This window comes from Pteronotus mesoamericanus, unplaced genomic scaffold, assembly GCF_021234165.1.
Source record: "Pteronotus mesoamericanus isolate MK-2021 breed Mesoamerican mustached bat unplaced genomic scaffold, CSHL_Meso_final contig_73, whole genome shotgun sequence".
NCBI lineage: Eukaryota > Metazoa > Chordata > Mammalia > Chiroptera > Mormoopidae > Pteronotus > Pteronotus mesoamericanus.
The window spans coordinates 21,260,730-21,404,908 of record NW_026555245.1 but is presented as its reverse complement, the minus strand read 5'-3'; the positions used below and the strand labels follow the sequence as shown (position 1 = coordinate 21,404,908).

The 144,179-nt window shown below is 36.0% G+C and overlaps 4 protein-coding genes across 6 annotated transcripts; 2 read left to right on the top strand and 2 right to left on the bottom strand.

Moving 5' to 3' along the window:
* The first annotated feature begins 4,765 nt into the window (after positions 1-4,765).
* Positions 4,766-8,699, top strand: INSL6 (insulin like 6). The gene is made up of 2 exons (XM_054583278.1): positions 4,766-5,166; positions 8,064-8,699. The coding sequence occupies exons 1-2, from the start codon at positions 4,881-4,883 to the stop codon at positions 8,417-8,419; spliced, it is 642 nt and encodes a 213-aa protein (XP_054439253.1). The 5' UTR covers positions 4,766-4,880; the 3' UTR covers positions 8,420-8,699.
* Positions 8,700-34,406: 25,707 nt separating this feature from the next.
* On the bottom strand, positions 34,407-136,683 carry JAK2 (Janus kinase 2). Of its 3 annotated transcripts, none has more exons than XM_054583087.1 (25): positions 135,934-136,683; positions 135,435-135,561; positions 100,897-101,146; positions 88,021-88,144; positions 86,710-86,827; positions 80,651-80,796; positions 68,068-68,389; positions 67,175-67,294; positions 64,713-64,870; positions 63,816-63,927; positions 60,100-60,286; positions 59,328-59,455; positions 57,947-58,081; positions 56,788-56,875; positions 53,770-53,897; positions 52,856-52,994; positions 50,077-50,228; positions 49,777-49,927; positions 48,908-49,044; positions 46,543-46,732; positions 42,867-42,991; positions 42,526-42,698; positions 38,065-38,182; positions 36,010-36,123; positions 34,407-35,753 (listed from the first exon to the last, which is right to left on the bottom strand). In XM_054583087.1, exons 3-25 carry the CDS (start codon positions 101,114-101,116, stop codon positions 35,646-35,648), a joined length of 3,393 nt encoding a protein of 1,130 aa, XP_054439062.1. In that variant the 5' UTR covers positions 101,117-101,146; positions 135,435-135,561; positions 135,934-136,683; the 3' UTR covers positions 34,407-35,645. The 3 variants fall into 3 exon arrangements, with proteins under 3 accessions (XP_054439062.1, XP_054439061.1, XP_054439063.1); XM_054583086.1 differs by having other exon boundaries at positions 135,480-135,561; XM_054583088.1 differs by lacking the exons at positions 135,435-135,561; positions 135,934-136,683 and adding an exon at positions 103,373-103,620.
* Positions 43,254-44,527, top strand: LOC129078463 (mRNA decay activator protein ZFP36L1-like). Its single transcript, XM_054583292.1, is given in 3 exon segments — positions 43,254-43,942; positions 43,945-43,992; positions 43,995-44,527. Coding segments are annotated over 3 exon segments (1,083 nt in total). The 5' UTR covers positions 43,254-43,440.
* LOC129078301 (thymosin beta-4, Y-chromosomal-like) lies at positions 108,576-108,994 on the bottom strand. The gene has a single exon (XM_054583089.1). The coding sequence runs from the start codon at positions 108,759-108,761 to the stop codon at positions 108,606-108,608; it is 156 nt and encodes a 51-aa protein (XP_054439064.1). The 5' UTR covers positions 108,762-108,994; the 3' UTR covers positions 108,576-108,605.
* Positions 136,684-144,179: the final 7,496 nt, after the last annotated feature.

The window sequence follows — 144,179 nt, the reverse complement described above, 5'->3', positions numbered from 1 at the left end:
AATTGAAGTAAGGACAGTTTTCATTGTTTATTAAAAATATTAGAAATAAAGGAAGATTCCTATGCAGAAGGAGACACTGATAATGTGCAAGGTCAGAGTGTGTAGCAAGATAATTAAGATATTTTTATTCCCTGTATGTTTCAATTCAGCCTCCCATACCTTCCCACAAATTCAAATCAAGTATCCAGAGCCTTAGTGTTTCCCTACCTCATGTACTTTTGTAGGACAGAAAGTTGAAGCTTCTTAAAGTTTTCCCTCCCATGATCTATAAATATATGAATCAGCCACAAGTTATGCAAGTGGCCCCAATGGACAAGAGAAATATAGAGATAGAGATAGATAGATAGATATTTTCTTTATACTAAAGTTGAAGGCCATGAGAACTAAAACAAAAGGTTACTGATGTGTAGTGCTAAGTGGCAGTGCCCTGGAGAGGCAAAGACCTCAGAAGGGATGACTGTGTGGTACACATAGGGAAATAAGAGCCTGAGCAGAGAAACAAGCATGCTTTGCAAAGTTCTTCCGATGCACAGCAAGGCAGGAAAACACCAAAACTGAAGGGACCATGCATGCTAGGGTAGTAAGCGTCATAGTAGGAGTCAGTGAAAACTATGGGTCCGGGGGACCTAATGTTTTGGTGATGTGGGGTACCAAGCACAGGGTATGATAGCCCCATTAGAATAATGTCTGATGCTAAATCCCCAACTAGATGACAGAACTTGGACTTACATCAATTTATTAAAAATGAAGAAGCTGGGGCAACTTCTGCCCAAGATAGGGGCATAGGTAGATACACTTCACTTCCTCCCACAACCAAAAGAAGGGTGACAACCAATTTAAAAACAAAAAACAACCAGAACTGCCAGAAAATCGAACGGTATGGAAGTCTGACAACCAAAGACTTAAAGAAGAAACATTCAGACTGACAGGAGGGTTGGAGATGGATAGCCAGGTGGAAATGATGCACCACAAGACAGTGGCTGACAGACCTGGCAGGTGGGGTGGCGGCCTGTAGACCAGGCAATCCCACATTCACACACAGATAAACTGGGAGGAACAAGAGGGCAGTGAAATGGACCAACAGGGCAGTGAAACGCAACCCAGGGTTCTAGCATGGGAAATAAAGCCTCAAAACCTCTGGCTGTAAAAACCTGTGGAGGTTGTAGCAGTGGAAGAAACCCCTACTCTCACAGGAGAGTCTGTTGGGGGTACCCACAGGGTCCTAGAATGTACACAAACCCACCCAACTGGGAATCAGCCCAGAAGAGCAAAACTCACTTGTGGGTAGTAGGGGAAGTGACTGAAAGCCAGACAAGAGCCAGGCAAGCAGCATTGTTCCCTCTCTGACTCCTCCCCCACATACAGCATCACAATGAACTGGGTTGCCCTGCCCTGGCAAATATGTAAGGCTCCATCCCTTACAATGTAACAGGTGCACCAAGACAAAGAAATATAGCCCAAATTAAAGAACAAATCAAAACTCCAGAAAAAGAACTAAGCGACAAGGAGATAGCCAACCTATCAGATGCAGAGTTCAAAACACTGGTAATCAGGGTGTTCACAGAAATTACTGAGTACATCCATAAAATAAAGGAAGAAGTGAAGGCTACATAAAGTGAAATAAAGAAAAATATACAGGGAATCCACAGGGAAGGGAAGGAAACTGGGACTCAAACCAACAGTTTGGAACAGAAGGAAGAAATAAACATTCACCTGGAACAGAATGAAGAAAAAGAATTCAAAAAAATGAGGAGAAGCTTAGAAACCTCTGGGACAACTTTAAATGTACTAACATCTGAATCATAGGGGTGCCTGAAGAAGAAGAAGAGGAGCCAGAAATTGAAAACTTATTTGAAGATATAAGGAAGGAAAACTTCCCTAATCTTGCAAAGGAAATATACTTTCAAGAAGTCCTGGAAGCTCAGAGAGTCCCAAAGAAGTTGGACCCAAGGAAGAACACACCAAGACACATCATAAATAAATTACCCAAGATTAAAGATAAGGAATCTTAAAAGCAGCAAGAGAAAAGGAGAAAGTTACCTGATTTCTTAAAAGAAATCTTGCAAGCAAGAAGGGGCTGTAAAGGAGTATTTAAAGTCATGAGAAGCAAGGACCTACATCCAAGATTACTCTATTCAGCAAAGCTATCGTTTAGAAAGGAAGGGCAGATAACGTGCTTCCTAGATAAGGTAAAAATAAAAGAGTTCATCATCACCAAGCCCTTATTACATGGAATGTTAAAGGGACTTATTTAAGAAAAAGAAAAAGATCAAAACTACGAACAGTAAAATGAAAACAAACACAACTATCAACAACTGAACCTAAAAACATAAAAACAAACTAAGCAAACAACTAGAACAGGAACAGAATCACAGAAATGGAGATCACATGAAGGGTTAGCACCAGGGAGGGGAAGGGGGAGAACGGGGTAAAAGGTACAGAGAATAAGCATAATTGGTAGGTACAAAATAGACAGGGGGAGGTTAAGAGTACTATAGGAAATGGAGAAGCCAAAGAACTTACATGTATTATCCATATAGACAGGAACTAAGAGAGCTGGAGGTTGGGTGGAGGTTGGATGGGGGGGGGGGTGCAGGGTGGAGGGGGATAAAGGGAAGAATAAAATGGGACAATTGTAGGAGCATAATCAATAAAATATACTTTTAAAAAAGGATTAAACCATGGTAATCCCAGTTCCTATATCAAGATATCAACACAAAATGCTAAAAATAACTTGAGAAACAAATATTCTAGTGTAATTCCTAACAATCCCATGTTTTATCTTTCATAAATGAAATTCTCACATATAAATACTCAAATGTAATTTATTGGTCAGCTCCCATTTATGAAAATATTCTAGAATAAGATAGCTAGGAGGGGAAACTAATATATATGTCAGGCAGGAGTTCATTCAGTAATAACAGTAACTTATTCATTCAAACTAAATCATTTCACCAATAATTTGCTCAATTCATTAAGTTCATTAACTCTTGCTAGTAAACATAGTAATTAATATTGGCAGTTAGAATGTATTCATTCATTCATTAAATATTTATTAAGGGTCTGTTTAGCAGATACTGTCCTAGGCTTCGATAATAAATATTAAACAAAAATAATTCCACTCCTTGCTCTGGCCAGGTAGATCAGTTGGTTAGAGTATCATCCCAATACACCAATGCTGTAGGTTCAATTTCTGGTCAGGACACATATAAGACTCAACCAATGAATGCATCAATAAGTGGAAAATAAATCAATGTCTGTTTGTCTCTCCCTCTCTCTCCTTCTCTCTCTAAAATCAATAAATAAAAAACTTTTAAAAATTGTTTTACTCTTTAACGAGCTTACAACTAATAGAGAAGAGATGATTACATGATTTTTTCAAAATTCGCCACAGTGCAACAAAGAACTATAATTATGAGAAGTATAAAATAAAGTATAAAGGAACACATAGCCAATTCTTAGGGAGTTTAATCATTTATTCTTTCATTCATCAAATATTATAGGTTGTTTATATTAATATTTCATTTATTTATTAATATCATTAATTATAATTATTAACATTAAATTATTGCTGAGAACCAACGATGTGCCAGGCACTGTTCAAGACAGATGATATCAAGGTAAACATAATAAAGTCACTGCTCGCATGGAGTTCACATTCTGGTAAGAGCAGGCAAATAGTACACATACAGAGAAGTAAAACATAGAGTGTGTCAGTTTGTAATGAATAGCATGAAGAAATACAAAGGGCAAGGATATAGTAAGTGCAAAGAGAATGAGAATACAAATTAAATTTGCTAGTTTCTAACACATATTGCTTGAGAGTTTTTTTTTTTTAATCTTCTCAGTATAACAAATATTTTCCTTTCTCACAGGGTTCACGGATAAAGTTCTGACTAGGACTCAAAGCCCACTGTAGTTTGGACATTAGTTGTTTTTCCAGGAAGGCAATGAAGTGGTGCTAATCACATCACATCAAATAAATATCTGCCTGCCAGTTAATTTAACCACACTCATGGATGCCACTGGAAAGCAGGGCAAAGCTGGGAGAAGAGAAAATGTAGAAAAAGACACAGCCAGAGGGCAGAAAAATAAAATGTAAACGGTGATTATTACTGACAGCTGCAGGCAGCTCTCTGAAGCTATGGCATCCTTAAATCTATTCTGAGACAGTTCCTGGCTGCCCCTTGTGGTTGGCAGTACCTCCTTCACAGCCAACACACAGATAAAGTTTCATTTAAAGTGGCAAAAGGACCCATAGGGATTGCGCTGCACTTCCCTGTCCCTTCCCTCCTAATTTAGCAAAATTCTGTTACTCTTAGATGGCAAATCCTCTACAGGTCCCTGTCACACGCTAGTTACAATTTGGCAATAGACAATCCTTTATAATCTGTAACAAAAAGAACCAGATTTTCACCCCACGCACTTTACGCCCCTTTCTCCCTGCAGAACTGGTAGAAATTTTCTGAAGAAACTTTGAATCTGACTTTAAAATACACATATGCATTTTCTAGCACACACGTTTCAACATATTTCATTGCCAGGTACGAGTCGGGCCCTGAGGAACAAGGAGAAGCGAGAGCAGACACAGGCACTACTTCCAAGAAGTTTGGGGATTTGGGAAAAGTACTTCTCAAGCAAGCACACGAATGTGAACAAACCTACTGAGATAAACACCAAGAAGAAAATAAGCGGTTTCTCTGAGGAAGTGAGGCCCGACCACCACCTCGCACCACCAGGTCCTGGCATTCGCACGAGTTCCGCATGCGCTTGGAAGACCGACGGGTGTGCGGGCGGCGCGGGTCGGCGCCGGCGCGAGCGCCACCGCGGGGGCGTGCGGCCGTTAGCGAGCGCGGCAGACCGGGCTTGGGGGCTCAGGGATGCCGCGGCTCCTTTGCTTCGGTCTGTTGGGGCTCTGGCTCCTTCCGCTTCGGCTCTCTGATGAGCAAAGCTCCGGAAGCAGAGCCAGGAAGCTGTGCGGGAGGCACCTGCTGGAAAGAATAGTAAAGCTCTGTGGCGATGCTGACTGGAGCCACTTTGAGGAGAATACCCCCTTCAAAACACAGCTGATTCCCCAGACGTCGAAGAAAAGTGAAAGCTTCATCCCTGACCGGTTGAAAAGCTCCCAAACCACTGCCCGGGTCTGGGGAAAAGGCACAAGCGCAGGTAAAAATCTAAATCAAAGGCGTGTTTATCTCTGTTTATTTCCTATCCCGGAATCTGCTCTGCCAGATGGTGAGCCTCCCCAAGAAATGGACTTAGTGTGTAGTACACAGGAAATTTTTTTTTTAAATTATAAACCAGTATATTGTGGATATACAAAACCGCTAAGAAGGGTTTTTGTTTTTGTTTTTACTTAGAGGAAATTAATGTACATATGTAAATCTACACATTTATGTAAGAATGCTGCTTCTTCCCTAGCTTTCCCTTTCTTCAGTACTATTGTAACCTGGCAAATTCCATTTTGTCCTTCAAAGGCTAACATATATCATTTTCCCTGTGAAGTCGTCTTTGACCCTTCCGTAGCTACTCCCTTCACCACAGTTCCATTTGACTGTCATCAGGAGTGGCTACATAATTGGCCCGACTTAGTGCAAAATGAAAATGCAAGGCCCCTTGTTCAAAAAGCAGGAAAGGGCCATTGAAGTTATTGAAATATATAGCTGTTTTTCCTCTTTCTCGTGCAAATCTCCTGCTTACACATGGTCCATTGTCCCATCAGACTTCACTTAGAAGTTCGAAGATAAAATTATTGAGAATTTCAAAACTGCAACAATAGAGCATTAGACAAAATTCAGGGTCCTTCTAAGCACTAGGTCTGCTCTACTAACTATATGAGCTTTATTCCCATAACTACAGCCTCCTAAAAACCATACCATAGTGTAGGGACTATCTTATGCGTGTTTTTATCTGAAATGCCTAGCAGAGGGCCTAGCATATTGTATGTGCTTAATATATATTGAATTTAAGCAGTCTTTAGGAAGAATTTTTTTTTTTAATCCTCACCTTAGGACATGCTTACATCCTTTTCTTGACAAAGTCTGCTATGGAGACTATTTATTTTTTAAAAAAATTAACTTTAAAAACTCAGAGCTGATTAATGACCCCTTTGTTTCAGATAACATTCATACTTCCCTGGGGGGATGTGTAATTAATTCAATGAAGAGAGCGCTGCAATCAAACAAGATTTATGGGAAATAAAAATATATCTGACAATATTTCAGAAATGTCGTACCCATTCAACATGTTACTGTGGGAACTATGTAAAGGACATTTTGCTGAAGTGGAAACATTCTGTGGCAATAAAACAATAGTTTTAAACCATATGGAAGAAAGGAATATGGATTTAGGTTGGCAATATGAATTTGAATTAAAATCTTTTAAACGTTTATAAGCGAAGATAACATTTAATCTGATCTGTTAGTTTCTAGTGAATAATTAGAAGTTGTAGAGAGATACAGGTATGTGTTTCCAATATAGAATTTCAATATAGAATATATAATTGTGACATCTCTTTTGCATATGAATGTAGCTGCAAAGTTGGTTAACTTTTATTTAGCTTGTATCAGCAGGACACATTTCTGTGTTAGATCAAGTCAGTTATTAACAATTTTTTTATTTTAAAATTACAGTTGATATGCAATATTAGTTTCAGCTTACAATCTTATAATTAGACATTTACATAACTTATGAAGTGATCACCTCAGTAAATCCAGTACCTATCACCTCAATAAACCTAGTATCATTCTGTAATATATAATTATTACAATATTATTGACTATATTCCCTATGCTGTGCTTTATATTCCCATGACTATTCCGTAGCAACCATTTGGTACTACTTAATCCTGTCACCTTTTTCACTTATTTTCCTCAACCCCTCTTCCATCTGGTAACTGTCCAAATGTTCTATCTACGAGTCTTCTGTTCTGCTTATTTATTTTGCTTTCTAGATTCCACATGTAAGTGAAATCATCTACTGTTTTAATCTAATGACCTACTTACATCTGACACAGGAAAATATAGTTTGGTACTATAAAAAAATTGGTACCAAAAATGCTTTTTTTTCCCCAGAGCTACTCATACATATCTTGAATATGAAATTGGGTACCCTGAAGGTATGGTCCATGTCTCCAAGACCTACCCCAAAATGTGGCTTCATGAAGCTGACACCATATTTCTAAAATCTGGCTGAGTATAGTGCTTCCCAGCTCTTAGTGCCAGGTGAAACCATCAATGTTTCATCACCAGCTTTTCATAATTTATAATATCTGTTCCAGTTAGATTGGCCATATTCCCCTATTTTTGGTTTTAATTCATCTATTCTTGGTTTTTGTTTGTTTTTTAGATATCATTTTCAAAACTGGGCCCTGTAAGACTCCTCTCTATATATTAATTTAACAAAATTTGAGTACCTATTATGTGCTAGGTAGTAGGGATATATAGGTGAATATAGTTTCACTCAGGAGGCAGTAAAAGCTTCTGTCCTCATGAAGCTTGCAGAATAGAGAAGATAGATAATAAACATAAGTAAATTATGCGGTATGTATACATGCTACAACATAGACAAACTTTGAAAACATTCTGCTAAATGAAAGAAGCCTGACACAAGAGGCCATATATAGTATGATTTCATTTTCATAATAGCAAAATCCATAGAAATAGAAAGTAGATTAGTGGTTTTCAGGAACTGAAGGATGAGGGAAAAGGGAGAGACTACTGACAGATATGGGGTTTCTTTCGGGGGTGATAGAAATGTTCTGGAATTACATAGTGGTGATGGTTGCACAATCTTGTGAATATACTTTAAAAATCACAGAATTGTATACTTTAAAATGCTGAATTTTATGGCATGTGAATAATATGTCAAAAAATCCTTTTTGCGTAAACATGTGCAAAGGTTTCTAAGCCTTTTTCATAGGAAAATAGTACCCACAAGCATTTTAGTTAAAAATATATGTTGCTTTTGAATAATTAACTGACTTTAGTATTCCAGTATTTTGATTAAATTTTCAGGTAAAGGAAGATTTTAATAAAGTAGAATTTTTTCTCATCTCTCAACAGTCTCTACTTCTGCCTCTCAGAAAGAATCAATAAACAATGTGGAGATGCAGTCACCTCCTGAGCATCAATATAAAAAGGACTACTTGCTACCTAATAAGACAAGAGAATTTGCCTCATCGCAAGATATTGATTCATATGTTCATGAGATTATAGAATATCAGAAGAAAAATACAAACAAAATTAAAACCTTAAGGAAATTGATTAGGGGGAATCATCCTCAAAGAATACGCAGAGGATACTCAGAAAAGTGTTGCCTTAAAGGATGTACAAAAGAAGAACTTATCGTTGCATGCCTTCCATATATTGATTATAAAAACTTAAAGAAAGGAGCATCAGTTGTGACTGAAATACACTAAACATCATAGGAATTATACTAACTTAATAAAAGCTTAATATGTTTATTTTATTATTTATTTATTTAGTTTTGGTAGTTGTCCTTGTAGGTTCTCTGCTGTGAACACCTGAATGTACTTGCAAGCATTTGACAATATATTATGCTGATAAAGGAATCTTAGTTTTTTCTTTGTTGACCCCTATTTTTCATAATTTTTATATTTGAAGATGTTACTAGAGATGGCAAGATCCATGTAAACATCTAAGGATTATCTGTTCTTGTCATTTCGGTTGAAATTCTGTCAGGCTATATTTAAATGGATAAGGGGGTGTTCTTCATTCTTTCTGTATGATATCCAGATTGATGCCCTTGACTATTAGGCTCACTCCAGTATGCCAATACATCTATACCACCAACTTAAAAATAACTAATCAACGACTGCTCTTGTAATAGTAGGTACACTTTTAATTCATTGAGTTTTATTATAAAACTCAGTAACTAGTCAGACATCTTTTCAGTTTCTGCTGAGGACTTAAAACGAGTTCAGTTAATCTCTTTTGATTATGAAATCTCTCCAAGATATTCTTTCCTTGCTTGGAATGCAATGATATAATTAATGTGACACTGTATTCTGGCTTGGTTTCTGTTTTCTTGGGTGGGCTTGAATGATAAAGCCCCTGACAATGATTCAGAAAGTGGTTTTGAATTGGTTTAGGGCAAGGATGGTAAATGAGTTTCATCTTAAGAGGAAACTCCAAAATGATTGCTTGTTTGCAGTTCATTCAGTTTTGAAGAAAAAAATAGATGTCACATTTTTCGTTTTCACCAATAACTTTATTGAACAATGTAGTCATTATTTTGTTCCACTACCTTCTGTCATCTTTCAGGCAACTTCATAATTCGACCTTCCCAAAACTTTTTATCTTTTGGGCAAAGAATAGTTCTAGGTGCCTTTTGTAGTCTTCCAGGGAATTGAATTTTTTTCCATTAGGAGAATTTTGTTAACACAGGAATAAATGGAAATCTGAAGGTGCAATGTCTGAATGAATTCTGCAGATGATTCAGAACGTCCCAGCCAAACTGTAACAGTTTTTGCCTGGTCATCAAAGAAACGTGGTCTTGTGTTATCCTGATGGAAGATAATGCATTTTCTGTTGACTAATTCCAGATGCTTTTCATCAAGTGCTGCTTTCAGTTGGTCTAATTGGGAGAAATACTTGTTGGAATTGATCATTTGATTCCAGAAGGAGCTCATAATAGAGGCCTCCTTTTTAATCCTACCACATATACAACATCATCATCTTTGGATGAAGACCAATCATTGGTGTGGTTGGTGGTGGTTCATTTCACTTGCCCCCACAATCTCTACTCTTCCACATTATTGTAAAGTATCCATTTTTCATCACCCATCACATTTTTTTTTAAAACAGAAGGTTTTCTTTATGTTTAAGTAGAGTATCACATGTGGAAATACGGTCAAGAAGGTTTTCTTTGCTTAACTTATGTGGAACCCAAACATCAAAGCAATTAACATAATGAAGCTGGTGCAAATAATTTTCAATGCTTGATTTGGATATTTTGAGTATGTTGGCTATTTCCTGCATAACATTGATTGTTCTCAATTTCATCGCTATCAACTTCAACTGGTCTACCTGACCACGGAGCAACGTTCAGAGAGAAGTCTCCAGCATGAAACTTCACAAATCACTTTTGTCACGTTTGATCAGTCACAACACCTTCTCCATACACTGCACAAATCTTTTTTTTTCTTTTGCTTTGCAGTTGTGTTTTTACCTTCTTGAAGTAATAAAGCATAATATGCCAAAAATGTTGCTTATTTTCTTCCATCTTTAGTATTAAAATGGCTTCAAAAAAATTCACCAATTTTGATGAGTTCTTTTTAAAATGCATGCTGATATAACAGCTGTCACAATACAATATAACAAAATTGTTTTGAATCAAGTTAAAGACAACTAAGTGCTACTAGAGCCATCATATGGAAAAAAAAGAATGAACTTTTTGCTCCAACCCATATCTCTTCACATGCATTTTAAGACCTCTTCAACAGTATACTTCAATTCTCCCTCTTGTCTTTTTTGTCATTTATTTTATACTGTTGCTACACCTAATATAAATCACACAATACATTTTTATTATTATTTTCAATTTTTCCTCCTTTGCCCTCCTCCACCCACCTCCCTGGCTTCCCCACACCCCTCTCCCTCAGTCAATTCCCACACTGTTGTCCATGTCCATGGGTCATTCATACATGTTCTTTGTTTAGTCTCTTCCCCTTCTTTCCACCATTGTCCTCTTTCCCCTTTCCCTCTGGTCACTTTCAGTCTGTTCCATGTTTCCATGCCTGTGGTTTATTTTGTAATAGATTCCACTTACAGGTGAGATCATATGGTATTTGCCTTTTACTGACTGGTTTATTTCACTTAGCATAATATTCTCCAGTTCCATCCATGTTGTTGCAAAACGTAGGAGTTCCTTCTATTTTTTTAAATGTAGATTGATTTTATTTATTTTTTTAAATGTCAAAATTCATTATAAAATATTAAAAAATTTAAATTCTTTACAAAGTCTCAGCAGTTAAAACAACATGACACCACAGAAATAATCAAGTAGATCAATGAAATAAAATTAGCATTCTAGAAACAAACATGTCTAACATTGTAACATATGATTGATATTTCAAATCAATGGGTAAAATAAGGTTTATTCAACAAATAAGGTGCATGGACCGCTGTTACTTGAAATAAAACAAATATAGAGCCCTATTACACATTACACAAGAAATATTCAGGTGAGTTAAAAATCAATATGTAGAATCTAAGGAGTTTTAGAAGAAAATAGAACTAATATTTTCCATGACCCGAAGTAAAATATTCAACCCCAGAAGGTATAAAGTAAATATTGACAATATGACTACATTAAACATTTAACTACATACTACTATACATATAAAAAAAGTTAAAGGACAAGGAATAGAATAGGAAAGTATTTGCAACATCTAAAAAACGGTTAATAGGTTTTTTGTTTTTTTGTTTTTTTAGGGAAAAAAGTTCTACAAACCTTTAATCAATAAATGGATAAAGAATACCAAAAAGTCATTGAAAGCTTTTTTTAAAAAAAAAAAATAATAGAAATAGGCAAGAAATATACTAAAACAGGTTTAGTTTCAACAAACAATAAAGGAACAATTAAAATAACATCATTGTCACAATCATATTAATGAGTATTAAAAATATTGGTAACATCAAGTATTGGCAAATCTGAAAGGAACTGAGTATTCATAGAAACTTTTTCTTCATCTTAAAGCAGTCCCTTTAGCATATTTTGCAGTGCTGGTTTGGTGGAGACATAGTCTTTTAGCCTTCTTCTGTCTGGGAAACTCCTTATTTCCCCTTCTGTTTTAATCGAGAGCCTTGCTGGATAGAGCAGCCTTGGTTGTAGGCCCTGGCTTTTCATGACTTGGAATATTTCTTGCCATTCCCTTCTGGCTTGTAGTGTTCAGTTGAGAAGTGAGCTGCTAGCTGTATCGGGGCTCCCTTGTATGTTATTACCTGTTTCTCCCTTGCTGCCTTTAGGATTCTTTCTTCGTCTTTGATATTTGCCATTTCAATGATGATGTGTCTTGGAGTGGGCCTCATTGGGTTCCTCTTGAATGGGACCCTCTGAGCTTCCTGGACTTGTGTGACTTTTTCCTTCCTCCAATTAGAAAAGTTTTCCATCATTACTTTTTCAAAGAGGTTCTCTATCCCTTGGTCCTCTTCTTCTCCTGCTGGTATCCCTATTATGCAGATATTATTATGTTTCAGGTTGCCCTGCATTTCCCTCAATGCCTCTTCATTCTTTTTGAGTCTTTTCTCATTTTCTTGCTCTTTCTGGGAGCTTTTTCTACCTTGTCCTCCAGCTCGCTGATTCGATCCTCTGCTTCATCTAGCCTGCTTTTGAGTCCTTCTACTGTGTTCTTCAATTCAGAAATTGTATTCTTCATTTCTTCTTGTGTCTTATTGATAGTTTCTGTGTCCTTTTTCATGCTGATATAGTTTGCAGTAAGTTCCTCATAGTTTTCCTGTAGTTTTTTGTAATTTTCTCTAAGCTCACTGAGCTCGTTGAGCTTCCTTAGAACCATTGTTTGGAACTCAATATCTGATAGTTTACTTGCCTTTATTTGTTTTAGTTCTCTTTCCGGGGATGCCTCCTTTCCCTTCAATTGGAGGGTATTTTTTTGTCTTCCTATTATTTGTGAGACTCTTCTTTTTTCCCTTGCTTTGAGCTGGCTGAGTTCACTCAGCTTCCTTAGAGCCATTGTTTTGAATTCAATATCTGATAATTCACTTGTCTCTATTTCATTTAGGTCTCTCTGTGGGGATTCCTTCTTTCCCCTCATTTAAGGGGAACTTCTTTTCCTTTCCATTATTTGTGAGAGCCTTTTTTTTTTTTTTTTTTTTTTTTTTTGCTTCTGCTTCAATTGATCCGTCTAGATTTCCTGACTTTGTGGATTAAACTTCTATGGTACTAAGTGAGTCTTTCTATTTATTAATTTTTTCATTTCTTTTATTTCTGGGACTGCCTCTGATGATGTCAGTTGTTGACCCCATCTGACCTTGGGCCGTTTGTTTGAGCCCTCCAGGAATCTACTGTCTGTGTCTGTCTCCTGCAATTGTCAATCTGGTCACTCTGTCCTCATCTGTCATGCTTAGGCACCACAGGGCAGAGCAGTGCCTCCTGATGGCGGGACTATCTTGTCCTTATAGGCTGCTGTCACTCAGAGGAGTGGTCCACCTGAGCAAGATGGAGAATGTGGACTGGGGAAGGAGTCAGCACCGGGATCCCCTCCGGCTACTCCCTTAGTTCTCTCCCCAATGCCTCCGCCTCCAGTCTCTCCTCAAGAGTCTCTAGGCATCTCTGTGTCCCCTTTAGCCGGGGGTCTACTATCTCTGCAAGCAGCTCTGCACTCAGCACCAAGGCCAGCACACAACTCCTGTCCGGGCCAGACTGTCCTGAGGGCAGGGCTATTATTTCCTTTCCCACTGCTGCCTCTTTGGGGTCATGGCGTGCCTGCGCAAAATGGAGACTACGGAGTGGGGAAGGAGTTAGCTCCAGGGCTCCCCAGCTGGTCCTCCAGTTCTTTCCCCAACGCCTCTATCTCCAGTCTCTCCTCAAAGGTCTCTAGGCAGCTCTGTGTTCTCTTTGTCCAGGAATCTTCTATTTCTTTCCACCACTCTGCACTCAGCACCCCAGCCCACATGTGTGCAAGCTGTATGCGGAGCGCACAAAAGGCAGGTTTATTGATTCACTTATGCCTGAGCAAGATGGTAGCTGCAGAGTGGGAGGTGAGTTATCACTGGGGCTCCGCTGGCCACCGTCTCAGTTCTTTTCACGAAGCTTTCCTCACCAATCTTTCCTCAGGCACCAGCCCACTCTGCTGCCGCCTCTACCCAGAGATCAAGGAAGATTCTGCCACTGCAAGTTTTTGCGTTGGCCCTTTATACGTCTCTTTGCGTCTCCAGCTGCCTGTCTCTGGCAGAGAGTGCCCCTGAGCTTTTCGTGGTTTCATTTTGTCTGTGTGTGTTTCTGGTTTCAGATGCTGTAGTCTAGGAGTTCCTGTTTACGATTCAGACCCTGTTCTTTTCAGGGGGATCCAACTGGCCATTTTAATATCTCTCTGGTGCTGGTGCCCTTGGGAGCCCAGCCCACCCTCTCGAGCCTCCACCACGCTTCTCACCCGTTCAGATGTGTGAAAGTTGATTCCGCTGTCTGTCCGCAGCTCTAAGGCTCCTCCATGTGGCTTACTCTTGACAGGCAGATACAGAGAAGTAAGTCCTTTTTTTTTTTTTTTTTTTTTTTGCTAAAAAAATCAACAACCACAAAATCTTGCAAAAAAAAAAAGGCTTAAAAGTATTTTCTGACCAGATGTCTGGTGACTACATGGGATGGAAATTTTTCCACCCTAAGTCTAGGCAATTGAATCCTTTATTTTTAATGACTCCTGTGCTTTTGTCCTCACATCACTGATAGAATCTGCTGGAGACCCTTGCTGAACTTGCCCAGTCATTGTGTGAGGAGGACGAAACTACCTTATTTTTGAGGAAATGAGCCTATGTTTTAAACACACTATAAACTTTACTTATTTAATCCTTTAACAAATCTTTTCTGAGAGCCTACAGTGAACAAGGCACTCTGCTAAACACTGTTAGTAAACAAAAACATTCAAATCCTCAAGGGGTTTTTAGTTGAGAAGGGAGCAGGATGTATCTTTAGAATGCATTACAAAGGTAACTTGCAAATATTCAGGAAAAACAACAGAACGTTAAATAGCAGCACGCCTCTAAAAAGACGTTACTTCTGATGAATTTGCAGTAGAGGAAATAAGTGGTAGGTAGAATGGAAGCAGTATCAGTTATACATATAATATTAGCAAATAGATATTTAATAAATTTGAGTCAAGTAAATAACCTGGGAAGTGTAAACCGAGAACCAAGGTTGCAAAATTATTTTGCATGATCGTGAGTGACCCAAAGAATTACAGTCATATATGACTATTTTTTTTCTTTTTTATATAGCTATATATAGCTATTGTTCACATCTGTCAGTTGAGAACTTTTAGGCAGAAGTCACTGTATTTTCTCCACAAAACAGTCTCTCTTTCTAATGTGCTTAGTCATGATAATGACACCACAGTTCTCTTGTCATCAGAGCTAAGAACTCCTGAGTAAAAACCGTTGATTCCTGTTTTTATATCCTGTACTCTTTCCATTCTTCCTCCTCACTGTTTCCATCAGTCTCTTCTTTTGCACGCTCTTCTCATTTCATGTCTATACTATTGTAATAATTTAATTAGTCTTCCTACCTTTTCCCATTAGTCCTGAACATCACTGTCAAGTCGTTATTCCCGTAACAGTTGTAGTCATGTCACTCTTCTGCTCAAAACTTTCCAACTCTTCCCATTTCCTGCAGTATAAAGTTCACCATCCCAGACTGTAACCAGAAGCAGAGCCAGATTTTAACATCAAAAGACAGTCTGAGGTAGGGCCTGCCTTGTTGATTGAACAATAGGAAGAAAGTATTTTTAAAGACACCATCATTTGACCACCTTTTCCACCTATCTCCTTGCATTGCTTTCATACTGCTTTAACTAGTATTCTTTAATTATAATATTAATAACATATCAATATATCTTAAGCACTTGAAAAAATATCACTTTCCAGGAGAATTATTTTCAAGAAGGATAACTCCATTTGCTCCCCTTTGTAAAATAGGATCCTGTCTGTCATTCCAAGACATCCAAAACATGTCTCAAACTGCCTTACCTAGATTTATCTCCCACTATTTATCAATAATAATTTTCCAATGCAGCTAAACTAGATTATTCACCATTCATTTTCTGAAAGTATCTTGCTGCTACTGATGGATCGGATGGGAAAGGTGAGAAAAGGAAACAAGATAAGTGTGTCTCTTAGGTTTTGGTTTGAGCAACTAAATGGATGGTTGAGCTATTTACTTATATGGGGGAGGAGGGAGTTTACAAGAATTCCATTTTGGACTCATTAAATTTGAGATGCCTACTAGATATCCAAGTAGAGATGTCACATAGGTAGTCATTTAAAATAATGGATATGGTTAAGGTAACTTAAGGAAGTATTGTCAGAAAAAGGAAGCAAGTAAAGGATCAGGACCTGAGACAATCTAACATTTAGAGATTCGATTGAGGAAGAGGAGTCAGTAAGAAAAGACAAAGGACAGTCAGTGAAGTGAGACAGTAGAGATTCATGAAAGCAAGAGAAAAGTGTGTTTTAAGTAGGAGAAAGTGATCAACTGTGTTGAATGTATTTACTGAAGAATTAAGTAACAGGAATACCATGAACTGATTTGTAATTGGCCACAGTGAACTGATGGGTAAGTTCACAGGGCAGCCTTCCAGACTATCAGGTTGAAAAGCTTATGAGGTTGGTAAAGAGACAGTAAATGTAGACTACTGTTTTGAGAAGTTTTGCCATGAAAGAGAGGAAAATAAGATGAAAACTTCATGTGGGTGTCAAGAGAGGATTCTTGATTTTTATTTGGGAGATCTTAAACCATGTTTGTATGCTGATGGATTGAGCCATTGTGAAAGAGACTTGATGATTTGGGGGAGAGAGTTATAAAAGGAGTGAAATTTTGAATGTGATCCAGAGCACAAGAGAGAAATTACTCTTTAATAGATCATGGAAACTTCTAAACTGTAACTAGAGGGAAGGTGGTAAAATAGAGTAAATGCATGTAGGTTTGTAGATTTGGTAGTGGAAACGTGAGAGCTTTCTTCCTCTGATTAACTCTACTTTCTCACGAAAGTTGGAAGTCAAATTATCATCTAAGACTGGTAATTTGATGATATGACCATGTCTGGTTTGATTATTCTTTCCTAAAAAATGAAGCTGAGGCTTCTGCTTCCGGCCCTTTGGAGTAACTTGGACCACATTTGCCCTTCCCCTATAAGCAACCGGAGAACTGGACAAAACACCTGAATTCAATTATTGGATAATAGTCACAACTGTGATCCCTAAGAGGAGGGAAACATATGAAGTGAGCTATCTAAACTGAAGCACAAAGAGAAAAAAAAATACCCTGTGCCTCACTGACATGGGGGATACTATCAGGCAGTATAATCTGTGTAATGAAGTCCCAGAATAAGAAGGGGCATTTAAAATTTTGAAAAATGAGTGAAATTTTTCTAAATATTAAACAACCCACAAATTCAAGATCATGAGCCCTGAGTCAATAAAGCCATACCCAAGGTGCATTAAAAACTATTAATTTGGAATTATATAAAATATCTTCAAAAATAAAAATATCCTTCAAAGTCAAGTCTTTTATATAAAATATCATCCACAATAAAGACTTTTTCAGAAAATCAAAAGCTGAGAAAACATCAATAGCCCTCTTGTACTATAAAGAATAATAAAGAAAGTTCTTCAGACAGGAAATTATACCACATGGAAACTTGATTCTGCAACAAAGGAATAAAGAGAGCTTGCAGGCTGATGAATATGAGGGCAAATATTGTTTTTTAAATTTTCTTAAAATTGTATTGGGCAGGGCCATTCATCTCCCTTTTTCAGTGCTGCTCTTCTCCCTCACTCCCTCATCCCACTTCTTCCCCTACCCCAGTGGCCATTCATTTTTTTTCTTTCAATTTTATTTTTTATTAGTTTCAGGTGTACAGCTTAGTGGCTAGTCAATCATATAGTTTACATATTGTTCCCCTTAATATTTTCAGTACTCCAACTGGTACCATACATAGTTATCACATTATTATTGACTGTATTCCCTTTGCTTTACTTACATCCCTGTGACTATTTTGTAATTACCAATTTTTACTTCTTAATCCCACCTATCACATCTGTCACCCCGTCCTCCAACTGCCCTCTCCTCTGGCAACCACCAATTTCCTCTCTGTATTTATGAGTCTGTTTCAATTTTGTTTGTTTTGTTCATTAGATTCTATGTAGAGTGAAATCATATGATTTGTCTTTCTCTGACTTATTTCACTGAGCATAATACTCTCTAACTCCGTCCATGCCATCACATATGGTAAGATTTCTTTTTATGGCTGAGTAATATTCCATTGTATAAATGTACCATGACTTTTTTAATTTACTCATCTATTAATGGGCACATGGATTGCTTCCATATCTTGGCTATAGTAAATAACACTGCAATGCACATGGGGGTATATATATTTTTCAAATTTGTGCATCAGGTTTCTTTTATAGATTCCCAAAAGTGAAACCTCTTTTAAGAGTTCCATTTTTAATTTTTAAAATAATATTAGCTTTTTAAAAAATATTTTATTTATTTATATTTAGAGATAGAGGAAGGGAGGGAGAAAGACAGAGAAATATCAATGTGAGAGAGAAACGTCAATTGGTTGCCTCTTGTCTGCACCCCAGCTGGGGACCAAACCCACAACCCAGGCATGTGGCTTGATGGGGAATCAATCTGGTGGGTGGTCTTTCACTTTGCAGAAAAATGCCCTACCAACTGAACCTTACCAGTCAGGGCCATTTTTAATTTTTTGGGGAAACTCCATATTATTTTCCATAGTGATTGCACCAATCTGCATTCCCACCAACAGTGAGTTTATGAGGGTTCTCTTTTCTCTACATATTGGCCAACATTTGACATTTATGGATTTATTGATTATAGCCATTTTGACATGTGTGAAGTGATATATCATTGTTGTTTTATTTGCATTTCTCTGACAATTAGTGATACTGAGCAAATTTTTCTATGTTTATTGGCCATCCATCTGTCTTCCTTAGAGAAATGTCTATTCAGGTCTTCTGCCTACTTTGTAATAGGGTTGTTGTCTTGGGGCGGGGAGGTGTTTGGTGTTAATTGTCTGAGTTCTTATAATTTTGTATATTAACCCCTTATCAAATGTATCATTGGTGAATGTCTTCTCCCATTTAGTAGGTTGTCTTTTCATTTTGTTAAAGGTTTCCTTTGCTGTGCAAAACCTTTTTGTTTTTTCCCTTTTATTTATTTTTTATTTTGTTCTTTTTGTCTGAAAAGATATATCAGAAAAATATCAGAATCCTAAAGGCAGCAAGGGAGAAACAGGTAATAACATACAAGGGAGCCCCGATACAGCTAGCAGCTGACTTCTCAACTGAACACTACAAGCCAGAAGGGAATGGCAAGAAATATTCCAAGTCATGAAAAGCCAGGGCCTACAACCAAGGCTGCTCTATCCAGCAAGGCTCTCGATTAAAACAGAAGGGGAAATAAGGAGTTTCCCAGACAGAAGAAGGCTAAAAGACTATGTCTCCACCAAACCAGCACTATAAGATATGCTAAAGGGAGTGGTTTAAGTAGATGAAGAAAAAGAGTGAGAAAGAGAAAAACACAGGTACAAAGAGAAAAAAATGAATAGGTTTCTATCAATAATAACTCTCAATGTAAATGGACTAAATACCCCAATCAAAAGACAAAGGACACCTGAATGGATAAGAAAACATGACCCACACATATGCTGCCTACAAGAAACCCACCTCAGAACAAAAGACCTACACAGATTGAAAGTAAAGGGATGGAAAAAAAATATTCAAAGCAAATGGGCAAGAGAAGAAAGCAGAGGTAGCAATACTTATATCAGACAAAATAGATTTCAAAACAAAGGCCATAAAAAGAGACCCAGAGGGACACTTATTAATACTTAAAGGAAGAATCTTTCAAGACATAAACATCGTAAACTTATATGCACACAACATAGGAGCACCCAAATATATAAGGAAAATCTTGGATGACTTCAAAACAGATATAGACAGCAACACACTGATAGTAGGGGATTTTAACACCCCATTGTCAAAAATGGACAGATCTTCCAAACAAAACATCAACAAGGATATTGTGGAGCTGAATGACGCACTGAATCAAATGGACTTAACTGACATATATAGAACCTTACATCCCAAAGAAGAAAAATACACATTCTTTTCAAATGCATATGAAACTTTTTCAAAGACAGACTACATGATAGGACACAAAGCAAGCCTCAGCAAATTCAGGAAAATTAAAATAATACCAAGCATTTTCTCATACCACAAGGGTGTGAAACTGGAAATCAACCTCAAAGAGAAACTTCAAAAACTTGCAAACTCATGGAGACTGAACATTAGACTATAAAACAATGAATGGGTCAATAATGAGATAAGAGAAGAAATCAAAAAGTTTCTGGAAACAAATGAAAGTGAGCATACAGCAGTCCAAAACCTATGGGACACAGCAAAGGCGGTCCTGAGAAGGAAGATCATAGCAATACAGGCCTACCTAAAAAAGGTAGAAATATTTCAAATAAAAGAACTAACACTACAACTTCAAGAACTGGAGAAACAACAATAAATAAATCCCAGAGCAAGTAGAAGGAAGGAAATAATCAAGATCAGAGCAGAACTGAATGACATAGAGACTAAAAGAACAATTCAAAGGATCAACCAATCCTGGAGATGGTTCCTTGAAAAGATAAATAAAATTGAAAAGCCTTTAAGCCGACTCATCAAGTAAAAAAGGGAGAGGACCCAAATGAATAATATCAGAAATGAAAGAGGAGAAATAACAACTGATACCACAGAAATACAAAAGAGTGTAAGAAACTACTATGAACAATTATATGCCAAGAAATTTGAAAACCTCCATGAAAGGGACAAATTTCTAGAAAAATATAATCTTCCAACACTGAAGGAGGAAGAAACAGAAAGCTTGAACAGACCAATAACAGCTGGGGAAATTGAAGCAGTAATCAAGAAACTCCTGGCACACAAAAACCCTGAACCAGACAGTTTCACAGGAGAATTTTACAAAACATTTAAGGAAGAGCTAACCCCTGTCCTCAGAGTATTCCGAAAAAATCCAAGAGGAGGGAAGACTCCTGGACTCTTTTTATGAGGCCAGCATCACCGTAATCCCAGAACCAGATAAAGACCCTACAAAGAAAGAAAACTACAGGCCAATTTCACTGATGAACATAGACGCTAAAATCCTCAACAAAATATTGGCAAACCGCATCCAGCAACACATTAAAAAGATTATCCACCATGATCAAGTGGGATTCATCCCAGGCATGCAGGGATGGTTCAATATATGCAAATCAATGAATGTAATACATCACATAAACAAAAGGAAAGACAAAAACCACATGGTCATCTCAATAGATGCAGAAAAAGCATTCAGTAAGGTACAGCACCCATTTATGAGCAAAACACCCAGCAAAATGGGAATAAATGGGGCATACCACAACATAATAAAGGCCATATGTGATAAACCTACAGCCAACATCATACTCAACGGGCAAAAACTAAAAGCTTTCTCATTAAGATTGGGAACACGACAAGGATGTCCACTTTCACCCCTTCTATTCAACATCGTATTGGAAGTCCTAGCCACAGCGGTCAGACAAGAGAAAGAAATAAAAGGCATCCAAATTGGAAAGGAGGAAGTAAAACTATCATTGTTTGCAGATGACATGATAGTGTACATAGAAAACCCTGTAGACTCCACCAAAAAAAACTCCTCAACCTAATAAGTGAATCTGGCAAAACAGTGGGATACAAAGTCAATATTCAGAAATCGAAGGCATTTTTGTACACCAGCAATGAAATAGAAGAAGAATTCAGAAAAAAATACCATTTGATATAGCAACAGGAAAAATAAAGTACTTAGGAATAAATTTAACCAAGGAGGTAAAAGACCTCTACGCAGAAAACTATACAACACTGAAGAAAGAAATTAAGGGAGACACAAATAAAAGAAAGCATATACTGTGCTCATGGATTGGAAGAATTAATATCATCAAAATGTCCATACTATCCAAAGCAATTTATAGATTCAACGCAATCCCTATTAAAATACCAATGACATATTTCACATAGAACAGACATTTCAAAAATTTATATGGAACCATAAACGACCCCGAATAGCTGCAGCAATTTTGAGAAAGAAAAACAAAGTAGGGGGGATCACAAAACCGGACATCAAACTCTACTACAAAGCCACTATACTCAAAACAATCTGGTACTGGCACAAGAGCAGACCTATAGACCAATGGAACAGAATAGAAAGCCCAGAAATAAGCCCAGGTCTCTATGGACATCTAATATTTGACAAAGGGGGCAGAAGCATACAGTGGAGTAAAAATAGCCTCTTCAACAAATGGTGTTGGGAGAGCTGGACGGCTACATGCAAAAAATTGAAATTTGATCATCGGCTGACACCATACACAAAAATAAACTCAAGATGGATAAAAGACTTAAATATAAATCACAACACCATAAAAGTCCTAGAGGAGAACATTGGCAGGAAACTCTCAGATATCCCACGCAGCAGTATTTTCACCGATATGTCTCCTAAAGCAAGGGACATAAAGGAAAGAATAAACAAGTGGGACCTCATCAAAATAAGAAGCTTCTGCATGGCTAAAGAAAACATCAGCAAAATGAAAAGGGAGCCAACCGTGTGGGAAATATATTTGCTAATGATACATCAGATAGAGGTTTGATCTCCAAAATATATAAAGAACTCACTTGATTCCACTCCAAGAAGACAAACGATCCAATCAAAAAATGGGCAAAGGACCTGGGAAGATGCTTTTCCAAGGAAGAGATACAGAGGTCCCAGAGGCATTTGGAAGGATGCTTAGCATCACTAACCATCAGAGAAATGCAGATCAAAACCACCATGAGGTGCCACCTCACACTGGTCAGAATGGCCATCATAAACAGATCAACAAACAACAGGTGCTGGCAAGACTGTGGAGAAAAGGGAACACTGGTACACTGTTGGTGGGAATGTAGACTGGTGCAGCCATTGTGGAAAGCAGTGTGGAATTTCCTCAGAAAGCTGAAAATGGAACTGCCTTTTGATCCAGTGATTCCCCTGCTGAGACTATACCCTAAGAATCCCAAAACGCCAATTCAAAAGAACCTATTCACTCCAAAGTTCATAGCAGCACAATTGACAATAGCCAAGTGTTGGAAGCAACCTAAATGCCCATCTGTAGATGATTGGATCAAAAAATTATGGTACATTTACACAATGGAATAGTACGGAGCAGAAAGAAAAAAAGAACTACTACACTTCACGACAGCACGGATAGAACTAGAGAGCATTATGCTAAGCAAAATAAGGCAGAGGGCAAAAGACAAATACCATATGATCTCACCTATAAGTGGAATCTAACCAACAAAACAGAGATGCAAGGAAAATAGGGGCAGCAACACTGAAAGAAAAAAGAAACCAACAGAGACAAGAGGGAAGGAGGGAGGGATGGGGGGGGGGGAAAGGAAGGGAAGGGTCAAGTCAAGGAACATATAGCAAGAACTCATGGACAAAGCCAAAGTGGGGAAGGATTGAGGGAGGGAGAGTGGGGAGTGGGGCAGGGGAAAGTTTTGGTGGGTAGGCGGAGACAAATGTATTTGAAAAATAAATAAATAAATTAATTAATTAAAAAATAATAATAAGGTAGTTCAGCATGTTTTAGTATGGAGAGCATCCACCGGAGTCAGAAGAGCTGGGCTGAATGAATTATCTCATTTTATCCATACAACTATGAGGTAGGTACAATTTTTTTTTTTTTCATTTTAAGTGTGTTGAAACTGAAGTTTAGCAAGATACAATAAATTCCCAAATTCCACATGTTGAAAGAATGGATGCTGGAATTTGAAGAAGAGCTTTACTTTTGATCAGACCTGTGATGCGGAAAGTTAACTTCTTTGGACTGAGTTTCCTTAGCTATAATATGGTTTTAACTAAATCTCTGATCCTCTTCTCTCACCCCAGTAATCCTCCTTCATGTAGCAAGTATTATGGTGACTTTGGAAAACATGTTTCAGTTCCTTAAGCAATCATATGTATGTCTAAATTTGACAATGTCCAATTCAAATACTTCTGGCAGAGTACTCTCAGAGTCAAAGTCATCCAACACAAGCTTCTTAAAAGTTCATTTACTTTCAACTTTCTCTCATCATCCTTACATTGTTCCATCTACAAACACTTACTTTCTACATCTTATTAAATTGTTGTGCACTTAAATTCTTTTGTTTGGAGGACAAGATGTAGAAATCCAACTGAAATTATACTTGAATAATTTCCACTGGGAACTAAAATGATTTTGTCATCTTGCTACCTGGGAGATGAAACCATGGATCACTGCAGAAAGCGTATCTAGTTTATTGCTGTTTTATATGTATGCTGCCAAAGCTGTTAAGGGCAGCATGGTAAAGTGGTTATTAACTCTGGTATTAGAATCAGACTGCCAAAGTTCAAATTTCAGCACCCATTCTTTCGACATGTGGGATTTGGGAATTTATTGTATCTTGCTAAACTTCAGTTTCAACACACTTAAAACGAAAAAGAAAATTGTACCTACCTCATAGTTGTATGGATAAAATGAGATAATTCACACAAGAGGGATATTACCCCTAACCAAAGTGCTCTACAGAATTAATGCAATTCCTATCAAAATCCCAATTACATTTTTTGCAGAAATAGAAAAACCTATCCTAAAACTCATATGGAATCTCAAGACACCAAATAACCAAAATAATTTTGAAAAAGTACCACAAAGTTAGAGGTCTCACACTTCCTGATTTCAAAACTTACTGCAAAAGCTACAGTAATCAAAACAGTATGGCACTGGCCTAAAGACAAACATACAGACCAATGGAAAAAACAATAGAGAGCTCAGAAATAAACTGACATATATGGTCAAATGGTTTTTGGTGAGGGTGCTCCAATATCTTTCAATGGGGAAAGAACACTCTTTTCCACAAATGGTACTAGAAACACTAGATATCTACATGCCAAAAAAGGGAAAAAGTTGGACCCTTTACCTTACACTATATATAAAAGTTAACTCAAAATGAATCAAAGGCCTCAATGTAAGAGCTAAAACTATACAACACTTAGAAGAAAATACAGGGAAGAAAGCTTCATGACATTGGTTTTGACAATGAATTCTTCAAACAATAAGTAAAAATAAATAGGAATACATCAAAATTAAAAACTTGTGCAACACATGATACAATCAACAAAGTAAAATGGCAATACACAGTATGGAAAAAGATATTTGCAAATTATATATCTAAAGGGTAAAAATCCAGAATATATAAAGGACCCCTATAACACAACAATAAAAAACAAACAGCCTGATTTTAGAATGGGCAAGACTTAAATAGATTTTTTTCCAAAGATACACAAATAGCCAATAAATTGCACATTAAGAGATAAAACCTCATTAATCATTAGTAAAATACAAATCAAAACCACAATGCTATACCACTTCATACTCATGAGGAAGGCTATAATTAAAATAAACGTGGAATTAAATGAACACAATAAACTGCTGAACAAAATAGAAACAGGGGTATGGATATATGGAACAAAGGTAGTTATGAAAGAAGGTGAACAGGCATATATATGCATGTATACTCATCACACATAGACACAGACAAGAGTGTGTTGATAGAAAGAAAGAGGGTGGTGGGGGTAAGTGGAGGTGGGCAGAGGAGGGGGGAATGGGAACGGAAAGAGACAGTGCTCGGGGCAATGGGTGCGAGATGCAGTGTGCAGACGAGGCTTCATTGAGTTGTACACTTGAAACCTGTGTGGTTTTGCAAACTGATGTCACCCAGTAAGTTCAATTTTTTTTAAAAAAAGAAAAAAGAAAAAAATAAAACTGCCACATTTTTCAGTCAAAAATGAATACTTTTGTCTTCTGGGTAAATTTTGTAGCATAGATATGACCTTTATTTGGTATTAATTGTTTCTTCCCTTTTTCTTTGGGGAAATTTTATTTTGACTTTAATATACAGTTATATCACATAGTTTTACCATCAAAAGGTACTTTCACCTTATCTCCTTATGACCAAGAAGAAAAATGGTTAATATATTGCATGTTATTATACCCTATGTTAAGTTTTTAAAGAAACTCTTATAAATTTATTGGAAATGTAAAAACATGCCAATGAAATGATACTTAGGGATATAGCTTTGCTAAAAAAGACCCAATTGTTATATTTGTTAAGGAAAATCTTTAAGTCCTAGAAAGAAAATCCTCACCAGAGGACATTTTTTTTTTTTCCACTGCTTTTAGAAAGAGAGCAAGGGAGAGAGAAAGGGAAAGAAACATCGATATGAGAGAAAAACATCAATTGGTTGGCTCCCATATGTGTCCAAAATGGGACTGGAACCACAGCCTAAGTATGTGCCCTGCCTGGGAATCAAATTACAACTTTCAAGTACAGGGACAACAGTCCAACCAACTGAGCCACACTGGCCAAGGCTACATGACTTTTTAAAATGATTATATGTCTACTAAGCTTTCTCAGTTCATAGACACACTATTTAGAACATATCCTTAAAGATCTAATACCCTCAGGTGTTCTGACACTGACATATCCACCATCTCTTTATTGAGGTCATTCCTGAGGTAGTGCTATTTTGGCCCATGTCCCTGTAAGTACTCTCTAGAGCACTGTCTCTCAACTTTCTTTACATTATCCCCCTTCTCTTACATCCCACCACCCAATCCAAGGAGATTTTAGATTACTTTCCCTTAATCTTGTCTATCATGAAATTTTAATACCAGTGTATGTTTATGAAGTTTATGTATTTATTTGCTTTATACATAAAAACAGATCTCTTATCCTCCAACATCAATACTTACCCTTTAAAGGTAGTATCATATCTGCTGAAAAATCATGTTCCGGAGAGTGAATCTCCAATTCTCACACGATGCCTAGGTTCCAGATACTCTTCCTGTGGGTCCTTTATAGGAGATTATTTGGGGCAATACCAAACTAGGTTCCCTGAAAACATAATTGAGGTTCAAATCCCCAGAGCTGCAGCAGGATGGAATATTTTAACCTCTTGTTTTTGTCTGAATATTTATTTAACAGGGAATTCTAAATTGCTATACCTTCAGGATTCACCCTCATATACAAAGGGGGACCCAGAAGAAACTGGAATTATCTCCTGGAGGGTGGGCCCCTTGGTAGTACAGACTTCCCCCATTAGGTGAGTGTTCTAGGAACCCATCTGTATCAGTGTACCAGCTGGCATTGTAGTGAGAGGCTGTGTTCCACTTCAGTGAATTTTCTTTGGAAGACTTTTTCAACAAGCTTGCCCACTTCACGATGGCTGATTTGCAGCGCACCTGCCCACACAGTGCTGAGAGTTCAGCAGTTTTTGATCACAAATGGCATGACTCTGTGCCCCACCCTCCCTATTCACTGGATCTTGTTCCTAGTGACTTTTTTGTTTCCCTGGATGAAAAAAAAGCCCTCAAAGGGAAATGTTTTGCTGGTGTGGAAGAAGTAGAGCAAAAAAATTGGCATAAACACTAAAAGCTCAAAACTGACAAGTTCATAAACTGTTTTGAGCAGTGGAAAACATGTCTTGATAGGTGTATTGCATCAAATGGAGAGTACTTGGAAGGTGACTGAAGTTTAAACATGTAACAATACACATTTTTTAATTAATAAATTCTGGTTTTGGGGGGTCCCCTTTATATAACATTATCCAGGATCCCTTTGCCTATTCCCATCATTGGCTTATCTACTCTCTTTTATTCTCAATATGTGAATGAAACTTAGGATTTTATCAATTTAAGAGTGATGGCTTCATTACTATAACCAACAACATGAATTACCTGGGGCAACTTGAAAGTTGTAGGTAGCCTACATGGTCAGTATTGATGAGTGCAAATATAAAAAGGTATGAAGTATTATAAAATGTAGATAGTCTTTTTTTTAATTTAGGAAGAAAAAAGGACTTTACTAAAATTATGGTCATTAAGTAGTCAAGAGGGAGCTATACAAAATGACCTAGGTAATTACTAAAGCCAAAGGATTTTTGGCATTTGATTGAGTTATGCTGTAACTCAATACTCTAACCTTCCACATTTATCAAAATAATACTAAATTTTTTTAATGTTAGGAAAAAATTCCCCCTAAATGTGCATTTAATATCAAATCTGACAAAAATTTTGAAATTCTTTTTTCCCAGAACCATACTCATTATTCCTTAGGCCACAGATTTCCAAATCATTTTTAGGAAATAGATTGATCTTTACAGTGCTATCAATTTTGGGGATAAATTTTTTCATCTGTAATAGTAGTTTTGGAATTAAATGGGCCTCCTGAAGGAATTGTAATATATTCAGGGTTCTAGAATTCAACTTCAACATTATAAAAGAGTTCTAGAATTTAAGTTCAACATTAAAAAAAATCTTTCAATTTTGTCAACAATACCTTTACTCATATTATCAAGAATTTGTATTCAACATGCTGCAATGCAGTTATAAAACATTAATAGAAAGTGAGAAAAGATGGCACTAGGACTTTTACACTATTCTCAAAATCACTGATAGAAAGGATTTAAAGTATTTTTTTAAAAAGGAAGGAAAGAAAAAACATTCTGGTGGAATTTGTGGAAAATAGTGACTATAACTTTGTTTTTAAAATGCTTTTTAAACAATGCGTTTAACACAAACCACTTCTGATTTATCGTTTTACTCTGGGCCACCTGAAGCTTGCAAGTTAGTCACTTTGGTGATGCAGATTGAAAGTATTTTAATCAGTATTGTTAGAGAATTTAGTTATTCTTAAGATTCAAGATGAAGTCTTTGATTCTGCAAACAATTTTCTTTTTACTTTTTCTCCAACTAAAAATTAAGGAGTCTTAAATATTACTCAGGACATAAAATAATTAAATCTTTTTCTAATAAACTTAAAATTTGAAAAACCTATAAAGATTCATTGTTACAGCAACCTTCAAAAAAAACTCTTACACAGAGGAAGAAAGTATATGTGTATTTCAAGAAGTTGAAGATGAAAATTTCAAGTAGATATTTTCATAATTGAGTGCCTTGAGTGCTAGGCACTCAGTTGAGTACCTTTCTTATTTTTTCCATTTTCTTTAGTATCTATGATTTCCTTAATTTATAATATTTTTAATTTCAGTAAATAAATTCTGACTCACAATCTTATACTACATTCTAACAGAAAATTCACACTCTAGGATTTTTATATTCCAAATATTAGAGAGAACCTAAATTTTTTTATTAAAAATACTACTCACTTAATTTTTTTTATGTGAAAAGCATGCCTAAACATCTTCATCTATGTATACAACTATGCTTGAAATGATAATTGATCAATAAATGTTTCTATTGTGACAAAAATAGTTAATTATTGAGATAAAAATAGTTAACAAGTTAAGAGGTCTAAACAACAACATAAACACTCAGCAGGCACTGCACATTGCCTACAAACGCCTCATGGTTCTTCAGTATCTTCAGCTGACTGCCATCAGTGTCTTCTGCATCAGGCCTCTTCTTCAAGTTGAACTTGGCATTTTGTTTGTTACTATAAAAACTTTTGCTGTTATAAATCTTCATTCTGCATAGCTTGATGTTATAGATACCACTCTGATAATGGTTGCTCAACTTTTTGAGATATTCACTAAGACTAATGAGACAATATGAGAAATCTCAAGAAATTACAGAAGGTAACTGTCTTTAAAGAAATATGACAGTAAAAGCCTTTTCTGTTCTGGCACTCTTGTTGCTCAAACATGGCCTAAGGCTCCTGAAAAACCACTTTCCCTTCTACATGAAACATAACATACCAGGAATGAGCCTTCCTGGCTATGAGGAACTGACAATGGGATGACATATTCAAAATGAGGCACCTGACAAGGGAGGAGCAACGATGTTTTAATCACTGACCTGTGCTGCTTTCAAATGATTGTTCAGGGACGCTTTCAAGGAAAGATCTTGATCAAAAGGGGGAAAATGTAAAGAAAATGTAAATGGAGCCATTTTAAAAAATGGAACTGGAGCTGCCATTTCAGAGGGGAACTGCCTTGCACATCTTATGACTCAAATCTTTGGAATGTTTGAACAGGACAAAAGGTTTGAACAGGGCTAACCTTTGGACTGGGGTTAGGCCAACATTGTGTCCTGAAGAACTCTTTGCAGACAAAACAAAAAAAGCAGTTATTACTACTACTGGACTGACTACCAAACTCAAAATTAAAAACGTTGTTTAAAATTAACACCATTAGGTTACAGTATCTTCACCAGTAGAAATGCCTGCCTTCTATTGATGAAATTGTTCCCAGACCCTTCTCACAAATAGCTGTTGCTTTGTCTCCTGAAACACTACTTGGGCTTCTGTGTGAATCAGCACTTCCAGAATAACTATTCTTACTGATCTCAAAGAAACGCTTATTGCTTCTCACTTTGAAAGACCTTTTTTATTTTTAAGTTAACACAGTTGTGGGCCAACTAATGAAAGACTACTCACATTCCTGAATTATGTATGCTGGAGCTCTGACTCAACCTCCAAGAGTCTATTACCCAACCACTAGACACCGCTGCGTCCTGCATATACGTGAACTTTCAGGACTGTTGCCTGTAACCAATCAAAAGTAGTAAATATTTCTTCCTTACAGGGTGTACACCTATCATAGAATTGCTCCTACTTTCCCTTTTCCCAAACCTGTTATCTGTAATCATTGTAAATTCTGTCAAAACAACTTACATCTTTCTTCTCCCAAACATAATATATAAAAGTGCCCAACAACTCTAGGACAGCAGACATGTTTGTCTTTTCCACCCAGCTCTGCCAATGGTGGTTGATATTTCATGCCCCAGGACTTGGTCTTTTTCTGGCTAGCGTATCGCTCAATAAATCCTTTAAGCTTTTGGCTGTGAAAGGCATTTTTTTGTTTGTTTGTTTAACACCATCTTTTCCTTACCACCTTGCACTATTTTTTAATGTTATTTACCAACAGTCAGATCTAAAACGTATGTTTCTGTCTGTTCACACTACTCAAAGCTGACTTACTTCACCCCAGTAAGTATTATTTGCAGGAGGGCTACCTACTACAGTGAAGATAAAATCTCTTCACAAAATCTAAGAATATGGATAACTGGAATAGGGATTCTTAGACCTCTATTAATCCTATCATTTTATAAATCATTACAGTTACATTAAAAAATAAGGTGTTAAGCAATTGCTATGCAAAGAAAAGCCTTATAATGGAATGATTATGTAGTGTAAGCCCCAGTAACTGAATTCTTTTTTTGTAATGCAAATGTCTGACTTAAGCTTTGATTGCTGAGGCATCCATTGCAAAGTAGGCTATCTCCAATAAAGTGTCAGTGATGTGACTGGAAGAGTCAGGTGTCCCCTCTACTACATCTCTGTTTTTGAGATCTTAGCTAACTTCAATAATTGACCATTTGGGCCACTTGCTTTTTCTCTTCCCATGCTTTAAATTCCTGATCTTACATTTTAAATTCTCTGATAAAGAGCAAGCCCATGAAACCCTAGGCCCTCCACCCTTGATAGAACCTCAGGCCAGTGTGCCTGTGTTCTTCTCTCCTCTCCCCTTCCTTCTCCACCCTTTTCTTCCCCTCCCCTTCTCTCCTCCAACCAGACCTCAGTGTGTGACTCCAGGTGTGCTATGTGATTTCCAGGTCCTATTGTTACCATGGGTGTTTAGCTAGAAAAGGGGGACAAAGGGAATTAGACATTGAGTTTAATAAGTTGGGAAGCATAAGCTTGTTTGCTTACCCAGAAAGCTATGGCTTCACATCCCAGGGGATTACAGCATTGCTGCACCAAGGGGTTTAACACTCCTCGCCTCACCCCGCCCTTTCCCCCCCAGTACAGGATTGATGAGGGAAGCATAAGGGAAGGTGCTTGATCAAAGAGGACTGTCAGTCTGACCAGGGGGTATGGACCTATCAAAAGTCCATGAAGGCTTGGAAAGCTCATTGGTGCTTTTGAAAAAGCATCTGGTCCATTCCAAACCCAAGCTAATATAATCCTAGGGGAACAAAGAAACTCTTTCAGTCTCTTTCTTGTTGGTGACCTGCACTTGCCCAGGTGTTCCTGCGTCCTCTCTGCAGAGCCACGTGGCTCTACTGGCTGTATGGCCCATGGCCATGTAGACTCCACACACAGGCTCCAGGAGGAGCCGCAGCATAAACTGCAGCTGGAAACACAAGCTAAGCTAGCTAGATGCTGGACTGGACTGGACTGGACTTTAATATGGATCAGAAACTCTGGACACTGGTAGCTTTTGCTTTGGCCTTGCTACAAAAAAGATTGGACCTTTTCCCATGGATGGAAATGGGACATGGGGATGTCAGAAGGAGAACCTCTTTAATTTTACATCATCAAAAAGATTTACCACGGTACCCCATCCTACTGTGCGGGTCTCATAAATTATCTTCCTCACAACACTGCAAGAATTCCACTTCTAACTATAATGCTAAAATAAACTTTTTTCCCCCCAAAGTTTCCCGATGGTTATTGCTAAATGGCTTCTTGCGATCATAACGAGAATCACAAGGACTGGTCCAACCACAACATTAGTTATTGACAGGCTGAGACCAACATACAAAATGAATCATTAACAACTTCTAAAGCCATATTAATAACGACTGGTGTTTCAATTGGAGATAAGGTTTTTCTTTATACATTTGTAAGATTGAAAAATTAAATATTTTAGTATGTAAGTATATAATGTAGATTTTACTAAGACTTTGATTCATATGAAAAGTTAAAGGCCATATGATATGTATATTATATAAATGATTAATGTGAAAATTTTTAAATTCTCTCAATGTCGTTCTGAAAAGTCTCTAATGTTACTGCCAGCATGATGGAACACTTAGCTAAGTTACCTTGAAATTAAATGCAATCAACCCAAATTTGTAGTAAACACAAAGTAGCTTTTCTGATATTCATACTCTGATATGTTTTTCTTAAATAAAATGAAGTTTATCTCATATAGTCTAGTCTTTTGTTTGGGTAATCCTCCTGACTTATACTTAGTCTTATAATTTATTCTAATATAGCAATGTGAAAGATCTTTAGTAAATTACACTGGAAAACTACAGAAACTTTCATTAGATATAATTTAGATACCAAAATTTGAGTGGATACAGCAATGTTCATAAAGAGCACACAATAGCTGACAGAAATCTTAGGAAGTATTTCTTTAAAAAAATCTAAAGGGGAGTTTACTATTATAAAAGCCTTTCTCTACATATTCCTAAACCAGTGTGTGTACCCTCACTTCTTTGGTTAGGTGACAATACAAAAGAGTATAACTTCTGAATATTTATTACATATATTTTCAATTTTGTCGGAACATGCTAAAAGCACAATGAAGAAAAATAACAGTTTTAATAAACTGACCAACCACATAATGCCACCCCATAGAGAATGGCTCCCCTGGTATAGAACTGTATAAATAGTTTCTAATTTCTAATCTGTAATAAAACTGTTTAAATAAAACTGAAATGTCTGAAGTTATAGTTATGATAAAAAATTTACATGACTTTATAGCAGAAGTCTTGGGTTGTAAGAAAGTACTCCTCCATAGCAAATTATACTGCTACTGACAGCATATATATATGTATATATACACATACATATACATACATATACACATGCGCACATATTTTATATATATAAAAACATAAAAAACTATTTCCCAAGGCAGGTAGCCATGGATGTAAGAAATTATTTATATAAAAATTGCATAACTTAATATACCAGAATATTTACAGAACTACAGAATTCTAAGAAAATCTTTCACTTTTAATTTGAAGAAACATTTAGTATTAGCTGGTGCAATAATTATATGTTTCTTGTGCAGAACCAGCTAAATAGCTGCAGGTTTAACTTCTTTTATGTATAGTCAGGATCAAAATTTAAAACATCAGTAACACTTAATGAATAATAATTCTCTTGAAAACTTAAAATTTTACAATAAGGTAGTCATCCCACTCTAAATAGTTAAGATTGTTTATATAATATTTTTCCCTAAAACTAAAAACTAAAAGATTAAAAATATTTTTTAAAAAATCTAGTTAATATTCTTGTTTTTAAAAACAAAATGTTTTAGACCTTTAAAATTCTACATCTCAGAACTTACGTTTTAGTACGAAAATCTGAAATCAAGCACATCATATGCTACTTTTGACTTGAAAAGTAGCAAAACAGATCTTTAATTGCACTATATTTACAGATCCTTTGAAGCATCTTTTTAACAAATTAAATAATAATTATATTCAACTTTCATCAAAATATCTACTAGAAATCTTTTAAACTCTAATATACTGTCAATTTAGACGATTTTGGTGTTCAGTAACTAATAAAATGTTTTAAAATATAAAAAGCATTTCTTTTCTTTCCTTCCAACCAAAAAATCTCAAATTTTACATGGAAAGCATTTTTGCTCATATAATTTGCACTTTAAAACTAGCTCCAAAAAATAGAAAAATAATCTAAAGTCTTAAATACAAGTTTAAAAAATAGCATATACCACTGAAACTAGAATAAAAAATTATTTCCTTTTCAACCAAAAATACTAAGTATTTTAAACTTTGTATAAATAACACAACAAACCCACCACAATTTAGATATGGTGTCTAAAATGGTGCACTAAAACAAATGACAAAAACAACAAACAACACTTTTTGCTTCATTGAAAATATATACACTCTCATTTTTCTTAATGGCATATTATGAATTTTCTACTGGCATTCTTGAATAAAATAACAAGCATAATTTTCTACCAATTTATTCTCATTTCTCCCTTGTATATAGAATCTCTAACAAAAGAAAATTTCTTCTGCGACTACAACAGAGATTTCTAAAATACAGTATTTAGAAAAGAAATTCCTAACCCATACTATGCATTTTAATAAGCTTATATATTTAAAAAACAATGTCTCTTATGGCTTACGCTCAAATTTAATGCAAGACCATAGGTCCCAGGGATTGAAGAATCTTATTGGCAGCCAACAGCTCAAGGGATGACCATATTCCTGCATTTGTAATCTCAAAATTTTAAAAGAAAACTATTCACCATAGTCTTGGAAAAGCTTAGAGACAAGTTCTATTTTAAAAAGAACATACACAAATAGGTAGAAGGCAGATAAATAAGAAAATATATTGTTACGGCTTTGTAAACTTGTTCCATTTCAAAATGTATTTTTTAGAGTCAGGGAGATGTCCTATACAAATAAAACTAAACACTTGTTCCCTTTTCTTCAAAAAAAAATTTACAGTACATAGAACTACAAGTAAAAAGTGTCCATCTGCTTATATTGAGGGCCAGTGATATAGATAAACAAGAACACAAAGGTGCTTATTCAGTTATCTGAGCATCTTAATTTGCCTGTAAAGTTATCATAGGTCAACTATGAAAAAATTAGAAAATACCATTAATTAATACCAGTCCTTGTATAAACACAAGATGCCAAGGTATTATATATTATTATCTGTGGTAAAAACTGTACATACATATTCTGTGTATCTTTAACATTGCAAAATTTATATTACAACTTTTTCATCTCTCAAAATTCTGAGTTAAAAAACATCTATCTTTTTCTTTTGCCAAAGAAAGGTGATATTAATTGACTGATTAGGTTCATGAAACTTTTTGTAAAATTCTTTGCGAAAGACTTTTCATCAGTTTCTTTTACTGGTATCTTCATAAAGAAAAATTCACTGAACTCTGACAGTTTTGAGCAGATATTTCCACATCTTTGTGGCTGGCATCATGATACATATAATAATTGTATATGTAATAATAGTCCACAGCAATGTAAAATACAAAACTTTGTTCTCTAACTTTATTTTGGTCTCAGAGTCTGAAGTTCATTGCTTTCATCCAGCCATATTGTCCCTTATTTGATCAACTCGAAGAGCGAGGTGTCTGAAAGAGGGGCGTTGATTTACATTATTGTTCCAGCATTCTGTCATGATCACATAAATCTGTAAAAGAGAAAATAAACCAGAATTACAGTGAACACAAAGTGCTATTATTTAATAGGCAGAAGACAGGAATTCAGAACTCCCACTTAATTCTCCCATACAGGTATATGTCATGGCTATGCCCCGATCCACAGTCATATGATTTATGCTATTTATCTACGAATGCATCAGTTAAATTTCATAAAGTGACCTGACATCCTTGTTTTAAAAGAGAAGACAACTGAATGATTATTATGGATAAAAAAATTTTTTTTACCTCATCTGGGCATCCATCGGGTCTAGGTAATCTTCCGTTATTCTTCAAGAGTTCTATCAAATGAAACACAATCATCTGTCCTTGTTTGTCATTGCCAATCATACGCATGAATTCCTGAAACACAAACCCACTTTTCAATAAGAATTTTTGGGAACACCTAATTTGAAGAATTCTTTCTCAACTTCTTCCAGTAAATGGGAAAAATTCTGTATATATATGTTTTCTTATATGTTTGAAACCTTTTAAAAATAGGCTATTTTAATGATCAAAAACTTCCTTTTCATTAATACTTCAAAAAAGCTTGTTACCTGTGGAACTTCTATAATGCCATTTCCATAACTATAATGTATTCAATACAAACTCCCTGAGAAGGGCCGAAAACAAGTGAACTAAAATCATACTCACATTTTTTGGCTGTTATTGTTTTAACATGCCACATTACATTTCAGCTGAAATAAAAAAACTGAAGGTAAAAGAGGACATAATAAAAAGTGCAGAATGAGAGAATCAAGATGGCGGAGGAGTGAGTGGAAGTCACACTGACCTCCTCCCAGGACCAACCTGGAATTATAACTAAACTGGGGAGAAATCACCTGGAACAAACAACTGAACAATAGTGAGAGAGGAGCCTTGTAACCTCAGAGACAGAAGAATTGGCTTTAGTGCAACCAGAGGGGAGGGGGAAAGAGGACAATGGTGGAAAGAAGGGGAAAGGACTAGACAAAGCCCATGTATGAATGACCCATGGACATGGACAACAGAGTGGGAATTGACTGTGGGAGCAGGGAGGTGGGGGTGGGATGGGTGGAGGGAGGGTAAAGGGGGAAAACCTGAGACAACTGTAATAGAATAAACATGATTTATAAATTTAAAAAAATTAAAATAAAAATGTAAAAAAAGTAAAGAATGAGTATTTAGAGAAAAAAAATTCATGTTAAGAATTCATAAAAGTCTGAACTGTAAAGTAGAAAAATATTCAAAACACATCATTATTTAAATATAAAGAGCTCTTATAAACTGGTAAGAAAAATAACAAATATAAAAATGGGCAAAGCACTTCAGACAATGCACACACACAAATATACTGAACATCCAAAAAATATGTATTCAGTCACATTAATAGGAGAAATGCTAATTAAAATCAAATAGATACAACTTCTCTCCTATCAATTTGGCAAAACTGAATAAAAACATAATGGTCAATACTGTCAAGTGATGAAATGTACATATCCTGTGCATTGCTATTGAGAGTGTAATCTGGTACAGCTTTTCAAGAAAGCATTTGTAAATAATCAAAAACCTTTAAAAGAGTTCATGACCTTCCATCTATCATTATACGTTTATTCTAAGGTGACAATCAGAGATAAACAAATATTTATGTATATTTATTCACTATGTTCACTGAAGTGTTACTTAAAAGACTGAAGAATGGAAAATAATTAATAATTGTTCAGATATTATACCTTTACTATGAAATGCTATCCAGAAGTTAGAAGCCATATTTGCAGAAAATATTTACTAATACAGGAAAATATCCATTTTCTAATACTTAATGAAAAAGCAGGATAGCAAGCTGTATAGTGTTACAAACTTCATTTTATAAAAGAAATATTTTAATAAAATTTAAGTTTTACATATAAAATTAAAAGAAGCCTGGAAGAAAACATACCACAATATTAAAGTAGTTGTCACTGTGTAATTGAATTAGAGATGATTTTTTTTCATACTTTTCTATATTAAAAAAATTCCACAATGATCAGGAAAAACAATTACTTTAAAAGGTTTATTTTAACTTTTGCAATAACTCCTATAATGAATAAGTTTATTGGATGCACTGAGAATAATATTGAGAATATAACAGATAGTACTATACCCCCATCCTTTTTAAAAATTCAAGTTTATTTAATGAATTAGTTTAAGATTGTTTTATTGGGTGCTGTCTTACAAATAAGCAATAAGAGGCTCTAAAATGAGCCTTAAGTTTACTATTATTGTTTGGAAAAAGCTTTTCTTATGTTAAAAAGAAAAGTAGAAAGTAAATAAAAACACACTAACCGCTGGTGGACTTTTACTCTTTTCAATATATGTGAAAAGTTCATACAGAACCACTCCAAAGCTCCAAACATCCGAGGCCACAGAAAACTTGCTCTCTGTCAGTGATTCTGGAGCATACCTATAATATATAGGAAAAGCATTTAAAAGATGATTTCTTGATGTACCAACCCTTGATTTTACCTGCAAACCTCTAAAGAAAAAGCAAGGTGTACAGGAACAGTTAACACAGTAGGCTTAAGGTTGCCATCCTCAGAAAGTCCTGTTTGCAATGTTGACACCTGACTGGTACATGGAGCTTGGATTTTAGGAGGGTTTCCACAATTCCCGAAATGATGAATGGCTCACTGTGACTAAAATGTTTCTGCAAGCAGTATGGTTTGTGCTAAACACTTGCTTTCCTTCTGGGAGTCTGGAATTTTGGTATGGACCCAGCAGAGAGTGCCTACATGTCCAATCCCAACAAAAACCTTGGACACTGAGTTTTTAATGAGCTTCCTTGGTAGACAACATATTACATGTGTTGTTACAATTTACTGCTGAAACAACTAAGTATGCCCCATATGACTTTATTGGGAAAGGACCCTTGGAAGATTGTTCTTGGTTTCCTCCAGCTTTGCCCCAGACTCCTTTTCCTTTTGCTGATTTTGCTTTGTATCCTTTCCCTGTAAGGAATCATAGCTATGAATATGACTTAATGCTGAGTGTAATGAATCCTCCTAGTGATTTTCAATCCTGAGGGTGGTCTTGGGAACCTCCAATACACAAAGATAACTGAAAATCCAAAAAGAGTCATTTCTGTCTCTATAGGAAACACCAGAGTTAACTGTCAAGTATCTTCGAAAAACTGAAAAATAAACTGCTCTTTGCAAGTTAAACTTTGAATGAATACAGATAAGTATCCCAGAAGGAAAAGACATGGCTTCTAAACTGGAGCAAGACTTGAAGCTGTTAACAGATAGAAGAAAGAACCTGTTTATCTCAGGAGAATGATTATGTGAGGGAGCACAGGAAACACTAGAAATCACAGGGGGAAATAGTGCCACTGGCTTCTCAAGTATCGATTGACACTAACCAAGGGAGAATTTTTGGCTAATGGACTGTGAATATCTTAGTTACATTGCTAAGTTTATCCTTATTATGGAAGATGATGACAAGAACCTGTTTAAAACTGATGAGATTAAAAATATGAATTACAACCTGAAAAAAAATGAACTACAAAAATTTAATCTCTCCTTTAAAATTTACTCCCACAAATCCTTCTCTTACTACCCAAGGTCTTAATGATCCAATGCTATTGAATTTCTGTAATAATCTATACCACACAATTAACCGTGTAATGCTATATTAATTTTATATTTAGTTTTAAAGTATCACATATTTAATTATGATATATTAAATGAATGCTAGCTTCCTCCCACAAATGGAACGTAATGTCCCTGAAGACAGTGCTACTCCTCCAACCACTGCAAAATATTCTCATCCTTTGGTTTTCATGAAAGCACTCTATAATTTCCCCTGCTCATCTCCAAAGTTGTTTTTCTGTCTCCCATTGCTTATGTGAAGGTAAAAACAAATCAAAAAAGAAAAAATATAATTCTCCCTGTTGAAAATGAGAGAAATGACTCTTTCTCCTCTTTTCTGAAAGCATTTACTTTAGAAAACTTACCACAGTAAATTCTTTGTCTTTTTCAAATATATGTAAATCTTTTTAAAAACTTTTCCTTAAAAGCTTCTTGCTAGCTTTATGATACATAAACATCTTTCTCAAGAACCTGGGAAACATCCCTTTGGAATATAATTAATTATCAAGGAAGTTAGCACCCCTATCTCTCAGTTTCTGTGGGAGTGTGGGAACCTAACTTCAGCAGGTGCCTCCTTCCTAACTACGAAATTCTCTTGTCATAATGGCATGAGTTTATTTTCCCTTTGGCAAAGCCAAATAGCTAATGCAGATAGTGACTTTAATTACTCAGTGAATTTAGGATGAACTATGTGTGACAAATGATGATGTCAATCAAGTCCTCCCACTGGAGGACTAGTTACTGTTCATCTTCAGAACATGTATGTAGTGGGTTGAATCTGCTTGGCCATAAAAAAAGAGTAAGATTTCTTTCTCTCTTTGCAATCTATAAGTAGATTGCTTTTGATGCACATTACTTTCTGGATTAATGCTTATTCAGTAATAAAATTTTCTTTCTCTTCTCCCTTTGTGGTGAGCTTCTGGGTTGAGGGGAGATTTAGTTTAAATTACATTTCCCCAACGTTCCCTTTTTTTCTCCATCCTCTAAATCTAGATTTCCCCAAATACTGGTGAAGAACCTGTTTTCTGTCAAAACTTTCTGTCAAAAACTTTCCCTTTGGTAGTATCAAGCATCTACTCGAACGCAGGAACCTCCATTTATCTCATTAGGAAATGTCTCCAATAAAAATTTTTAACAATTATCCAAATTTGTAATTTATTTACATTGCTTTGGAAAATTAGATCCTAATAACTTCAATGATAAATCAATCAAGAATAAGAAGGTGAAAACTTAATGAGTTTTGTGGTCTGAAGAAATTTAAAAATTAATTACAATTTATATACATATTTTGGTTACAAATGAGATAAGTGATAAAAAGATTTTCCAAGTATAAATATAATAAATTATAAAAACTTCTGGGTGAAAAGGGAAGTAGAGCTATAATTTGAATATAATTCTAAAGAGAAAAGAGAATAATATAAAATTTTTATCAAAAATAAAATACCTGTTCCTATACTTTACGTGGGTGACAATAAGTATCAATTGCTGTGTTTAGATTTCTTTGGATATAATACTTTACAAAATATATTATTTACAACTATTTAAATTTATGAGCTATCAATTTTAACATGTGTGACACAGGACACAGTTTTTCATAATTCTTTCAGTGGATATATACACACAAAGACTTTAAAAACCAATGGCCTAGGTTCCTGTAAAAGTTGCCTAACTAAGGTGAAAGTGGTGAGGGGAAGGCGGAGACAAATGTACTTGAAAAAAATAAATAAATTAAATTTTTAAAAAATTTTGCCTAACTAGCCTCTCCCTGCTGTTGGCCTCTCCTTATCATAATTTACGTTCTATACCAGTAGTTCTCAAACATTAGGTTAAAAGCCCCCTATATGCTCTTAAAAGTTACTGACATTCCCAAAAAGCTTTTGTTTATGTGGGCTATTTCTACCAATATTTACCATATTAGATATTAAAACTAAGGAAATGTTAAAGTATTTATTAATTTATTAAAAATAGCAATAAACCCAGTACATGTTAACAAATAAGTTTTATGAAAAATAACTACTTTCTAAACTAGAATAATTTTGTGAGAAGAGTAGCTCTGTTTTACATTTAAGTTTCTTTAATGTTTGGTTTAATAGAAGACTGTAAGTTTACAGCCTATGAAAAATTCCACTATCTACTAATGAAAAAATGAAAGTGAAAAAGGCAAATGACACCTTAGTATTATTATGAAAATAACTCCTGATAACACAGATTCCCTAAAGGGGATACCAGGGGTCTCCACACTTTGAAAGCTGCTGTTCAGCACCAAAAGTAGAGGAGGAGAACAAAAAAAAAAAAAAAAAAATGTAGATTTATATTCCTAAATCATGAGTTTCACCATGTTATGCTTCTGGATAAAGTCTCTAATGTCTCACCTACACCCTTTCTACTAAATGAAGTCTGAACTAATTAACACAGTATACAGAGCTCAATACTATTCTAGCCCCAACTACTCCCAACTTACAGTTTGTTCTGTAATTATGCCCTCACTTGCAAGCCCCTGATCCTCTTCTTCTTGTTGTCCTCCTCATGGAATGCCCTTTCTCTGGTTTATCAATAAACTTAAAAAAAATTAACTAACCTATATTTCCTTTCTTTTTATGAAAATATAGTTGACATATGAGTTTCAAATGTACAACCTAGTTATTCAACATTTATATACCTTACGAGGTGATCATTGTGATAAATATAGTTAACCATCTGTCACTATACAAAGTTGCTATAATATTACTATGTTTCTTATGCTGCATGTGACTTACTTATTTTATAACTGGAAGTTTGTACTGCTTATTCCCTTTCACCTTTTTCATCCATCTCTCTAGAGACCCCCAACACCTCTAGGGTATCATGCTAAGTGAAATAAGGTCAGAGAAGGAAAAATACCTATGATTTCACCTGATGTGTGAAATGTAAAATACCTTGACCTTGAAAAAGCTATTTACCCTGTCTACAATTCAGTTCCCTCATGCTTAAAATGAGATAATAATACATATTCTCCTAAGGTGGTTGTAAGGAATAAATGAGATAATACATGAAATGAATTTAAGCCTATTGCAAGCATATGATAAATTTTTGATAGTATTGACAGACTATTAATAATAGTAAAAATAAAGTTTGAAGTTTTGCTCTAAAATTTCATTTTATTGTACTAAAATATACTCACCAGAATATGGGACTTTCACCAGGTTCTTTCACTTTGTAGTATTCTTTGTCTTGTGGCAAGACTTTGGTTAATCCAAAATCTCCAATTTTAACTCTGTTTTCATTCTCCACCAATATATTCCTTGTTGCCAGGTCCCTGTGGATATACCTTTTTGTACCAAGATACTCCATACCCTATGAATAAAATATCATTCTTCTTTTAGCTGGTTTTGTAAACAAAAAATAATTTAAATGATCTTGTCTATATATACACCCTTCATTATCTAAGAAAAAGGAGAGAATTTCTTAACAATTACTTCAACATGCTTTCCTCATCTACATAATAGCCAGACTTTTCGGTACCTTGCATATTTGAGATGTGTACTGCAGAAGTTTTTTATGATCTATCCGTTCTTTATGCTTTTGGAGATAGTCACGTAAACTTCCATATGGTAAATATTCCATAATTAATCTTAGATTACGCCGGCCTTTTAAAATACAAATGGGAACATAATTTTACTTTGTCATATTTTACTAATAAAATATTTAAAAACCATATGTAAATGACTTAAAGATATATAAAATCTGAGTCTAAAAGGACAAAATGTGATTATAAATTAAAGGTGATATAATAAAGAACACAGACTTTTGAATCAAAAAGTTTTAAAAAGCTTTAAAAATAGTTGTATTTTAATCTTCTGTAACCCTTTATGCAAACCAAAATAAGCTGATGAGAAAAATTTCTTTCTCCTCATCTTGTATTGAACAAAAAGCATCCAACTTTAAAAATATTTTTAAAGAGAGAGTCAGAAAGGCGAGGGGCCCCAGGAGCAGGCGTGTGGGACTCCAGACCGGAGAGCTGGAGGCTGCGCCTTCCCCGCACAGGAACCTTTGTGACACACCAGATCCTTGTCCCTGCCCCGTGAGAGCGCCTACGATGACCACCACCCTTGTGTCTGCCACCATCTTCGACGTGGGCGAAGTTTTACACAAGGGTAACAAGGTGCTCAGCTATAGTACTCCCAGTGCAGGGGGCTGCCTGCTGGACAGGAAGGCGGCGGGCACGCCCACTGGTGGAGGCTTCCCCCGGCGGCACTCTGTCACCCTGCCCCGCTCCAAGTTCCACCAGAACCAGCTCCTCAGCAGCAAGGGTGAGCCAGCTCTGAGCTCTCAGGACGGGCGCTTCCGAGACTGCTCATTCTCAGAAGGGGGAGAGCAGCTGCTGCCCACCCAGAAGCAGCCCGGAAGCGGCCAGGTCAATTCCAGCCACTGCAAGATGAAGCTGTGCTGCCCCTTCGAGGAGAATGGCGCCTGTAAGTACGGGCACAACTGCCAGTTTGCTCACGGCATCCAGGAGCTCCGAAGCCTGACCCGCCACCCCAAGTACAAGACAGAGCTGTGCCGCACCTTCCACACCATCGGCTTTTGCCCATACGGGCCCGCTGCCGCTTCATCCACCATGCTGAGGAGCGCCGCGCCCTGGCCGGGGCCAGGACTTCTCCGCTGACCGTCCCTGTCTCCAACGTAGCTTTAGCTTTACTGGGTTTCCCAGTGCTGCTGCCATCGCCGCTGCCACGGGGCTGCTGGACAGCCCTACGTCCATCACCCCACCCCGCATCCTGAGTACTGACGACCTCCTGGGCTCACCCACTCTGCCTGATAGCACCAATAACCCCTTTGCTTTCTCTGGCCAGGAGATGGCAGGCCTCTTTGCCCCTAGCATGGGGCTGCCCGGTGGTGGCTCCCCCACTACCTTCCTTTTCCAGCCCATGTCCGAGTCCCCTCACATGTCTGATTCTCCCCCTAGCCCTCCGGATTCTCTCTCGGACCAGGAGGGCTACCTGAGCAGCTCCAGCAGCAACCAGAGTGGCTCAGACTCCCCCACCTTGGACAACTCAAGAGGCCTGCCCATTTTCAGCAGACTTTCCATCTCAGATGACTTAAGCCAGAGTAGGGAGGGACAGCCTACCCACTCCACCCAACACCCACATCCTCTACCTTCGTCTCCCTGTCTTACCCTGTAACCCCTACATTATTAACAAGGTTAAGCTCAATCCCTTTCCCCTAGAACCCTGTGATGCTCCCCACTCTGCCACTTTTAACCCTCTAACATAAGGACAAGTCAATTTGTCAGGAGCTTCCTCTGGTTTGAAACCCCCTCCCTTGGATTTTAGAGCCCACTTACCATGCATAACAGACAAGTACAGTATTTGTCAGTAGATGCCTTTTTCCCCCTCGCTTAAACCTTAAGTGCCAAATCACAAAAGAAAAAGCAGTAACAGTTTACAGAAGCAACTTAGTGCCTTGTAATCTAACTTTGTCACTGTGACTACATTACCTCTTCAGTGCCAGAGGGCACCCAGGTGTCTCCCAGAGCCTCTGCCCCTAGGGAGGGGGGAGGGGGAGGAGACCCAGACCAGCAGCTCCCTCCACTGGCGATGTAACTGCACCTTCCCTTATTCAGTCTCCCACACACGTCCTCCCCTCCCCAGTTAACCGCCCCAACAGCCCCTTGGGAGAGGTGTTGTCAGACTTGGGTTTGGGGAAACCTCTCTTGACATTTAAAACATTTTTCTTCCCGACCTGAACCTCTGTTGACTAATCTTGCCTGGGTTCTAATAGGTCTACAGGAAGGAAGATTGAAAAAGTGGATGAAGATTGTGACATAAGTGGGTTTTTGTGATTTAATTTTTTTCTTTTTCTTTTTCTTTTAAGTAGGGAGGAAGGGGAAGCTAGATGGACTATGAGAGACTTGATTTTGGTGCTAAAATTCCCCAGTTCATATGTGACACCCTTTAAAAAAAAAATGACAAAAAAAAAAAAGAAAGAAAAGCTAAAACAAAATGTAAGGGGTGAAAGTTAATGGTATTCATTCCACATACAGTATCTGTGTAAAACGATTTCCTGTAAAAGTAGCTTTAATGGTTTTTGCTCTAGAATACCGTAGGTCTATCCTTAGAGCACTCACGCCATGCTTTTTTTTTCCCCTGGGTTTTTAACTTCATATAACTTTCAGAAATTGGAGAGCAAAAATTTTGCTTGTCACTGCACATCAATATAAAAAAGCTTATTTAACTTATCAAAACATATTTATTGCCAAACTATGCTTTTTTTGTTAATTTCGTTCATATTTATTGGGATGAAAAATCCATAGAATGTATTCTTTTATGTTAAATTATGATCTTATTAATCTTAAAATTTTGTAACATCTTTTTCTCTTTTTTCCACAGTTTTAATATATTATTCTTCAATGACATTTTTGTAACTTTACACTTTTTTGGTTATTTTATTTTAAAAAATGAAAAACTAATTTTAAAAAGTACAGAAAACTTGGATCATTTATTTTAGAAATCTCTCCCCTTTGTGTTGGACTATAAATTGAGTTTCTTTCTTTTTAGGCCTTTCACAACTAGGACTAAGAATGTGTGTAGAAGTTCTGTGACAGTACAGAATAAAAGCAACTTTTTATGTATAGCTTCTAAGAGGTTGCGGGGGGAGAAACCCTTTGACTTCCATGTGCCCATCTCAAGACGTTCCGATCACAGATTTGAGGTTCTGGATTCCAGGTTTAGAGTTTTCCAATGTTAATTCAAACAGAACTGGCACATACACATTAAGATGAATGTAATTATTCCTCTTGCTGATCACTACCATCGCTTTCTATTTCTCTTTCTTTGTGTGAATTTATTTAAAAGAAAACCTTTTGTAACAACTATTTGCAGTTTAAAAATCAATAAACCCTGTGTTTTTCATGAAAAAAAAATTTTTAAAGAAAATGTAAGCAAACGGGATTTCTTTAAAAATGAAATTCACTTGATAAATTTAAGCAAGAGTGATAGCCACTATCCTCAATGAAGAGAATGATTAACCAACTAGTCAAAGATTTCCTATAGTTATAGCCTGCCATCACCAAGTACCATCTCCAATCTTCTCTCTGGACACTGGTATAAGTCAAGATTTTAAGACAATATATGTTCCTGTTACTAAGAATGCCAAGACATACCTTGAGTTCAAAAATAGATTTCAATGGGCAACATACCAGCACTGTAGCACACTCCCTTGTACTTTACAATGTTGTCATGTTGCAGGGATTTAAGGATTTCAATCTCCCTTTCAAAGTCCCTGAGGTGCTCTTCAGTGCTGTGCTGAAGCTTTTTCACAGCCACCACCTCCCCAGTGTTGTCTTGTAGAGGGTCGTACCGGCACATCTCCACACTCCCAAAATTACCCTGAACAACACAGCACATAAGGATAGAAATCTCAAGTTTTCTACATAAATACTAACAAATTCTGTAATAATTATATAAGCAATTCCAACAACAAGAATTAACAGTCATCTCTAAGCTTACAGTGGGCAACTTTCAGAACAAAAAAAGAAAATAGTGTTTCAACAGGTGGGTAATAAACCTATATATTTAATTTCTTCAAAAAGAATCATAAACAACTTCAAGAAAGCATTTAAACATAAATCATGAACATTAATTATTAAGATGGCCCAACAGGCATGCCAGGGAATTCCTAAATTTCTAACACTAACTTCCAGAAAGAACTCTGCTTCTTCTCATCACACCCTTTGACATCACTGTCAGTGAGCTGGATGGAGTAAGGGTCTATTATGACTGAATGTGTATGTCCCCACAAAAAATTCATGATAAAGTGTTAACCCCCAAAATAAGTGTATTAGGAGACAGGGCCTGTGAAAAAATGATGAAGGATAAATGAAATCATAAGGGTCAGGCTTTATTTTGATAGGGCTGGTGCCTCTATAAGAAGAGAGACACCAGAGCTCTCTATCATATGAGGGCACAGCAAGAAGGTGGCCATGTGAGGCCCAAGACGAAAGCCATTACCAAAACCAAATCCTGCCAGAACCTTAATGTCAGCCTTTCTAGCCACCAGAACTAACAAAAATAAATATCTGATGTTTAAGCCACCAAGGTCATGGTATTTTGTTATGGCAGCCTGAGTAGATTAATACAAAGACTGACTTATTTGCTCAAGAAAGTGAAATTTTAGCCTATGAGGATGTTCTTTCTTTTTTTTTTTTAGGTGAGTTGTTAAAGAGATCTGTTTTCTTTTTATTTAACACACAGAGTTGATAAGTTGATATATAACATTTAAAGTTAACTTTTGGGCATTAGTCAAATTAGTATATTTTGGATACTATTGTTTCTTAAAAAGTAAAAGAATATCGTCCTTGAACCACAAGATTCTAAGTGACTATATTTTCAGTTATATATTTGAAGTCAATTAAAAAGAAAACTTAGACCATATATAAGCTCAAAGTTAAATTTCTAATTACAGAGGCCACATACCAAGGGATGAGATGTCCCTTCTGATATTAGGTTATATAAAGACTATGGTTTCCATCATAGGTGTTTGCACTCAGCTGCCATGCTGTGAGGGAGTCTTATAGAGAGACCCATGTACAGGAGCTTAACGCATATATTCTGAGGTCTCGCAACAGCCGCACGAGTGAGCTTGAGAGTAGATCTTTCCCTCGTCAATCCTTCAGATGTGACTGCCAGGTCTGGCTGACACCCACTAAGTTGCTACCAGAATCCTGACTCACCTAAACTAGGTGATAATAAATGCTGTTTTCAGCTATTAAGTTTTAGGGTAATTTGTTACACAATAATAGACTTTCTTTCTTTTCTTTTTTTGCCATTGCTGCATCACTTGAAACATTCTTGAGAATATTTACTAACAAGGAACAGCAGCAAAGTATTAATATAGCTGAGCCAACACTCAATACAATTCCCAATGTTTAGTTCTGGTAAAGAGGAATCAGAACATTTAGCTTAGATACAAGGCCTAACTGAGGCCTTCATAATATGTCCATACCAAAATCCAATTCGTAAGGTCACATGGTACAGAACCTTATACTAGCAAATTTAGAGGAAGAAAGAGAGCTTACCATTATGATTTGACCTGCTAAGAACTGAGATTTTCCTTGTCTTACTTAAAATATGTAGGCTAAGCATGACTGTGTGACCTTTTTGCAGAAAGAAACTGTCTGCTAGTGAAAACAGTCCAGTCAACAAGTAGACTCTGAACAAGTAGACTCCTTCTCTCTGAGACGACTCAAAAAGGAAGTGAGTAGAAAGCTTTAATTCAATTATTCCTTTCTCTATTTCATAAATAAAGTGCCCTCTACCAAGTAAGCGTCCCATGGTCAAATCAACCAGGGAAATATTGCCTAATTTATCATCTTCTTGAAGATATTCAATGCACATTACAGATTAAAGGTTCTGAGAAGTTCTCAGAACTTCTGACAACTAAATCTTTTTTCTGCAAACACTCCTTAAAAATTTGTGAAATGTGAACTCTAGAGAATCTCTAAATTTTTTTCTAAATAAAATATGCTATGATTATACTATATTTTAAAACTTCTGTCATCTTACCTTGCCAAGCTGCTGCAGAAATTTCAAGTGTCTCTCTTCAAACTGAGTAGGGTCTCTGTCTTCAAAAGCACCAGAAAACCCTAGGGCACCTATCCTCATATTTGGTAACATGTCATTCTCTGTTAAAAGTTCATAATCTGCAGAAATAAAGAATATTACAACCACAAGATGGAAAATACATTTTCTGGCTTAAACTGATATGTATTCAAGCTGACCAAAATAATTAGAATGAGTTAGAAATACTAAATACAAATCAATACAGGGTAACTCTAGTAGTTTAGATTATATTAATGGAAGCCCCTACTCTAAAAGGCTTTCAAGAAAGATTTTTACAAAGGATAAATAATTACTTTACAAAATAGGTAGTTTTAGTATTTATAAAGTAAGAATATATTCTGACTTTTCCTGTGAAAATAGCAAGTAGTATTGAAACAGGAAATACCTGTGGGTCAGACACATGCATATTTAGCTACATATTTTAAAGGAGAGGACAAACAAAAATAAATCTATTTCATGTTTAGAAAACATATTATAAAATATATAAATACTGGTTTAAAAAATTGTTTTTTAAAAACTCAAATAAGACCAATATACTGCTGTAGTATACCACTCATCAAGTGGGAGACTAAAACTGGATAATTGAAGGAGAAAAAGCCTTTTTTAAAGATGGAAAGACTGTTCAATCACAGAGACTAGAAAATGGGTAAAGTAGAAAAAATCTTATGACCATAAGAAGTTAAGAAGTGCTAAAGACATTATAGAACTTACTGGAGGAATTATAAAATTATTAAAGATTTGTTAAATTGTTATTTACAACAAAAATTGAAAGATACCTGGAGAATCAATAAGATTGTTCCATTGATACATACCTGGAGTAAACAAACTGTTTAGATCTCGTATGATGGCTCTGAAAGAAGGTCTAAAATCTGGTTCATAATCCATACAATTATTAATAAGATTTGCTAATTCTGTCCACTTTGGTGCAGGAAGCTGGTGTCTATCTTCATAAAACTGTAGCTTCTACAATTAAAGAACCACACATTGAGAATAAATTGTATAATGCCTTATTGACCTTCTTTTTAACATTAGATGGGCTAAAAATATATAAAATCATGTGAAACATCAAGGATCACAGAACTATTGCAATTCCACAGTCTATAAAAACTTACTCTCTGAGAATCCAAAGCATTCAGGGGCTTATCTCCTCCACTGCAGATTTCCCACAAAGTGGTACCAAAACTCCATTTGTCTATTGCCAAGTTTAAATTTTTAGGATTTTCAATGCATTCAGGTGGTACCCATGGTATTCTCTCCTGAAGAACTTTTAAACAATAGGAATATTGTCTGGTTAAGTAGTTCTCACAAGTAATTCTTTTATATGCAAATAATTTTTAAAGTTACTTGAATAATTATCTACTTTAATATCTCAGCTTTAACAATGACAAAACTGAAATCCATAAAGACAGTAACTTGTCCAAAGTTATACAATTTATTAGTAGCACTAAGAGAATTAGAATCCTCTACAGTAAATCCTGGATCAACTAAACTCTTTCCATTAAATAGTGTCCTTTACCCCTTCCTATTAACATTGCATTCAAAACAATTTTTTTCCATAAAATTTGTCCTAAAATTGCCTCACAATATTTTTTTTGTATTTCTTTACACTGTGTAAGTAGTAAAGGTACATTCTAATATGTTTTAATGATTCAATAGCAGTAGTAGTTCTAATTTGTGGATGAAAAAATAAGAACCTACAGGCAGATGAGTGAATAAATTATACCAAGATATTCTGGGTACAGAATCAATATGTGTAGGTGCCGCTCAAATCATGGAATTTCTCTAGTAAAGTTTCTGTCTTCTTTGATCCCATCAAAAAAATGGTATTCAAAAAAAGAGGGAGCACCTTAACTCCACCTTCTGGTATTCTGGCATAGATAGGTAGGTAGGTAATTAGGTAGGTAAATAGCATATTATTATGTAGGTAAGCAAAATATTATTACTTCAGGGTAAGAAAAATATTATTTTGTATTTTCACCTAAAACTCCTTTGATTTTACATATTGATTTTAACTCACCTGAATATTTTTTGTGTGATATGTGAAATAGGGCTCTGTATTTATTTTATTTCAAGTAATAGTGGTCCACGCACCTTATTTGTTGAATAAGCCTTATTTTCCCCATTGATTTGAAATATCAGTTGAATCATATATTACATTGTTAGAAAGATATATACGTTTGTCTCTAGAATGTTCATTTTATTTCCTTGATCTACTGGATTATTTCTGTGCAGCTGTCATGATTGCTGAGACTTTATAATGGATTTAAATGTTTTAATATTTTATAATGGATCTTGACATTTAAAAAATAAATAAATAAAATCTGCATTAAAAAAAGAAAAATGAAAGGAAGAAGGAACTCCTTCCTTTTGTGACAACATGGATGGAACTGGAGAATATTATGCTAAGTGAAATAAACCAGTCGGTGAAAGACAAATACCATATGATTTCACCTATAAATGAAGTCTATTCAACAAAATAAACTAACGAACAAAATAAACCACAGGCAAGGAAACGTGGAGCTGACTGAAAGTGACCAGAGGGGATGGGGAAGGAAAACAAGAAGGAAAAGGAACTAAACACAGAACATATATGAATGACCCACGGACATGGACAACAGCGTGGGAATTGAACGTGGGAGAGGGGTGTGGGGTGGGATGCGTGAGGGAGGGAAAAGGTAGAGAAACTGAGACAACTTTAATAGAATAAACATGATTTAAAAATAGAAAAAGACAGCCTTAAAAATGATTCCATCCCTTGACCCAGTAGTTGTATTGTAGGTATCTATTCTAAGGAAATAGTCATAAGTACAGCCAAGATTTGCATATTATCATAGTCTGAAAAAAAATAAATAAAATAGAAAATAAAAATAAAGATAAAAGCTGCCCTTCCATACAGAATTGGGGATTAAAAGTGTTTTAAAAAATTATCTTACAGTCCTATGGACCCTTGGAAAGAAGATGCCTACTAAAAAGGGTTCCTGGAGGCTAACTGAACTTAAAATTTGAAAAGCAAGCAAACAAATAAACAAAAAAACCCACCAACAAAAAACAGAGCCTAGCATCCATTTCTATACAGGGGAGGTCTCTCATATAAACTGTACTTTAGGGAGAAGACTGCACTGAACTACTTTCCTCTGCACTGAAATGCCTACCTGCACTGTGTTTCTGCTATCTGAGCCAGCCCTTATAAAGGAGAATGGAATCCTATTTCACCCAATAGGACTAAGGCTTTCCCCATCCAATTGGAGAAGCATAACTCTGACCAATCAGAGTGGCTCTATTCTGGCCAATCGGGAGTGACTTTTGGACCAATCAAACTGGGAAGATTTGGAGTCATCATTTGCATAAAGACAGACCAATCAAGGACCAGGGGGCGGGGACTTCTATCAATATAAGCCAGCTGGCCTCTGGCTCTGGAAGTGCAATTTCCTTTCCACTGAAGACTGAAAAGAGTGTTTCCCTGCCTTCTCACCAGAGCAGACTGGCACAGTGCAAAGTGGACTGGCGCAAAGCACAGCAGATCATCAAGGAGAAGAGCAGAGTTGTCTAGCCAGAGAAGGGCCTGACCCTAGGGCCACCTGTTTTCATAGCCATGTTGTATCACAATTGTCCTGTTTCCTTTTCCACCACACCCCAATTTGGTGATTCCTATTGACATTGAATTAGCACCAGTGACCATCAGTTGACAGTCCATAGTAACAAGCTTATAAGGACAAATGGCAGAGACTTGGATGTAACTATAATTTAATTTAGATTGACAAAAATGGTAGATAAATTTCATTATTAATAAAGAACATGTCAATAAAATGGTTTAAGAAAAATTAACATGTTTTTTATGCAACTCTCCAAGTAAAGCTTAATAAAGTTAAATACAATCCCTGTAGAACTTACTGTCCTTTGGCAAAACTGTAATACTAATGCCAGGATCACTAAGTTTGATGAAAGGAGGATTTCCTGTCTTCCTGTCTTCTTCTCTGATAAGTAGAATATTTTTGGCACACACATTCCCATGAATAAGGGTTTTTTCTTCCTATTAAAGTAAAATATACATACATTCAAATATCAATCCACAAATACACAAGCACTTAACATAACTCAGACTCCAAAATGGACTTAAAGAAGAAAAATAAGAGAGTATTAATAAATAAACATTAATTTGGAGGTATGCTTTGAGATAATAAAAGGAAATTTTATGGCTAACAGTGTGCTTCTTGTTTTACATTTTAAATGACACAATAATCTATGTCCATAATAAAACAAATACATTAAAACTACCCAATGCTACTTTAGTTTCTAAAGCTGTGATTTTATGTAGCATCTATTTCTAGGTGGTAGTTGACAGAAATATTGTTTTGTTCAGCAGCAGAATATAGGTATACCCTGGGGGGCTCGGATCACTGGCTGATTCTGCTTCTCTAGCAATAGTGCTTTCTTATTGGGTACAATTTCTAATTGCCCACAAACACCAAACAATATATATTCTAAGAGGTTTTCTACCATCCATACTTGGCACAACATGTTTCTGCATAATTTTTGGTTAAATTATCTAAACCTAAGTGGAAAACTAGATTGTCTGTTCTTCAGTTCTAAGAGATTGGGAGACAACAAAGCCATTTCTTTTAAAAGTGATTTCACATAAAAAAAAAAAAATGCCTAAAACAATACCTTTCACAAACTAACACAGATTATTTTAAATTACTCAGCATTCATTTACAGATATATTTTTTGTTCCCAGGTCAGGATCCTTTCTACACTGCTTCAGAGATGAAACAAATTTCTGATAAAAGAATATACTAATTACTTACTAGAAAATGCATGGCCCATGCCAACTGTTTAGCCACTTCAAGTTTCCATAATATATTTATAGAAGTTTTATTCTTTTTCAAATATGTATCTAGTGATCCAAATTTTACAAACTCCTGAACCAGAATATCTGCATAAAAATATAATAATAATAAGGCTCAAGTATATATACAATAAGATATATAATTTTAAACTTTTATAAATATATTTATAGTTATATGAGGATATTATAAAAAAAAATTTAACTACATAAAATTCACTAATATTAAAAAAGATTTGGTTTATTTACTTATTGTTAGAGATGGGAAAAAGGGGAGAAAGAGAGAGAGAGAAACATTAATGTGTGAGAGAAACATCGATTGCTTGCCTCTTGCATGCCCCAAACTGAGGAACTGGCCCACAACCGAGACATGTGCCCTGACTAGGAATAGGAAGTTAGTTTGTTCACAACAGTAAAAGGTAGGAATCTAAATCACTATATCTATAATATTGTAAGTTATTTATTACATATAGTAGCATAATATATAACATAATACATATATCATGTTATATAATATGTACAATATATGTATTATATATACATAAATATTATATAATATATAGCATTATTATATACACATTTTTATATACACACATATGTAAAATATTACTTCAGTATACCTCTATGTGTCAGTACTACATTATGGCTGCTTTTTTAAAACAAATGAAAATTTCTCATTTTGTTGTCTATTCTATTGGAGACATAAAGGGTAATTTGAGTTTGAACTGCATCCATTCTTTTAATTTATGTTGTAAAAAATGAGTATTTTGCATTGCTTTATCTTTAAAACTATTTTTAAAAATTACTATTAAGATATACAGAGTCCGGCAGAAGCAGTGCCTGCTTAAGTGTGGTTTGTAGAGTAATAATACGGGTGTAATAATTTATAGTTTTAATTTGAATATTTCACCTAAAATGTCATATAGTGTGCTTGAATGTGATATTGTTATGTTACAGAATTACATGCTTATGATTTTGTAGTAAAAGATTTTTAATAAAACAGAGGCGTTATTTGTGCCAGACCCTATATTTTCCCAGAGAAACAAACATTTACTCTTAAAAACAGTACTGACTGCCTTTAAAGCATAATAAAAATTCTCAACCCTGTTAGTATTTAACAAGTTCCTAAAAGCCAAGGCTGTTCCTATAAAAAGCATATTATTTAATAAAATAATTAACTGAGTTTAGGGTTTATTTATATTTATCCAGTAATAATTTGTAATAGAGTAAGTTCAAGTTCTTGATTTCAAATTTGAATTTATTGGGGTCATTTTGTTTCTAAAGCATAGTATTGTTTTTAAAATTACAAAATGGGAAATTAAGATACAAAATCAAAAACATAAAAATTGAAGTAAAATTTTTAAACATGGTGTCATGATATATATTTTTAAAGAAATTCTGACAGACTTTACACTGTATTCCATATTAGTTCTTGGTCCAGTAAGTTTTTAAGTGCCTATACTTCATACATGCCTCTGTTTCATATATTTGCTTTATAATGCATATTGTAGAACTAATCTTGAATTGTGATTCTGATTGACTTAATATTAAAATTACTTAGTTTTAATTTGGTATATATAACAACTGTTAGTTACGAAAGTTGCCTTTGGACCTTGCTGGGTGACAAAAACAAATTAAAGTTTTGCTACCTGTAGTTAATTAGATGAACAATCCACATGCCAATAATTAAGTATTGACCAATGTTAGCCTAATAAATTTAATTTTAAAAAAAGATTGCCTTTAGGTAAATTTGTCAGAGAAAGTGTCAAAAAAAAAACCCCAAAACCCAAAAGATCTAGGAGTTACAATGAACAGGACCTTAATCAAACTTCTTTATGTGGCACTTAAGATCTACTATGCTTCATAGATGCTACAGATTGTCATATGTCCCCTTATTTTATGTCATAAAAGAAAAAAATTATCAATTAAACTGACATACCATCAATTATATAAAACCTCAATTTCAGATATTCTTAAATGTGAAAAAAGTACATCACAGAATCAAAGAAGTATAAAAGCAACTGGAAGAATTTAAATTATATGCTCTAAGTATATTCTTCTTTTCTCCCAAAATGAAAAATTACAAGAAGAATCAATAAATAAGAGATAAATATAGAACCGCTCTAGTTGGCAATCAGTGAGCAGAATTCTCCACTGCTGCATTTAGATTTACTCTTCTTTTATTAAATCCCTAAGATACCCGAGGAACTTCCAGCAAACAGATTTGAAAACCACCAACCTTTGAAAAGACTATCAATTTTCAAATATTTGAGGCAATGTTATATAAGTATGGATACATATCTAATTCACATTACTAATGGAAAATGGGGAATTACATAGGAATTCTCTGAATGTAAACTTTACTGTTTTTATGAACAGTCTAAATTTAGATATAGAATATACGAACTATTAACATCCAACCATTTCAGTTAAGTTTCATCAAGCATCATTTTACAATTTATATGCTTTGTCTTTGTAGATCCAAATAAATTGGTACTGTACTGAAACAGTTAGTCCAATGTTAAGTTAAGCTATACATAATCTACAAGGTTGGGCAAAAAGTAGGTTTACAGTTGTTCATATGGAAAATAATACAATAATTAATAAATGATAATACAGGAATAAATTCTGTGTTTTGCGTACTCACAACTGTAAACCTACTTTTGCCCCACCCTGTATATTATTATGGTAAAAGATTAGTAAACATTGTTTACTATAATGCTCTACTGTTTTAGCATTTTAACACGAGACATGTTAATTATTTTCTACATTTGAATTTCATTCATTGTTTTTCTTTTTTAGAAGACCTTACTGAACAGTTCTACAATGTTTTGGGTTTCAATAATATTTAGTTCCTGTTAATTATGGTTTATACTGACACCCCTAACTATAATCCTGAAATTGAATTTTCTATATAAACAAAAATGGATGTACTGAGAAAGTCATAACATTAGCATAAGGAAGCCAAAGATTTACTTACTCTCCTCTCCACAGACACATACTCCATAATTTAAAACCAGATGCTTGTGAGAAAGCTGGCTCATCATGCTTGCTGCTTCAAAGAAAGACTAAGGAAAAGAAAACCATGGAAAAGAATTATTGTTTGTGTCTGTAAGTATTGACAGTTCACAAAGCTAAGAGAAACGCACTTTCCTGTTCTCCTCAAAACTATGTAAATAAAGCTACAATATACTTTGGTCCCCTTACATTGTCTTGCAATTGCCATCAACCTTAATGCAAAGTTCATTCTGAGGAAACCCCTCAATAAGGCTGTAATAAGCAGATAACAATGAGAGAGAGAGGGAGCAATAGTGGGACAGAACAGCATGAATAATGGAAGATTAAAGGGCTTAGACCAATGGGACCCAGAGTACAAGACAGGTACAAACAGAGGTAGACACCAGAGACAGTAATATGGGACTGAAATAAATGGATGAGAGCTTCAGATTACTCTTCCTGAGGAATTAAAAATGATCCCTATGCAGATAAAATATTATGGCAACTACGCCGAGAGATTAGCATGGTATTTACATCACTCTAACTCAACTAAACTTTGACTAGAACTTCTTGCTATGGTTGTTGAGGATCACATTCACCAACACTGGTGTTCTGGATTAGGACACCTCTTCGACTTACATGTTTCATATCATTTTCCACTAGCATCCTTTAAGAAATTTTAAGTATTATAATTGTTTGGTGATGCCTTGCTATGCTAAGGACTCTGGCAAATGGAAGTTGGATTTCTGTGGGCCAGTATCTCTGGAATTCATATTTCAACTAACATGTTCCTTAGTACAAGGAACTCTTTTTTCAAAAAACAGTAGATGATATTGTGGAGAAAACTTGTGGAACACATAAAGCTCTGGCAACCAAGTTTGAAAACCACTGCCTTAGTATATGAAGAGACATAATAATACCCATAACACAATGCTAAAAGCAATTAGTCTGGAAATGTTATTTTAAAAAAATATTCTATCATTTTCTACAGCCACACCAAAAGGCATCCTCTGAAATTCCTTGATATATATGCTTTTTAAAGTTACAATTTTGAAAAACTACAAGCACTAATGTGTTGTGTACATATGAACCACATCTTTAAAAATCATAAACTACCTGAACTACTCAAAAAACATACACACCTCTGAATAGTTTCTATGTGCTTTATCCAAAACTTTTAAAAGAACTTCTGTTTCATGAAGTTGACCGTAGTCTCCTATTTCTCTTCTTACACCTTTAAAAATTTTTGTAAAAGTGCCTTGGCCAAGGCTTTCGTTCTTTAAAAGAAAGGGAAGAAAAGAATGAGTAAACATGGGTAAAGATGTGAGAATTAGGAAATATGTTCAATGACAAAGAGTTAAAAAAAATTCATTAGCAAATATTTCTCTTACAAACTAAACCCAGATTTAAGAGTTCAAATTAAGTATATTTTGTTTCCTTACACACTAATAGAAGACAAGAAAACAGGGATTAATAAATAAAGTATATTTGGGCTTCACCTGGTTCTTAAACCCCCTGAATTAGCTATAATCATCACTTATTTATAGAGTCAGTGTTGATCTACATTTATTTAGATGTGAATATTTTTTAATTGCCTGTCCTAATAGTAGAGTAGAAAGGCAGCACAAGCCTGGGCTGATGCGGCTCAGTGAATTGAGTGCTGTCCTGCAAACCAAAGAGTCGCTGGTTCAATTTCCAGTCAGGGTACATGCCTGGGTTGCAGGCCAGGTCCCCATTAGGGAGCACCAGAGAGGCAACCACACATTGATGTTTCTTTCCCTTTCTTTCTCCCTCCCTTCCCCTCTCTAAAATTAAATAAATTCTTTTTTTTTTTTAAAGAGAAATCCAAATTAAAAGCTTATGATTACAAATTCTCAGGGCAGACTTTTTTTCCTAACTAAGAGCCTAATTAAAACAGACAGCACTGCTCCTGTTGCTAGTGGGTGAATTTTTCACAGTCCACATGTCATTTTACTGAGAATGTATCTACTTGAAGGCCCTGCCTTTATTCAGAGACAGCTTCACTTTTAACTCCTGGTCTTGTGTAGGCCCCAGAGGCCCCAAGACTTGGCCCTACTTTTATATCTTAATCCCCTTGATTTTTGAGACTAATTCCAAACCCCAACATTATTTTATAGCCAAAACATGAGCTCTTATATACTACTTTGCTTTCAGTTTCTTCTTTATTTTTAGCACCTTGAATTTCCCTTATTTTCTCAACATGATCATTAAGAAATAGGTCTTTTGTACAAGAAAATTTTTAATTTTTAATTTAAGATTTCTAAAGAAATTTATGAAATCCTGAAAAGAAAATACAGTTCCTTTCTTAAAATAATTTTACTAATTTCTAACTCAAGTTTGGTATCACATTTTCACAAGAAATAAAAATATTTACACAGCAATAAAAGTTTAACAATATAGATTATAATAAAATAGTTCCAAATGTCACATGAATATAAGTGGGAAGTAGTTCTTATTTTAAAAGGACAAAAAAAAGACAATAATCAGTATACAACAACTTACAAATATCAAATCTTCATTTCTGATTTTGTGAAACACCATTTGGTTCACATTATTATGCCTCAGTAATGTTGGTGAGGTTGGCACATCAGAAACACCATTGGTTCTGAAGACTAGAAGGTTTGATTTATCTTTAAAAGAAAAAAGAAATAATGAAAAACATACATAATCAAAACACACTAAGGAAATAACTGCTCCAAAGGGGTGCAATAAAATGTGTTCTAAATATAAGAAATGCTTAACAACTATTTTTTTCATAGAAAATAATTTTAGTATTTTATTCATTAAATTTTAATGTACTCTAACCAGATATTTCAAATATTAAAAATTATAATAACTTCCTTAACCAATATAATTTTTCAGAAATTTTAATAATTTTTTAAAAATCCTATTATTTCAAGACATTTCCAACCTTACCATTTTGGTTTAGAAATTGAAATTATAAGAGGATGTAAATTTTTACTTAGAACCACAAACAGGAACTTTGTAGTGGGGCTTTTCTTTCACTTCAATAAATAGTGGCTGGTTTATATCCAGCAACTATTACTTTTAAATAGCATTTTAGAATTATGGAACTTCCCATCACTTCTAGACAACCCAAACCAAAATGAACAATCCTATTTGAGGATGTATGTATAAAGAATGAGACAAAATTAGTCTGTTGTTTGGAGTTGCTTCTTTCATATTTTTTTAAAATCAATATTCTGAAGATATCACTCACTTCATATATAAGCCATGACCTATTATTTTAAAAATAACTGGAAAATTATTTTACCTTTTGGCTTTGGGGGACAGCATTTTGTAAACTGGAAAATTATATTGTCTGAGCGAACAGTTTCCATCTGGTAACAATTCAAAAGATCTTTAAGATTATTGAAGTTCTTCTTAGTCCCACTGAGGTTGTATTCTCCATTCTCATTTTTTGTAATCAAACAGTGTTTATATTCAATGACATTTTCTCGCTATATAAGTTTAATTATAAAAGAGGGAGGAAAAATTAAAATGTATATCATGGTGATTATTGTGACAAAACAGATTCCACAAAAATAACCAACAAAATATTTGGACATTCAAATTGTGAATCCTTATGTAGGACCAGTTTAGGGTTATAGAGGTGCTTGGTTCCTCAAAAAGGAATATATTGCATAGCATGTATAAACAACTAAATATGGGTTGGCCAAAAAAGTTTGTTAAGTTTTTTTCCATAAAATGGCTCAAGAAGTGCTTAGTTGTCTTTAATTTCATTCAAAACAATTTTGTTAGATTGCATTGTGACAGCTGTTACATTAACATGCATATTTTAAAAAAACTTATCGAGGGACTTCTGGCCGAGATGATAGCATAGGTAAACACGGATCATCTCCTGGCACAACCACATCAAAATAACAACTAAATTATGAAACACCATCACTCAGAACCAGCATAAATCCAGTAGAATGGAAGTCTAACTACGGAATTAAAGAAACCACATCCCTCCAGACTGGAAGGAGGGGCGGAGACACAGAATTACCTAATGCATAGAAACAAACACAGGGAGACTGACAAAATGAAGAGACAAAGAAACATGGCCCAAATGGAAGAACAGATAAAAATTCCAGAAAAAGAGCTAAACTAAATGGAGATATGCAATCTATCAGATCCAGAGTTCAAAATACTACTTAAGGAACTTAGTGAGGGCCTCAACAGCATAAAAAAACTCAGTCAGAAACAAAGGATACATTAATTGAAATAAAGAACAATTTACAGGGAAACAACAGTAGAGTGGATGAAGCCAAGAATCAAATCAATCATATGGAACATAAGGAAGCAAAAAACAACCAATGAGAAAAACACAAGAAAAAGGAACCCCTCCAAAATGAGGGTAGTATAAACAGCCTCTGCGACAACTTCAAGCACTCCAACTTTCACATCATAGGGTTACCAGAAGGAAAAGAGAAAGAGCAAGAAATTGGAAACCTATTTGAAAAAAAAAATGAAAGAAAACTTCCCTTTATGGTGAAGGGAATAGACATGCAAGTCCAGAAAGCACAGACAGTCCCTAAGAAGATGGATGCAAAGAGGCCCATTCCAAGACACATCAAAATTAAAATGCCAAAGGTTAAAGATAAAGGGAGAATCTTAAAAGCAGCAAGAGAAAAGGAGTTAGTTACCTACAGGGGCGTCCCCATAAGACTGTCAGCGGATTTCTCAAAAGAAACTTTGCAGGCTAGAAGAGATTGGCAAGAAATATTCAAAGTCATGAAAGCAAGGACCTATAGCCAAGATTGCTCTAACCAGCAAAGCTATTATTTATCATTGAAGGCCAGTTAAAGAGTTCCCAAACAAGAAAAAAACTAAGAGTTCATCATCACCAAACCATTATTATATGAAATGTTAAAGGGACTTATTTAAGAAAAATATCAAAACTATGAACAGTAAAATGGCAGTAAACAAATACCTGTCCCCAATTGAATCTAAAAAACAAACTATGCAAACAAGAACAGAGACAGAATCATGGATATGAAGAGCATTTAGATGGTTGCCAGATCAGAAGGGGGTGTTGGGGAATGTTTAAAGAGATGAAGGGATTAAGAAGTACCAACAGGTAGTTACAGAACAGCCATGGGGATATAAAGCACAGTATAGAAAATGGAGCAGCCAAAGAACTTATACATGTGACCCATGGACATGAACAATGATGTGGTGACTGGCTGAGGGAGAAGGGGTTGCTGAGTGGTGGGGGGCAAAGGGGAGGAAATTGGGACAACTATAATAGCATAATCAATAAAATATAATTTTTTAAAAAGTGTCAAAGTTGGTGAATTTGTGCAGCCATTTTAATATTAAAGATGGAAGAAGATATGTAACATTTTCAGCATATTATGCTTTATTATTTCAAGAAAGGTAAAAACATAACTGAAATGCAAAGAAAGATTTATGCAGTGTATGGAGAAGTGACTGTGACTTCTGTGACTGACCAAATGTGTCAAAAGTGGTTTGTGAAGTTTCTTAGTACTACTGACATTTTGGCCAAATAATCCTTGGTGTGGGGCTGTCCTATGCATTGGAAGATGTTTAGCAGCACCCCTGGCCTCTACTAGAAGCCAACAGGATGAGATAGCCGACATACTCAAAATATCCAAATCAACAAAGTTAGTGGTGAAAATGAAAAATGTGTATTTTATTTTATGGAAAAAACTAAACAGACATTTTGGCTAACCCAATACTTGAAAGTCAATCTCAAGTACTTCCTATACCAAAAGATCTTTCTTAGTAACTGTAACCCTTCCTGTTATTGTTATTTGTATATACTGAATAATTACAATGCTCTTTTTAGTATTTTTTGGCATACTTTCTTATTTTTTCTAAAAGATAAATTTCTTGAAACTGGGCTATGTATCGTACACTCCCTAATATATAACAATATGGTCATTTTGATTTGATAATTGAATATCTGAACTGCTATAATTATAGTAAGAAAATACTCTACAGAGTATTTCACAACACTGAAGTTATGGAGGAACCTACCTTCTGTTTTTATGGACAATTAACCCACCTTACGTATGCTAAATATAAGGTGGTTGTTTTTTATCAAACTGAATGGTAAAATAACTGAATGGTAAAATCGTTACTTTCTCAATTTTTAAAAAATGAGATAAATTTTGGAAACTGATATAAAGTTTCTCAAGATTTATATCATGAAACTGCCTTATAAGTGATAGTATCTTTTTAGATAATTTTGGACAGTGACCAATCTCAGATGACATCCAATATAATCTATATTAACAGTGAGGTTTCATTGTAGTTTTATGCATAAAACATGCACTGTACCCTGGCCAGTGTGGCTCAGTTGGTTGGAGCATTGTCCCATAAACTGAAATGTCCATGGGTTCAATTCCTGGTCAGGGCACATATCTAGGTTGCAGGTTAAGTTCCTAGTTGGTGATCAACTGATGTTCTCTCCCTTTCTCTCTCTCTCCCTCCTTTCTGCTGTCTCTAAAATCAATGAGTCCTCGGGTGAGGATTAAAAACACACACACACACACACACACTGTAGATCATTATTCTTCATAATGAAAAACCACTAGTTAAAGGTAAAAACATTTGTTTCTTTATTATTGCCCTATTTCACTCTAATCCTGTAACCATTACTAGAAAAAGGAAAGTTTACTTCTGATTTATTTTGTTCCACATGTTTTGGTGAAAATTTCCATTTTTATGCAAAAAGAGACTTTAAGAGATTTGATGCAATTTGACATACTTGTGACACCCAAACATCTATATAAAAGACAGAACGACATTATAAAACATTTTATATTTTTATATAAATCCTAGGAATTATATTTTGTTTATTACATATGCAGAATCCCTGAGGTAAATGAAACATTATTATGCTAGTTATATCCAAAGCTATAATTCAGAGTACTAAAAGGAAATATGGTAGATAAACATGAGGGGGAAATTATATGGACTGAATAAAGATGTTACCATCAATTAATTTGACATACTAACCTCAACAGCAAAAGTCAAAAAATATTTATTAAACTCCTTAGGACTGCATCGAAGTACATAAAGTCCAGTCTGATTACCTGCTTTCTTCAGTTTATTTATGGCAAAATCCATTCTAAAGGTAAAGAAGTAACATGAATGATAACACAGCAAAGTGCCATCCAAAAGATTCAAAGTCAAATCTAAAACTCAGAATTTTTAGAAGTCTCCTCTACTTTATAAGTTTATCAATAATTGTGTAATGAAAAATAATAAAAATTCAAACCAATTCAAGGGCGATTATACTGCTTTAAAAACAAATAAAAGGACACACAAAATCACAAAGAACAAGTCATTCATTTGAATTTTTTGCCTTCTGATGACAAACTTAGTATTTTTAAAACCACATGCACTCTCATAAAATTTAAGTATGCAAACATCGTATCATAAAACACCTATGTCTCTTCTACCATAGCAATTTCTAATATAAAGAGTTATTTTAATATTTAATATAATACCAAAGTCTAGCACAAGACCCATGACAAGTAACAAAGACTATTGATTTTTAAAATTTACTATATGTTTTATTGAAGCTGTACATCTTGAAAGAAAGGTCAAAATGTAATCTACATGAAAAAATCATTTTTGTTTCACTTATCATTATAACACACCTACGCAAGTAAATGTGAAATTCATACAAGTTAGAAGTATTGTAGATTCAGATACAGGTGATAAATTATATCCTAAATAATTCTAATTATTATTTAATGTGATTGTAAATAGACTTTTATTATAATAAAACAATTTCAGCTAAGATATTCTTTTCTAAACTCCTAAATCTATACACATTACTTTGTTGTAAGAAATCTTCTTTGTAAATATCTCATTTAAAAAATTACTTCTGAAGTCTGTATTACTCACGAAATTGGGCCATGACAGTTGCTTTGTATATTTTCAAGCACCATTGGAGATGCCACTTCTTTACAGAGGTAATGATGTGCATCTGCAGTTAATCTATAATATCCATCAATTAATGACACAAAAGACAAAGCTTCTCTTAATGAGCTAAGTTCAATTTCCTAAGCAGAGAAAAGAAAAAGAAATAGTAAGAATCATTTAAAATGTCAACTGCAGCTACATATTGCAAATTCTCTCCACTCCATGTTGTTACATTGATTCTCCTAACTTAATTTCCTTCTAAATTGCTCAAATGTCTTTTATGTTCCAGTCTGAATTATACATTTCTCTGTTTAATATTTAAGACCCTCTTGAATATGGGCTTATCGTGCCAGTTACGGTTCACTGTGCATCCATAATTTTACTATATATTCTAGTACCTCTATTAGAAAAATGTGCCAGTTATCTCAAATAGAAATCTCTCTAATCTGATATAAAAGTTGATATGAATTACAAATGATGGGCATTCATTTTTACATGCCAAATATACAGGTGATAAATTATATCCTAATTCTAATTATTATTTAATCTATAAATAGACTTTCATTACAAAAAACAACTTCAGATAAGATTGTTTTTACTGGTAAGTTAAAGCATTCATGCTATAAACTAAAATGTATATAGTATAAACTAAATTCATACATAGTTATTCTATATCATACATACACATGTAAACATATAATTAGTCTAAAATATAGCATCTTATTAAAAGGAAAACACTGAAGCAACTTATCCTAAAATCAGCAGTAAGAAAGCCTACTATTTAATGGTGTATCATAGTGTATTATACTAACATTATGAAGCCATAGATAGCAAATATAATAGAGAAATTGGAAACAAGGAGGTAAACTACCTCTATTTGGAAAATATATGATTGTATACTCAGGGAACCCAAAAGAAAACTATAAAACTACTACAAAAGTGAAATAATTTATTAAGATTGCAGGATGTAGAAATCAGTATCTTTCACACATAAAAAATAGTCAATTACATTATATAACAAAAAGTATAGCCCCATGTATAATAGCAACAAAAAAGTAGTAAGTAGAATTAAAATTAACCAAAAAATGTACATAATAATTTTTAGAAAAACTTCAACTACTCATGTGAGATACAACTTTTTACTTGACTATATAGAAGATTTACCATGTTCTTGAATAGAAAAACTCAACATCATAAAGATGTAAAAATCCTCCCTAAAGTAATTTTCTAGTTTTTCACAATCCCTAATATAAAAATCTCAGCAGGCACTGGAGGATGTTCCCAGAAAAACAAGGCACATATTAAGTTCAGAAAACCAGAGATCCAACTTAGAGAGACAAGAAGATAATATCCATGAAACACTTATCAAGCTCTTTCTATACTAGGCCCTAGAGGGAATGAAACACATACACACTAAATGATCCTTACCTTCAAGAAGCTCATAGTCTAATAAGGAGTAGCTATACAGTATTAATCATATTTTTATCTAAGAACAGGAAAGCATGCTGACTAAAATGAGTTTCAAATTAGTTATAATTTTGGTAATATAAACTTGAAATGGCCAGAAAGGTACATATAGACACTTAAGTTAAATGAACAAATAACATTAATATGACATTTAAGCCAGGAAGCTAAGAAATGTCTAAGTTAAAAAGAAAACAGAGCCAGGTAAATAAGAAACTTTAGAGCAGAATATAAAGGAATTCATTTCTTTCAATTAAAATAAGTGGGATTTCTGAAGCTATTTAAAGAAAACGGATTAAATTTTTTTAAAAATTGTTTTCAGAGAGAGAAGAAAAGGGAGAGAGAAAGAGAGAGACATCAATTTGTTGTTCTACTTATTTATGCATTCATCAGTTTTTTCTTGTATATGCCCTGACCGGGATCAAACCCTCAACCTTGGAGTATCAGGGTGATGTTTTAAACCAACTGAACTAAGCAGGCCAGGACAAAAGGGTTAAATATTTTAGAATCAATCATGTCTTACAGCTGGGTAAGTCAGAGCAGGGATTGGTTTACATTTTGTTATATAAATTTCCAGTAGTATTGTTTTGATTTCTTTCTCCCCTTTAATTAGGTAGTATGACTGGTACTATGCACATCTCTATTGGTTAAAAAAAAAAAAAAAAAGATTATAGTCAGAGATAAGAGCTACAACAGGAACTAGTACAACCTTTAGTGGGAAGAAAAAGAAACGTGGTTTGCTAATCATAAAATGAGTGAAAAATACATTAACTTTTGAGAAACTCTATGGGAAAGATAGTTTTAGTGGTGATACAAAAAGATAGATATAATAAAAAAGCTGACTAAACTGATATTTATGTTTAGAGCTATATTTAAAACTACAATATAAATTTCTGTAAGATACTAACTTGGGTATTAAGAAGAAATACTTTTAAAAACTGTAATAACATAACCTTTATTTAGTTATAAAGCAAACCTACCAGATTTTTACCATCTTGCTTATGGATAGTTACAATTCTGCTTTCATTTGAGACTTCTTGGTTTGCCTGCTTAATACTGACATCAATAATATCAGGAAAATCACAGTATAACTGTAAATCCTATAATTAAGAGCATTAGCAATTAGAAACAGGTAGAATCTATAGAGTCATTTTAAAACAAGACTTATGAAGGAGATAACATCCATAACAAATTCTTTAACAAAAAAGGATTGATAGCAACAGATAAATATTAAATGGGATTCTCTTCCCCAATAAATTAACCCTCAACTACGCGGTATCTTGCTTTGATTTAACAACAAGCATTAAAGGGTGCCAAGAATCTGAGATGTGCTCTAGCTAGCACCCTTAATCCAATCAATGTTAATAGCAGCCAGTGTCAGGAAATTGAAAGTTTACCACAGAATAAACACTAAAAAGCTTTTCAATCTCTAATCATCTAAAAACAACACAGATATGAACAAACTTAAAACTTATAATGCAATTCTTAAACTAAATTAATTAACAGGTGTACATCAGCATAAAATCAATTAAAATCAGTATTTTCTAGGATATTGAATTTTATCATTGTGCCTCCTACATCAATAATAGTAAAAGAAAAAAAGGAGGCAAACCTTTAAACATCACTTTTCTGAAACTATATGAATACTATTACTAATTATTTTGTCATAAATATTTAAATTTAAAAGAAATTTTAAGAACAATCAGAAAAGAACTATAGATATTACTTTGATGGCTTCACACCATTAAAAACATACACATATCAATGGGAGAAGAAAACTACAAGGGCATGTTTCAAATGACTTAAGTTACTTTGCTTGTATCGCCATTCTATTTAAATTAACAAAGAATGAGAACATATCATTAAGGATTACCTGTTCTGTCAGTGTCTCACTTTCTTTATGTTTCCCTCTTGACCACTGAATTCCACCGTTTCCAGTTATTATAATGGTTGCAAAAATCTCCTCACCTGAAGGACCTCTTCCAGGTTCTTTTACTTCAAATTTCTCTGTGTAGAAGGCAGACTGAAGAGTTTCCAGATTTATAAGATACTTAAGTTTCAAGTTTCTGGCAGTGGCTTTGCAATGGCTGAACTGCTCAATAAATCTGCGAAATCTGTACCTTATTCGCTTTCTTGTTAAAATATGATACTCTTGGATCTTTGCTCGAACACATTTTGGTAAGAATGTCTTGTAGCTAGGGATAAAGAGGACACACAGCAAAACTAAACAAATTGGAATATAAGTCTAAAACAAAATTAAAAGAAAAGTCACCACCTTTCTATGATAAGTAAGTGCTATAAGCACACAAGTAGAGAAAGGTGGCACAGTCACCACCCACATAATATAAAACCTTTCAGGCTTTATTTGATGATGTGAATGCACATACAAATTTTCTCTGAGTTATAAATGTTCAGAAGACGCTAATTTTCTTTCCCTAATGAAATGAACCTAGTCTAGTTAATAATGAAGTCTAAAAATGTGTTCTCTCTGCCCTGACTGGCGTGGCTGTTGTTTGAGTGTCATCCTGCAAAGTGAAGGGTCTCCAGTTGGGGCGCTAGCAAGAGGCAACCAATCAATGTTTCTCTCACACTGTGCTGTTTCTCTCCTCTCTTTCTCCCTCCTTCCCCTCTCTATAAAAATAAAGAAATTCAAATTTGTTTTCACTGATTATCTCATATGCCATTTTTTGGCACTGTGTTGCAAGTATTTCCTATCACTCTGTATACAAATATTTATCTGAATTCTGGAAGTTGTGGCATTTTGTTCAATACTACTGTTGTTTGTTATTCAACCATACTTCTTTTGTATAAGTTCTTTTCTTAGGCCAGCTTCAGTAACTCCTGATAATTCTTTTACAATCAAAACAATTTTTTTTGGAAATGTTCTGACCCATTTGTACTTCCATCTCTATGTAAAATATCCTAAAGAAGATAGTTAATATTTCTCTCCTGCTCAAACATCTATCAAATAAATAACATTTTATTTCTGCAGGTATGATATTAAATTTCCATGCCTTTCACCTATGCTAATCCTTCTTTGCATCACCCATTCTACAAGTCCCAGCTCAAGCATCATCGAATCCAGGAAACCTTTCTGGGCCTCTATGACTACATTAGATGCCCCCTGCTTTGTCTAATAGTATCTGTGCACTGCTCCATAATATCATTTCTCACACTATACTGTACTTGAGAATTTACAGCCAGTGTTGGAGTGGCTGATGCTGACAGCTAATTTTTTTTAATGATTATCCATAAAAAGTTTAATTCATCAGCAGCACCACTTTTTTTTTTTTAATTAAGTATATTTTACTGACTATACTGTTACAGTTGTCTATCTTTTCTCCCTTGGCCCCTCTGCTCTGCACCCTCCTTCCCTCCAACAATCCCCCACCCCGCTTTGTTCATGTCCATGGACTATACATGCTTTGGCTTCTCCATTTCCTACAGTATTCCTAACCTCCCCGTCTATTTTGTTCCTACCAATTATGCTTCTTCTTCCCTGTACCTTTTCCCCCATTCTCCCTCTTCCTCTTCCCTGCTGATAACCCACTAGGTAATCTCCATTTCTGTGATTCTGTTCCTGTTCTAGTTGTTTGCTTAGTTTGTTTTTGGTTTTGGTTTTTTTTAGGTTCAGTTGTTGACAATTGTGAGTTTGTTGTCATTTTACTGTTTATAGTTTTGATCTTTTTCTTAGATAAGTCCCTTTAATATTTCATATAATAAGGACTTGGTGAGGATGAACTCCTTTAGCTTTACCTTGTCTGGGAAGCACTTTATCTGCCCTTCCATTCTAAATAACAGCTTTGCTGGAGAGGATAATCTAGGTTGTAGATCCTTGCTTTTCATGACTTTGAATACTTCTTTCCAGCCCTTTTGTGCCTGCAAGATTTCTTTTGAGAAATCAGCTGATGGTCTTATGGGTACTCCTTTGTAGGTAATTCTCTTGATTTCTCTTAATGCTTATAAGATTCTCTTTTTATTTTTAACCTTTGGCATTTTAATTGTGATGTCTTGGTATGGCCCTCTTTCAGTCCAACTTGTCTGGGACTCTTTGAGCTTCTTGAATTTGTAAGTCTATTTCTTTCACCAAATTAAGGAAGTTCTCTTTCATTATTTTTTCAAGTAAGTTTTCAATTTCTTGCTCTTCCTCTTCTCCTTATGGCACCCCTATGACTTGGATTCTTATATATTTAAAGTGTCCCAGAGGTTCCTAAGCCTCTTCCTCATTTTTTCTGAATTCTCGTTTCTTCTTTCTGCTCCAGTTGAATATTTACTTTTTCCTTTTGTTACAAAACATCTATTTGAATCCCAGGCTTTGTTCCCTTCACTCCTTCCTTTATTTTGTGGCCAAACTCAATCATTTCTCTGAGCATCCTGATCACCAGTGTTTTGTACTCTATATCTGAAAGGTTGGGTATCTCTGTGTCACTTAGTTCTTTTTCTGGAATTTTGATCTGTTCTTTCATTTGGGCCATATTTCTCTGTATGCTCTATTTGGCAGCCTCCCTGTGTTTCTGTATATTAGGTAAAGCTGCTCTGACTCCCTGTGTCAGTGCACATGTTACATTATAAGGGGCAGAGCCTTAGGTATTTACCAGGGTGAAGCAATCCACATTGCTGCTTTGTGGTGTTGTACATGGAAGAGGTGTCAGAGAAGGAACAATGCCGGTCTCTTGGCTCTTGCCCCATTTTCAGTCACTTCCCCTACTTCCCATATGTGACTGGCACCCTTCTAGCTGCTGCCCTGGTGTTGATTCCTGGAGTGGGTGAGTTTGTATACATTGTAGGTTGGTGTGGGCCCTTTAAACAGACTCTTCTGAAAGACCGGCAGTTTCTTCTCTCCCCATGACCCCTTTTTAAAGCCAAAGGTTATGAGGCTTTATTTCCTGGTGCTGGAACCCTGGGCTACGCAGTCTGGCCTGGGGCTGGGATTGCTCACTCCTAAGTTGTCCCTCCCGGTTTATATCCACCACACATGAATGTGGGACCGCCCATTCCACCGACTGCCGCAGCTTCACCACACATCCTCTCCCCGGTGACTGCCTATCTCCACCCCTCCTACTGGTCTGGATGAATGTTTCTTTTTTAACTCCTTAGTTGTCAAGACTCCCATACAGTTCAATTTTCTGGCAGTTCTGGTTGCTTTTTGTTTTTAGATTGGTTGTTATCCTTCTCATTGTTATGCAAGGAGGTGAAGCATGTCTTCCTGCGCCTCCACCTTGACTGGAAGCCAACAGTATAACTGACAGTTTATTTTAAAGATTATTTTCAGCAGATTGTTAAACAGCTATCATTAAAATTTAAATTATAAACTTATTAATAAATGATATTAAAAACATAGATAATAAGTTTTCAAAACATATCACTTAATTACTTTACATTTAAATTTAAGTTTTATATTTTAGTACTATCTATATCTTCGAGGTTATGAGTGTCTATCATACATGAGTGGTAGAAAAAGTTCCCTCCTGCTCATCTCTTGCCAATTCTGCATTCAGTTATGTCAGGGTGAGACTGTAAGATTGGTCATGAAAAGTATATCCAAACCAACCAGACCTTCCCCTCACTTCTCCTGAGAAGTGGTTGTTAAACATTTACTGGCAAACCACTTCTTATTCCCTTCCCCACCAGTCTACTCTAAGTCCCTGAAGGAAATCTCAGTTTTGTACTCAAGCAACCAGCGCTGCTGCTCAAAGTCATTTGATGGTAGCTGTGTTGCACTGTAAATTCATAATCACTTTCCACCACTTTTATGACATTTCTCTGTTCAACTAATTTTCCCAAGTCCCACAACCATCTCCAATTTCCTCAAACCTCCTACTTCAAACCTCAGCTACATTCCTCCCTACTTTCAGGGGAGGACTTCGTTTCTTTCTTTAAAAAAAAACAAACAAAACAGAAAAAGTTTCTCTAAGCAGAGTTCCCTGAATGTCCTGCTGGCAAACCTATACATATCTGCATTCATTTTCACCCCCTTCATACCTGTTACAACAAATTAGGTATAAACCTCCTAGTTAAAGCCATACATTACCATTACTTCCTAGACCCTGTCATCCTCTAATACACATTTATCTTCTGGGGACTTTTATTCTACTTATTATTTCTCTTATATCCACATGTTTTAAAAATACTCATATTCTTCCCATCCTAAATGTAAATCTCTTTATCCCATGTCCTCCCCAGCTACTGCCTATCTGGCCACTTTTAAAAACGTTTATACAGCCATTTCCGTTTTCTTGCCTTCCACTTATTCCCCAACTCCAATTTGGTTTTTGCTCCATAATTCCATAGAAACTGCTCTTGCTGAAATCTAGAAAAACTTCTATGTTGCTAAAAACCCAAATTCTTGCATTTATTTCTCTTATAATTTTTCACACAAAACTTTGTGTGAATGAGACAGCCACAGACAGTAGATTCCTAGAAGCCTCCAACAGACTGCCTCAGGTCGGACAGGATCAACATCTGATATCTCAGAAGCAGATTCAGAAAGAGAAAACAGCAGTAAATACTAGAAGCTACTGACACAAATTTCACAGTGGTCTTCACTATGATTTGTGATATTATCTTTGCTACATAGCTTTTTAACATTCACTTCAGGTCGATCAAGTTTGTGCATATTAAGTCATTAGATTTTATACTAATAGTTTATTTCTCTCCTTTCTTATAATAGTATTTATTTCTTTACACCCTTATTAATACTGGTTCATTTGTTGTTGACAGTGGGATTGCAGGGGGGAGTTATTTTTGTGGATATGAATTTGTTTCTGGGACTTTCTGGTTTTGTTCTGGCAGAATCAGCACAAAAACACACAAGATATGGTGGGCAGAGTGACTCTCAGTCAACCACCTGGAGGGGAGGACCCACCAAAGAATGAACAAACAACAATCAAAACCCAGTAACTTCCAGAGAGCCAACATAAATGGCATAAAAAGCATCCAAAGAGCATCAAGTTCAGGAGATCAAGGAGACTGCACCACTGAATCTCATAGGTCTCCTACTATAGAAGTTTATACTAAAAAATTAGGCAGTCAAGACAGAACAATTTAAGAAGCAGAAACAAAAAAGAAAACTCTCACAAATAATGGGAAGATAAAAATACACCCTCCAATTGAAAGGAAAGGAGGAATGCCCAGAAAGACAACTAAATGAAATAGAGGCAAGTAAACTATCAGATACTGAGTTCAAAACAATGGTTTTAAGAAAGCTCAATGAGCTCAGTGAGCTCAGAAGAATTACAAAAAACTACAGGGAAACTGCTAGGAACTTACTGCAAACTATATCAGCATGAAAAGGGACATAGAAACTATCAACAAGAGTCAAGAGAAAATGAAGAATACAATTTCTAAATTGAAGAACACAGCATAAAGAATCAAAAGCAAGCTAGATGAAGCAAAGGATCAAATCAGTGAGCTGGAGGACAAGGTAGAAAAAAGCCCCCAGAAAGAGCAAGGAAATGGAAAAAGACTCAAAAAGAATGAAGAGGTGTTGAGAGAAATGCAGGACAACCTGAAACACAATAATAATCCATATAATAGGGATACCGGATGGAGAAGAGGAGCAAGGGATAGAGAACCTGCCTGAAAGAGTAATGATAGAAAACTTCCCTAATTTGAGGAGAGAAAAAGGCATCTAACTCCAGGAAGCATAGAGGGTCCCATTCAAGAGGAACCCAATGAGGCCCATGCCAAGACACATCATGATTAAAATGGCAAATATCAAAGACAAACAGGAATCCTAAAGGCACCAAGGGAGAAACAGGTATATAACACAAGGGTACCCTGATATGGCTAGCAGCTGACTGCTCAACAGAAACACTACAAGTTAGAAGGGAAAGGCAAGAAATATTCCAAGTAATGAAAAGCAAAGGCCTGCAACCAAGACTGCTCTACCCAGTAAGGTTCACAATTAAAATGGAAAGGGAAATAAGGAATTTCCCAGAAAAAAGTAAGCTAAAAGAATAGACCTCTATCAAATCAGCATTGCAAGACACGCAAAAGGGACTACTTTAAGAAGATGAAGAAAAAGAGTGAGAAAGAGAGGAACACAGGTACAAAGGAAAAAATTAATAAGTACCTATCAGTAATTTTAAATGTAAATGGATTAAATGTTCCAGTCAAAAGACATAGGGTAGCTGAATGGATTAGAAAACATGACCCACATATAAACTGCCTACAAGAGACCCACCTCAGAACAAAGGATCTACACAGACTGAAAGTAAAGGGATTGAAAAAAATATTTCAAGTAAATGGAGAGGAAAAAAAATCGGGGTAGCAATATTTATATCAGAAAAAACAGATTTCAAAACAAAGGCTATAAAGAGAGACCCAGAAGGACACTTCATAATATTCAAAGGAAGACTCCATCAAGAAAACATAAACATTGTAAACTATATGCATCCAACATGGGAGCACCCAAATATATAAGGAAAATATTGGAGGACTTCAAGAAAGATACAGACAGCAACACGCCAATAGTAGGGGATTTTAACATCCCACTGTCAACAATGGATAGATGTTCCAACCAAAATATCAACAAAGATAGTGTGGAACTGAATGAGGCATTACATCAAATGGACTTAACTGACATACATAGAACCTTTCATCCCAAAAGAGCAAAATACACATTCTTTCCAAATGCACATGGAACATTTTCAAAGATAGACCACATGATACAACACAAAACAAGACTCAACAAATTCAAGAAAATTGAAATCATAACAAGCATTTTCTCAGACCACAAAGGCTTGAAACTAGAAACCAACGTCAAGGAAAAAACTCAAAAACATTCAAACTCATGGAAACTGAGTAGCATGCTATTAAACAATGAATGCATCAAGTGAAATCAAAGAAGAAATCAAAAAGTTTCTGGAAACAAATGAAAGTGAACACACAACAGTCCAAAACCTATGGGACACAGCAAAGGCAATCCTGAGAGGGAAGTTCACAGCAACACAGGCCTACCTAAAAAGATAGAAACATTTCAAATAAACAACCTAACCCTACATCTTTAAGAACTGGAGAAACAACAAACAAAGGCCAGAGTGAGTAGAAGGAAGGAAATAATCAAGATCAGAACAGAACTAAATGGCACAGAGACTAAAAGAACAATTCAAAGGATCAACAAATCCAGGAGCTGGTTCTTTGAGAAGATAAACTAAATTGAAAAGCCTTTAAGCAGATTCATCAAAAAAAAAAAAGGGGGAGGGGGAGAGGGCCCAAATAAATAATATCTGAAATGAAAGAGGAGAAATAACAACTGATATCACAGGGATACAAAGGATTGTAAGAAATTATGAAAAGTTATATGCCAAGAAATTTGAAAACCTCCATGAAATGGACAAGTTTCTAGAAAAATATAATCTTCCAACACTGAATGAAGAAGAAGCAGAAAGCCTTAACAGACTGATAACAGCTGGTGAAACTGCAGCAGTAATCAAAAAACTCCTCACACACAAAAGCCCTGGACCATAAAGTTTCAGAAGAGAATTTTACAAAACATTTAAGAAAGAGCTAACCCTTGTCCTTCTCAGTCTATTCCAAAAAATCCAAGAGGGAAGGCTCCCAAACTCTTTTTATGAGGCCAGCATCATCCTAACCTCAAAACCAGATCAAGAGACAACAAGTAAAGAAAACTACAGGCCAATATTGCTGATGAACATTCACTCTAAAATCCTCAACAAAATATTGGCAAACCGCACCCAGAAATACATTAATAAGATCATCCACCACGATCAAGTGGGATTCATCCCAGGGATGCAAGGATGGTTCAATGTTCACAAATCAAAAACGTAATACATCACATAAACAAAAGGAAAGACAAAAATCACATGATCAAATCAATAGATGTGGAAAAAGCATTTGATAAAGTCCAGAATCCATTTATGATAAAAACAGTAAAGGAGGGAAAAGGGGGCATACCTCAACATGATAAAGGCCATGTATGAAAAAACTACAGCCAGCATTATACTCAAGGGCAAAAACTAAAAGACTTCCCGCTAAGATCAGGAACAAAGATGTCTCGTTCACAACTTCTATTCAACATAATATTGGAAGTCTTAGCCACAGCGATCAGACAAGAAAAAGAAAAAAAAGGCATCCAAGTTGGAAAAGAGGAAGTAAAGCTGTCATTGTTTTCAAACAACATGATAATGTACATAGAACACCCTATAGACTCCATGAAAAACCTATATGACCTAATAAGTGAATTTGACAAAACAGTAGAATACAAAGTCAATATTCAGAAATCAAAGGCATTTTTGTACACCAACAATGAAATATCAGAAGGAGAAATCAGAAAAAAAAAATCCCCTTTGCTATAGCAACAAGAAAAATAAAGTACCTAGGAATAAACTTAACCGAGGAGGTAAAAGACCTATACTCAGAAAACTATACAACACTGAAGAAAGAAATTAAGGAAGACACAAAGAAATGGAAGAATATACTGTGTTCATGGATTGGAAGAATTAACATCATTAAAATGTCCATAATACTCAGAGGAATTTATAGATTCAATTCAATCCCTATTAAAATACCAATGATATATTTCACAGATATAGAACAAACATTTCAAAAATTGATATAGAACCATAAACAACCCTGAATAGCTGCAGGAATTTTGAGAAAGAAGAACAAAGTAGGAAGGATCATTAATAGCCGACATCAAACTATATTACAAGGCCACTGTAATCAAAAGAGCCTGGTACTGGCATAAGAACAGACACATAGGTCAATGGAACAGAATAGAAAGCCCATAAATAAACCCATGTCTCTATGGCCAATTACTATTTGACAAAGGGGGCAGAAGCATAAAATGGAACAAAAATAGCCTCTTCAACAAATTGTGTTGGGGGAGCTGGACAGCTACATGCAAGAAAATGAAAACTCACCACCAACTGACACCATACACAAAAATAAACTCAGGATGGATAAAAGACTTAAATATAAGTTGTGACACCATAAAAGTCCTAGAGGAGAACACAGGCAGGAAACTCTCAGATATCCCATGCAATATTTTCACTGATATGTCCTCTAAAGCAAGGAGCATAAAGGAAAGAAAAAACAAGTGGGACCTCATCAAAATAAAAAGCTTTTGCACGGCTAAAGAAAACATCAGCAAAATGAAAAGGGTACTAACCATATAGGAAAAGATATTTGCAATGATACCTTGGACAGGGGTTTGATCTCCAAAATATGTAAAGAACTCACCTGACTCCACTCCAGGAAGACAAACAATCCAATTAAAAAATGGGCAAAGGATCTGAACAGACACTTCTCCAAGGAGGACATACATGGGGCCCAGAGACATATGAAAGGATGCTCAGCATCACTAGCCATCAGAGAAATGCAAATTAAAACCACAATGATATATCACTTCACACAGGTCAGAATGGCCATCATAAACAAATCAACAAACAGCAAGTGCTGACGAGGTTGTGGAGAAAAAGGAACCCTAGAGCACTGTTGGTGGGAATCCAGACTGGTGCAGCCACTGTGGAAAGCAGTATGGAATTTCCTCAAAAAGCTGAAAATGGAACTGCCTTTTGATCCAGGGATTCCCCTGCTGGGACTATACCCTAAGAATCCCAAAAAGCCAATTCAAAAGAACCTATGCACCCCAATGTTCATAGCAGCACAACTTACAATAGCCAAGTGTTGGAAGCAACCTAAGTGCCCATCAGTAAATGAGTGGATCAGAAAACTATGGTACATTTACACAATGGCATACAATGCAGCAGAAAGAAAGAAAGAGCTACTACCCTTTGTGACAGCATCGATGGCACTAGAGAGTATGATGCTAAGTGAAATAAGCCAGGGGACAAAAGACAAATACCATATGACTTCACCTATAAGTGGAACCTAATCAACGAAACAAACAAGCAAGAAAAATACAACCAGCAACACTGAAAGAAAAAAAGAAAAGCAGTAACCAGAGGGGCAAAGGGAGGGGGTTAATGGGGAAAAAGAAGGGGATGGGTCAAATCAAGAAACATGTATAAAGGATCCATGGACAAAGCCAAAGTGGGTAAGGATTGAGGGTGGGAGGTGGGTGGAGCAGTGGAAAGTCATGCTGGGAAAATGAAGACAAATGTATTTGAACAATAAAAAAATAATTAAAAAAAGAAAATAGCAATAAATACATATCTATTAACAACTAAATCTAAAAAAAAATATATACAAGCAGAACAGAAGTAGACTCATAGATACAGAGGACATTTGGATGGTTGCCAGATGGGAGGAGCGTTGGGGGATGGGTGATAAAAGTGAAGGGATTAAGAATAGTGATACGGATGTAAAGTACTGCATGGAGAATATTGTCAACAATATTCCAATAACTATATATGTTGTCAGATGGGTGCAAGATTTATTGGGATGATCTCTTAGTAAGTTATTAGTGTCTAATCACTAGGTATACACCTGTAACTAACATGTCAACTGTAATTAAAAAATAAAAATGATTTAAAAATGGAAAGAAAACTGTATTTGGCATGTTTGTCAATATTCAATGTGTAGAAAAATAATTTGGAGAGTGTGGAGTATGGTTCACTTGTATAAGAATCTACTGAATCACTAGCCATCAGAGAAATGCAGATCAAAACCACCATGAAGTACCACCTCACACAGGTCAGAATGGCCATCATAAACAGATCTACAAACAACAGGTGCTGGCGAGGATGTGGAGAAAAGGGAACCCTAGTCCACTGTTGGTGGGAATGCAGACTGGTGCAGCCACTGTGGAAAGCAGTGTGGAATTTCCTCAAAAAGCTCAGAATGGAACTGCCTTTTGATCCAGTGATTCCCCTGCTGGGACTATACCCTGAGAACACCAAAACGCCAATACAAAAGAACCTATGCACCCCAATGTTCATAGCAGCACAATTTACAATAGCCAAGTGTTGGAAGAAGCCTAAATGCCCGTCAGTAGATGATTGGATCAAAAAATTATGGTACATTTACACAATGGAATAGTACACAGCAGAAAGAAAAAAAGAACTACTATACTTCGCAACAGCATGGATGGAACTAGAGAGCATTATGCTAAGCGAAATAAGCCAGGGGGTGAAAGACAAATACCATATAATGTCACCTATAAGCGGAACCTAACCAACAAAACAAAGATGCAAGGAAAATAAGACCAGCAACACTGAAAGAAAAAAGAAACCAACAGAGACAAGAGGGAAGGAGGGAGGGGCGGGCGGGGGAAAAGGAAGGGAAGGGCCAAGACAAGGAACATATAGCAAGGACTCATGGACAAAAACAAAGTGGGGAAGGATTGAGGGAGGGAGAGGGAGGAGGGGGCAGGGGAAAGTGGTCGGGGGAAGGCAGAGACAAATGTATTTGGAAAAATAAATAAATTAATTTAAAAAAAAAGAACCTACTGATTCAGTTATGAAATAAACAAGGTTTGAGAATATACTGTAAAATTGGTGACTATAATTGACAATAATGTATAAGTGAAAATTGCTAAAGGGAATAGAAGTTAAATATTATCTCCAAAAAAATAAGCCACAAAAAAAGATAAATATATGAGGTAATGTGTGTATTAATAATCTTCATAGGGGATCCTTTCACAATGTTTATATATATCAAATCATCATGATGTACACTTTAAATATCTTAAAATTGTCCGTGTCTTTTACACTTCAATAAAGCTGAAATTTAAAAAACTCTTGGAGCACTTATAAAATTAATACTTGTACACTTCACCTCAAATTTACTGAATCCAAATTCTTGAGTTAGCACACAAGAATCTTCATTTCACCAACAACCTCAAGTGATACTTAATTTGAGCAAAATATGTATACTATTAGAGACATTCTGATTCGAAATTATTTATAGACAATGTGTGAGTATGCTGGCAGAAATTATGTCTCCAGGTGATCTTTTCAGACCTCTGACTTTACCTAGCCTTTTCACAATAAACAAATCAAATAATAAATTGGTATTGAACACCTATGATAATTTCTGTAGTATATCATCTCTTTTAATCATTTCTTTTAGTTATAAGATAAATAAGTACTTTCAGATGCAATGTATAATATGATGACTACAGTTTATGCTGCTGTATGGTATACATGAAAGTTGTTGAGACAGTAGATCCTAAGAGTGCTTATCACAAGGAAAAAATATTTTCTTCTTTCTATATACATGAAATGATTAATATTTACTAAATTCATTGTGGTAATCATTTTACAATACAGGTAAATCAAACAGTTATGCTGTACACCTTAAACTTATATAGTGCTTTATGTCAATATCTCAGTAAAACTAGAAGAAAAGAAAAAATAATATTTTTTTATCTCACAAAGTATATGCTGTGCACTAGAGGGAAAAGTTACCCATAATACTTTTAGTCATTATAAAATAAAAAGTATGGGCAAGCACATTAAATACAAATAAATTGCATAAAAACTCCAATAGTTCCCATTTATATATATAGATTCGCATAAGGAAATTACCTGATAGAGCTATAGATGTCCAGTGGGGTTTGATCATTTTCTTTGGCTATTCTCATCATATCTAACACTGCCATCCCAAGACATTCTTCCTGTGTTTCATGAGTCACAGGTACTTTTATCCATCCATGCAAGAAATCATGACGCCACTAAAGGAAAAAAATATTTAAAAGGAAATTTCTCATAAGTTTCACTATCACATTTAAATCTACTACCGTATGTTAACCTATAATGTAATTCCAGAACACATACATTTAAAAAGAAAGCCAATTTCTTAGATTTTCAATCATTTTGCCATAGAATTTTAGTAAAAGTTCTTTTGCAAATGGAAACTGGTTGAAATTGGGTTCCCAGCTAGAGAGTACATCTCAATCTATTTCATTGCTTACAGCTTCAAATTACATCTTCTACATTAAAAACTTCCCAAATTAAAATAGATTGAGATGAGAGGAATTAATTAAATGTGTATTGAGTTTCAAATATGTTTAAAGCATTATACTAGGGACTATGCTGGATACAGCGTAAGATGTGGTCTCAATCCTCAAGAAGACTAAAATCTAGCACAGACGCTAAATGTGTGAACAGAAAATTATGATGCCAGGGACTGTGTAGTGAGTACCACACAACAGATAGTTGAGGATTATATCCATTTGGGGGTAATCAGGGAAGGATTCATGGAAAACTCGGTATTTCATGTATTCTTTGAAGATGAAGTAATTTTTGATGGACACAAAACACAGTGAGGAAATAAAAGAAATGACACAAGAAAAAGCAGAAAGATGATCAAAGATTCAAACTAGTTTGGGGTAGACAATTTAAGTAAGGGAATGGCGTGGATTAAAACTTGGAAAAGTAAGTTGGGATCAGACTGCAGGAACCAGCTAATGACTTGATCCTGGAAGCAATAGAGAACCAGTTCCTTAAAGCATATTTTCTTAAAGCATCATGATTTTTTCATTGGTAGAAGTAGCAGTGATAGAAGTGTCTTAAGAAAATAAAAGTATTAGGGAAAACTCTTTAAGAGGCTGCTATAATGGTTCATACATGAAGTAATAAAGATCTGATGTAGGGCACAGAAGACATTAAAAAAGTCTAGAAAATTTATAACTTTATAAATATATATAAAGAATTTAAAAAAGGGGAAAACAGTAATTCCACGATTTCTATCTGGATACTTTAAGGGTTATGGATAAAATCAGATTTAACATGTACTGGGAGAAAGGAAAGGGTGGAAACATGAAAAGCAACAATGTTCTAAAAGTAACAGCAATTTTCTTTATAAGAATGGTAATAGCTATAATATTAGCTGGAATTTCAATATTTAACCAAGATTTTAAACTAGATATGAGAAAAATAGGGACTTCTTCTATTTTTTTGTATTTATCATCCTTCTTTTGATGTGATAACTTATTTCATGAAATTAAAGTTTTACATGCATTCTTTAAAAAATAAATTTATTAAAAGGAATAAATATGAACTTAAAAGTAGATTTGTTTGGTAACTTTAACTAATTAGAAAATATTTTTGTATAAGAAAATAAATCACTAGCCATCAGAGAAATGCAGATCAAAACCACCATGAGGTACCACCTCACACCAGTCAGAATGGCCATCATAAACAAATCAACAAACAACAGGTGCTGGCGAGGATGTGGAGAAAAGGGAACCCTAGTCCACTGTTGGTGGGAATGCAGACTGGTGCAGCCGCTGTGGAAAGCAGTGTGGAATTTCCTCAAAAAGCTGAAAATGGAACTGCCTTTTGACCCAGTGATTCCCCTGCTGGGACTATACCCTAAGAACACCAAAACGCCAATACAAAAGAACCTATGCACCCCAATGTTCATAGCAGCACAATTTACAATAGCCAAGTGTTGGAAGAAGCCTAAATGTCCATTAGTAGATGACTGGATCAAAAAATTATGGTACATATACACAATGGAATACTACGCAGCAGAAAGAAAAAAAGAACTACTAAACTTCGCGACAGCATGGATAGAACTGGAGAGCATTATGCTAAGCGAAATAAGCCAGGGGGCAAAAGACAAATACCACATGATCTCACCTATAAGCGGAACCTAACCAACAATACAAAGATGCAAGGAAAATAAGACCAGCAACACTGAAAGGAAAAGAAATCAACAGAGATAAGAGGGAAGGGGTGGGGGAAGGAGGGGGAAAGGAAGGGAAAGGGAAAGTCAAGAAACATATAGCAAGGACTCATGGACAAAACCAAAGGGGAAGAGCTGAGGGAGGGAAGGAGGGAGGGGGCAAGGGAAAGTGGTGGGGGGGAGGCAGAGACAAATGTATTTGAAAAAATAAATTAAAATTAAATTAAAAAAAAAAGAAAATAAACTATATTACTTAAAAGCACAAACAATGAAATAACCAGCATGAACCAAAACAAAAACCTAAGTGTTGGTAATAACCGGTAATAAAAATTAGTGCAGGAAATGAGCTGAATTTCTTTTTGCACAATTTCAAATACTTATTTCACAACATTTTTGGAAATGAGCGAGTAAGTCATTCTGATCAAAAAGGAGCTACTAAAAACTGATGGCTAGGTATATCTCTTTTTAATAGCCTGCTCTTTCCCCAAATATAATATAGGACCAGTGGACAATAAATTCTGTTCATGAAGATAGTCTGTGGAACTCATGCCCAAAAGAAAACATATATATGGAAAATCAATGAGAATAGTGCTAAGAATATAATCAACCAAATACCCATTAGAGAAAAGCTACAAATGGAGTCCCAAATGCCAAAGCACATTATTTTAAAGTAGCTTGCCTTCAATATCACAGGATGTACCAATAAATTTTCATTTCATAAGACTGTAGAAAAGTAGTTTTTATATGGGTGGCTGACAACATTTGAACAAAGAATTTTTGTCTGCATTCAGCCAGAAAAGTAAAAAAACCGTTATCACAAACTCAGAAATTAACCAAAGAAAAGAACACGGAGTAAATATCCTTCTTCGTCTTCTTCTTCTTCTCCTTTTTTTTTTTTTTTTTTTTGCTGAATATGTGTGAATTAATTAACGGTTGTTCACATGTCAGCAATTTACTTTTTTCCTTAGTGGCCATATTTGTGATATAAAGAAAATCCTCAGAAAAAAATAAATTTAAAAGTTTGGCAGCTTCATTTTGTCTTTTTAATTGTTTACAGGTTCTAAATCTGTCTTTCTACAATACAGTCTTACTTTAAAAATAGTTTAATGTCTGCTTTTTTTAAAACTACTTTTTAGTTCTTTTTAAAATTTCAACATATTCTTACACTCTGGTAATGTCACTGGTCAAATTTGCTTTACTTAGTGTCTAATATGCATATAGCCTAACCTCATAAAACACACTCAAGGAATAAGAAAATTACTACCTTATTTATTTTCTGGGCAGAGACTTAAAGAAATAGAAATATTAAGAAATATAAAAATAGAAACCAATAAAAACATTAAGTATTAACTGTAATGTAAAAATTTTTAAACTGTATAAAAAAGAAATATGAAAATCCATGTGGTATTGTCTAGGCACTATTTAGAATTACATTGTGAAATTATTTTGCTGTTCTAAATATGAAAATCCCTTCTAGAAAGGCAAAACTGGAAATCACCCATAATTTTTATAGATCAAAAGCAGGAGATATCACAATATTAGGGTAAAGTAATTAAATGAATAGTTTAGGAAACTTGCCTTATTAATGGACTTAACTAGCATGTCACGAAAATAGATCAGCTCTACAATATGGATGAAATAAAATCATAAAAGTGACAGAAAGTCATAATCTCATACTACACTATTCTCAAAAGTCTGTCTCTCTCTCTCTCAGTCATTACTGAAACAAAGGAAGCTGAACAGAAGTTGGTTGGTGGTCAAATGATTTTTGACAAGAGTGTCAAGACCATTTAATGAAGAAAGGACAGTCTTTCCAATAAATGGTGCTGAAAACACTGAGTATCTACAAGCAAAAATGAAGTTGGACCCTTATCTTACACCATATACAAAAATGTACCCAAAATGGATGAAAAACCTACATGTAAGAACTAAAACAATAAAACATAAAACACAAGAAAATGTAGGGAGAAAGGTGCATGATATTGGATCTGGCAATGATCTCTCAAATATGATACCAAAAGCACAGGTAACAAAAAATTGGACTACATAAAAATTAAAAACCATTGCACATCACAGGGCACAATCAACAGAGTGAAAAGTAAACTTAAAGAATGGGAGAAAAAAATGTGCAAATCATATGTATGATGAGGTGTTAACATCCAGAATTTATAAAGAACACATAACTTGACAAAAAAAAAACCTGGTTTAAAAATGGGCAAAGGATTTGAATAAAAATGTCCCCAAAGATATACAAATGGCCAACAAGCTTATGAAAAAATGGTTAACAGCACTAATTATTAGGGATATGTAAATCAAAACTGCAAATACTGACTTATACCTATCAGAATGGCTACTATAAAAAAGTAAAAAGTGTGGACAAGGATGTGGAGAAATTGAAATGCTGTGCACTGCTAGTCAGAATGTAAAAATGATGCAGCTGCTATGGAAACGAGCATAGCAGTTCCTCAAAAAAAAATCAAAAAAAGAATTACCACTTTATTCAATTTATTCCACTTCTAGATATATATATATATCCAAAGAAATTGAAAGCAGAGTCTCGGATATTTGTAAGCCCATGTTCACCAGAGCACTATTCACAAGAGCCAAAATGTGGATGCAATTCAAATATATATGAACAGATGAATGGATAAACAAAATGTGGTACTATGTACAACAGAATATTCGGTCTTAAAAAGGAATGGAATTCTGACACATGCTACAACATAAATGAACCTTGAAGACATTATATTAAGAGAAATAGTCCAGTCACAAAATCCCACTTACATGAGGTACCAGGAATAGCCAAATTCATAGACAAAGTACACAGGTGGCTGCCATTGGCCAGAGGAGAGGGGAATGGGGAATTATTGTTTCATGGGTATGAAGTTTCAATTTAGGAAGATGAAAAATGTTCTGAGGATAGATGGTAGTGATGGTTGCACAACAATGTGAATATACTTAATTAATGCCACTGATCTATCCAGTTAAAAATAAATAGTAAATTTTATTACGTATGTTTTACCACAATAAAAAATGTACATCGCTCTCATAGCCCAAAAAAGAACTGTCTCAATTTGTTGCTCACAAACTGAACGAGCCCTACTAGACAGTTTAGAAATCAGGATCTGTAGGATTATTTCCTATAATACTATCAAATCTAATTTAGAACTCTTTAATCTGATACCTTGGGGAATACCAAAAACATATCTTTATACAAAAGCACTAATATATTTTCTTTCTTTAGTTTCTACTCTTCAGTCTTCTAGCACATAAAAATAAAAGTTATTTAATAATAAAACATTTCAATTACAGTTTAAATCAAGGTAATATATTTAAAAAGCATTATAAAATGTTCAAATACATTACAAAAATTTAACATAACAGTATTAAAAACAAATAACTGGAACCCAGCTCTCAGACTAAATATCAACAGCCAGCCATCCTCCTATGAGGAGCTACACAAACTATTACAGCTCAATTTTTTATGCAGTTACCTGGTTTCTTTACATTTTACTCCACTATTTAAGTCTGAAATTGTTCAGGAATTTTTAAAAAAACCTTCTCTAAAGACATTTATTGTCTTATGTTTCAACCACTTATGTCTACATGAATCATGTTGTAAAACTCAGTCTAAACTGTGAAGTCCTTAAAATAATCTAAAGCACTGGGGAAGAAGAAGGAGGAGGAGGAGGGGGAGGAAGAAAGAAGAAGAAAAAGATTCAAAATGGACATTTCAAGGAAACTTAATAAAATAGATTCTATTACCTATAAACCACAGGATTAAAAATTATTGAAAGCAAATTAATTTTGTTACCTATTGGTGCCTTTTATGCAAAATGGAACATCAATTTTCCCATATATGAAGATTTTCCTTATTAAAGAGGTATACTATAAAGCAAGGTATTTATCATTTAACACAGGTACAATATACCTGTATTACATAATATAATCATACCTGAGCAAAAAGGTAAGACATGACAAAGTCATCAAGAAGAGGCGCTTCAGCACCTCGAGATACTCCATGCCGATAGGTTCTGTTGCTGCCGTTACAATACCAGTAAGGAAAGTAAAATCTACAAGACAGTTAAAACATTCCATCAGCCTCCAAATACGTACTTCAAATATAAACGCACTGTGTATATATAACCGCTTGTAGCATACTAAAAGGTATGATCCCATAATCAGAAAACACAGCTAACAGTGTTAAATACAAGTTGAGAACAAAAAGATATCTGGATAAGACCATAATAAAAGTATAGGTAGAAAATATAAGAAACATAACTGTAAAATCAATATACAGCCTCCTTCCAGGTACAGAATGTAGAGGCAATAACAGGAAACAAGAGAAATGTAGAAATATGCTTATTATTGATACTTATATATTGGTAACAATTTTGTCATCTCCAAATAATGACTTTTTGTTTCTTTGCTCTCAGTTATAAAACTTTTTTCCCCTGTCTATGGCACTGGTTAGGAACTTGACTAAAATCCTTAACAAAAGCAATGATTGTGGCTATCTTTGTTTCTAATTTTAAAGAGACCACTTCTAACATTTTATCACTTAACAATATTATTTGCTACATGTTTTTTATAGATACCCTTCATCATGGTAAAAACATCTCTCTTAAATCTTAGTTAATCGAGGTTTCCTTTACCTTTCTTTTTTAAATTATAAATGAGTCTGTGTTCTTTTTTACTGAAACACTGATTCTCTGAAGTAAATGGATCTATTTCATAAGAGCCACAGATCAAACTTAACTTCTTTGTTTCATTGAGCAGAAAAATACTTCTTGGATTTTTCTAAATTAGTATTACATGTTACCATAAATTATTCAATAAACTTTATAATTTGAGTCTGTAACAAACACTGGAAAAATCTTCTCTTCAACTTTAAAATAAAGCTATTAAAAAGAAGAGATGTGAGATTACATTTTATTGCACAAAACATTTAATTTCCTGGGAGACTAGCAATATTCCAAATATTTAGGATTTTGCTAGTAAAGCCATACTCATCCTTTAAAAAATTTAATTATAATTATAAGTGCTAACATAGCATCTCACCAGAACAGCTTTATTATCAGCATTCTAGTCAAAGAACATGAATGGATACTTCCTCTAATGAAGAAAGAGAGTCTTAATTGAAAAAAATTAAATGTTAATTAGTTCTAGTCTCTGGTAGTATGTACCTTGCAATTAAAATTTTTTTCAATATTTTCTCCTATTTTGTCTTTTACTAATAAATGAGTCATTTTACTGAAAAAAGTACCTTATTCTGTAGAGTACATTGTGCCTTGTTGACTCATCTATATGGAAGACATGGTTGGGAGGATACCAGATCCTTTCTGTTTCACTCATTAAAGCAAACATACTGTGATACACTGGTGTGATTCCTAGGAAAGAAACAGAAAAAGAAATGAGTACACATAGTTAAAAGTACATATATATAACATCTGTAATTTGTAGTGGGTCTGAAGTAACAACTCAAAATAAGCACAAAATGCAACAGCAGTCAAAGTCTTTTTCCCCCTGTATTTTAAAATGTGATTGCTGGGACGCTTCCAAGCAGACTTTTAAAAATTATTCCATTTTTTTAGTTGTCTCTATAGAAAAATTGATTCAAATCTGTATGTGTTTTAATTGATAATGAGGACATCAAATAACTAAAATAATTAGAAGTTACAGTTTATTTTTAAGTGAACAGTGAAACAGGTTTATTTGTAAATACCAAGTTTTACACAATACACTAGTAATTATATTCTCAGCCTTACAATGAAAATTTTTAATTGTGAACTTAAAATGCAAGGATATGTGATTTTTTTTCAAAGATATTTTTAGATGTACATGAACAAAACATTGAGGTCACTGAACTTTTTGAGGTGCATATAAAGTCTCTAGGCCACACAATTATTGCTTTTTATTTCAGCACATATAGAATATTCACACATACACAAACATATACATACTAATCATGTGGAGATTAAAAACAAGACTCCAAAAATGTCACAAAATAATCATACATAGTATGTCCTCTAGTCATGATTCATTTAACTCAGAAATGAATACTTAAAAATTTTAAATCCTAGGATATCTGGCCAATATGGAGATGTAGGTAGAGATGTTTCACTTCCTTGCACAACCAAAAGAAGGATAACAACCAATTTAAAAAGAAAAAACAACCAGAACTGCCAAAAAATCAAACTGTATGGAAGTCCAACAACCAAAGAGTTAAAGAAGAAACATTCATTCAGACTGGTGCACCAAGACAAAGAAATATCGCCCAAGTGAAACAACAGATCAAAATTCCAGAGAAAAAACTAAGCCACGAGGAGATAGCCAACCTATCAGATGTAGAGTTCAAAATACTAGTAATCAGGATGCTTACAGAAATGATTGAGTACGATCACAAAAACAAGAGAAAGAAGTGAAGGCTATACAACATGAAATGAAGAAAAATATACCAACAGTAAAGGGAAGGAAACTGGGACCCAAATTAACAATTTGGAACAAAAGGAAGAAATAAACATTCAACCAGAACAGAGTGAACAAATAAGAATTCAAAAAAATGAGAAGAGGTTTAGGAACCTCTGGGACAACTTTAAACATTCCACCATCTGAATCACAGGTGTGTTAGGAGAAGAGGAAGAGAAAGAAATTGAAAACTTATTTGAAAAAATAATAAAGGAAAACTTCCCTAATCTCACAAAGGAAATAGACTTTCAAGAAGTCCAGGAAGCTCAGAGACTCCCAAAGAAGTTGGATCCAAGGAGGAACTCATAAATAAACTACCCAAGATTGAAGATAAGAAAAGAATGTTAAAAGCAGTTAGAGAAAAGCAGAGAGTTACCTACAAAGGAGTACCCATAAGACTATCAGCTGATTTCTCAAAAGAAACCTTAGAGGCAAGAAGAGGCTGGAAAGAAGTATTCAAAGTCATGAAGGCCAAGGACATACACCCAAGATTACGCTCTTCAGCAAAGCTATCATTTAGAATGGAAATGCAGATAAAGTGCTTCCCAGATAAGGTAAAGCTAAAGGAGTTCATCCTCACCAAGCCCTTATTATATGAAATGTTAAAGGGACTTATCTAAGAAAAAGAAGATCAAAACTACGAACAGTAGAATGTCAACAAATCACAACTATCAACAACTGAACCTAAAAAACAAAACAAAACAAACTAAGCAAACAACTAGAACAGGAACAGAATCATGGAAATGGAGATCACATGGAAGGTTATCAGTGATGAGAGCGGGGAGAATGGGTGAAAAAAGTACAGAAAATAAGAAGCATAACTGGAGGTGAACTAAGCAGAGGGAGGAGGTGGGGGGTACAGGGCAGAGGGGGATAAAGGGAAGAAAAAAATGGGGCAACTGTAATAGCATGATCAATAAAATACACTTAAAAATTTAAAAAAAATAAAAAATAAATGCTATCATCAATTCAAATAAGAGTGTGAAATTAAAATAATTTATTAACTTTTAAAATAAAAAAATTTTAAAGTCTTATATATTTGAAAATATAAGCCTCAAAAAAAAGTACTTTTAAAGCATATCATTATTTGTTCAAATAATTATTTTAAAAAGAGAGGATAGGGAAATTTTTAATATTAACTGATAAATTATTACTTTAAGGAATTATTGTCAATTCTTTATAAGTAATAATGGTATTTTTCCTTGGGGATAGCTGTTTTACTTTATTTTATACTTTTCCATCATCATTTATACCCTCTATACCCTCTTCAACCTCCACCCACTCCTCTCCCCATCACTATCACTACATTATTGTGGCTGTCCATGAGTTCTTTCTTTAAAAAAAAAAATTATTTATTTACTTTTAAAGAGAGGGGAAGGGAGGAAGAAAGAGAGGGAGAGAAACGGCAATGTGAGAGGGGTACATTGATTGGTTGCCTCTTGCATGTCCCCAACCAGGGACCTGGCCCACAACCCAGGCATGTGCCCTGAACAGGTATCGAACCATCAACTTTTCGGTTCTCAGGCCAGCACTCAATCCACTGAGCTACGCAAGCCAGGGCGAGTTTTTTTCTCTTTTTATTTCTTTTTTGCTCAATCCCTACACCCACCGCTAGCCCCACCAAAACCTGTCAGCCTGTTCTATGAGTCTATTTCTATTTTGCTTGTGAGTTCAGTTTGTACATTAGATTCCATATGACTGAAATCATATAGTAGTTGTCTTTATGGCTTACTTCACTTAGCAGAATGCTTGCCAGGACCATCTATGCTGTCACAAAGGGTAAAACTTTCTTCTCCTTTTTTTTTACAGCTGAGTAGTATTCCATTTTGTACATGTCCCATAGCCGTTTTATCCACATCCACTCATCTACTGAGAGTATTTTTATTTTAGTGATATTTTCATTCTTTTCACTGTAGGCAAAATGACACCGACTTCATATGCTGACAAAAATTCTTAATTTGTAGTTAAGTTATTAAAATTTCCTACTCATAGATATATAATAATTTTATTAAGTTACATATTAAAAGCTTATTCAGTAAAAACTTTGAAACTGTATCCTTGTATTCATTCTTGTATTTACAAATACTTCTAAATCTCACGGGTCACAGAAGAAATTATAACAAAAATTAAAAAGCATTTATAATGAATGATCATCAATACCATGCATTAAAAATTATAAAATATAACTGAAGTGATACTCAAGAGGAAAGTAGTAGCTCTGATCTGATTGTATTAGAAAATAACAGATTGGTGTAAGTTATCTAAATCAAGATGTTAGCAAATAACAAAGTAAGTCCAAAGACAGGCTTACTGTAAGTAAGCTGAAAGGATATGACACAATGGAAGTTATAATACAGGAAATAAAAAGTTAAAATAAAGAGAATTAACAAGATAAAGGCTAATTATTTATAATGACTAAATAAACAAGCCTTTGTCAACTATGATTAAAAAAAGGCACAGATAAACACTAAGAATTTTTTAAAGTATAAGTTAAGACAAAAAGAGAGTGCTAGAATAAATTATGCCAATAAACTTGAAAATGTAAACAAGTTAACAATTTAAAAATATATAACTTTAAAAATGGATTTAATTAAAAATTTCAAAAGAACTATAATCATTAAAGAAACAATATCCCTATTTTTTAAAAAATGGAGGAGAAGAAAGGAGGGGGAAGAAGGAAAAGAGATAGGAAAAGAGAAGGAATAAGAATCAGAAAGAAGAAAGAAAACCACCATCAGGTCCAGATGAGATATACGAGTTCAGCCAATCCTATCTTATTACAGAGAATAAAATGGAAAGAACAGAGAAATAGACACATATTGTGAGTTTAGGGTGATTATGATACCAAAACCAGACAACGACATCATAAAAGGATAATGCCACTTAACCAAAATAGATACTAAAAATCCTAAGCAAAATATTAGCAAACCAAATTCAACAATATTTCCTTTTTAAGAGTAAATAAAGTTCATTCATCCTAAGATTCCAAGGTGGCTAAATTAGAAAAATCTAGTAATGTAATGTATCAGAATAACATGCCAGAGAAAAATCTGTAGTAAAATGGCAAAATCACAGACTTGTAAAGCTGGGTGGTGATTATACTGGTATGTATTATATTTTTCTAAACAAAGTATTATTTAAAATATTTTATAATAAGAAATCAAAATTTAAAAAGTAAAATAAAAAAATTAAAGTGAAAAATGGAAGTAAGTTATTCACAGTAGAGCAAATCTACATGACTAATAAAAAGTGAAGGAATGGTGAGACCTAGTATTGAAGGAAATGCAGATTAAAATTATGTGGTATCCCTTTACACCCATTGAACTAGCAAAAATAAGAGGGATAACATCTAATGCTGATTAAATTGTGGTAAAAAGGGTACTATTACATAACTGCTAGAACTATAAACTGGTAGAGCTTCTGTGAAAGCAATATTGATATAATTTTGAGAAATCATTGTCAATAAAAATTTTTAAAAACTTTTACCCCTAGCACTCTCTCCTATATACTCCTAAAAGCACAGTACATTAATAAGAAAATAGAAAGAAAATGTAAATTCAAGAATAGAAGATAAAAAATTGTGGTAGTATAATCCATGCCATGGGCTGTTACAAAATTTAAAAAATGAGTGCAAAAGTAGTTGGCTTGAATAGATTTTCCAACATGTATGTATTCATAGAAAAAGAAAGAAGCACAAAAGGGTATATAATATGATTCCATTTTATAAAATAATAGCCTCAATATCCTAATGACTGTGGGTATGGGAGGAAGTGAGATAGTGTGTCCATATGTGATTATATGATCATGGAGAAAACTATAAAAGCATTCACAAAAGATTATTGCTCTGGTTAACAGGATGGGACTAAGAAAAAGGAAGGTCAGAATACAGTGAAGACTTTTTCAAAAAATTTATTAAAAACAGTAAGCCCTCATGTCAAAAAAAGAAAGAAAAGCGAAAAGGGAATTAAGGAGATTAATCAATTCTAAAACAATTCTAAAACATTTAGCATGTAAATCATCTGGAAACTATTGAGAACTACGGTTTGCCATTCTCTAAACTTTTAAATAACAATAAGATGCCTTGGTGGGTGTGGCTCAGTTGGTTGGAGTGTTGTCCTATAAAGTGAAAGCGGGTGGGTTCAATTCCTGGTCAGAGCACATCCTTGATTGTGGTTTGGTCCTTTGGGGAGCGTAGGAGAGGCAACCAATGGATGTTTCTCTCTCACATAATGCTTCTCTCCCTCTCTTTCTTCCTCCCTTTCCCCCTCTTTCTAAAATCAATAAGCATTTCTTTGGGTAAGGATAAATATTATAACATTAAGTTACCAGCAAATGTCATTCAAATAATTTGAGAAGTAGGTATTTTATTGGAATACTATTTTGACCCACATGAATTCTGCATTGAAAGAATATTTTAAATTGTAAATAACATCATCTAGTCAAGTAGTTAGCATCACAATCCATGTCTCTGTCTTGCACATACTACTTTTTTTTTTAATCTAGAAGGTACTACCTCTCCTTTAAGTGCAAAATATTTCACAAAAGCCAGTGCTCTAGGTACATAAAAGACTCAGTGGGTGATGAAAATGCCCAGAAAGGGGCCATAAAAGACCTGATAGGAGATTATCTTAGAGAGAGAATCTTAATTAACAGAGAGCTAGCATTCAACTTAAATGTAATCATACAAACAAAATTATACAGGGTCCAGCACAAATAATGCTCTCTTTTTATTACAAAATCTTTTATTACAAAATCAAAAACATGTAATGTTGTAACACAACAATATCACATTCAAGCACACCATATGACATTTTAGGTGAAATGTTTAAATTAACATTATAAATTACTACACTCATATTATTACCCTACCAACAACACTCAAGCAGGCCTTACTTTTGCTGGACCTTGTGTGTATAACTATTATTCTTAGCATGTGTTGATAGAGATTTATTTTAGAACAAGTTCTAAAACTTTAGATCAAGACAAGGATGCCCCATTCATATCACTTCCACTCAACATTGTAACTGGGAAGGAAGAATCAAAACTGTCCCTTTCTGCACGTGGCCTGATCTTATATACAGAAATAAGAAACACCCCCCCCCCAAAATGATCAGAGCTTTAAATAAGTTCAGCAAAGTTGCAGAATACAAGATCAATGGATGAAAATCAGTTGCATTTTTATACACTAGTAATAAACAATCCAAAAAAGATAATTTAAAAATCCATTTAAAATAACATCCAAGTGAGTAAAATACCAATGAATAAACTTAAGAGATAAAAGACTTATACAATGAACACTGTAAAACACTCCCGAAAAAAAGTAAAGAAGACCTAAATAGACAAAAAGACATCTGTAGGGTAACTGGAGGCAGTCTGGCCTCCTCACCCAGGTGTCTGGGTAACTGAGGGAAGCAGTTTCTCACAACCTAGAAGGGGTCTGAAAAAGTAGTGTTCTCATAGCTTTGAGACTAGGTCTCACAGCCTTGAGTCTGGGTCCAATAAACGGTTCCCCTAATACAAAGTTGGCTGTCATGTGAAGCTCATGCTATGTTACATAACTTTTTTGGCTTGAGGCCGGCTTTATTCCTTCTAGTACTTAAGAAGGTAGGGGCTTCTTAGTGGGTGTGCAGACATAGACACGGGCTTGTGGCCTGCATGGCTCCCTGGAGTAAAGGTATGTCTGACATTCCAACAGCTCCGTGAAAATTCTTCCATATGCACGAATCCCATGAACCTGTCTGGCCCTGCACAGTTACAACACATCTAATGTTCATGGATTAGAAGACTTACTTAAGATGACAACATTTCCCAAATTGACCTATATATATGCATTCACTGCAATCTCTAGTGAAACCTCAGCTTTCTTCATTGCAAAAACTGACAAGTTAATCATAAAATTCATATAAAAATCGAAGGGCTAGCCATAGTTGGTGTGGTTCAGTGGACTAAGCTCCGGCCTGCACACCAAACGGTCACCGGTTCGATTCCCAGTGTAGGCCACATGCCTGGGTAGCAGGGCAGGTCCCAGTAGGGGGTGCACAAGATGCAACCACACGTTGATGTTTCTCTCCCTCTCTTTCTCCCTTCCCTTCTCTAAAAATAAATAAAGTCTTTTTTAAAAAAAATTGAAGGGCCAAAACCATCTTTAGAAAGAATAAAAAAGTTGAAAGACTTATACTTCCTGATTTCAAAACCTACTACAAAACTGCAGTAAAGAGAGTGGTACTGGCATTAGAACAGACATATAGACAAATGAAACAGAATTGAAAATTCAGAAATAAATCTGTTTTTCTATGGGCAAATGATATTTTGACAAGGGTTCCAAGACAACTGAGTGGAAAGATCATAGTTTCTTCATCAAATGGTGCTGGGATTTGCCTGTGGATATCCATTTGTTTCTGGCTTCTTATTATAAAGTTCACCCATGTTGTTACATGTATTTGATATTATTCAGCTGAATATTATTCAGCCTCCAAAGAATAATGTACTAATATGTGGTACAACATGGATGTTGTATGTATAAACACTGCACAAAGTGGGAAATAGTCAGTAACCAATGGATACTCACATGAAAAAGGAGGATATTGGAACCCTACCTCAAACAGTCTGCAAAAATTAACTCAAAATGGACCAAGTTAAAATTTTAAAACTCCTAGAAAAAAAAAATGCAGAAACAATGCATCATGACCTTGGATTTGGTAATGGATTCTCAGATATGACAAAAAACACAAGCACCACAGGCAAAAATAAATAAACTGGACTTCATTAAAATTAAAAGTCTTTCCTTCAGAGGATATCTAGATCCAGACAGTGAAAAGACAAAAATAAAAGGAAGAAAATATTTCCAAATGATATATTTGATAATGGATCTGTATCTCGAAAGCATGACTAATATCAACAACTCAATAACAAGAAACAAGCCATTTTAAAAGTGGGCAAAGGAATTAAAAAGGTATTTCTCTCAAGAAGTTATGTAAATGGCCAATAAGCAACGCAAAGATGCTCAAAATCATTAGTAATCAGAAAAAAATATCAAAACTACAAGATACCACTTCATACCTGCTAGAATGGATATAATATAAAAAGTCAGGTAACAACAAGTGTTACCAAGCAGCAGGTGGGGTCCTGATGCCCGCCACCACTCTCTAGGTAAAATTCCAGAGGCAAAGGTTTAGTGATAATGGAAAGGAGTCTTTATTCAAAAGCTACACAATTTTGGAAGAATGGCAGGCTTCTGACTTAGAGCTCATCCCCTCTAAAACGCCCAAAGAAGAATGACCCTGCCATCCTCTGTCAGGTCAACCCAATCCTGGGCTGCATCCAGAGTTTCTTATCCCATCCAAAATACCATCCTTTGGGAAACACAGGCAGCTGCAGCAAGACCTGCCTTCTTTTTATTTTAAATCTTCTGGGCCATAATTCCATGAGCTCTGGAGGCATTCAGACTCTCATCCAATCTCATCTTAGACTGTTTATCATTGTCTCAGGCTTCACCTCCTACAGCTTCTCCCTACTCCTCCCCAGTGGTCTAATCAGATCTCTCTGTATCAGTAGTTCCTCAAAAGTTAAATGTAGAGTTACCATTTGACCCAGCAATTCCACTCCTAGGTATATACACAGGAGAAATTATATCATATGTCCACACAAAAACTTGTACATAAATGTTCAGAGAAACATTACTCATGATACCCAAAAGGAGAAAAGAGTCATAATGTTTATCAGCTGATAAATAAACAATATGTGCTATTATGCATATAATGGAATATTTATTGTCAAAAAAGAATGAAGTACTGATAGATGGTACAACATGAATGAACTTCATACTATTATCAAAAAGATGGATAATAACAAGTGTTGATAAGGATGCAGAGAAACTGAGGCCTTGATACACTGCTGGTGGGAATGTGAAAGGTACAGGTGCTTTGAAAATATTCTGGCAGTTCCTCAAAGGTTAAGCACAAAGTTGCCATATGATTTAGCAATTCCACTCTGAGTCAAAAAGAACCATATACTGCATGTTTCCATTTATATGAAATGTCCCAAATATGCAAATCCTTAAAGACAGAAGTAGATAGGTGGTTGAGGGAACTGAAGAAAAATTGTTGAGTTATTTATAATAGGTATGAGGTGGTGAAAATTGACATGATGATTACACAGCTATGTAAATAAACTAAAAATATTGAATTACCTAACAAAAAAAGAAGTCTCAAAAGCAGCAAAGTAAACCACAAGTTATCTAACCACCTGCCAAAACAAAATCCATCACTATTTAAAGAATACAACAAAATCCAGCAGTCAACAATGTAAGTTATAATTTATGTTACAATGTCCAGCATCCAATAAAAAATTGTGGGCATTCAAAGAAGCAGGAAAATATGACCCATAACTAGAAGAAATATCAATGAATAAAAGGATGCCCCAAAATGAAACATATGGTAGAATTACCAATAAAAAAAAAATGAAATCAAATACTATAACACTGCCCATCTATTAAAGAAGGTAGAGCAAAACATGAACATGGTGAGGTAATGAAAATCATTTAAGCAATCCCAATAAAACTTTTAAAGTATAAACTGCAGGAAAAAAGATTGGTAAATATGAAGACACAGCAATAGAAACCAAGTGAAATGAAGCCAAACACAGAAAACTAAGGCTGAAAAAAAATGCAAAAGTGATGTCAGAAAATATCAAAAGGTCTAACTAATAAAGACCAGAAGACAAGGAACAAGAAAGGAGTACATAAATATAATGAAAATTATAAACCCGTAGATCCAAGAAGCTCAACAAACCACCAGCAAAGCAAACATAAAGAAATCTACACCAAAGTATATCATAATCAAATTTCTGAAAACAAGCGATGAAAAGAGAATCATAAAAACCATCAGAGTAAAAAGACACGCTAAATACAAAGAAACAAAGATAAGAATGATACAGCTTCTCATCAGAAACAAGTCAAGCCAGAAATAGTGAAAAGAAGTAGTACTGAAAGGAAATACTGTAGACATTCTGCCTATTTAGCTAAAATGTCTTTCAAAAATAATAGTAAAAACTTTTAACCAAACAAAAGTTGAGATAATTTATATCCAGCAGACCTACACTACAAAAAAATATTAGGGGAAGTTCTTCAAAAGAAGAATGATGCCAAATGGACATCTGAATTCACATAAAGAAATAAAGATTGCTAAAAATTGTACATATGTGGATAAATATAAAAGATATTCTTCAAATCACTTTAGAAGTTATTCAAAACATTAGATATGCTAGTTCTAACTCTAAATAGGCAGGTTTAAAAAACAATCCTACCCTAATGAGACCTTGATTATTTTTCTCACATCAACGCAGAGATGACAATGGTTTCCAAAATCATTGTATAACTTTTCTTTACTCTCTTACTCTCTTTCCATAACAGAGATTAACTCATTTATTGACTTGTCAAATGATTATGGGTTAAATGGCTCAACTGGGTGCTGGCTCGCCTGAATGAATGCCTGAACCATCTCATGACTGGTCACAATTTTCAATGTTAATGATTAGGGTCCTGAAAAAGCTCTACTTCCAAAACCACCAAAAGGAATTTTAAGGTCAGGTTAAAGAATAAAGAATAACTTGGGCCATTTTGTCATCTTTAAAAGAAAGATAACAATAGTACCTACACACCATAGTGTTGTAAGTATTGAAGAACACATCTAAAGTACTTAGGACAGTGTCAGTAAGTTTTAGCTAGCTGAAAAAAATGTTGTACAATATAATATGCAGCTGTAACATTAACTCCACATTCTAGTCTACTCTTTAGGTACTGAGTTAAAAATAAAGGTCATTTAAAAAAATATATTCCCCCTAAACATTTTACAATTACAGATCACTACAGATCAAGATAGTCATTAAATATAAATATTTTGATATTAAAACTATTTATCATGTGTAACATGAATTATTTTATCAGATAATCAAATCCATACTAAACAAAGAGTTGTTATTATTAAGTTTTGATTGCAGCTGGATACAATGAAAGGCATTTGGGGATGGAAAAGGAAGGAATACTAGGTATACGAGCAGCAAGTCAAGGAAGAGTAACTGGCAAAAGGCTCAGAGGGATGTGGGAGGATTCCATCAGATAACTCTATATAGTCAGTTTGTCTAAACTTTATTGTTTCTATGCTATGATGCTCTGACCACTAGGCCCCCTGGGGCATAGTGTTCCTGTCCCTACACCTTTGCTGGGCAGAGTTTGGGCTCCCAAGGCTCCAGAAGCCCTGTCCCCATGGATTTGGGTGCCTCCATCCTTTAAATTCTAGGTGGAGGCAAGCATGCCCTCTAGGCTTGTGCAATCTCAGCTGATAGAAACAGCTTACTCCACCAAAGTATGCTGCCTGCACCCTATGGAGCGGCAGCTGCTGCACTAGAGACTACCAGAGCTGCACCTAAGGCAGTCAATGAGCTCCGAGCTATGGTGCACCAGAGGAGCCCTCAATATGAGGCAGCACCAGGAAGCAAGCAGGATGTCTCCAAGATTTGGCAGCTCCTCCTTTGAAACTGCTCTGTCACCAGGGCCCTTGCACTCTGAGTCTGTGAAAGGAGGGGCAGCCAAAATGATTTGAGTTGTCTTTGCAGTCATTCTTCTATTGTCTTAATGAATAGCTCTTGGCATCTACTGAGATGGTTGATCCACACTAGTTATCAAATGGTTGTTTAGCCACTGCCAGGGTGTTCTCTCTAACCACACTTTCTCATTTTTTACAAGATGGATGGGCTGAGAATTTTCCAAGTCTTTAAGTGTTGCTTCCTTTTTGCTTAACAATTCCATCTTCAAGTCATTCCTCATACTCACCTAAGACCTCATCAGAACAACTTTTACTGTCCATATTTCTACCAATATTCTGTTCAAGATTACCTAGTATTCTTTAAGAAGATTGAGGCTTTCTCTACAGCTCTCCTCTTTTCTTTCTGAGTCCTCACCAGAAGTGCCTTTCGTGGTCTGCCCACAAGGTAGACTTTTTCTGGCACGTACCTCAAAACTCTTCCATTACCCATTATCCAATTACAAAGCCACTTCTACATTTTTAGGTATCTGTTACAGCATCCCCCCTCCCCAGGTCTCAGTACCAATTTTTGTCTTAGTTCACTGGGAATGCTGTAGTAAAAATATCATAGACTAAGTAGCTTCTAAACAACAGAAGTTTCTCATAATTCTGGAGGCTGGAAAGAACAAAATCAAGGCACTGGCAGATTCAGGGTCTAATGAGGATTCACTCCTGGTTCATAGATGATTCATTTTTTTATTCATCTTACTATGTCTTCACATGGCAGAAGTGGCAAAGATACTCCCTGGGGTCTCTTTCATGAGGTCACTAATCCCACTGATGAGGGATCTGCCTAATGACCTAATCACCTCCTAAAGGCACTGCTTCCAAATACCATCACACTGGAGGAATGTATTTCAATATAAATTTGGGGGGAGACACAAACATTCTGTCTATATAACTAGCACAATGCAGATTTGCCTTAAATTCTACAATAGTGAGGTTCTCATTTTTTATGCATGAAAAAACACACCTGTCAGCCATACAAACATTAAAAAACTAATATTAACACATTATACGTGTACATTGTATTAGAGTAGGATACTTTAAGCAATCATCCATTAATAAGAAAAATAACTATTTTTAATAGTTACCACAGGCTTTAGAAGCAGCAACACAAATTTCTTCTGCAACATACTCCCCAGTTGGAAACTTCAGGTAATCTCCCTCAGTTTTCCCAAGGGAATGATAAAGATACACCTGCAGGACTGGATCTATTTGCTTCACAGGGTCAGCAATTCCAGGGATATCACCATTATGATGTATAGGAAATGTGGATACTCCTTCCATTTCTGTCATTGTAAGGCAAGCCATTTCCACACACAGTCGTTTTCAGAACATTGCCTGTAAGAGAAAACAACATAGTTAACAAATGAAAGTGGTATTGCAGCTGTATACCTTTATATACAAAGAAGTCTTCACTGACAAGACTCTATCAAATCCATTATTGAATAAATATTGTGTACTACCATATAAAAAGCACTGTGAAAGACATAAAAGAAGATTATAAACTTCCTATGGACAAGGACCATAAAACTGTCAAGTTTATAACCTGAGAAAACATAATATAAATATGTAACACAAAACAAAGAAAATCAATTACAAACCACAGAAGAGTCCCCATGAAGCACATGATTTCTCAACAAAAGAATTACTCTGACAATTGCTTATTATTAGTGTCTGGAAGGGAAAAAATAACATTTCAAGCTGGGATTAATTATTAGAGGTCATATTTAAAACTGATCTTGAACAATGGTTTGGATTTAGACAGACAGAAAAGGAAGAATATTCCAAGAGAGTGAAACTGCTTAAGAGTGGAAAGGTATAAAATATGTTCAGTAATTTATTGGACTAAAGTGTAGAATTTGAAAAGTTACACCATTTAAGATGGATGACTACTCAGGACAAAACTGTAGCTACATACCCAATCTGCATTTTTCCTTCTTCCTTGACATAGAAGCCCAATTTTATTGAGAGTAATGTATCAAAGAACAAAACAAAACACTGTACTTCCCCACAGATAGAGAGCCATGTGAACCAGTTTTAGAAAATGAGATTTAAATTAAAGTTGGGTGGTACTTTCAGGGCCACTCCTTAAAAGGAGGCTGGCTTAGCTCCCTTTTTGCTGTTTTGCCTTCACTCTCTTCCTGTCTGAATCTGAACATAAATATAGGGTAGTGAGCCACCTCAAAACCCAGAGGCAGCCATGAAGAAAAGCCTAAGAGAACAAAAGACCTGGTAATGTTAAGCAGCTGAATCAATATCAGGAATCACCCATGATCTATTAGCAGATTGTTTCTTGTAAAGGAATGCAATCCTAACTGATATAGTATAAAATTAAGGTCTGAATGTCAGACAAAAGAATTTAAACTTTATCCCACAGTCAATGATGAATTAGAAAGGTAAAATGATGAAGTGTCAGAAAGCTACTGCAACAGTGTAGGTGTAGTAAGATCCTGAACTGAAACAACATGATAAGAGGTAAAATAAAAGCATGATTTGATACAGCCTGGAGACTAACTGAATATAGAAGCCAGGAGTGGAAGATAGTGTGAGAATTTCAAATTTGAGAGATCTAGAATACCATTAATGGAAATGAGGAAGTGAGAAGGACTTTGCCCTTTGATGCTGGAAGGTGAGGAAAATAAGGACTACAGTTTTACACACTTTTATTTAGAAACAGAAGTAGGGCAATTACACCAGAATCTAGCTGGCAGCTAAAACTTGACACTGACATTTGGAAAAGCTGAAAATCTGACAACCTTCCTCATAGAAGTAAATAATGAGCAGATTTATATGAAGAGAGAAGATGGGAATAATAGGAGGCATATTCATATGGCATGTGCTATGGATCAAACACTTCACCAAGTACAGATATTAAGGAAGGAAAAATGATTATTGAGTAAGTGAATTGCAATGTGCTATTTAGTTCTATATTCAACTATAAGGACCTGATTGAGAAAATACTTTCAGTATATAAAAACAAAACAAAGCAAAATTTTCAGCTACATTCAAGTATAATTGACAGATAAAATTGCAAGATAAAGCATACAACAAAATGATTTTCATTGTATACATTGTAAAATGATATCCCCCTCCTGCTGAGTTGACTAACACATCCATCACCTCATTGTATACCTTTTTTGGGGAGGGGAAAACTTAAGTTCTCGTCTCTTAGAAAATTTCAATTATACAACACAGTATTCTCAACTAGAGTCACCATGTTATACTTTAGATCTTCAGACATTATCTATCTTATAACTGAGAATGTATACCCTTTACCAATTTCTTCCAATTTTCCATAGCTCCTGGCAATCACTTTTCTGTTTCTTAGAGATACACTTCTTTTTTTCTCTTTTTAAAATTCAAGATATGTGTTACTATACAGTATTTGTTCTCCTGTCTGGACTATTTTACTTGCCCTCCAGTTTCATTTATGATTTCACAAATAGCATGTATTCTGTTATAAAGACTGAATAATATATGTTCCAGTGTACACACACATGCACATGTGCACATACCACATCTTCTTGACCCATTTACCCAGTGACACTTAGGTTATTTCTATACCTTGGCTGTTGTGAGTAATGCTGCAATGAACACGGTAGTACAAATATCTCTTCAAGATAATGGTTAAGCTTCCACTGGATACAGACCCAAAAGCTGGATTGCTGGATCATATTGTAGTTCTATTTTTAATTTCCTGAGCAATCACCATACAGTTTCCATAGTGACTGTAACAATTTACATTCCCACCAACTGTGTAAAACATTCCCTTGGCTCCATATCCTCACCAGCATCTGTTATCTCTTGTCCTTTGGACAGCCACCCTAACAAGTGTGAGGTGATATTTCACTGTGGTCTTGCTTTGTATTTGCCTGATGGAGATGCTGAGCACCTTTTCATGCATCTGTTGGTCATTTGTATATCTTCTTTGGAAAAATGTCTTTTAAGGTCCTCCTTTAACCATTTTTTAATTAGGTTTTTGATTGTTTGATTGTTGGCTATTGAGCTGTATGAATCTCTTATGTATTTTGAAGATTATCCTCTTATCAGATAGATACTTTGCAAATATTTTCCCCCATTCCATTGGTTGCATTTTCATTTTGTTTGATGGTTTCCTTCACTGGGCAGAAGCTTTTTCATTCAATGTAGTCCCTTTCATTTATTTTCACTTTGGTGGCCTTTCCTTTTGCTGTCAACTCAAAAAAAAAAAAAAAAATCATTGTCAAGACCAACGTAACGGAGCAAAACTGCTTGTTTTCTTCTAGCAATTCTATGGTTTCAGGACTTACATTCAAGTCTTTAGTCCATAGAGTTGATTTTGTGCATGATAGGGATTCAGTTTCATTCTTTTGCATCTGGCTGACCCAGTTTTCCCAACACATTTTACTGAAGAGGCTATTCTTTCTCCATTGTCTATATATCCTTGCCTCCTTTATCATACTAATTGACCATGTATGTATGTGTTTATGTAGGGGCTCTCTATTCTGTTTCATGGATCAATGTGTGATTTTATGCAAATGCCACACTGTTTTGATTACCATAGCTTTGTCATATAGTTTAAAATCAGAAACTGTGATGCCTCCAGCTTTGTTCTACCTACTAAATATTGCTTTGGCTATTCGGGGTCTTTTTTGGTTCCACAGAGTTGTAGGTTTAATTGTTTTATTTTTGTGAAAATACCATTGTGACTTTGATAGGGATTGCATTAACCTGTAGATTGCATTGGGTTGTTGGGACATTGTAACAGTATTAGTTCCTCCAATCCATGATAATAGAATAGCTTTCTATTTAGATGTATTCTTCAATTTCTTTCATCAATGTCATATAGTTTTTATTGTACTCATCTTTTACCTCCTGGGTTAAATTTATTCCGAAGTATTTTATTCCTTTTGATGTAAATGTAATAGAAATTGTTTTCTTAATTTCTCTTTCTGATTGTTCATTGCTAGTGTACAGAAGTGCAATTGATTTTTGCATATTGGTTTTGTACTCTGCAACTTTACTGAATTTATTTATTAGTTCTAACAGTTTTTTCATAGAGGTTTTAGGATTTTATATATATAATATTTTGTCATCTGCTATAAATAGAGACATTTTTACTTCTTCTTTTCTGATCTGGATGCCTTTTCTTTTTCTTGCCTAATTGCTCTGGCTAAGACTTCTAGTACTATGCTGAATAAAAGTGGTGACAGTAGGCATCCTTGTACTGTGTCTGATCTTAGGGAAAAAAGCTTTCAGCTTTTCACTATTGAGAATGTTAGCTGTGGTTTTGTCTAACACGGCCTTTATTATTTTAGGTACATCCCTCCTATTGACAATTTGTGAAGAGTGTTTAGTCATGAAAAGATGCTGAATTTTGTCAAATGCTTTCTTTGAATCTATTGAGATAATCATATGATCTATTTTGATCTAACTGTAACTGAAATAACAGTTCCAATGTTTCCTTACTGATTTTCTGTCTTGCTGATCTATCCATTGTTCAAAGTAGGATACTGAAGTCCCATAGTGTTTTTGTATTGCTGTCTATTCCTCCCTTCAGATCAGTTAATATTTGCTTTATATATTTAGGTTCCTCCTCCGTTGGGTGCATAAATAGTCAGTAATGTTAATCCCCTTCACATACTGACACCTTCATCATTATGTAATGACTTTTTTCTCTTGTTATAGTCTGTGGTTTAAAGACTACTTTGTGTGATATATGTATAGCTACACCCACTTTCTTTTGACTTCCATATGATGAAATATCCTATATCTTGCCACTCCCATTTGGCCAACAACATTTTTTCCAAAAAAAAACACAAAACCCTGATAGTCTTATGGGAGTTTCCTTGTAGGTAATAAGTTGCTTTTCCCTTGCTGCTTTTAAGATTCTTTCCTAATACTTAAACTTTGACAATGTAATTGTAATGTGTTTCAATGTGGGTCTCTTTAAATTCATTATATGTGGTATCTTTTGGGCTTCCTGGATCTGGTTGTCTGTTTCTTTTCCTAGGTTAGCCAAGTTTTCAGCCTTTATTTTGTAGAATAATCTTTCTGTCCCTTTCTCTCTTCTCCTCTGGACCCCTATAATGCATATGTTGGTGTACTTAATGGTTTCTTGTAAGTCCTTTAAGCTATCTTCACTCTTTTGCATTTTTATTTCTTTTGCTCTTCTGATTAAATGCATTTCATTGGCTTGTCTTCTAGTTCACCGATCTTTTCTTCTGTTTTATCTAGGCTGATTTGAATCCCTCAACTTAATTTTTCCATTCAGTTACTATATTCTTCAGCCCTATGATTTCTTTTCTTAAGATTTTATTTATTTATTTTTAGAGAGAGAGGAAGGGAGGAAGAAAGAGAGGGAGAGAAACATCGATGTGAAAGAGAAACTTCCATTAGCTGCCTCTCATATATTCCCTGACCAGGGACTAAACCTGCAACCCAGGCACATGACCTGAATATGAATTGAACGGGTGACCTTTCAATTCACAGAATGACACCCAATCAACTGACCCACACTGGTCAGAGCAGCTCTATGGTTTCTGTTAATACTTTATATTATTTTTCTATCTCTTTGTTGAGTTTCTCACTTTGTTCATGCATTGCTCTCCTGACCTCAGTGAGCATCTTTATGACTTATGTTAAACTATAAGGTAAATAAAATACCTTCATTTCATTAAGATTTCTGGAGATTTATCTTGTTATTTTGTTTGAAACATATTCCTTTATTTCTTCATTTTCCTTGACCCTGGGCTGGTTTCTGAGAATTGAATAAAGCAGCAACTTCTTCCAGTCTAAATAGTTTGGTCTTGAGTAGGATGTACCTTCCTAACCTGGCCCAAGCTCCTGAACATCTCTCAAACCATTTAGATTGTCCAAGCAGCCTTCTTTGTTCTTAGTGACTCCCAATACTTGAGGGTATGCCAAGAACCACCAGTGTTCCAAAGGAAAAGATCATATTCAAAACCTAGATGCAGGCTGATTGGAAGCCAGACCCTCTGACATCAACTAGGAAAGTATGTAGATAAGCCCCTTCTCTAGCGAGAAAGGGAAATAGATATCTTTGCCTGTTCCCTCTGTGCTAGGCTCAGGTCTAAAGCTGCAGGGTAGGAGGGCAGGATGCCTGTTAAGAACTACATTTTTGTTTGCTACACCTTTATGGGACCCATGAATGCAAGCCCCAGTGGCTATCTAAGCCAGATGATCCAGGGGCACATCACTCAGGAAACAGCTGCAAAAGTTGAGGCACTAGACTTCATACAAGCTCTTTCTAGGGAGATACTTATGATCTAAAGTAAGCTAAAAGGAAAACGTAAGAGACGTGGCTGCCTGCTTCTCCTATATCCAGGAAGGACCAAACCCTGGGCCTAGATGCCTCCTAAACTAGAAGCCTGCCATCAGATAGGAGCTTTTAAAGTATGCAGATAGACCCCTCAGGACAAGGTGGAGATGCGCATTATTGTCTGCTCCTTCTGTGCTCAGGGAGATAGTTGCTTTGAGTGCCTGCACACCTGTTAACAACTGCTTCTTTGTTTGCTATAGCCTGCGGTACTCATGACAAAGCCTTGTTGGCTTTCAGAACTATGTCTTGGGTGCCTATCTCTCAAGTGGAAGTCTTAAGAGTTGGGGCACCAAACATGTGGTCCAACCCCTTTGCTCCTCAAGGAGAAGCTGGGAGTTCCCTCTTGACTGTATGATCCTGTGCCAGAGGTGGGGTTTATGATGGGAGTGAATCTCAGGTTTTCTTACTGGTTTCAATGTAGATGATCTCTCACTTGTTTAATGTGTAGGAGCTGGTCAGGGTATGTGCAGAAGGCAACTGATTGATGTTTCTTTCTCACATTGATATTTCTGCCTCTCTCTCCCCCTTCCTCTCTAAAATCAATAAACATATCCTGGCATGAAGATAAAAACAAAAAGAATATCTTCATGATATGCATGAAAAAAGGGAGTTCTATAGAAAGTAATCTCACAGGGTGATCTGACTATAAATTCCTAACAGGACAGGTCATTGATGGGTAGTCATGCCCCAGGCCTATTACTTTTTTTGTGAAAGGTTTTAATTTTTGTGTATCTAAGTAATACCCCTACAAAGGTGTATTCCCTCAAGAGAATCCATAATCATGTTAACTCTCCTATATTGCATTTTTCCCACCTCCAGGTAATCTTCTTTAGTTCCTTCCTTAACTTCAAATGCATAAAAAAAGCTGCAAAATTGTTAGCCTGCAAAGCATTTGAGATCTTGCTCCCAGTATAAGCAGTCAGTTTGGCTCAAATAAAATCTTATTAAAATTCTCTACAGGTTTGCACATTTCTTATGTCAACACATCCTTTTCAAATGCAAACAGAATATTCATTAAATTGTACCATGTGCTGATCTGGTCTATAAACTAAGTTTCAGTGAATTATGTTTTAGGTTTTACAACTTTTTATTTGCATATTAAAAACTGTGCATTCCAATAATCAAAATTGTTTTAACAAAACAAAAATAGCATTCTGATTAAACTGCATTTTACAACCTGCAGGACACCTTGGACTAGCTTGGTTTTTACTCTAGATTTCACTGTCATCCCACAAAGCTTCTTTCATCACCAACACGCAAGTTCGTTTCCTTCCCTGACAGCCAAAGAGGCAGGTGGAAGAGGCAGGTGCGGTCTTCATTGTCAGCAGTTCTGATATGAAAAAGGGTAGCACAGTCATTTAAACTGATCCAACCTCTTTGCATCTTACAAAGTTAAACAGATAAAAGATGCAAAATAAGAAGGCAATGCTTGTGAGAAATGTACGGTGCATATTGGCAGTGTGGGTCTCATTACGATTAACCTGCTTGCTTTTCCTGTTCAACTGTTTCTTTGGATGACAGTGGATTTTTCTCTTGTATTTCTGTCTTCTTCAATTTCAACTTATCAAACTTCTCAATCTTGGCCATATTGGGTTTATCAGACATAGTTACTGAGGAAGTAGAGGGAGGCATGTGAATGAGGGGGGTCTGATCTGCTCAGTGACCGCTGCCAAATTAGTTTAAGTGAATTTGAAAACACTGAATTTGTAAGAATTATGTTCTTGGACCTCAATGAAATTAAACTAGAAATTAATATTAAAAGGATATCTAGAAAATCTCCCAATATTGTTAAATTAACATACTTCTAAGTAACATAAAACCTTTCATTTTTTTCCTTTATTCATAATGCTATTCCAGAAAGCAAAGAGTTGTTATCTCCAAAATTCCTCACCCTTACCTAATAAACGTAAAAAGTTCTTTGAGAATTGTTTGGGACTTCCAGTCAAGATGGTGGCACAGGCAGACATGGCTGCCTCTTTGCCCAACCACATCATCAAAATTACAATTAAAATATAGAACAACAATCACTCAGAAGCACCAGAAATCGAGTTGAATGGAAGTTTGACAACTTTGGAATTAAAGAAACCGCACCAACCCAGACTGAAACGGCAGGCTGGTGCCATATCTGAAACTCCATCAACCTGGCTACCGCTGTTTGACGCTTCCCCCTTGGAGACCCACAGGGATTCTGCACCACCCAATGTATGAGCCTCCCCTCCCCGCCCCCACCAAGCTGCTTTTCCATATAAATGGCTGGTCTTGGCTCAGGCTTCATAACTTCTTAAATCTTACCAAAGAAGCAACAGCTGGCGTCAGTGAGCCCCAGGCCCAGCACTAGCAGCAGCCAGTGTAGATTCACAGCTTGGCTTTCCCTGGGAATCTCCAAGCCCACCACAAGTAGCAGCCACCTCAGATAGCTTTAGGCTCAAACAGGCTTGCCCTGGGCAAAACACAGGTTGGGGCTGACCTTGGCCTGCACCACCCAGGAAACCCCAGGGCCAGTGGACCCAGTGAACAGCTACAGACCACGTTGGAGTACCATCTCCCTGCCCCTGCACAGCTGATCCTCCACAGAGGGCAGATTTGCTTGTAAGTGGTCACAGCCAATCCTTGCTGCTGACTGGCCTAGGTAAATCTGTCCCACTGATCTGCCAACAGCAACCAAGGCTCAACTTTAGGAGAAGGGTGTGATCATCGATGCCACACAAAGGTCGCAGCTCAAGTATCTAGCTTGGATGATAGGGGAAGCTGTGCCACTGGACCCTGGAGGACACTTACTACATTAGGCAACACTACAAAGACATGAAGCCTTGTCTTGCAACTCTACCTAACACATCTAAACAAACAGAGGGAGGCTGCCAAAACTAGGAGACAAGAAATAGGCCCAAATGAAAAAACAGATCAAAACTTCAGAAAAAGAACTAAATAAGCCCTAACTGGTGTGACTCAGTGGATTGAGTACTGGCCTGCAAACCTAAGGCTTGCCAGTTTGATTCTCAGTCAGGGCACATGACTGGGTTGCAGACCAGGTCCCTGGTTGGGGGCATCTGAGAGGCAACCAATCTATGTATCTCTCACACATCAATGTTTTCTCTCCCTCTCTTTCTCCCTCCCTTCCCTTCTTTCTAAAAAATAAATAAATAAAATCTTTTTTTTAAAAGAGCTAAATGAAATGGAGATAAGCAATCTATCAGATGCAGAGTTCAAAACACTGGTTATAAGGATGCTCAAGCAACTTAGTAAGGACCTCAACAGCATAAAAAAGACCCATTCATAAAAGAGGGATACACTAATTAAAATAAAGAACAATTTACAGGGACTGCTTTCACCTCCCTTATTCAAAATAGTACTGGGAGTCCTAGCCACAGCAATCAGACAAGAAGAAGAAATAAAAGGCATCTAAGTTGGAAAGGAAGAAGTCAAACTATTTGCAGATGACATGATACTGTAAATAGAGAACCCAAAATAATTCCCCCAACGAACTACTAGAAATGATAAATGAATTCAGTAAAGTAGTAGGACACAAAATTAATATCCACCAATCAGTTGCATTCTTATATGCCAATAATGAACTACACAAAGAAATTAAGAAAACAATCCCATTCACAATTGCTTCAAAAAGAGTAAAATACCTAAGAAAAAACCTAACCAAGGATGTAAAAGACCTGTACATGGAAAATTACAAGACACTGAAGAAAGAAACTGAAGAAAATACAAATAAGTGGAAGCACACACCATGTTCATGGATAGGAAGAATTAACATCATAAAAATGTCCATACTACCCAAAGCCATCTACAGATTCAATGCAATTCCTATCAAGATCCCAAAGACGTATTTCAGAGAACTAGAACAAATATTTCAAAAATTTATATAGAACCACAAAAGGCCCCTCATAGCAATGGTGATCCTGATAAAGAAGAACAAAGTTGGAGAAATTACACTACCCAATACCAAGCCATACTACAAGGTCATATTAATCAAAACAGTCTGGTACTGGCATAAAGACACATAGATCAATGGAACAGAATAGAGAGCCCAGGAATAAACTTACACTTTTTTAGTCAATTAATATTTGACAGAGGAAGCAAGCACATAGAATGGGCTAAAGATAGTTTATTCAATAAATGGTGTTGGCTCAGCAAAATGAAAAGGGAGCCAACTGTATGGGAAAATATATTTGCTAATGATACATCAGATAGAGGTTTGATCTCCAAAATATATAAAGAACTCACTCGACTCTACTCCAAGAAGAGAAATGATCCAATCAAAAAATGGGCAAAGGACCTGGGCAGACGCTTTTCCAAGGAGGAGATACAGAGGGCCCAGAGGCATTTGAAAGGATGCTTGGCATCATTAGCCATCAGAGAAATGCAGATCAAAACCACAATGAGATACCACCTCACACCGGTCAGAATGGCCATCATAAACAGATCCACAAACAACAGGTGCTGGCAAGGATGTGGAGAAAAGGGAACCCTAGTACACTGTTGGTGGGAATGCAGACTGGTGCAGCCATTATGGAAAACAGTGTGGAATTTCCTCAAAAAGCTGAAAATGGAACAGCCTTTTGATCCAGTGATTTCCCTGATGGAACTATACCCTAAGAATCCCAAAACACCAATTCAAAAGAACCTATGCACCCCAATGTTCATAGCAGCACAATTTACAATAACCAAGTGTTGGAAGAGGCTAAATGCCCATCAGTAGATGATTGGATCAAAAAATTATGGTACATTTACACAATGGAATAGTACGCAGGCAGAAAGAAAAAAAGAACTACTACACTTCGCAACAGCATGGATGGAACTAGAGAGCATTATGCTAAGTGAAATAAGCCAGGGGGCAAAAGATAAATACCATATGATCTCACCTATAAGCGGAACCTAACCAACAAAACAAAGATGCAAGGAAAATAAGACCAGCAACACTGAAAGGAAAAAGAAACCAACAGAGACAAGAGGGAAGGAAGGAGGGATGGGCGGGGGGAAAGGAAGGGAAGGGGCAAGTCAAGGAACATATAGCAAGGACTCAGGGACAAAGCTGAAGTGGGGAAGGATTGAGGGAGGGAGGAAGGGGAGGGGGGCAGGGAAAAGTTGTGGGTGGAAGGCAGAGACGAATGTATTTGGAAAAATAAATTAAAATAAAAAAATAAAAATAATAAATGGTGTTGGGAATATTGGACGGATACATGTGGAAAAATGAAACTAGACCCCCTTCCTACCCTGCACACGAGAATAAATTCAAAAATGGATCCAAGACTTAAATGTTAGTCCTGAAACCATAAAAATCCTTAAAGAAAACATAGGCAGCAAAATTGCTCATAGAAATTTTGTATCAGACACATCCCCAGGCATGGTAACAAAAAAAACAAAACACAAAAAGAAATGGGACTATAAGAAACTAAAAAGTTTTTTCACAGCAAAGGAAATCATCAACAAACTAAAAACACAACCCAAGAATGGGAGAACATATATACAGACACATCTGATAAGGAGTTAATGTCCAAAATGTATAAAGTACTTACAAAACTCAACACCAAAAAACAAACAAACAAACAAATAATGCAATTTAAAAAATGGACAAAGGGCCTGAATAGATGCTTCTCCAAAGAGGACATACAGGCAGCCAATTAACATATGAAAAGACACTCAATATCACTAATCATCAGAGAAATGCAAATTAAAGCCACAATGAGATACCATCTCACACCTGTCAGAAAGGCTATCATCAATAAATCAACAAACAAGTGCTGGTGAGGATCTGGAGGAAGGGGAACCCTTTGGCACTGCTGGTGGAAATGCAGATTGGTACAGCCACTGTGGAAAGCAGTATGGATACCTCAAGGCACTAAAAATGGATCTGCCTTTTGACCCAGTGATCCTACTTCTGGGAATATATCTGAAGGAACCCAAGACACTAATTCGAAAGAACATAAGCACCCCTATGTTCATTGCAGTGTTATTTATAATTGCCAAGATATAGATGCAGCCCAAGTGTCCATCAATGAATGAGTGGATAAAACAACTATGGAACATTGACATAATGTTATTCTACTCAGCTGTAAAAAGAAGAAAATTTTACCCTTTGTGACAGTATGGATGGGCCTGGAGAACATTATGCTAACTGAAGTAAGCCAGTCAGAAAAAGACAAATACCATATGATTTCATTCATATGTGGAATCTAATGAACAAACCGAACTAACAAGCAAAACAGAAACAGACTCACAGAGGGAGAGCAGATGACAGCTAGTTGGGGCAAGGGTTGTTAGAGGGTAAAGAGATTAAGCAAAAAAGGCAAAAGGACTCATGGACATAAACAACACTGTGGTGATTGCTGGGGGGAATGGAGGTATAAAGGGTCTAAATATAATGGGAAAAAATATAATAAAGATTAAATAAAAGAAACAAAGGAAAAAGAATCCGCTGGACTTGGCAATTAAGAAGTCGAAAGAAGACTACCTATTGGAAAAGGATCTGAAAGGTACGGATGATTTTTCTTTTTCATTGTGTATCTTCACTTTGAATTTTCTAATCTCATGCCCTGTTTTTAACTTTGAGTCTTACCCAAAAGAAAAAGGTATTTTCAAAGTTTACCTCACAAGCATCAGTTGAAAAGTTACTTTCCAAAGGAGTAAATAAAAAAAGATGACATCTGGTCCAAAAAATAGATCCAATTCTGGAAAGTAGTAAAGTCAAGTCATGTGATAACAGCTGGGCAGCAAGCCCAAGGCATACGCAGCCCAGGGAGAAACAGAGAGACTCTGTAAGACTTAAAAAAAAAAAAAAAAAGTGAGTGTCAGGCTGCACGCTTAATGGAGTTAAAAATAAAACGAAATAAACAAAAACACCCACAGATGATATAAAATAAAGGAAAGCAGTGAAAGAAAAGAAAAAGGTAATTCCAATGGAAGAAAACTTGACAAAAAATGGGATGAAATAACAGTACACTCCTTGGCTCTATAACAAATAATCCTTAATACAGGGATAGGCAAAAGTAGCTTTACAGGTATAATACAAATAAATAATACAATAATTAATAAATAATAATACAGGAATAAGTTGTTTTGCATACTCATAACTGTAAACCTACTTTTGCCCACCCCATTTAATATAGGCAATGTTGTTCTTGCAAATTAAAATCACCTATAAAGCACTTAAGTTTTAATTATTGTTACTAAACAGAATGTAGGTATTAATCAACATAAAAATATAAATGCTAGACGCTAACAGGTGAAAGCAAGGAGGGTAGCTAAAGAGAAGCTTGGGAGAGGAGCATTAATCTTTAAAAGTAAGAAATCACCAAATATTGCCTATGACTGATAGAATAACAAATAAAGTTGCAAATATATAACCTTAAATAACAATGACAGCCAATATAGGAAATAAAAGAATGAAATAATCAATTTGATAAAAGGGGAAAGAAAATGGTGGTATAGGTAAAATAGAGATTGAACTACAAGAAGTTTGGAGTCAACCCTGACTCCCTCTGGAGAAAAGGATTAAAGTCGTGAGAATAGAACTTCTTATGGTTACTGGACTGTTTTGCATTAAAAACTCTCAATGTTTATGAAATATCTGGGGGGAAATTTAAGAAGAGAGTAATTAGGAAATAAGGAAATCAAGTTGACAACACTATTCTTAAGGGTGAAGAGCAGAAAAGACAAAGGGTAGCTGCTGATGGTCAAAGACCAAAAAGAGAATATGAGAATAAAACATAAAGCAGAAATGTAAATACTTCATTTAGACATTAAGATAGATGGGATGAAACACCTTTAGGAAAGGCAACATTCAGCGAAGGTAAGGAAGCAGAAGGACACTGATGCTATAGAGAGAGAACTCAATTTACAAGGGGATAGGGAATTCAGAAGGACTCTATAAAAAGAATTAAACAAACAAACAAAACCCTACAGATGAAATAATAAAGAAAAGCACTGAAAGATAAGATAAAGGCAATTCCAATGGAAGAAAGCCTGATGAGGTGATGAAATAACAGGATAGTATACTCCTTGACTCTGTAACAAACAATCTTCAATAAAGTTCTGGCAATGTTGTTTGTTTTTGTTTTTCAAATTACAGTCATCTACAGAGCTGTAAGTTTTAATGATGGTTAGTTACTAAATAGAAAAACAACCAGTCAAAGAAGTATAAATAATAAGACAAGAATATATAAGAAAATATTTTCTAGCAGTATATGAAAATCTTAAAGACCAGCCAGTAAAATGCCAATTAACAGGAAATGCAGAGAACAGAGAAGTACATTAAACTTCACCATAAGAATGTGATCAGCAAATCTAGATTATGGGAAACTATAATCAACCTGGCTAAAAAGGAAAAAGAGAAGCAATACAGGAACTAGACAGAAACTGTAAACTTGCAATGTGTGGTCCTTATTTGGAAGCTGGTTTAATAAAACTAGACATATCAAAATTACAACTAAACTACAGAACAATCATCATTCAGAACTGCCTGAAGTCTTGCTGAATGGAAGTCCTACAACTAGGGAATTATAGAAGAAGCCACACCAAGACTGGTAGGAGGGGTGAAAACTCAAATGGACTAGTCCCCCACCCACATGTGGCAGAAAAAAATCAAGAGGGATACATTTGCAGCTGAGGTTCCCCTGAAAAACAAGGGTCCAAGTCCCATACTAGGCCCCCATCCCAGGGTTCCAGTGCCAGGAAGAGATGTCCCAATAACTTCTGGCTGCAAACACCAGTGGGGATTAAGGTTGAGGAAGACAGAGGCTGCTGGACTCTCAGGCAGTTTCTCTTAAAGGGCAAGTACACAGACTTCCTTGGGATTTACTCCCTCTGAGCTCTGGGGTAGCAGCTTCAAAGGCACCAGAGACATATGGGGAGAAACTGAATTGTCTGGCATTAGGGCAAGAGCTGTGGTGGCCATATTTCTACCCCACCGAAGTCCTGGCAGAGGCAACTGCTCCTTTTGATGAGCCCTCACCCTCAGAGCCAGCAGGTGGGCACCATATCTGAGACTCCATCAACCAGGCTCACACTGTTTGCACTGCCCCAGTGATTGGTTGAGGCCCCACACAAGCTGTTTCTAGAGGCTATTCCATATGAATTGCCTGTCCTGGTTCACACTTCAGAGTTTCCTGAAATCTCTCAAACAAACAGCACCTGGTCTCAGCATGCCCCATACCTCTCACCAAGTGACCCCCAGCCCCAAAACTAGCAGCAACTGGCCTTGTTTCACAGCTTGGCCTTGTTTCATAGCTTGGTCTCGCCTGGACACCTCCAAGCCCAGCACAAGTAGTAGCCATCTGAAAATTGCTTTGTAGCTCACGACAGGTGGCCCTTGGCAAAACAGAGGCTGCAGCTGACCTTGGCCTGCACCGCCCAAGAGGCCCCAGTGGACAACTTCAGACCACATGGAAGCATCACCACCCAATCACCTCCACAAGCAGTACTCAAGGGGCAGATCAGAGAGCACCAGAGCTCCACTGAAATAAATCCTGCTCTGTGGGGTAGGCCTCTGCACAGCTGAGGCCTACCCCACAGGAGTGTGGTGGTCGCAGCCAGTCCTTGCAGCTGATCATCCTAAAGGTAAACCCCTTCCACTGACATGCCAACAGCAATAAAGGCTCAACTATAACAGGAGGGTGTACACAGCCCACATGAAGGGGTGCACCTGGAATGCGCAGCTAGGGTGATCAGGGAGGCTGTGCCACTGGACCCTAGAGAACACCTATTACATTAGGCTTAGGAGATGTTGCAGCTCTCTACCTAATACATAGAAACAAACACAGGGAGGCTGCCAAAATGAGGAGACAAAGAAACATGTCCCAAATGGAAGAACAGATCAAAACCCCAGAAGAACTAAACAAAATGGAGAGAAGCAATCTACTAGATGCCGAGTTCAAAACACTGGTTATAAGGATACTCAATTAACTTAGTGAGAACCTCAATGGCATAAAAAAGGACCAGTCGGAAATGGAGGACAGCCCTGGCCAGTGTGGCTCAGTTGGTTGGAGTGCTGTTCTATAAACAAGAGGTTGCAGGTTCAATTCTTGATCAGAGCACATACTGGGTTGTGTGTTCAGTCCCCAGTGAGGGGCAGCCAACCAGTTTCTCTCTCACATCAATATTTCTAGTTCTCTCTGTACCTCCCTTACCCTCCCTCTGAAATCAATAAGCAAGTCCTCAGGTGAGGATAAAAGGAACAAAAAAAGAAATGAAGGCTACACTAACTGAAATGAAGAATAATTTACAGGGAATCAACAATAGAGAAGATGAAGCCAAGAATCAAATCAGCCATTTGGAATATAAGGGAGCAAAATACAACCAATCAGAACAGCAAAAAGAAAAAAGAATAAAAAAAATATAAAGATAGTGTAAGGTGCCTCTGGGACAACTTCAAGCATACCAACATTCACACCATGGGGGGTCAGGGAGGGGCAGAAGAAGATAGAAACTGAAAACGTATTTGAAAAAATAATGACAGAAAACTCCCCTAACCTGGTGAAGGAAATAGACATACAAGTCCAGAAAGCACACAGAGACCCATAAAAGATGTACCCAAAGAGACCTACACCAAGACACATCATAATTAAAACCCAAACATTAAAGACAAAGAGACAACCTTAAAAGCAGCAAGAGAAAGGCAGTTAGTTACCTACAAGGAGTTCCCATAAGACTGCCAGTTGATTTCTAAACAGAAACTCTGCTCTCCAGAACAGAGAGTGGAATGGCGAGAAGCAGTCAAAATGATGAAAAGCAAGAACCTACAACCAAGATTACTCTATCCAACGAAGCTCTCATTTAGAATCAAAGAATAGATAAAGAGCATCCCAGACAAGAAAAAGCTGAAGGAATTCATCACCACCAAATGAGTATTATATGAAATGTTAAGGGGTCTTCTTTAAAAAAAGTAAGATTAAAAATACGAACAAGAAAATGACAATAAATATATAATTATAAACTGAATCAAAAAAAGAATAAACAAACAAGCAAAATAGAAACAGACTCATAGATAACATTTTGACAGTTGCTACATGGGAGAGGAGTTGGGGGATGGGTGGAAAAGGTGAAGGGATTAATAAGTGCAAATAAATTGTTATAGAATAGTCATGGGGATGTAAAGTTATAGCATAAGGAATATAGTCAATAATATTCTAATAACTATGTATGTCAGATGGGTGCAAGATTTATAGGGATTATCACTTAGTAAATTATATAATGTGTAGTCACTGGATTATACACCTGAAAGTAACATAATAATGTATGTCACCTGTAATTAAAAAAATAAAATAACTTAAGAAATTGTATAAAACCAAAAATGGCAGAGACTTTATGCACATTTAGTATAAGGTCATGGGATAAATTTTGTAAAGACAGGAGTTTTGAATGCTTTAAAACCAAAGTAATTTGGTTGTAGGAGGGGAGGTGTTATATACTTTCATTATCTAAAGCTTAGAAGTGTTTGTTAAAGTAAAAGGTCCCCTGTGAATCTAATATATTAAACCAAAAAATGGTACACAAAAAGCAGTTGGTTACTTGCTAATCTTGCTTTACCTGTGCTTATACAGTCCTCTTTGTTCATCTAAAATCCACTTACAAAGCTGTAACAGTACAAAAGAGACCCTTCTTGGGTTAATGCAGAGCAATAGTGTCTGGGATAATATAAGAATCTCCTTTATTACATAAAAACTATTTATCTCCTATAAACAAGATTAAAGGCAAATGATGAATTATTTTTAAAAAATAGAAATCCTGTTAAATTCTGTTTGAATGTATTTGATAGGCACATTTAAAATAAAAATAGTATTGGTATGCACACAGACAGATCAGTGGACCAAAACAGCATCCAGAAATAAATCCAAGTATATATGGGAACTTAATAAAACAATATTTCAGTACAGTTAGAAAAAGTATATTTGTTTACAAAAGGCACTGGCACAACTGACAGCACAACTAGAGAAAACATGTTAAACCTATACTTTATATAAAAATAAATTATATATAAATTAAATATTTAATGTATAATATAAAAGAATGAAAATACTGAAAGAACCTTTGAGATGACTTTTACCTGGAATGGAAAAAATGTCTAATGCAAAATGAAAAACTCAAAATCCATACAACAAAAATCACACAAATTGGCTGTCTGAGTTCTCATTTTCCTTGGCCAGTAAAGTGTTTTTTATTCCTACTTTAACTTCAGTGCCTTAGGACATGTGCTGTCCAATTCCCCGTGGTCTGCCTTTCTCCCTAACATCTTACATAATAAGACTCTTTAGACACATGAAGGACACTGAGGTCAATCAAGTATTTTACCTGTACAGTAAAGAAAAAGATGTATTATATTAAATTTTCAATTGCTCTAGAGACAAGGAAGCTTAAACAAAAACTAAAGACAGACTGAGAGAAAATATTTGCAATTCATTTGTCAAACAAGGAGTGTCTCCAATATACAAAGAGCTCCACACACTGATAAAAGACAATCCACTAGAAAAAATGACAAATATATTACAAACTTCCACCAAAAATATATTTTGAGTACATATGAAATATTTACAAAAATTGACCAGAAGGAAACATATGCTCAAAAGTTAAAGAAAATTAAAATTATGTATAACAAAATCTAAAAACTACCTCATGTTAAAGTAACTGCCACTAGGAAACTATTTCTGCAATGAGTATATATGCCTTTATTTCATTTCTTTGTAGTTTATTCTTTCAAAATGACTTAAAACACATTTTCCAAGTGTTTGTAAATACTCTCTTTAAAAATAAATCATTTTTGTTAGCTCTTCTTAATGCTCTTCTGACTTGTCTCCTTATGTATTTGAAGTTGGACATTTCCAGTAATTTCTTTGATGTGCTTTAAATCCATCCACTTTAATTATTTCTATATCAAAAAAAAATCTTTCACATATGTACATCCTTTCCAAACTGAACATCTAAGAAAAAAATAAAAGAAAATGAAGACAGATAAACATGACTACATACAACTATAAACTTCATAATCAAGTTTTTTAAAAATTGAGAAACATGCTACAAAGGTTTAATATAGTTATACAAGTAATCCTTACAAATCAATGAAAAAAGTGATCAAAGAGCATGAGTAGGCATTTTACAAAAGAAATGCAAACATTCCCTAAAGTGAAGGTATAGTCAACATAATTAAATGAGAGAAAAGTAAATATAAATGAAATATTGTTTCTTCCTTATCAGTCTGGCAAAAACTAAGATTGGCACTACTCAGTGTTGGCAAGGATATGAAGAAAGCATAACTAAGAATTTTTCCTTTTAAAAAGTCATGAGCAAAATAGTAGGATGTGTATCTAAGAATTCTATGGAACCCCGTTAATAATAATGAAAAAATTTTATATAGCATTAAAGGGATCTGATAAATACACTATGTTATACATAGCCAGTAGAGTAGTATGAAAACATTAAAAATTATATCCATGGCTTACATTATAATCTTAGCATTATATCCTGTGTATAGCACAAAATGGACACTGAGTAAATATTTATTGAATAATTGAATACATTAATGATTTATTTAATGGATGATTGATTAAACACTGACGGATTGCCTGAGTGTGTAGGTGGTAAGTGACTGATTGATCAACTGAGTGACCCACTGAGTGAATGACTTGAGTTATTGACTGATGAGCTAAATACCGTATTTTGCTTTGTATAATGAGCACCCACATTACTATGTGCATTATACATGGGATTATTATACCCATGTATAACGCACATCCTCATTTTTCCCTCAAAAATTTGGGCAAAAAGTGTGCATTACACATGGCAAAATACAGTAATGAATGACTGACTAAATGATGACCCTACAAGATGATCCTAATCATTTCAAGCTATATTTGAATTTTTCAGTATACACAAACATTCAGAAAGGTCTTTAAACTTGTTAAGCAAATTTGATCAATCACAAGAAGCACTTGCAATTCTTTTTGTCCCTTTCATTGATGAAGTAATTTTTATCTTTTTTTTTTTTTTTTTTTTTAATCCTTACCATGGTCATGCTTAGAGAAAGAAAGGGGAAGAGAACCATCAATGTGAGAGAGAAGCATCGACTGGTTCCCTTTCACACGCCCCTATCTGGGGACCTAGCCTGCAATCCAGGTATGTGCCCTGACTGGGAACAGAACCCACAACCTTTTTCAGTCTACAGGATGACATTCCAACCAATTAAGCCACACCAGCCAGAGAAACGAATGTAATTTTTAAATGACAAATAAAGAAATAATCCCTGACTTAGAAATCACAACATAGTTCACAGCAGCCAATGTAGGAATAAAGCAGAGTCTGAAGATAGCTCCAACTATATATATAATTTAAAACATTACCAGTTCACAGCAGCATTCAAGAAATAGTGTTGGATTATTCAACAAATAGTGTTGGAACAACCAGAAAACCATCTGAGGGTAAAAAGTTGGGTCCCTTCTTTTACCTTGCACCAATATAAATTCCAGATAAATCAAGAAAACATGGGAGAGTTTCAAAATATAATTTCAGAGTTAAGCAGGGAACTATGTAGGGGGTTTTTTAAGTAGTAAAAGGAATGATTAACAAAAAGAACTGCATAAAAACCAGAAATGTATGCATGACCAAAAAATTCACACTATAAACAGAGTCAAAAAGATAAAAAGACAACCTGGGTAAAATATTTACAATTAATATTACAAACACAGAGCTGATGCAGAGAGAAAATGGTTAGGTCAACGGAAGCTCCAGCGTGAGCTAGGTTCCCTGCTAATGGGGGGTAGACAGTTCAGCCAGTACCTGCTCCATACGTTTTCTTAGTCTAGATAGAGCTCCTGACAGCGGAACTCAAGAGTTAAAGAGTTTGTCTTCAGTTGAAAGGCTTAAGTGATTAATGCATGTGGAAAGATGTCAGAATGCAAGACTTACCTCAGCGGTCCCCAATGTCCGTCCCGTGGCCTGTTAGGAACTAGGCCACAGAGCAGGAGGTGAGCTGTAGGCAAGTGAGCAAAACTTTGCTTACCTTACCACCTGAGCTCTGCCTTCTTTCTCCTCCCCAACCCCATCCATGGAAAAAAATGTCTATTGTCTTCCACAAAACCAGTCCCTGGTTCCAAAAAGGTGGGGGACCCCTAACCTACGGGACTCCAGGACTTCAACAAGCAATTCAACCTTTGTGCCCCAGGGGTCTGCAAGCGATGGAGATGGTAATGAGCCATTGTGTTTCAGGGAGGAATGTGAGAGATGGAGATAAAGAATTGTTGATCAGCAGATAAAGAATACTAGGAAAATTGCTGCTAGACTGCAACTCTTTTTCAACTAACGTTTTTCCAAAATCCTTACCTACCCTTTCATTCTCCCTAGAAAAAAAGTCAGCTTGAGATGAGATGTTAAGACAGTTTGTGAGGGTACATAACCTGCCATCTTCTCAGATCACGAGCATCTTAATTAAAGCACCCATAAAGACTCAATCCTTGTTTCTACTTATTGGTTCTGGTAGTGAGCAGCAGCATGAACACCGACTTTTCCAGTTTCACTCCCACAAATGACAGTAAAAGGTCAACATTCCAGTTTCACTCCCACAAATGACAGTAGAAGGTCAACAATCAGACAGAAAATAGGCCAGGATATGAGTGAACAGTTCTCAGAAAAGATAAATTAAAATCAAATTAAAATTATGAGATTCCATTTGGCACATCTCAAATTGACAAATATCAAACCCTCTGAAAATAAGTGTAGAAAAGTATAAGCTGGCATTTCTATGGAGATCAATTTGTCCATATTTACTGAAATTAATAATACATACCACTTTTGAATTTGCAATTCCTCTATGTGATCTAGAGTTATGGTCCTACACATGCAAAATGACCTATGTACAGAGATATTTAATACTTTTTTAAAAACTATATTTATTTATTTTTAGAGAGAGGGGGAAAGAGGGAGAAAGAGAGGTAGAAAAACATCGATGTATGAGAGAAACATCAATTAGTCACCTCCTGCATGCACCCCAACTGGGCACTGGCCCACAACTCAGGCATGTGCCCTGACCGGGAATTGAACTGGTGACCTCTTGCTTTGCAGGATGATGCTCAACCAATTGAATCATGCCAATCTGGGTTTTAATACTTTTTGAATTCTAAAATATTTAAAATGTCACCTGTTCAGAATACATAAGCTTTTTGAAAAAATGAAAACAGACAAATACAGACAGCACTTTCAAAGAGCTTGGCTCTAAAGGGAGATGGGAGATGGGAAATGTAGCAGTAGCTAGAAGAGAATGTGTCAGTTAATGGTATTAAATTGGGAATTGACAAACTACTGTATTTTGCAGTGTATAATGCACTCCCATGTATAATGTGCACCCACATTCTGTGCACATTATACAGGGGATTAGTATACCCATGGTATGTAATCATTATACCCATGTATAATGTGCATCCTTATTTTTCCCTCAAAAATTTGGGCAAAAATGTGCATATTATACACGGCAAAATATGGTTAATACTCACAGGTCAAATTCAGCCAGTTGCCTGTTTGAAAATAAAGCTTTGTAAATCCTTTCATTTTTGTATTGTCCTTGGTTGCTTTTGCATCACAAAGGCAGAATTGAGTAGTTGCAATAGGGATAATCTTGCCAGCAAAGCCTAAAATATTTGCTGGTCTTTACTAAAAAAACTTTGCCATCCCTGGTTTATATCAATGATTCTCACAGTCTGATCCCCAACCAACATCATCAGCTATCACCAGGGAACTTGTTAGAAATGCAGATTCTCAGGTCCCACTCCAAACCAACTGAAACAGAAACTCTGGGAATGTAGCCCAGCAATCTGTGTTATAACCAACCATCCAGGTAATTCTGAGAAGAATCTCTTAGTTAGGGAACAGTTCTAGTATAGCAAGGAAGAGATAAGGACCCATCTGAGGTTTGAATTCACAAATATAAAAGGCACTGAGGAGATTTAATTGAAGGCTAATAAGACTCAAGGAGGCTGTGAGAGAGGGCTTAAAGGAAAGTGAGGAAAATACTACTGAAGGCTGAATTAGAGATTCTTGTTACATAGTACCGGAAAGTCTGGCAAAACTATCACCTACAGTAACATGGAAAATAAAATATATACAGTAGACTCTTGAACAACACAGAAGTTAAGGGTGGTGATCCGTGTGCAGTCAAAAATTTGCATATCACTTTGGACTCCCCAAAAACTTAGCTGATAATAGACTACTGTGGACCAGAAGCCTTACCAATAACATTATCAATTGACACATACTTTGTATAAGTTTTATATAATTTATTCTTAAGAAAATGTTAAGGAAATATAAGGATGAGAAAACAAACTTACTGTACTGATAAAAAACAGAAGTTTATGTCATTTGATTATTTACTATTCATTAAGGGGCAGTGAATCATCATAAGTGACAGTGGATCATCATCAAGGTCTTCATCCTTGTCTTCACATTGAGCAGGCTGGGGAAGAGGAGAAAGAGGGGGCACTGGTCTTGTGGTCTCAGGGGTGGCAGAGAATATGTGGTGAAAGTGGGAAGGGAGACAAAAGAGACAGGCTCCCTTTATGTAACTTTACAGAAATATATCATTAATTCATCCAACTTTTCTGCTTTTTCATTTCTCTAAAAATGTTTCTACATGGTACAAATCCTTCTTCCACCACCTGCTTTACTTCCAGTGTCAGTATCATAGAAAGGTTCATGTCATAAAAGAAGTCAAAGGCAGTCTTGAATAATCAGAACCTTTCTGTCATTCTGTCTAATTTCTGTTTGCTGGCTCTGCTTCTTCTACATCTTTTTCCTCATGTACAACACAGGTTCTGAAGCACTCATCTCCATCAAGTCATCTTCTGTTAATTTCTCTGGTGTTCTGCCTATTAGCTCTTGAATTTTTCCAGGACTCATATCTTGCAGCTTTCACCACCCACCTTTTTTTGTCATATCCACAATCTCATGATCTTGACTGGCTCTGTTGTGAATCCTGTGAATTCACACACAACATCTGGACAATTTTCTCCAGCAGGAACTTCTTATTTCAGGCTTGGTGATTTTCACAGGTTTTCTATAACAATGATGGCATCTTCAATGGTGTATAATCCTTCCAGACTTTCACAATGTTCTCTCTATCAGGGCTCTCTTCCATAGTGTTGACAATCCTCTCCAGGTCCTTATGACTCTCTGACCAAGAGACTGAATTAGAAACAATGTGTTTTGGGGGCAAGCAGACCATTTTGACATCTTTGGTGTTGAACTCATGGGGTCCTGAGTGGCCAAGGGCATTGTCCAGTATCAAAAGAACTTTAAAGGGCAGTCCCTCACTAGCAAAGTGCAATACTTCCGGACTTCAGAAACAAAACATCAAAAAAGCCAATCCAGAAAAAAGCTCTCATTGTCCAGGCTTTCTTGTACAACCAAAAGACTGGCAGATGCTGTTTATCTTTTTTCTTCAAGTCTCTGGGGTTAGCAGCTTTATAGAGAGGGGAAGTTCTGATCATAAACCCAAATGCATTTGCACATAACAGTAGAGTTAGCCTTGAGAATGATTACTCTGTAACTGAAGACCTAGGAAGAAACAAGTAATACTTTCCCACATAATTAATATACAAGATTGGAAAGGCACATGTAAACCACAGTAGTCATCCTGGTGCTCATTTCTTTTCCTTGCTAATAGGAAAAGCATCTGCTTTCCTTTTGTCCTTTGTGGCATTTTCCAGAATAGGGCACTTTTGCTTGCATTAAAAACCTGTTCAGGCAAATATCTCTTCCCCTCAAAAATTTTCTTACTGTCCTCTGGGAATTCATCTGCTACTTCTTATTCAGCAGAAGCTGTTTCTCCTGTTATCTTGACATTTTTTTACATCAAATTTCTTTCTAAAATTATCAAACCATCCTTTGCTGGACTTAAATTCTCCTAAACCTTCCTCTTGCTTTACATTGTCATATAATAATTTTGTCTTTTTTGGAATTATATTACAGTTCATAGTTATGCCTTTCTTATTGCAATCCTGCATCCACATAAACGGTGAATTTGCAATATGAGATAAAAATGTATTTAGCAAAAAGTACAGTTTCCCACCTGCTGGTGTAGCTGCAGCTGCAGCTACAGCTTCACAAAATTTTTCTTTTTTTATAGTGGTCCTTAATGCTAGATTCATTTATCTTTAAACGGTGGGGCAATTATACCTGCACACCTCAATTTGCAGTACATGTAAAGCAATTCAACTTCTTGAGAAGAGCATTTCCAACACGGCTCTCTGTATGGGTCCCATAGTGTTATTCAAGGTTCACAGTATTGCAGTAAACAATGAAAAAGACACAAGAACCACAAGAGATCACTTTGACTACAATACGCAATTTACTGGAGACAAACTGCTCACATGGAGATTAGTGTCAAACAGCATTTTCAGCAGATACTCACAACACTCAAGCTCACCACAATAGCAACAGAAGATAGTTATGAAATTATTACAGTAGTACAGTATGTGCTAGTTAACTTTTGCATCTTTTATTACATTTATCTCAGCAGCGAATGTTGCCATATAGCCTGTGTTTATGTGCCTAAGTTTTGATAAATTTTAACTTTCTATAATACATTCGTGTACATTTTATGTTACTGTCATAAAATGATAAAATAGATTAGTATCTACATATATTTATGCATTCATGGCATACCTTTTTCTTAATTTTATAAATATTTCTAAGCTACACAGTTCATCTGTAAGTTTTTCAAATTATCACAAATCTCAAAAAATTTTCCCAATATACTTACTGGGGAAAAAAATCTATATAAAAATGGACCCATGTGGTTCAAATCAATGTTGTTCAAGGGTCAACTGTACTTAATGAATTAAGGAGATTCTAGATAGAATGCTGAAGAAGCAGTTAGCTTCTTCTAGCTGCCTTAATAATTGAGAGAGCAGACAGAGATGAACCAAAGAATGAGCTATTCTCTTCTTGAGTGGAATTTCAAGGAAATCCAAAGGGCTCAAAACTGTCTTTTCAGCCAGCAAAGTGTTCCTGAAGTAAGAAAGGGTATCAGGGCAAAGATTAATCTGGACTGGGACAGTAAGATCCATTGTTAAAACCTTAGCAAGATCTAAGTCAATACCTCATAGATACTTTCAGACACAAGATTATCTAAGGATCTTAAGAGTTTTGTTCCACAGCAGCCTCACAGGGAGCCTAAGGTAGAAAAAAAATTATAAGAGATTTGTGGGTATAGCTTTTGTCCCATGAAGTCAGTCATGAACTACTGCACAGGAAGTTGACTAATTTTTAAAGAAGTTATATTAGCTTAGAATGAAAGGGACAGTAACTATATAGAATAAAAGGAGGCCTTTGGACCTTAAACCACACTACAGGCAGCTCAGAAGCAAGCTCAGAAGATTACTCCATCGCAAACAAAGATAAATTCTTCTGGAGAAAAAAGAAAGGGATGAATCAGAAGGTGAAACTGAAGACCAAAAAAAGCAGCCAGGGCCCACTAAGAACAACTAGGCAGCAGGACTGAGCCCCAATCAAGAAAATATCAACATGTACCTAGCCAGGTTTTAGAATTGCTATAGACTGCCATGTGCCTCCACCATCCCTCTGTTTGTACAGAAATGACTACTGTGGTTTACATGTGCCTTTCCAATCTTGTATATTAATTATGTGGGAAAGTATTACTTGTTTCTTCCTAGGTCTTCAGTTACAGAGTAATCATTCTCAAGAAATCACACCTGAGGAACCTGATTTGTATCTGAACCTGATTTAGATGATGACATACTGGATTTTCAGCTGATGTCACAATGGGGTGTGAATTTAGAGGACTCCAGGGAGGAAGCTGGTATGTTTTGCATGTAATTTTGGTGTAGGAGAGATGTGAAGTGTGGCATAAAGGTAAACTATGGCAATAGTTATAGTGCAAAGATGGGCCTAACATTATCTCCAGGTACCTGGCGAGGTTGCTCAGTTGGTTAAATCATTGTCTTGATATGCCAAGTCTGTGGGTTCGATCCCCAGGCAGGGAACATACATATGAAAATTAACCAGGATACAAAATTAATATACAGAATCAGTTGCATTCTTATATGCCAATAATGAACAAACACAAGGGAAATTAAGAAAACAATCCCATTCACAATTGCTTCAAAAAGAATACAACACCTAGGCATAAACCTAACCTGTGATGTAAAAGGCCTATACTCAGAAAATTATAAGACATTGAATAAAGAAACTGAAGAAGATACAAATAAGTTGAAGCACATACTACGTTCATGGATAGAAAGAATTAACATCATAAAAATGTCCATACTATACCTAAAGCAATCTATAGATTCAACACAGTACCTATCAGGATTCCAATGACATACCGTATTTTGCCATGTAAAATGTGCTCCTGTGTATAATGCACACCCACATTTTTGTATGCATTATACACAGGATTATTATACCCATCATTATACCCATGTATAGTGTGCATCCTTATTTTTCCCTCAAAAATTTGGGCAAAAAAATGTGCATCAAACTAAAAAGTTTTTGTACTCCAAAGGAAAACTTCAACAAAACAAAAGACAACCAACAGAATGGGAGAACATATTCACCAATATATCTGTTAAGGGGTTAATATCCAAAATTTATAAAGAACTTACAAAACTCAACACCAAAAAACAAACAACCCAATTAAAAAATTGGCAAAAGACCTGAATAGACTCTTCTCCAAAGAGGGCATACAGAAAGCCAACAGACATGAAAAAGATGCTCAACATCACTAATCATCAGAGAAATGCAAATTAAAACCATAATGAGATACCATCTGACACCTGTTGGAATGACTTTCATCAATAAATCAACAAACAACAAGTGTTGGTGAGGATGTGAAGGAAGGGGAACCCTTTGGCATTGTTGGTGGGTATGCAGATTGATTCAGCCATGGTGGAAAGCAACATCAAGATAACTTAAAACATTAAAAATGGATCTGCCTTTTGTCCCAGTGATCTCACTTCTGGGAATATATCTGAAGGAACCCAAAACACTAACTCGAAAGAACATTAGCACCCTTACGTTCATTGCAGTGTTATTTACAATCACCAAGGTATGGAAGCAGCCCAAGTGCATCAGTAGATGGGTGGGTGAAACAACTATGGGACATTAACACAATGGAATACTACTCAGTCATAAAAAAAGAAGAAATTTTTACCCTTTGTGAAGTGGATGGACCTGAAATAAACCAGTCAGAGAAATACAAATAACATGATTTCACTCATGTGTGGAATCTAATGAACAAACTGACCTAATGTGCAAAATAGAGACAGACTTATAGAGCAGAATGGCAGCTAAGGTGGGTCGGGGAAGGAGGTTGGGGGATAGCAGTATAGATCAAAAAGGAAAAAAGATTCATGGACATGGACAACAGTGTGGTGATTGCTTGGGGGTGTGGGTATAAAGGGACTAAATGATAATGGAAAAAATACAATAAAAAAATAAATTTAAAAAAAGGAATCAACTAATGAATGCATAAATAAGTAGAACAATGTATTGATGTTTCTCTCTCTCTCTCAAATTAATAAATAAGCCCTAGCTGGTGTGGCTCAGTGGATTGAGTGTAGGCCTGCCAGCCAAAGGGTCGCCAGTTCAATTCCCACTGTAGGGCACATGCCTGGGTTGCAGACCAGGTCTCCAGCAGGGGGCGCGTGAAATACAACCACACATTGATATTTCTCATCCTCTCTCTCCTTCTCTTCCCCCTCTAAAAATAAATATATTTTTTAAAACTTTTAAAAAATTGTTTTTAAATTCATAAAATATTTTTTTAATTTTTTTAAAAAAGCATTATTTCCCATCCCATGTTTTCTTCCACAATGTGACCTTGCCAACTCCCTATTATAAATGGAGTCTAATCCTTAGCATCGCCCCCACTGCCATGTTCACCAAAACACTGGCTTTTAAACTTTGACTCACCATGTAAGAAAGTCAACCATCTTGAGGCCCCCAGGTTGTAAGGACATCCAGGCCACATGTACATGCTCCAGTTAACAGCCTCAGCTGAGATCTTGGTCAACTGCCAGCATTAACTACCAATCATATGACTAAAGACACCTCCAGATGGTTCTAGTCCCCCACCTTCAGGTTATCCCCAACTAATAAGTCTTCCCAACTGAGGTCCTAAATATTATGGAGTAGAAACAAGCCATCATTGTTGTGCCCTATCTGAATTATTGACCCATAATATCTCTATCTGTGAGTCTAATAAAGTAGTTGTTTTACATCAACAAGTTTTAGGGTAGTTATGTCATGTAGCAATAGCAATCAGACTACATACTGATGGAAAAGATCTTGTAGAAACAAAAAAAGGAAATACAAGAAAAATAAAGAGAAATACAATTGCAAAATCCTTGATTACAAAAGGGGTGGATTCCTCTACACAAGTAGATGAAGAAGCCTTAGATGTGGCACTGAACAGTTTATTCATTGTAAAAGGGAAAAGGGCAGAGTATAGGTATAAACACAGTGTGGGTGGGGAGATATTGATGGTAGATTGTTATTAAGAAATGCAGAGGTAAACACCAGAAGACACTGTTATGAAATTTATAAACATTTTACCACATGATTTCACCCTTTTAAAATAAAGGTTTTTAAAAAGATTTAGTCCATTCCTCATTTTCTAAATAAGGGAAATATAAGGTTTAATGATTACGTGACTGGCTCAAAATCACACACCATGTTGACAGCAGAGTCAGTCCCTGATCCTGTTTCCAAAACAGTGTACTTCCTCACCTTTCATATTACAAAAATATTACCTAAGGACACTATATTTCATAATCAGAATTTATTAAAAACTAAAATCATGTTGTAAGCAATAATGAATACCCTATTCCCAAGGACTGATATTAGAAAAGCAGGCTGAAAGATGTCCTTGGGAAAATTAAAATAAGCATTCAAGCAAAATGAATAGTCTATGGACTATCCCACCCTAGTTTACCTCTGGTAGCTATACTGTACAGGCTTCAAAAACAGATATGCTTTCATTTCCCCTTTCCAATTCTCCAATCCTGGACACCACTTATCATGCTACCTTCAGGTTTAAATTATCTACCAAGAATTTCTCTTTCCTTTTAGAAATTCATATCTTATCACTTTATTCAGATTTTACCAGTACCATCACACCCAGAGATCACTTCTCTAACCCACTAGATTACTGAATATCTACTTACTCAAGCAATACAAATGCAGGGCTAATGTCCACAAGGAATAGCACTACCTGTGTAGTGTGAAATGAAAGGACACAGAAGAATGAGGAATATTCTCAAAAATACCTCCCAGTCTTTATTATGCCCAAAATTCTCATCATTAGTCCCCATGATGAAGGACTTGGAGAGAAATCTCTACTGTTCAGCCAATTGTCAAATCCAAAGATCGCCTATCATACTGGAAAGAACAAAATATTCACAGCAGTTATTTCTGCATGAGGGCACTAAAGCAATTTTCTTCTTTATTCTGCTTTTCTAGATTTCATACCAGGTAAAATACTAGTAACATTTTTAAGGCCTTCTTTCAGTTCTGATTCATCTCTTTTATTGGCAGTGATCAACAATGATCAACATGTTAATCATTCTCACCTTCTCAACCTATCCACCCACTTGCTTCCCATGCTAACTGCCCCTTCTCTGTCTCCTTTGCCAGTTCTTCTTTCACCCCCTCTCTAATTACAGGCAGTTCCCAAGGCTTAACCTCAGGTCTACTGCTTTTTACTCTGAGCACCATAATTCAAGCCTCAAATTTCTCTACCCAATTCTAGTTATGTGTCTCACTGTCTGGCTATCTATTTTTCACTTGACTATCCTCCTGCCACCTCAAACTCAACATATCCAAAATATAAGTCCAGCTTACATCTGTATCTCCTCAACCAGCTACTAATACTTTCATACTTATTTCTGACAATACTGCCATTAATAAAATTCTAGTTCTTTCTTTATCACTAACTAAGAGAGTAGCTTTAGATACATTTTTTAAATATCTCAGGGTCTCCTATTCCTAATGCAGAAAATGTATACACTGTGGCCCAGATGTTCTCAGATGTCTTGGAGTTGCAACACTTCATTTCCTCTGTCACTGAAGATCAAAACCTCTAAGTCCTCTTTGATTATTCTTCTCCACCCCCCCCCACCCCCCCCGCCCTATCTTCCTTTCCTATCCAATCCATAATGAAGTCTTGTATGACATCTCCCCAGTCTTACTTCCACGAAGTACAAATGCTCATTACTTCAGGCCTAGACTATTTTCCTACTCCACTACTTCTTACTCCAAATCATACTATGCCTAGGACTGGTGCCTCTCTGATTATCCTAAAATACTTTTAGCAAGCTCTTCTTAATACAAAAATTTTAAAGTTTCTCTGTTACCTATGGAGCAAAGTACATTCTTCTCATCCCCAGTCTTAAAGGCATCCACAGTCTAATTCCAACCTACATTTTCAACCTGGTTTCTTACTACTCTCCCACACAAACCTTCATTTCAGTCTAATTGTTTTATGTACTGTTTTTTGAATATATTATGCATATCCTGCCTTTGCTTACTTCCTATACAAGTTGACTCCTCTTAAGCAAAATCAAATCCTACCTAGATTTGATTCTACCTCCTCTCTGTAACCTTTTATGCTCACTTCAACTCTAAGTGACCTAGGGGAAAAAAAAAAAGAAAGAAAGAAAAAATTCTAAGTGACCTCAAATATCTGCAACTTTCATTATTTATCTCCCCAAGTGAAAGGAACCTATTTTATACTTCTCCGCATCTCTTTTGGACATAGCAAAGTACCTTTAACATTGTAGGTATTAATAAATATTTGGTGACTGACTAAAGTTCCTTTTTAACGCATAGCATTTACTGAATGCTCCCCATGTGCTTATCACTCTGTGTATGTGTCCTTTTTAAATTTAGGTATTGTTCATCAAAGCATACACAATTGATTTGAAAACATATGGTTAACACCAGGAAAATCATTATCAAACAACCAAAGGATGCCCAATTCTTTCATTTTAAAACTAATCTTGCTCATTTGTCACTCTGGTCACAGTACTGGTATTCTAGCATTTTTGACCATCTCCTCAAACTCAGCATGCCCCCCTAAAAATCATTACTTTATATCCCTTTGTAATTTCCTTCTCTCCATGGTTACATAGGATTTAAATTAGGCATCATTTTAAAACTACCTCTCTCATTTACCACTTATATTAACCCATTCAACATATCCTGTCCATATTTCTTTTATCCCTAACATGATTAGCTGGTACTAGCTGACCAATAAAATGGATCAATAATTTTGGTGGAGAGGAGGATCAATTAGTGACCAACATTTAAAAAATGCAGTTTTTCCATTAAAAATAATTCTTTTTTAAATTAAAAAAAAAAAAGCCAACCAAAAGCTAGGGCAGAGGTTCTCCAACTTTCTCCATTCAGCGAGTCCTCAGTCTTTGTAATTTTTTCCCAGGCCCTCTAGGCCAAAAGAAATACTTAAGTAGGTAGGTTCAAACCATTTAAGTGTTAATGTTCTTACAACTTAGTGCTTGTTGGGCTCTGTACAACTTCTCAAACCTTGGAATGAAACCAGACATCACACTCCTATTGCCTGTATCATCGATTTTCATGTAGCATTTGCTTTTTATCAGAGTAACCTCTAAAAACACAGCTTTGAAAAGATATGACACTATAGAAAGAAATGTATCAATCTAATGTTGCAACTGTGAACTACTTCAAATGAATAGCTCAGGCCTGAGTTCACTGAGGCCCTGGGGCATCTCAGCCCACAATTTGGGAAACTGTGTGCTTGGAGCGAAGGGAAAGGGTCTAAAACCATACTTAAAAAAAAAAAAAAAAAAAAAAAATCAATATGGGAGGAGCAAAAGAAAGTTCTTAGCACCATTAACCACAAGAGGGCAGCACAATAGTTGGTAGGGGCAACTTGTGGGGGTGGGGATGTCAAAGCAGTAAGTACAACCTTTCCATAAAAAAGGTATAAAATACGTTAACTACTTAAAGATCTAAAAGTCCTTTTTCTCCTTATACTAAAGGGGAAGAAACACTGGTCACCAGCAGATCACCATATGCAGAGTCATTCCGCCCTTCACCAAATCCCTTTGGCCTGCCCAGCCACGATAGTAGCCAAAACTTTTATAGCAGGCAAGCAATTTACTACTTTGCATGCATAATCTGATTCAATCTTCACATCAATCATAAGAAAAATGAGGCTCAAAGAGATTTTAAGTAATACAACACCAGGATTCCAATCCAGATCTGACTCCCAAGCCAGTGCTGTTTCCTTTTCTGCCTCAAAAGCATCCCACATTTCAGCAAGAGCCAAGTAAAAGCAGAGAAAAGATATTCCTTCCCATACCTGAGAAACCTGTCTCAAATCGCCAGGAAAAAACAAACAAAAAAAACAGTATATGATCTTTAAACGGTCCCTAAAACATTATAAACTCCATAGAACATTCAATTAGAGCAAAAACAAGCATTATGTGCTTATCTAGTCAGCAAGTTTGGCAGCTTTCCTATACAGGTAAATACATGTACTATTAAGGCAAGTGTTGGACACATCCAGTTTGCAGTTGTTTGTTACACACTAACACATATGTGCATGTACAAACAAAAGATTCTCCATCTTTAAGTGTTGAAAGGTGAAGGGGTGGGAAAATGAATGCCAAAGGTTGATTCTTCATCTTCATATCTGCTGGGTGTTATATCAGAATATTTGCAGTAGCCCAAAAACTCACTTGTACAATATGAAACCAAAAGCAATTGTCATCTCTCATTCCCACTTTTGGTTTACTTTTCCTGACTTCTCCTCCCCACTATGTGTGACACACCTCAGCTGCTTCTATCCTTTCATTCAGAGAAAAGGAGTTTCTTCTGGCAGATTAATAATCACCGGAAAGCAAACTTGGTAAATTCAACTGACACAGCAAACTTAGGCAGATAAAACTATCCAGGAAGCATTCAGTGTGGTAGCAGAAACCCCAACAAAAACGGCTAACGTGTTCTCTCAATACTACCTCTGAGTACTAGAAAATGTTCCTCTGAAAGATTAAGAATCTCTGGCTGCCTGAAGAGAAAGGGTACCTGACTACGTTTTTTCTTCAAAGCTGTGTTATTGTATAATCAGCAGAGAAAGAAACAATGAATGTTTCTTAAAGGATCCAAGAGCAACCATAGACCCCCTCGAGATACTCTCCCAGACCAACATCAAAAGTTCAGCACTTCCATTTTCAGCGGAGTAAGAAACCAGGAGCCCTGCCTGCCTACACACGCTCCAACCTCCCTGTGCTCGCACTCAACAGCTCGTGATACCCTCACCTTTACGGCAGCGATAAAGGACAGCAGCCAGGATCACATACCCACCTTCGCGGGAAGGGGAGGAAGGGCCTCTTTTTCTGCAGAAGAAACACAGTTCACATCTTGTTCCCTTGCCTGTTTCTGAAACCTAAAAAAGAAGAGAAGCAGTTACTACCGCAGAAATCCTGGGGAAATGCATCTTGGGGTTTTTTTTTCCAGGTTGTTTGGATGTCTGGAAAATTTTAAAGAGGGATGTATAATAAAGGGTAGGGGTGGATATCAGGCACACATGCATGCAAACATCAACAGCAGAACACTCCGCTGTTTGCCCAGAAAGAGGAAGATTTTCTTGCTGTCAAGTTTACAGCGACGAGGAGGAGAAAAGCGGGGATCAGAATATAGGAGGGTGGTAGAGAGAAAACTGCGGTCTTCCACCCAGAGACTAGACAGCAATAACACTACCCGCTGCACGGATCCCGCGACAAGGACGCGCCCCCAAGCCCGCAGGGGCTGCTCCTACCAGGTGCCTCGGGCCGGCCAAGATCCGCGAAGCCCCAGGAGAGGGCACGGTTCCCACCGTCCGCCAGGCTGGGGCCCTCCCGTGCGATTTCGGCTCCCACTCACATCCCTTGGCGGCGAGGACCGGGCCTTCCCCTGAATCGCGGCAGCAGCTCTTCGTCCCGACGCGCGCCCCACGTCCGGGCCCAGGGGCCGAGTGGTTGAGGCGGCAGCGCGAACTCCCGAGCGAGCCGATCGCCGGCCCAGCCGGTCAGTGCTGAGGGAGGCCGTTAGCTACAGCCGCTGCTGCCCCCTCCTGCGCCTCCTCCTCTCTACTTCCTGCAGCCCTCACCACTCTTACTTCAGGCAGCCGGGAAGCCAGTCACTGTCGTCGTCTCCACCCTTACCCGGGCGACCCGGTTTCCTGAGAGCCGCGGGCGACAGTTGGACTAAGCCTACGGGTTGGCCTTCAGTGGGGCAGCCGGTTCACGGCTTACTGAGGCCGGGTCTGAGCCAGGCGGGGGCGGGAGTGGGGACCTGACGCGCGCCCCCGGACTGCGCGTGCGCCGCTCCACCCGGGCCGCGCTTATCCTGGTGCTAGCCGAGAGGCCGACCCGCGAGCTCCACGCAGGACCGTGTCCTCTTGCGAAGCTGGCCGGTATGCGCGGAGATTCCCGGGACGGACCCTGGGCAGGAGCGGACGGAGAAGCTAGCGGAGGCTAGGGGGACGGCCCTCCCCCAGTTGGCTGTCTGTGTGGCGGCCTCACTTTGCGGAGACGGCTGGTAATGAGTCAGCCCAGCAAGGAAGGCGCCCCCTGCGGGCAGCCTGGCACAGCACAGACTTTTCCCGCCCGCGCGCTGTTGTCTCCTTCCTGCCTTGGAACTTCCACGTTCCAAGTCCAGCAAACCTGTACTTCCCCAGTCTCGGCCTCGAGACCTAGGGTTGGGGCAATGCGTTTGTTTTGCGCCAGTGCAGTCCCGAACGCCCAAGTCCCCTCTGCTAGAAAGCACTGAGGGTGGGGTGAGGCTCCAAGCTGCCTGCGAATTGATTGCAAGGCCTGTGCGATTGAGTAGAAACAACTTCTACCGTCCCAAAGAGCTTCATTCATCTATTCAACAAATATTTACAGAGAACCTACAAGGTGTCAGGCTGTAAGCCCCCAAGGGTGCTATGTGGTCACTAACTGTCAACTCCTTGCGTACTGGAGCTACTATTCTGATAAAGCGACAAAAATGCCTTAAATGTATAACGTGCGGGTGCATAACTGCCCCTAAAAGAAATAATGCAAAGTGAAGGAGTAGAAAGTGGGCAGGCAGTGTGTTATTTTAGTTAAGGTGGTCAGGAAAGACCTCCCAGAGTAACTGACATTTCAGCAGAGATAGGAAGGATGAGAATGAGCCAGTCCTGTGACTATCTTAGAAAAGAGTTTCAGGCAGAAGGACTATCAAAGAGGCAAAGACCCTCAGAAGGGGGTGTGCTTGGCAAGTTCAAGGACCAGGAAAGAGGTCACTATGACTGAAGGACAGAGTGAGGGGGCAGTGGTAAAAGGTGAGGTCAAAGATGTAGCCTTTACCTGACAGCATAGGGCCTTTTTCACTGATTAGCCTTCTGTCAGTCTGAGAGAACTGATGCATTTATGGTCCCAGTTTTTCCACACGCAAGTGATGCTGTCATTCAGATCTAGCTTGTATTTAATTGTTTCTTTAAATAAACCTCACCAAAGCACCACCTGCATTTCTTCTTACTTAAGACCCATTGCAAAGGGTTTTTGAGCAAATGATAACAGAATAGCAAATGACTTGAATTCATACCAACTTCTTTCAAGTAAATAATGAACTAGGGTCCCGTTTTCTCGTAAGAGGAAGAGATTATAGGGCAGTTGCATTCATATGGTGCAATATTGTGATTTGTAAGATATTTGGTGTTCATCATACACAGCTCCCAAATCCCTTGGAATTTCCTAAGCATTGAGAGTGATCAAGGTGCCTTGTTATGTTAGTGAGGTGACTTTTGGACCTCACCCAAGGGTGTTATCTGGTTGACAGGAGAACCAATCAAGTGATTAGAGGTGTGTAACTTTGAGTTCAATCCACCCCCTCCCCCCACACGCACACCCCATTTTGGGATAAGGAAAGAGGCTGGAAATTAAGTTCAATTGCCAAAGGTCAATGATACAGTCAGCCATGTTTTTTATGGAGGCTCCATAATGAAGCCTCCATAAAAAACCCAGGAAGACTCCTTTTCCTTTTTTGGAGAGCTTTCACATTGGGAAACTAGAAAGCTTCCATGTGACTGCCAGCTTGTAGGGGTCCCAAGCACCTCAAGGACAGGAACTCCTTTGTTCCAGGCCTCATCCTAGATGTCTTTTCATCTGGCTGTATATTTTAATATCTTTTTATAATAAACCAATAATCTAGTAAGTAAAATGTTTCTCTTGAATTCTGTGAGCCATTCTAACAAATTAATCAAACCCAAGAAGGGTATTGTGGGCACCTCTGATTTACAGCCTGTTAGTCAAAAGTACAGGTAACAACTTGGACTTCATATTGGCATTCTGAATGGGAGGAGTCTTTGGAACCTCCAATCTATAATTAGTTGGTCAGAAGCACGGGTTAAAAAAACCCAGGCTTGATGTTGGCACCTGAAGTGTGTGTTCTAGGGAGGGAGGTGATGGGCAGTCTTGGTAGGTCTGACCCCTTAACCTGTGGAATCTGGTGCTCCAGGTAGATAGTGTTTGAATTGAGTTGAATTCCTGCACAGTGTCTGAGCAAGAACTTTTGGTTGATGTGAGGGGAATGCACCTTCCCATGATAGAATTGGGTTTGGGGATCCTATTCATATGGCTACTGACTTACAAGCAAAATACGCTGCAGAATCCCTTTTTATTAATTTCTTTTTTAAAAAATAAGAAATGTGAATTGTGACTCAAAGGCAAAACTGAAACCTTTTTAGAATACTAAGGCTGAAATTACAAGCAGCAACCACCATGAGAGTTCTCTTTTCCTACAAACGAAAACTGTTACTGTAGTACAAACCAGAACACAGGCCCACACAAAAGAAGGCAAGTGCTGAATGCGGCTTTAATGCCGGGGTTAAAATAAAAAGCACTGAACTGTGGAAATAAAAACATTTTCTCTTGAAAAGGAAAAAAAAGCCTTTTAGAACTCTGAAACAGTGCAGATACATTCATTGTAGTTAAGTGATGTTTCTATATTTTGTAATGATGTGTTTATTCAACCACATATAGTATCTGTCCTATTCACTGCCTGTTCACAGGAAAAAAGCCTTTCGGAACTAGAGAATATTGAGGGTTTCTGTGGGGACATGGATGCATTTTTTAATTTTTATTTTTGTATTAGAGATGTGGATATGGAAGACAGGTGGACAAGGGAAATATATTATTCGGAGGCCTATGCAATTGAGAAATCAATATACCTATGCAGAGAGATTAAATGACTTGCTTAGTGTCTGTCATTCAGATAATGAAAGCCTCTCTTCTCACTAAAATATTGGGATTTTAAGGTAATACTGCCCTGGAATATTTAGCTCTTTTCACTATGTAGAGAATTGTTTAGCTCTTTGTGTGATTCCTGATAACTAGAAATTTGCTCCTAGAAACATTTTAGAAAGTTTGCCCTGTTCTTTGATAATGACAAAAGAGAATACAAAAAACAAACAAACAAAAAAAAAAACTGACCAAACCTTTCACAACATTCACACAATATGGAGAAACAAGAAATGTGGACTGGATGATAATACATTTAGATTCAGAACTGATTGTACGGCCCATATCTAAAAATAAAAATTAGCAGGTAATTGTAAGCTATGGGGCACTATGTAGTGGTATGCAGCAAATATCTGCCCTTCCACTGTAGTAGAACTTGGCAGTAGTTGTTGACTGACTCTCCCCAGATCCATGCATACAAAAAAACTGTACCTTGGCTTGGTAGATGGGGCCTTGGCTTCTATCTCTTTTGAAAGTTTTTAGGTGGTTTTGAACCAAAGCCAGGGTTGAAGACCCAGGGCAAGGGGTTGAAGAACTTAAGCCTCAGAGTCTGGCCAATCCAGATTTGAATCACAGCTTTCACCAAAGAAATTGAGATTTTCTAAACTGCCATTTCCTCATCAGTATAACGGGGATAATACTATCTTGCTTGAAGAGTTGTTTTGAAGATTAGATGAAAAAGTATTTTCAAAGACTTAGTACAGTTATTAAGTGGCTATTATAGTTATTGTAGGGACAATTTACCAATGTTACCAAGCTGGGAGGTATAAGAAGTATGGTGGATTTAATTTGTGATCTTAAAGAATGTGTCACAATTTCTTGCATTACACATAACTGTGTGGGCTGGCATAATTAGGGTTGAGTTGTAATAGAGATAAATGCCAAGACCTGCATTTAGATTTAAAAAAATAAAACTATGCCATTAAATGATGAAATAATAAAAACAGTCTTAGGCCCTGGCCAGGTAGCTCAGTTGGTTAGAGCATTGTCCCAGTCCCCAAGGTTGCAGGTTAGATCACCAGTCAGAGAACCTGTAAGAATCAACCAATGACTGTATAAGTGGAACAACAAATCAATGCTTCTCTCTCTCCCTCTCCCCCAACCCCATCTCTCTCTCTTCCCCCTCTCCTTCCTCTTTCTAAAATCAATTATTAAAGTTATTAATTTTAAAAAACCTTAAGGGGAACATACACATGGGAGCGAAAAAAGATATAGAAAGCAGCCCAGGCTGGTGTGGCTCAGTGGACTGAGTGCCAGCTTGCAAAATGAAAGGTTGCTGGTTCAGTTCCCAGTCAGGGCACATGCCTGGGTTGCAGGCCACGTCCCCAGTTGGGGGCATGTGAGAGGCAACGAATTGATGTTTCTCTCACATGTCAATGTTTCTCCCTCTCTCTTTCTCCCTTCCTTCCCTTTCTTAAAAAATACATAAAATCTTAAAAAAAAAAAAAAAAAAAAGTGTAGAAAGCCCTTGGAAGGGGAAACAGGCCTCAGCAAAGGGTTGGAGATAGATCCTGCAGTTTTTTTCTTTCCAAGGTAGAGAAGATGGACTTTTCTTAAGGCAGAAAGGAAGGAGCTATGAAGAGAGGCTGATTTATCCCAGGTCTAATAATACAAGGCAAAGGCAGAACTATGAATCAGGTAGACAGACAAGCAAGCAATGTGTTTGTTTGTTTGTTTGTTTATTTTGAATCATCTAGATATTTCAGGACTATTCATTTCAAGGTTTGGTTTAATATGCCAAAAAATTTTTCAAAACCTCCTCTGCACTAAAGACCTGGTCTCTGTATCAATCCTCTCATCCTTCCTTATAGTCCCAAAGAAAAACATGTTCGTGGAAACAAGTCCCTCCCTCCCTTGAGATAACCAGGTATGTTTAACTTCTATGCATGAAAACCCAAACAATATCCTCCTCTGTAAGTTAGGAATTAACTTCCTCCTTCAGGTGTGGATAATTACATTGTGCAAAATGTTGATTATAGTTACGCTTTACAAAAATATTTAACATAGTGGTAAAGTTAGCAATTCACTAAAAATATTTTTCTTTGTAAAAAGATTCATACCAAGATTCACTTTTAAATATAGAAATTCCCCTGGCTTATTGTTAGTTTACAAACATCAGTTCCTGAGTCTTTATTTAGGTTAAAGATTCTTCCCTCTTCACCCAGAGTAGCCACCTCTAGCCCTGATATTACTGTTTGTGACCCTGCCCCCACACTCTTGATTGCACCATGAATTGTCACCTGACTAAGCCAACTCCTAAGGAAGTTGGAACTGGAATTCAAAGACAGTTGCTCAGGCTTTTGTTCATTTAAAATAAGTTACCCATGCTCTGAGGTTAAGCACTGTGAGGCTGCCATCTTTACTCAAGTACATGGACTTGCACAGAAAGCTGATTTGCTGTGGGAGAAAAGAATGACCAGAAGGGAGAAAAAGAGCAAACATGCACCAGGAATAATCCTCATAGTTTTTTAGTTTCCTTTTCCTTATATGGCCCAAAGAAACTTCCTGTATTTGGTATCTTGAAAATACTTCCTTATTAGAAATTTCTCTCATAAGCTGGGTCTAGTAGTGTCAGCGTAATTACAGTGAAAGAACATGTAGGAAGACAGCTATGATCGTACACTGATGAGAAGAAAAGAAAATATACTCTCTCAGGTTACGACAGGGAAAATGTATATATTTAAAAAATCTAATTTACCCACACATTTTTCAAGTCTATCTTTAATCATAAAACCAAGCATAACTATATAAGTATTTGTCACAACTAAGACATTACATGGAACCCACAGGTTGGCAGAAAATAAGTTATCTTTGAGGATGATGGATCTTTCCTACAAGGACATTTTCTTTACCTCCTCTTCCCTACCATCACTCCCCTCACCACTGTTCAGTTTTCTTTCCTCACTTGCTTCACTCTACCTCCTTTGTAATAATTTTGTGAATCTTCTGAGATGTAGCTACAGTAACTGCTTAATCATTCCATTCTAGCTACAGTACTGATCAAAGCAAAATCTGATTTGACATTAAAGCATCATAAACATAAGTCATTTAAATACTGTGTTTTTCAGTTTTTACCTATGAAATACATAACTGGACCAGAAACTGCTGCAAGAAACAGTTCTCAATTTTAACTTCTACCCCTAGTTGGCTACATATCCTTATGCCTATAATTTGTCCTTAATTAGGCTTTTTCTCCTCCTTCTTTGTCTTTCCCATGATGCCTTCTTTTTTCTAAGGCTTTGAGGCTGTATTTTTTTTTTTTTTTTGCAAGTGAGCAAAACAGGAAACAATGAATAAGAGAAAAGGTCTAGAAAACATTTATTTAAAGGCATGAGATTGATTTTCTTCCTGATGTTTCAAATAATTGTTAACTTGCCTGACCCTCAATATTTCTCACCTGGAATACATAACCCCTAAGGATAGGTTTTACAAGATAGTGAATGTGAAACTGTTTTGGTAAAATAGTAGGCACACTGTAAGTTGGCGGTCTTACAATTAGTGTTACAGAAGTAAAAAAACCAAAAGTGTAGACTTCCAAGAAGAGAGAAAGTAGTGTCAGATGCTACAGACTTTCGGAAGAAAATTTATTTTTATCTCAATTTATTTGGTTTGTGATTTAAGGAAGTTAAGGCAAAAGAGTGAATCTGTTCCCTAATAACTTAGACTATTTGGGGAAATACTTATATAGCGTTTCCCAAAATATGGGGTATGTGGCCCTGGTAGTACACATCCTTCTTATTTATATTTAATACTTCTTTAAGCCTTATTTATATTAACGGAGAAAGTCACAATTGGGGTAAAGAAGTCTGTAACATCTAATATTAATTCCCCTTTTCAATAAACTCCTTCAGGTTGTCAACGTTATCTATTTAGAATTTAACAACATCATATTAACTTTAAGATAACCATCTACAAAGCCTTCTTATGTTGAGAAGGGATACCAGTTTTCCAGTTACAGTAATGATACAAAGTTTCCTTTTAAAATTAGTTGTTTTAAGAGTCTATACCTCTTTATATTGAGACTTGGGCAGAGGGAAAGCCAGTATGCTCCTCCTAGCAGAGGCAGCTGGTGAAGACCTTTTTTAGGGTGCTCTTACTTTATCCCCATTCCTGTCCTCCCAGTTGTGTCCTTGACCTAAGATCCATCACAGTGGCCTATGCTTGAATTCTTTTACCAGAAATTTGGTTTCTTAAAAAAAAACACCTATGTCATGCTGAGCTATTGTTGAGATTATTGTCATTGAATGACCATGAAGTACTTTAAAGTCCACTAAGTCAGTCTTATGCAAAAGCCATACATTTTAAATAACTGTTATTAATAAATGATTAGACTTTCATCTATTCTGGGTTAAGCTGTGCCCCTCCCACCCCCCAAAATATATGTTGAAGTCCTAACCACCAGCCCCTGTGAGGACTTTATTTAAAAGTAGGGTCTTTGTAGATATAATCAAGTTAACATGAAGTCATTAGGGTGTGCCCTATTCCAATATGATTGATATCCTTTTCAGAAGAGGAGAAAGAGACACTCAGGGAGAAAACAGCCATGTGCAATGGAGGCCAAGATTGGAGTGATGCATCTATAGCCAAGGAACGCCTGAGGCTTCCAGAGGCTGGAAGAGGCAAAGAAGGAATCTCCCCTGGGGCTTTCGGAGGGAGCATGACCTTGTGGACACCTTGATTTGGATAGCTAGCCTCCAGAACTGTGAGACAGTAAGTTTAAGTTATTTTAAGCCACCCAGTCTGTGATACTTTGTTATGGCAG

What these genes read in the sequence shown, in the direction of transcription:
- JAK2 (XM_054583087.1), bottom strand. Translation starts at nt 101,116, where the DNA reads ATGGCTTGCCTTACAATGACAGAAATGGAAGGAGTATCCACATTTCCT. An exon ending in TTTTGACTTTTGCTGTTGAG is followed by an intron (nt 60,287 to 63,815) that starts GTTAGTATGTCA and finishes AAACTTATATAG; the next exon opens with CGAGAAAATGTCATTGAATA. An exon ending in ATGTGTCTGTGGAGAGGAGA is followed by an intron (nt 53,898 to 56,787) that starts GTAAGTAAATCT and finishes ATTTTTATGCAG; the next exon opens with ATATTCTGGTTCAGGAGTTT.
- INSL6 (XM_054583278.1), top strand. Translation starts at nt 4,881, where the DNA reads ATGCCGCGGCTCCTTTGCTTCGGTCTGTTGGGGCTCTGGCTCCTTCCG. An exon ending in GGGAAAAGGCACAAGCGCAG is followed by an intron (nt 5,167 to 8,063) that starts GTAAAAATCTAA and finishes ATCTCTCAACAG; the next exon opens with TCTCTACTTCTGCCTCTCAG.
- LOC129078301 (XM_054583089.1), bottom strand. Translation starts at nt 108,761, where the DNA reads ATGCCTCCCTCTACTTCCTCAGTAACTATGTCTGATAAACCCAATATG.